The following is a 144,179-nucleotide window of genomic DNA, read 5'->3' as shown; positions in this document are numbered from 1 at the left end:
CATGGAACAGCTGCTGCATATATTGGTGGTAATTCAATTCTGCAGAAGACTTCGGTCTTGATCAAACTATTTTTGGGACACAGAAGACGGCTATGTCTGGTTTTGATGCAGTAGATGGCAACTGTTAACACGGAGGAGGGCTTGTGTTTCTGGGATTGTGTTTCAGGGTGACAAGTTTTTAGCTTCAGCCCAGATGGGCACGCTAGTTTTGATACAAAAGCACTTAGATTCAATTAGGACAAACTATAGGAAATCATTAAGAGCTCAAAGATTTCTAAATTAGATCTAGCTGAAGGGTGAAACATATGTTTTCACATAGCAGGCACAGCAGCTACTAGAGGAGGTCTCGGGGGAGCACTCCAGGTCCCTGCTAGTAACTCCCTTCTGACAGGAGGAAAAGAAGTTTAGCTGTCTTGAGATGTTATATAAGATCAAAAATGGGGTTAGGATGAAATTACAATTACAAAGTGCTAATTGAGCACAGTCACAGTGAGTGCTGTTGCTAATTAGAAAGGGACATGGATGCCTGTGTACTAGTCTCCCTCTCAGGATGGGATTTGCTCCAGTTCAGGTTTTTCACATCACTTTATTTCCACTCAAAGCAGCTACTAGCAGGTGGAGAGGTATATGGCTAATACAATTTCCCATCTTGGCTTTTTAACTTAAAATACTTTAGGAAGAGGAGGGCTTACCAGCATGCAGTATTCTTCCATTACATATTATTCAGGTTAAAACACTGCTTTATTGTAACTTAGTGCTCATAGGTGGAAAGTGTCCTGCAATTGTACATAGGTGCATCAGAGCTTGAATGCTTCCAAGACAAAAGAAACACAAAGCAGAAAGGTTGTTGGCCAGGCAACAATTAAAGAATATTAACAACAATATTAAATAATTATTTCAGCTGTATCCAGTATGGAGTATTTAGCTTCCCCTCTTTTTTATATACTTTTAGTAGATATTAGTTCTGTTCTATATAGTATAATATACTTGAACAACAAAATAAAAACCCCTGCAAAACTAATTGTTACCTTTCTAAAGCTCTTTATGCTTTTATTTCTCTTATAATGTAGATGCTGTAAAAGATAATCATATGCTATTATGAACGATTCATTCATATTTGTACAGTTCTTTAAAAAGGTAGGAAATGGCTGAGTTCTTATTGCAATTTTTGGCTATTTTTACTATTCTAGCACAGAGTAGACAAAGCCACTTGCTAAATAACAACACCTCTCTACTAAAAGCAGAAAATGGGAGGAAGAAAAGCTTGCATTAGAGGGCTAGTAGCTACTGAGGAAAAAAAATAAATCACAGCACAGTTTCACCCACTATTATTTAGTTTGAAATAAAACTAAAACCCTTAACCATGTCTGGGCTTCAGTAACATATGCACTTACTTAAGTATTATGTGTATTTAGGTATGCACAAAACTGAAGCATGTGTTATGTGCCACCACCTGAGAACGAGACCTATGAAAATCAGTGGATATTGACACTGACCTGGAAGGAGGCGAAAGTGGGAGGAATTTCACTGGCTGGCATCATTCACACCTTGAGTTTTCCAATTCAGTAACGTGAAAAACGTTAGACAGAACAAGAACACAATAAATAACTGTTAACCATTTATATAATTTCTACCAGTTCATTTTCTTCCTGGTATTATAGGTCTCCATTGCAGTTTTTTTAGTGCACATCCCATAATTATGATTTATTTCCACCACCTCCTTTTATAAATCATGCTTAAAAAATAAGGAACTGTTTATCCTTTTGTTGAAATTACACGGTTTAGAGAGTGGAGATTGCTTGTAAAAGGGGTGCTATGAATTCATTCGAGTGATTACTGAATGGCAGAAGGACATTGATACATTTGCCAACAGTTTTTATTTCCATCAGTACTTGTAAGCATCAAATATTTCTAAATTATTAAATCAATATTGTAAAGAAAAAATGCTGTGCAGCTCAAGGAAAAATGAGACCAGCTTCTTCTATCATAGGCTGATTTAACATAGCGCTGGTTGACTGCAGCTCTTCCCAGGAAGAAAACTGAATATAACAATGTAACAATGATACCAGAGACATGACCAGAATGAAGTTTTCTAGATATGTATCTCTAAAAGCACCTTGAAGCACAAGCCATAGACCAAACTGTGACCTGATTAACAGCTAAATAAAGTTTGGAGACTGTTCCAATCCTAAAGAAATTAGGAAATATATATGCTAGAGAGGATACAGCAAGGCTATTAGACTCAAATAGACCTCTTTATGGAATGCTTTGCAAGACAAACGTATGTAAGATACATTTTTGACTATGCTAGGCCAAAAAGAGGTGACAAAAGAACATGCAAGACAGGCATGGTGGAAGAACAAATGCTGCTTCCTGCAGGAGAAGGGGTCCTTGTCTGCATGTGGCTTCATGCCTGAAGCCTGGAGAGCTGGTCCTAAATGCACTGGCCCTTCTGAGTGTTTCTTGAAAGAACTTTAGGATTCTTTCTAAAAGACTAAAAATAATGGAAATTTTCTGTAGCAAGTTTCTTTTAGGAGACTAAGTAATGGTACATATTCAAGCATCATCAAAGTATATCAACGTAAATAGCTGCCTCGAGACCTTCAGAATTTATCTGCTTGCCTATTATAATTTCCAGAGAGGTAGGAGAAAAAACAGGTTTCTTTAAACCAACTCAAGCAATGCTAAGTAAAGGAAACATTAGGCAGAAGTGTAATTATGAACTTGATCATATTACTCCAAAAATATATTGATTAAAAATATATAAAGTTAGAACAGGAGATCAAAACAGGCAACAAAATAAATCAAAACTGTAGGTAAATGTGACTGCTAATGTCTTCATATGTTTGTAAGAGTTACACATTTCCTTTTTGTCCTATCAGAGAAACAAGCAAAGAAAACTAACTGTCTTAATTTAATCACCACATTAAAGAGTTAGGATTTTAAAGCTCATAGTTTTTCTCACAAGCTGGACAATGAATTGAATTATTGGACAGCATGGGAGGATTTGGCTCTAAATGCCAGGCAATTTGTGGAGGTGAGAGAACGATGATTTTCTGAACTTAGTTATTTTGTATCCTGTACTGATCTCTTGCTAATCTCCTTTCCTATCGTTTTAATGCCACCATATGTACTCCAAGCAGTGTGCTCAGTATCTGTAGCAAGATCTTGGAGCATCATGCAGGTGAAATATTTTCAGGTTTGATTTTTAAGGAGAGACGAGGTTTTAATGAGTTGCCCCTAGATGGCACTCTCTAAGGATATAACTGAAAGCACTGCAGTAAATCCTCCTCCACATCGGCTTTACGCATTTTTCTAGCCAATTACTCCAAACTCGTTGTAAAATGAGGACAAAATTACAAATTCCTTCTTCCGCAGCAATCGAGATAAAGGGAAAAAAACAAACAAACAAACAAACCAACCCAACCAACAAACAAACTAATATTCCCAGTGCTTTGCACACCAAATGAGGTTGGAAAGTTCTGCTTCCAAGGTCAGTCTGCAATAATCTTTGCTCATCATCACATGATCACTGATGACTCCTTTCTTTTTTTAATCTTTGTTTATTTACAGATGGTCCCTTCTGAATACTATCTTGCTGCTGGCATAACTGCAACATGTATTGCTGAGCTACAGTTTTGTTGCTACAATCCCGCAGCTGGAAGGAAAGCAACTCACTAACAAAAGTTTCCTGCCACTATTGTATGTCTTCTTTTCTTTGGAAAGATAATATTAATCGAGAAGATTACTTGATTTCTTGTTTCTGGCACTTCACCAGCCCCGGAAGGTTGTTTTTTTTTTTCTATCCCCAGTGGTGAAGGTGTTATATTTCTAGGAATCCTTCACTTTTCTATCACCCTCTGAATGCCTAGCTCTCAAGCAGAATGCCAGAGCCGCATACTTCCAGCCAAAAGGATTAAAAAAGGATGTGTATTTTTATGTTCAGCCTGAATTTTGAGCATAACCTCGAGGACTATGTATGGGACTGTAAGTTCATCCTCATGCATGCGTGGCTGCATTTCCTGATGCCCCAGGACATGCCCCAAGTAAAGTGGCTGTTCGGGGACAGGCAGGCACCGTGCACTCACTACTGGACCCGAAACCCTCGCTCAGAAAAGTGAGTCTGCAAGATCCCTTCATGCCTCATAAGATGCAGCGTGTTCTGAGTAAAGTTATAAGGCCAGATGTGACTACATAAAGTGAGATCTCCAGAAATCTAAACTTTTTAGGCTTATTTTCATTAGCAGGCTTTGAAAAAACAGAACTGAATGGTTATGTACAATGGCTGCTCTATCTTTTATGCAATACATGACACAGCGATTGAGAAGAAAAGAAGGGAAACAAAGTCTGCCATTTCTATGAAAAATAGAAACAAACCTTTATTTGCAGATAACTTCATCCAGTGGTATTTTGGAGGCTAGAAAGGAACACAAAACAGAAAGCAACAACTGTCACAACTGTTTGCCATAATCTTGCAAAAATGGTGTTAGAAAGGGAATCTCATTACGAAAGAGTGAAAGGCAGATGCAAGATTGATTTCTTTTGAGTTCAGTTCACTGTCAACGCAGCATGGAAGCGTCACCAAAAACAGAAAAAAAGAAAAATAATGCTGTTTCAAGGCCTGGGCAGGATCTGTAGGACTTCAGAGAGCTGACACACATGTCTGCGGCCGGATTCGTGATAGCCCTCTGACCAGAAGTCCACATTGCCCAGAGGACTGCAGGCTATTGTGGGCTATCCTAGTATGGATGTTTCATAGTTGCTTCCTTCCAATGAGGACAAGTCTTTCTAATTTTGTAAGGAATTGATAAATATCTTTTAAACACACTTCCACTAGCAGCTCCTGACACTGGGAACCACTAGGAATTATCAGAGGCTTTGGTCAAAATGGGGAAGAAGCATGACAACAAAAGACAATAGGGTTAAAGGTACACATAGTTCTACTAGAGAACCTTGAAGTCAAACAAATGGAGAAAACCCCCACATGAACAATACTGTGATTCTGTGATCCCTGTCATGCGTAAAGGTGGACTCTCAACTGTTAAAGTCAGTAAACAGGTTCTCAGGATCAAGCCACTGAAAACAAAGACTAATGCAGTGATATGTTTAAAATAATTGAAATATGCTTAAATAATGGATGCTCCAGCCTGTGTATTGCATTTGATCAGCACATTTTCCCTCTTTTTCGCTTGCAGAAAGCCTGACTGCTCTCTCTTGAGAGGCAAATAATTTAGACTGTGTCTAGGAGAGGTGAGATCTAAGAGAAATAGCTATCATCAGCTTGATAGAGCATGAGACAATGTGGCACATTAGAGCTGTGGAGCTTTAAAATCGCTGTCTGATTATTAGTTTGGAGATTCATTCTGTCTGTGCTACCATAAAAAACAAATTTCTATAAATATGTGGTAAAAAGGGTGGAATTTTTTCTTCATATAATACCTGCTTTATGCTCCACTGGAGCCAACTGGAGTCACTGAAGTATCAATGCATTGTTACAATGCTGGTTTTAAAAAGTATTTCCATAAAATCTGAAATTGTGTATGCCTGTAATTATTTTATCATCAAAACCTGTAAGGGAATATTAATACCCTACTTCTTGCAAATTGCAGTTGAAAACCAAGAGCTATTCCTTCCATTGCTAATATAAAGTGCTCTTAAAAAAATCAGGCTGCAGAGGTTTCAGTGGAAGGGTTTTCCCTGAGTTCTTCTGCATCTTAGTTGCTCCTTGGTCAAATGGGAAGGACACCATCTCCCCATCCCACAGGAAAAATGTGTCAGTAAATTCACTCTGTCTCCTGAAGCACTCATATCAAGGAACATAGGAGGAGTCACAGAGAACACAGAGTATATTGTGCAAGCTGAGCTGGGATAATAAAGAGTAAACAAGGCAAGAGGCTTCTACAGAGCAGCAGGATGACAAAGGAAGTAGCTGCTTGGGAAGTAACTGTCCTTTCTGGGCACAGACTGATACACAAGGACCACTGGGGGAAAAAAAAACTCTCTAAGACTTACATCACGCTACAGATTCACAAAAGGCACAAGTCTGTGTTAAACAGCTGCAGAAACATGCACTCCTAGTGTATCTTTACTTTTGAGACAGTAATTTTGTAACCTTACCAAAGTACCAATAACAATTTGGTTAACATTACTGAAAACTGTTGTGTTATTCACACAGACAAAAACTGCAGTCTTCTTAAACTGCAAATATTAGCCTGATTAAAATAAACTTTAAATTTTCAGCTGTGTTTATCCTGTAAGTCCAAAAAATTAGCATTTTCACCTGTTACAAAGATGCTCACAGCCTTGCACCAAAAAAGTTGTGCACTGTCTTTTGCTGCTCTGTGATTATTAATGTAAGTGCATGAAGACTTTGGATAGTTCTAAAGGAAAATGTGATAAAACACACTGAAAATTTATTTAGCCAGTTCCCAGCCCTTACCTATATGCTTCCCCGTGGTGAGTCACTAAGAATCTCTTTTCTGTCTCGCATCAAGGACTAGTGGAAATTACGTTTTACAAAAAGAGGAGAACAGCAACTGTGAGTGGCACTACAGCAGGAGACATCTATTAGTATAGCTCTGTCCCGTTATTTGTGACACTTCCCAAGCCTGACCCAACCACCTCAGTGTCATATTCATTGACAAAGGACTCAGTAATAAAAGCTCACAAAACGCACCATTTCATTTCTTGCTTTTACTCATTAATGGCATGCAAAGGAATATCCTTATTAGATATTCTTACAAATGGCCTATTGAACTGTAGGGAGGGAAACATTCACACAGGGAACTTGGCATAATGCCCAGTCCTTTCTGTGCTTTCCCAATGAGCTCCAGAGAGAATAAAGCATTTTGTGGTGCCACAGAGGCCAAGGTTCAATGTCAAAACATAAAATAAACTTTGTCTATAGGGAGATGCAGGCAGGTTCCTAACTGTATGTGGAATCTGCAGATCTTTTTTATTTTTATTTTTTTTCTTTAACTAGAAAGGCTTTTAGTGCCTTTCAAAGGAGAAGAGTGAGTAAAGTAACACCCCTTCTTCCTGGAGTAGTTACTTGGTCTATAGAAAGCTTAAGTTCAGATATACTCCTCACAACACTTATATCTCAGGAGTGCATCCCGGCCAGTGAGATATACTTATGTGAGGTTCTCTCAAACTCTTTTGCTAAAGCTTATTTAAAATTTCACTGGATAAGATGGAGTCAGAGCTAGAGTGATGCAGAAGCCTTCACCCTGCATTTGCTGGAAGCACTTGGGCTCTCTTTTCTGAAGACAAGGAACTTCAGTCATCTCATATGTAGTATAAAACCCACCAAACTTCAGAAGATGACAATGAGAGTATTATCATGAAAGGATAGCCTCCTGCACACTAATGAGAGCTTTGCAATGCAGGTTAGAAATGTTGGTTCAACTTCCTTTGACTAGTCTTCAGACTGCATCGTAAGAAAAGTCAGAGAAGGGATCAATCACCAGTGCCTTTTCTTCTCCGGTTTCCAGCATATTAAAAAGCCAGTATGAAAAATGTTCCATTTCTGGTAGACAGCATTTTTTCCTTTTGTTGGCCCACAGTTCTTTTGCTTTCCTGGCATCCACTGAAAGGCCAAGACTGTCCTTCTACTTCAGTTCCTGGATCCCTCACTGATTTTGTCTAACATCTGCAGCATTTCTATGCCTCAGTTTCTCCATATAAAACACTGTCCTGAGCTATCAGTAGCTGCAAAATGAGAAGAAAAGAATTGAGGATACAGGAATTTGGGAGAGTTGGCAGGGCTGCACTTCTCAAAGTTTTATTTCAAAGCTTTATTTATATTTTTAAAAACTTGCCAGTCTGTCCAACTCATTGGTAGCCCAAAGGAATACCCTGAAAAACTGAGGTATTTTCATATGAAATATAAACTGTGAGGCCAGCTGGAAGGAGGTATCATTGTGCATTCTAAACTAAAGACAAAGAAGGGAGAAAGAAAACACTACTGATACACTTATCAAACAATTAGCTATAAAAACACTTAGAGTAGTAAGTTATATTGTTTGCAGTGGCCTAGATACATTTTCTTCCACTGGAAGTAAAACATTTTTTAAAATTCACCCTTACTCCAGCCAGAAGCAGTTGTGGTTTGTAAGACTGGAAAAGCTAATTTTGGAAGGAAGAGCTGTGAGTCTTCAGCATGAAGCCAGTTACAATTTGGAAAGCAGAGGCTGAATTATGGAGGAAGTGGGGTTTTCTGCTGTTATTTTTTTCATTAAATCTCTAGTGTGTAGAGTTGTATCAGGGCAGCCACCACTCAAAAATGACTGAGCCCTGAAAAGATGAAAAGGACTGCTGCATACACTCTTTTGCATGTTAGTATCAGCTTCCTCTGCAAAGTTTCTACTTTGCAGCTTCATCACAAACTTTCACACTGGGTTAAATTTTGGCATAATTCAGAGCAAGATAAACCAGGTATTAATGAAAAGGAAGATTCATCAACATGATAATGGGCAGCTAATGCTGCTGGTGGTTAACCAGAGCAGGGGAAAGAAGAGGAAAAGAAATGCTATTAGCAGAAGACTTTGGCTGTTTTTCATTTCTTCTTAGACCTATTCCTTGGAATTGCAGTTCCCAAAAGAAATAAGTTAATCACTCTTTATCACTGTCAACAAGACCAGTTGCTTTAGTGGTTACCTTAGTGTCTAGATATCAAAAGCCTTGTGAGGTTGTAGCATACCAGTTTTTACCTGCAACCAAGTTTTGCTTATAAAGTGAATTAAATGATAATGCCAGACTCAAAGGCTGAGTACAGGTGAATTTGTATATCCGTAATTTGGACCTATCCATAACAAATGTTAGTGGAGCAGATCACCTTTTTCCCCAAGTGAAGAATTCACCTCTGTTAAGCTCGGTCTAGCTACATCTCTGCTGTTGCCAGATAGTATAAAAAAAAGCTCTTATAAAAAAAACCCAACATTGTTTCCCTTGGCAATATACATTCATTACAGTGCTTGCACAGAACTCTGATTGTGTGCCTTTCAGTCTTCATGCGTTCTCCGAGGAGTCAGGATTAGTGTTGACATGACATCTCAGCTAGCTTGGTTGCCAGTCCGTTATTACAGATTCTATGCTGCACCTGAGACAAGACTGCATGTCTTATTAACCACTGGCCTTGTGATGCGTGCCAGAAAAGTCATAACTTTTGTATTTATGAAACAAAGAACAATATCATTATCTTGTTGTCGTGGTTTAAGCCCAGGCCGTAAATCAGAACCATGCAATCCACTTCCCCCCCCCACCTTTCTTCCCTCTGCTTCTGGAGGGACGGGGAGGAGAATCAAAAGAATGCAGCTCCCACGGGTTGAGATAAGAACAGTTTAATAACTAAGGTATAACACAAATCACTACTGCTACCACTAATAATAATAATGACAAAGGAAATAACAAGGCAAGAGAATACAACCGCTCACCGACCGGTACCTCACCCCCACCCTGCAGTGATCCAGCCCTTCCGGGAACTCTCAGTTCTACATCCTGGGCATGACGTGCTGTGGTATGGAATACCTCTTTGGTCAGTTTGGGTCAGGTGTCCTGTCCCTGCTTCCTCCCACCTTCTCCTCCTCCCTGGCAGAGCATGAGACTCACAAAGTCCTTGGTCAGTCTAAACATCGGTGTTATCAGCTTTGTTCTCAGGCTGAAAGTCAAAAACACAGTGCTGCAACAGCTACTAAGAAGGAGGAAAAATAACTGCTACTGCTGAACCCAGGACACTTGTCCTGGAGTTCTCTCATAACAAGATTTTGCTGTACAAAATTCTATTGTTTCCTCCCTCCATCACTCTTTCAAAGCCTTACCTAACAGGCCACTAAAGTGATTTGTATAAAGACTTACTAACAGCTGTTTCCTTGCTATGATTTTCCTGTTACGGCTGTGGAGTGCAATAACTTTCTGTAAAATAAAAGAAAAAAAATTATAATTTTTCAATGCATCCTCACTCCTCATACAAGCCATCATTAATTTTTTATCAGGTAGGTCCTACAACTGCCAATAGAGACAAATGTAAAGACAATGAAGTTGTCACCTAATTCTGAGGCCTGTTTGCTTCTTCAGCTCAAGGAAAAATTACCTGGCTATAAATAGAGTTTTATTCATATTATACACAGGACAGGCAGTTGTAGCTGAATTACAATAAAGCCTCAGTAAGGACACTAGGTTAGACACAAGCATGAGTTGTTTGTTCCCCCTAATGATGTTATAGCACATATATACTAATACAGTGTAACAAGTGAACATTTCTGCACCCCCAGTGCTGAAGCAAGAGTACATGCAAAACTAGCGGTTTTCATTACAGTCTTAAATACTCAGGCTTTGCCTGTCCAGATTGTTGTAACCTTCTTTTTACATATTCAAGTTATGTGACCTCTGTACAATGACCGGTTGCCTTCTCCCCTCCTTCCCCCCCCCCCCCCCCCGAGAATGCCACTGTTATCTTCAACATTCATAAGGATGTTTCCTGATTAGAAATCTAACATCACCAGCTGTGGCTTCCTGATAACCTCAGTGTGCTCTGGGGTCACTGAACAGCTCGTGTATATATTTTACATAGCCACAGCTTCCTAGCAAAATTCATGTCCGTAATGTTTTTGCAGCACCTTTTGTTAATATACATTTACTTATAGCAATGCTAATGATGACCTCTGCAAGTTCACCATTCCAGAGGCAGCCATAAGTCTGTAGTGTGACAACAAACATAGGGACCCTTAAAGATATCTCTTAAAGAGGTGTGGGAAAGAGAGGGAGAGAGTTAGTGTCCTAGTCTGTCTCTGCATTGCTTTCTCTCTGAAAAGAGGTGCACTGGAGTGGAAACTGAAGGACCGCTCATGTTACGGACTTTCTGCATCCCACCACTATGTCACAAGTCACCACCTCCAGCTCCACCTCTAGCTCAGCCACATCACATGGTTTCACAAATGGCAGCCTCCATTGTGTGACTGGAGGCCCCTTCCTTCTCCACCGGAGACCCAACACAGTCTTGCATTCACCTAAAAAATCGGTGACTTGCTTGTTTGCAGATGGCTCTCATGTGAGGGTGACTTAGCTTGGGGCAGGGTGTTGCACCATAGCCCATTATCTTCCCTCTGCTGCAGCAGAGATCTGAACTGCTCATGAGTCAGCTTTTAAAAAGCTCAAATTTGCAGCATGGATTTTTATGTTTTATAAGCATGATCTGTCACAGGTTTTAGGTCTGTAAAGGGCAAGACAGGTTCAATGCACCTACTACATCCATGTGCAAGATATCTGATGAGAGACAAGAACACAAGCAGCCCACTAACCTTGCTCTGAGGCTCCTGTTTCCAGTTTGCTCATTTCTTCCAGTCAGATGGAAATAAGGTGAAACTCTGGAAGACTCGAGTGGTGTTGAATAGAGAAGCAGGGCAGGAGCACTGCCCAGAGGAGACACAATGGGAGGTGCCCTGGAATGGGGAGATGAGAAAAGGAGCTTTGCTCATCTTCCTTTTTCCTTTCCTTGAGGCTTCAAGAACCATCTTCAAGGTTTACCTCTATCGGGCTAGTTATCCTTAACAGAAAAAGTGAAGGACCCACTCCATAAACTGGGTCATGAAATCTAGGTTCCTGGCAATAAATAATGGAAAAGGAACTGAATGAAGGTATTAGTCAACACATAGGTGTGTTTCCTTCCTTTAAACCAGGAAGACAAAAGTCTATTTTTTTCTGCTACCCTGCTCTTGTGATTTTAAGTATCTTGGCACATTCAGAAAGACTGTGAGGTTATCTTTTAATTCCTCTTGGCAGATTAAACATTTTTTTCTTAATTTGACTATTAAAAATGAAGTTCTCTTTTTGTTAGCTACAGTTTATTGATCATAATTTCCAATTTTCCCTTGTTCACACAACTCTGACACAGATGTGTCTTTTAGTCAAAAGCATCTTGTTGACTAGGACTTACTAGGAGCCTTCATTGATGCTTACTGGCAGTTGGCAGTACTATGTAAGAGGAAGGAATTCATAGTAATTATGGGAACTTCTAAAATCACTTTTGCTGTCTCAGAAATGGAGAGGTATGCTTATAAAAAAGTTAGAGGAGCAAACCTCTAAATGAATTCTCCCTAATTGACCCTTGCAATCCAAAATAACTGCTACAGCTGAACCCAAGACACAAACCCATTAGAGAATCTTTGAAAAAAACAAAAAAACAAAAAAACCAAAAAACCAGGGCAAACCAGTCAGTCTTGGGGTTTTACTTCTGAATTTAATTCTAAGAGACCAGCCCCTTTGGATGCTTTGGAAAACCTAGATGCATCATGCCTGTGACATTACTCATATGAGGAGGAAAAGGTCTCCTGTTTCAAGGATCTTTATGGAGTACTTAAATGAGTAAGAACAGATGTTATTAAAAAAAAAATACCAAGCAAGCAACTTCAGGGTGTGGTACATGTAAACAAGGGGGAAAATTGCAATTATGACAAACAGGAGATGGCTGTGAATCACTGAAAGTTATGTGATGGAAATGCGGATGGTATAAGCAAGAATTTGAAGGTTCCAGAAGAGGAAGAAAACAATACTTATCAAAATTTTGAGACTTCAAAGTAATTAATTAACATTTCTATCTCCTGTACTGTTTTTGAAGCAATCAAACCATGTCAAGAACAAGTGGAGCGGCCCTCTCCTTAAAAAGTCAGGATAGTAGCTGATAATCATCTGCGGCTTCTTCTTCTAACAGTTGCTAATTTTCATCCCTGAGCTAAGCAAAGCCTTAGGAAATTCTTGGTTATGAGATTCATTATTTGCACAGTCCGTGTAGTTAATTTATAGCCACTGCTATGCTCAACAGCTGGCTGTTCTACTCCACACAATTTTATGTGGATTCTTCAGTACATGTGACACACTGTTTATACAATTAAAAAAACTCTATGTAAATTTTTTGTCTTTAACTTCAGCTCTTGGAATTCAGTTTTTTTCTTAATTACAGTTCTTCATTGTCATGGTTTCAGAGAAACAGTTTAAAACAGGAACATGAATGCTAAGTACAGAAGCCAGTAAGACAAAACACATTATTCTAAGACAATACTATAGGGTTTTTTGGTAATCCAATAATTATTTGATGATCAGAATGAGGTTTGTCCTGAGCAGCCAACTCTGGGTGACCTTATTTCAGCAGGGAGATTGGACTAGATGATTTCACAAGATGCCTTCAAACCTCAACGATTCTGTGATTCTTTGTTTGCCATGTCAGACACTTCATCATCATTTCAAACGGGTTCATCTTATATAAACAGTAAAGAGACCTATTGTTTTCTGTTGCTATGTCCCAGTCATTTCCCAAACACTTCCTCCCACGTGTGAGCGCATGCACGCATGCATGGATGCATGCACACTCTCCCTCACACAAAAAAATGCACATAGGTCTGTGTTCTTACCTAGTCTATACGAATATTGACTTGGGTATAAAAAAAGTACAACTAGAATTTCTTTTAAATGCCTTTGTCAGACTGATAATGCTAGCCAATGAGAAGATGTCATTTTATTAATTGTGCTAAGTCAGTGACCAAATGAAAAGTCAGTGACCAAATGAAAAGGATGAATGTGCCAGTCTCAGAATTCTTTCAGAAGCAGTTCATTAGGCACCTCTGGTATGTCACATTTCCACCAAGGAGGCAGTGAGATCTGAGAAATAAGCCTTCATATGCACACCCACCATCTCCCACTTCCACAGTGATCATGCCTCTCCATGGATCTGTGATAGGCACAGTATTTCAAAAGACTCTTAGGACCCTGGCATACACTTTGACTCGCTACTTTCCCAAGCAGCCATCTGTCAACATGTCTTGAGCAGATCACTTATAAAGCCTGAGCATTGTGAACCTGAAACACAGTAAGAGATCAATTCCAATTGCACTATGATGTGTCCTATGGAAAATCATACAGTAAAACTTCCATTTAAAGTATGTAACCATACCTTGCTGTTTTTCAAAATATGTCCTTCATGGGGTCTATCAAATTGCTGAAGCCACTGGCTTCAAAGCTCTAATGAAAATTTAAACAGTGCTCTGCCATGTACCACTAGTTTTATCACAAATGTTTCCAGCATTTTCTCTCTGCTCTGAGCACTGTAGGACAAAGAAGAGTAGCCCACTTGCCTTTTATTGGTCAGGTTGCATGTATTTTACCAGAAAGACTCAGATTACTACTGCCTGACAAATCCTGCAGGAGAGAGAACACCCGGTCCAATTACAAAAAAAAACTGGAGTTCAAAATCCATAGGTATTATACTAAATGCCAAGCATCAAGGCAATATTTTGAGACAATATAATACATTAGTTAAGGTTGTTTCCACCCTCTTTCTTAGAAATCCTAGGCTATCACAAAACTTGTCCTGTAAGTAGGCGCTTTCTGTTTGAAAAATAGCTGAGTATTGAAAACACACTAATGAAGAATTGCTCTGCCAGAACCACAAGCCTCAGGAATGAATGGCTTGCAGGGAGGGGTGAGCAGTAGTTGGGAAGCTGTGAGGAATGTTCGCAGTGGCTGGTCATCTTTAGTGAATGTATTTTACCAGGGACACTATTTGAAATTCTCAAGTTCCAATAAGTAACACACAGAACGGAAGATCACAACCTGAGACCAAGTGTCAGCATCTTTCAGCATTGTCACTAGCAATTGTCTTTATCTGAAAAGCTACTCAAACTGTTTAACACAGTTGTTTGCATTAATATTACTTATTTTCTTGCTATGTAAACTGAAGTGCTGATCGAAGATGGCCATAAAGAAAATGCCTATGGCTAAAGGAAACAATCCTTAGACTGAGTATTTGCAAATAATTGTGTCTCTGAGACATCAAGTCTAGCATTTTCCTGATGTATTAGGCTTTGCATTGCAGTACTTCAACATCGAAAGTATACAAAACCCACTTAGCTGGTACCTCAGCAGCAAGTCTGTGGCTGTAAACGCCACATTTATTGAGCCTTCCAATAAACTTTTCATGTTTAGCAGCTGGAACTGCATCAGCTTCATCTGGCTCTTCCAATCACAATCCAGTAATGTGAATGCAGTAATCTTTTTGAAAACCATCATCTGTCAAATGGTGGGCTGCTTTACTTGACACATTCACTGTATCCATATGGAAAGACCTATACAATGACATCTTCCCAATTTGCCACTTATCTAATGAAAGTGCTCACATGTTATAATTTTACTGAAAAAACAGTTCTTCTAGCTGCAAGGGTAGCTTCATTGCTCTAAAGTGCTTAAACTCTCTTGGTGTGTCCTTTTCCCCTTTGGAAAACAAAGTAGCACAAATGAACAAGGACCACAACGTTAAACAGAACAGCTAACATTTCTCTTGTCCATTCATATTAATCAAGTCTTAACAATGGATTTGTAGTAAATATTTATGGAATACTTTCTCTTGCATCCTTGGAACACATTGTAATTGTTAACATATGGCTAAAAGCCAAATGTTTCTCTGACACACTATCATACTATTAAATAGTTCTTCAATGTTTATATCTATGTATGAAGAGAAATTTTCTTTAACACAGAATGATGAATAATTATTGATTATTAATAATCACTGCCAGTTCTTTTTTAGAAACATTTCTTTTACCATGCAAGTGAACCTGTAAAATCACTGCAATGTTAGCCGTTCCATCCGCTTTTACAATAGGTTTGTTTGTATTTCTGGTCTATTGACCATGTAAATACACACATTTCTATTGTAGTACAGGCCAGCTTCATGAAGAGGTATAAGCACTATTCCCAAGGGGGATTCTGAATTTTATGTAGCAACTGCTTCATGCAACACAGAAAAAGGACAAAGAACACCTCTCCTGATCTCCCCTTCAGGCTACAAGTTATGAACCTACTGACAAATCCCTTTTCTATCCTTTCTACTTACTTCCATGGCTGTTTTGTGGGAAGTTTCATTACAAAGCCTCAAAATGTCCTTCTCATCAATAGAATCATAGATAGAATCATAGCATTATTTAGGCTGGAAAGACCTTTAAGATCATTGAGTCAAACTGTTACCCCAACACTGCCAAGACCACCACTAAACCATGTCCCTAAGTGCCACATCTACACGCCTTTTAAGTACCTCCAGGGATGGTGACTCAACCACTTCAGTGGGCAGCCCTTTTCAGTGCTTGACAACTCTTAAGGTGAAGAATTTTTTCCTAATATCCAATCTAAGCCACCTGTAGCACAACTTGAGGCCATTTCCCCTTGTCCTATTGCTTGTTACTTAGGAGAAGACAGTGATCCCCACCTTGCTACAACCTTTCAGGTAGTTGTATAGAGCGATAAGGTCTCCCCTGAGGCTCCTTTTTCCAGGCTAAACAATCCCAGTTCCCTCAGACGTTCCTCATAAGACTTATTCTCCAGGCCCTTCACCAGCTTTGTTGCCCTTTTCTGGACCCACTCCAGCACCTCAGTGTCTCTCTTGTAGTGAGGGACCCAGAACTGAACACAGGGTTCGAGGTGCAGCCTCGCCAGTGCCCAGTACGGAGGGATGATCACTTCCCTATTCTTGCTGGCCACACTATTTCTGATACAAGACAGGATGCTGGCTGTTGGCCTTCTTGACTGCCTGGGCACAATCTGGCTCATGTTCAGCCTCCTGACAGCCAACACCCCCAGGTCCTTTTCCACTGAGCAGCTTTCCAGCCACTCTTCCCCAAGCCTGTAGCGTTGCATGGGGTTGTTGTGGCCCAAATGCTGAACCTGGCACTGAGCCTTGTTGAACCTCATTGATGGCCACAGCCCATCGATCCAGCCTGTCCAGATCCCTCTGCAGAGACTTCCTACCCTCCATTAGTTCAACGCTCCCACCCATTTTGGTGTCATCTGCAGACTTAATGAGGGTGCGCTCAATCCCCTCATCCATATCACTGATAAAGATATTAAACAGAACTGGCCTGAATACTGAGCCCTGGGGAACACCAGTTGTGACTGGCTGCCAACTGGATTTAACTCCATTAACTGCCACTCTTTGGGCCCAGCCATTCAGCCAATTTTTTACCCAGAGAAGAGTACACCCATCCAAGCCATGAGCAGACAGTTTCTCCTGTGGAATGCTATGGGAATAGCGTCAAAGGCTTTACTAAATTCTAGGTAGACAACATTCACAGCCTTTCCCTCATCCACTAAGTGGGTCACCTTGTCGTAGAAGGAGATCAGGTTAGTCAAGCAGTGCCTGCTTTCATAAACCCATGCTGACTGGGCCTGATCACTTCATTGTCCTCTATGTGCCATGTGACAGCACTCAAGATGATCTGCTCCATAATCTTCCCTGGCACTGAGATCAGACTTAACAGGCGTCTAGTTCCCTCGATCCTCATTCCAGCCTTCTTGTAGATGGTTCCACGTTTACTAACTTCCAGTCAACTGGGACGCCCCTAGTGAACCAGGACTGCTGATAAATGATAGAAAGTGGCTTGGTGAGCATTTCCACTAGCTCCTTCAGTACCCTACATCCATGTAGTGAAGGCACAGGCTATGAGGAACAGCAGACATAGTAGCTTAGTACATCAGAATGATTTTGGAAATGGCACTGAAGCATCATACAGAAAAATGTTAAGGGAATAAGCATACTTTATTGCTCCGCTTTCTTCTTTAACTAGTTAGCAACTGGCATCCATGTTACTTTAAAATGAATTTCCTGCACAGAAATAAAATGTCTAAAAAAAAGTCTAAACAAAGGTGGCTACATTCTAATTGTGAAAACCTCTTTTTCAGGGCAGGAAGGAAACATGATGATCTCCAGATATCTGTGTGAGTCATAGCACACTAACGAAAGACAGATGGGCATGCTTATTTAGCACAACTTTTTTAACTTCTCATTTGATGTAACTATTCTCTTAGCTTTTTCCTTAATTGCATTGACAGGAGGTGAAAAAAGCAACAGGTACCAGGATGTTTGGCTTAGATTTGCCCTGATTTGTACAACTGTAACAGACAAATATTTCAGGATATCATAGGTTAGGATCAGATAAAGACAGAGACTTATATAAACTGATGTTTTGGATGTTTAGGACTTCATTTCCTTGAATCACATTTTAAGAATATTATCTTGAGGAGGCAACTAGAAAAGCTTGGAGTCAGTGCTGTTAGGACTGCAAATCTACCAAAAGCTCGCCTTTCATTGTAGCTTCAAAATTTATTTTTAGTACTGTGCTTCACTAGCCTCACCAGTATCAACCCACCAGAAAGCTATGAATGCTTCAAAAAGCTGGTGGCCCAGCAGTAAGGTTTAAATATAATGATTTTCCACGAGCTGTAAGAGGATCTGACCAATTCCACTGCAGTGGAAATGAGCTCCTATTGCCTAATCCTGCCTCAAGCACCAAGTTTTCAGTTTGCTAATGCTACCAAGAAGCTAGACGGTTATTTAATACCCTATTATCTAAGAGCAACATTTTGTATTCTGCCTAGTGTGCTCTTTGCTCTCCCAGAAACACAAAATTAGCTCAGCTCCAGTTCGAGTGAAGAAAGGCTGTCATACAACCAGAAGTCTGTTGGACAAGAGATCCCCTTCCTTCCATCACAAGTCCATATCTGGACACAGATGTTTATAATTTTCTTCTAAATTTGTTATTTAAGAGGAGAAGAGGAGAGCAGAGGAAAGGAGAGGACAGGATTATGATTTGTCCACACTGTCAGGTGGTGATAAATTGATTTTGTTATCTTGGTGATGTCTAGGAAGAAAGCAAATAGCCTCTGCACTTCAGCTATGCTGGTCTTCAGCACTCCTCAGAGAGGGGCTACTTGCAGCAGGGCTAGGAATTTAAATGCTCAAGATACTTTACAAACCATAGGTGTTGTAGGAGCTAAGGATTTGCTATACATGAATGCTACAGCAAGGAAAGAAAGAGTACCTTTACCCTGGCAAAACTTTCTGGGATAAGCTTATTTATTTGGACTTTTGCTGTGTGTATGATCTGTGAATTCCAGTTATCTTGTCTTTTTTAGCCTTTATGAATAAGTAAATCATAACCCATTAAAAGATTAGCAGCTGTTCTCACTGACTGCTAGTAAGTCAGTTTCCAGCCAACCAGTGTAGTACTCCAAGTTTCTACTAGTTAAAAGCCTGTCAAAGACTTACACTGATACAAAACTAAAGTTTCACGGTTCAGTACAGGAGCAAATCTCCTTCCAGGGGAATAATAACGTAAAATGTAGTGCTTGGCATTGCGCCATTCCTCAGACATTTAGTCAGTACCAGCTAGGACTCCGGGAATATTCACTCATGGCTGAGGGTTTGAGGTTTTCCTCTGAAGTCTCCCAAATCCAGAGCGTGCAGAAATCCTGAGAAGTTAGATCCTCCATGCCGTCAGGAGAACATGTACTCCACTGTTGCTCTATTGCTGAGTGAAGCTCTCCGGAGGAAGGGAAGAAAGTTCAATCACTGCTTGGTCATAAAGTTCAGACCCACAGGCGCAGCTGGGGGCTGTGCTCTGCCCTGCAAAGCTGCATCAAGCCTCGGCAAGCAGCCAGGGTCTGCCAGGGCGTGGAGCAGGAGCGGGCGCATAAACTACTGATGACTAACACTTGCCGATCACACCCTTGCTTACTTCCACTTTGATTCAGACAAGAATGCCTTTTTCGCACGTTTTATCTTTACATATGCTCCCTCACTTCCAGAGGGTAATTTTTCTGACATGTGATTTTTCTTATTTAGCATTTGATCTTTTGACAACAGTCAGCATTTGGTCCCTAGCAGGCAGTTTTAGGACAGCTGAAATGCTCTCTTAGCAATTACAGATGATCTGGTTATATCACACAAAAGCCACTTTGTGTCATGACTAATTTGTGATCCTCCCTATTTCTTGTGAAGAGTCCAGCCTTGTTCCCTTACACTTAGAGAATTAAATTCTGTGTCTGATTCTTCTTCTGTCTTTTCCACTGAGACACAAACTTATGCAGAACAAGCAGACAAGCTCAGAAGACAACACAAAGACATCACCAGCAGCACTTGCTACCTACCCTGCAGGGCTCCTTTGCGTTTCAGTGCATGATGGTATCTGGCACTGGAGGAACACAGGTGCCAATCTTCTCCCTACAACTGCACCTTGAGTCAAGAGCCCTCTTTTTTTCTCCCTTTCCCAATGAAAGTTTCCTGCTCGGACAAACTTTCAACTGTGCTTTCCTGCCAAAACTTGATTTTTAACTTTCCGTGTTTTGATAAATAGATATATGCGTAAATATATATATGTTTCTGCATGTTCTGGCTTAGGAAGGAGAAGCAGCATCTCAGTCAGGTGTGTGAGTATCTCCACAAATATATGTTAACTACAACGGTCCTAACTAACGTCTGCTGAAAAATATGCCTCTTCACAAAAGCAGCAGGTGATGCTACAAACTTTTATCTGGCCTTTGCATCGCTGTAGCCACATACATGCAAATGCCTGATAATCATAAAACAAACCTTAGAGGAGGTAAAAGGAAAGCACGATTGCCTGTCCTATTTATAGGTTCCTTATGCTCTAAGTGAAGCTAATGTATACATAGGTGTCCTGTTCCCAGGAAGCTATATTCATTATGTAACACAATTCAAATATGAATGATTAACCTATTGCATCCAATCTGGGGCAAAACAAGGCTACAAAGTGGAAATAAAAGCCATACAAAAACATAGATCCTACTGAAACAAAGACTTCATTTCTAATTCAGTTCTGATGGGACAGCTGTCTTACAGTTTCTGCTGCTATGAGGAAATCTGGCATGCATGTCCCTTTACTGACAGAGACCTGCTTTCAGAAATAAAATTTCTTGCTTTAGTTACAGCTTACCATTCACATGCTGCTTTGAATAAGTTGTGAGAGAGACATGAGGTGTGTCAAAAGGCACTCTATGACTGCATCTGCAATTACAAAGCAAATCTCCTAGATACTATTTTCTCCTTACTTGTAGAGATGCACTCCTTACATAATAACCACTTCAATTTTTAGCACCTGTGACTATTTCTTAGAATCAACTAGGCTCGCAAAGACCTTTAAGATCATCCAGTCTAACCGTTACCCCAGGACTGCCAAGGTCACCACTAACCCACATCACTGAGGGCCTCACCTCCAGCTTTTTGAACATTTCCAGGGATGGTTATTCCACCACTTCCCTGGGAAGCTTTTTGCAATGCTTGATCACCCTGCTTTTCCCAGGGACACTGGAAGAAAAGCCCTTGCACTCCCTCTATTACATATTAAAGTGTAAGAGAGAAAAGGGCCTTAAAGTGGTCCCCTCTTCCAGTGCCTTCCCTAGCTGGTTTCAGTTTCTGTCCTGTTGCCATTGCTCTAAGTTTCCTCAGATTGCAGCTCTTTAACATAGCTCCACTTTCAGTGGTCACTTCCGGGTCCCCATTTCTAAAGAAAAGAAAAGCTTGCCTTGGCTTTGCAGAGCTAGCTTCCTTCCCCAGTCCCTCAAGGACCAAGTGCCATGCTCAGATCTTTCAGAGCCTTCTTCCAGTGTGCTCTTTAATTCGAATAAAAGCTGGTATTGAACTTTTCTTCCTGATCTTCCTATGACAGCAGAGGCTGACTTCACTTAGCCAACAGCAGGGACCTTCCCTCAACCCTGTCCTCCTCTGAAACGTATTTAAGCGGCCAGTTAGCTGTTTTGAACAACTGCAGAGTGTTAAAAGCAAAGCAAGTACTTTAAATTCTATGCTAAGCCTATAGGAGTAATTAGACAAATATAATCAACATAAAAAGTCATGCCAAAGATGACTGCGTGTGTGCTACAGAAAGCAAAATCAAAATTATAGATATCCTAGCACAGACTTTATAAGACAGATACAGAAAAGCACCAAGCAAGCACTATGGAACTGGCCTTAGAGCTAAAGATCTGAGCATTTTTTGTCTTTAAACGAAATATTTTGTAACCGTTATTTGGGAATAGCTTTGCTAGTAAGATTCACCACAATTCAAAAACAAAGGTGCAATGGCTTGAGGCTGGAATTGCCTATTTCCCCCCCTTCTCTCCCCTCCCCCCCCAGTTTCTTTTTTCATACTGGTTTTAGTCAAAATATTACAAGTCCAGTGGGTGGGGTGGGGGGAGGAACCAACTGCAAAATTTTCAGCCTCAGTTGTTCAACAGCACAAACTATGCTGACCTTTTCCAGACAATTACATAAACCAGCAATGATAAGCAGTAGGGATCCCTATTAAAATACAACCCACAGCTTTTGTATGTGTGCATGGCTTCTTTCTGGCCCACAGTTACTGGCCACACTGAAAAAGATTTTATGAAGAAAAACAACAGATATGACAAATTCCAACAGAAATCAGCTTCCAAAAATGAATAGCAAGCATAACCACAGCTGAATTCAACATTTGCCTAATTCACATGGGATGGTCTGAGACATCTTTTATCCTTTATACTCAACTCAAACTAGGCATGCTAGTAAAACCCCATTAATCTGTTTCATGAGTCATAGGCATCTTTGTTCTGTGCACTTTGCTGACAGCTTCCTCTCTCTGAGGGTGGAGAATGTGCTTTGTCTAAAGTTTCAACTTGTGCGTTAACTTCTTTCCGGCACAGCGCATGTGCCCTACCCAAGAGACTGTTTTTCTCCACCACATATTGCTACAGCTGAAATCGGCTAAAAATTTCAAGCAGGAAATCCCTTAATGTGAACTACAGAGTTGTGCCTGGGTAGTCTTTACAGACAGTCTAGATTACAGCTTCCCAGAGATCCTACTGGTCACGTACTGTGGCCGCTGCAGATCTTGTCCCTCTTTTCTGTCTTTGCAAAGAAATGGAAATAACTGAGCAGGTGCCTGGTGGCTTGGTTTTTAACATGTAGACTAGACAGCTGTATTTTAAAAAGGAAAGTAACTAAAACTAGCATCTAATGTTTGCTTGTTGGATCACAAATACAATGATTGCAGTTGTGATTAAGTTATGTTGGGTTTTGTTAGCACAAACATCTTTCTGTGGAAAAGCAATGGCAACCTCTTCCACATAGTTTTGAGGAGACCAGATTGCAGTTCCCTGCTGTTCTCCTTGACTTCACCAGCAAGAGCAGGCATTTCTAAGGCATTCTCCAAATAGTGTATGAAGATGGCAACACAAATGAAAGACTTTTTTTCTCGAAAGCAACTCATAGACGCAATCAGTAGTAATGCACACATAGCCACACAAAACTGCATCTGCCTCTCCTCACAGGTCCTACTTCAGCTTCTGAAAAACATACTTGTGAAGATGCATAGTTAATGATTTTCTTCCACTATTCCATTCTCTACTAAAGGATGTTTCTGAGCTCTTAAATAGCTCCACTGAAAATTAATGCTGCTGAGTAAATCAAGGGCTTCATAAGCCAGATGCTGGGGAATTTGACCACGTGATCAATTGTTGACTTTTACTTTCCCATGTGATAAACTATAAAACTCGAAAAAGGATGTAAACTTAAACTTTTAGTCTTCTGGTATTTTGGGGTATTAGCTGAATTACTGACTTCACATATATATCAAATTAGTTGTATGTGTCATTTTCACCTCTTATACTTGTAAAATCCTTTATATCATTATACAAATGCCTCACTGAAGAAATGCCAAAAGCAGGGGAGAAGAAAGTTTATGATAAGCTGTGAATTATGCCAGTGACTAAACATACCTGGAAACTCACAGGAACTAAATATACTAAATGAAGAGGCATAAAGTTACAGAACCATTAAATTGCTAGACAAATTAATGCTGCAAGTCATGCAAATATTTGCAAGAGTTGTATAAATTATTAGTTGTAAATAAAGATGAAGAAGCATGTGCAAGAACAGCACAAACATGACATTCAGCTGTTGCCAAGTGAGGACAATAAAACAGTGGAACTGGTGTGCTGAGCTGATGTTTTCTTTAAATCCCATTGTGTTGAGTTTAAAAAGTTCACTGAAAAAGCACCAGGCCAGAACAGAACTTGTCAGGTTGAATGCATGTTTGTCTGGTGCTTCACCCTGCTCATAGATCCTTTCCTGCTCAGCATTACTTTTGAAGCAGAAAATTGTTTACCATAAGACAAACAGATAAGCAAAGCTCGATTTTCCTTCTCATTAGCCAGCTTTAGGATGTGAACACTAAGGCTGGTGTGTATAATTAATGTAGCAGAGAAAAATACCATGGATCTGAAGGTGTTTCAAAACATTCTACGATTCTCTGATTTTCAGCTGTGCTTAAGACAGTAAGGAAGTTTCTTCTGCCTATTTCTTCTCAGTGCTGTCTTCAGTAGAACAGAAGAGGAAGTGGGCTTTGAAGCTACTGTAGAGAGGGGCTGGTAGAGGGTGGAGAAGACGATGGTTTTTTTGTATGAAGTTAAACCTCTGGAAATCAGTGGGTTGTCAGAGAAACAGCATGTTGTAAACATCTTCTTTTTCTGGTGGTGTCAGTTTCGTGCTGTCCAATCCCCCCAGCACTGGAATGTGACAAGACACAGATGAGGCCCTGTGTGCTGCATGCTCCTGCTAACTGCACAATCTGCAAAGATTTTGCAATAGAGTTTTGGTCAGTTTTTCTGATGTGCTAACTTCAGCTGCAAAGGTTGAAATTCAGCCTTCCCGGTGCTGTATCCAGGAAAACAGAAATTACTTTTATGTGACCTGTGGTTTGCCTAGGTTATTCACTGCATCCACGTTGGCTGCATCCAAGGATTGCATCTGGAACATTTTAGCTTGTTAAAAAGCCAGAGCTATATTTTGAAAGATTCAAGAGTCAACCCACTTGTACAGCTGTGGAAAGAAGCATGAGGAAGACAGGCTGATGTTTTCAAGACCACAAACCAGGAATAAAACCAGAAATCTCAACTACTAAGCTTCCTGTTTGCACCACTAAACAGCCACTTTCTTTGCACAAAATGTTGAAAGTCCTCTTCTGAACCATTACACAGCCAAAAATTATTTTGTGCATTCTGTACGCTAATATAAAGGCAGTGGTGCTATGCAGGACTTGACTACTTTAATTATAAAAGGACAGCTCATTCCCCATAGTTACAGTCTTTCACAGCATATTCACAGGCAGAGCCTAAGCACACCTTTTCCTTCTTTTCTGCTGAAGTTCATCTAAACCATCGGCCACAGCTGACCCTAGTGTTCCGTTACACAGTAGCCTCCTATAGGAACTCATGTTAGCAGGATGCATCTGGACAGAGGGGACTGAGGTGGCACATAGATGTTTGTCACTTAAAGCAGAGAAGTGTACACACAACTAGTTCTTATTAATGAGCAGGAAGAAAGAAATTACCGATTTCTGCAGGATTTTGTGCATTTAGAAAGGTTCCTCCTGGGATACGTATCAGCAGATGTCAACTAGAACTGGGGACCATATATAGCAGAATATGTAATTATGGTAGAAATATGGTAGATTCATAAACTCTACCTCTCTTCTGAGATACAATGTGATCAACATAGTATGTTCCACTTTCTTAGCTGGTTTTAAAATATCAAAGTCTGCCAGCTCACACAACACAGAGAAGATTGAAGCATCAACAAACCATCTTAATCATTAGGGTTTGCCCTGGTTTTGCACAAGAAATGAGATACACTGTAGTCAGTAGCAATGCAAGACCTCATCAATACACATGTCTTTGATCTCTCCTCCGCATCTGGTACCGCTATGGTGCTTTAGCTTCTTTTAAATTAGCAAGCATACATGGTCTTTCTGACTCCACAGTTCTAGACATACCTGGGGTGCTTGAAACTAAGGACATAATGAATTCCTTTGCTGGTTCCCGTCTACTGCTCTCAGTAGATAGCAAGGGCAAGCTTAAATGACTTTGCAATTATCCAGATAGAGAAGGAGACAAGGCAACAAAATGGAACAGTATATGGGGGAAAGAAGGTGAAGCAATGATAGGAAAGGTGAGCAGTAATAGCTTTGAGATTCTGAACCTGATAATAACAAACCCCACGTGTGAAAATGCATCCCTATCAGGACCAGCGAGACCTCACTTCAAAACCTCACTCCACTCTTACCAAATAAAAAAGCAGGAGGATTTGTTAAAGCTTTCTGATAGCACTCTGGGCACTTAGGAAAAGAGGAGTGTAAAAATAAATGAGTCAGAAAAATGAATGTGGAATGACAAATGCATGAGATATTTTTCTCAAGTGACGCTTGCTTTCCACGTTTCTTAAATTCTATGGAGAAGTTATTCACAGCTAGTGCTCCCAAGGCAAGTACAGTTATCCTAGCTTATTTTATAAATTCAAATTTTATGTGCTCAAATGGAAAATGCAGTATTGTTTGACTAAATGACTTTTCCTAAACTTCACAGACAGGAAAAGCGTGTGTTCCAGCTGTGTGGTTTGTATTTCACATACATACCATTTTGCCTTTTAGTTATTTCCCTCCCCCCCTTAATTTTGCAATGTAGTAAAAAAAGATAGACAATCAAGAATATTACAGGCTTACTTTAGTAAGCTGCACTTCTCTATTTCTTCCTTTAGATAATAACAGAAAAATATTAGAAGAATGGAATGTTGTGTCATTTCTCAGAATTAGTGTAGATCTGCTCCCTCGAGGTCCCAGCATTTGCAACAAAATCACGTATAAATATGTAAATTTGTATTCATAAGATGTCCTTTAAGGAAATAGTAAAAGAGAGCTTGAATTATGTAGGATTACTAGCTGCCTTTCTGTTCTGTATTTTTTCTTTTTTCTGCAAAGGCAGAAAGGCAAAAGCAGAAAGGAAGCAAATAATTAATAGAGAATTGGAGGAAAAACTATTTTCCTCTGTAGTACAGAAGGGCAGGAATATTACTCCTGCACTTCAACTGATTTTAAGTCATCAGTTTCAAGAAAAGAAAGTTCAAGTATGAATCAACTAATTAGTGTATTATCCCTCCGTGTAAATTAAACCATGGAATAATTTAAACTGCTGTGGGGTTCTTCTCAGCTGGACCATGACACCAGTGTCAGCAGCTTCTCAACTTTTTGCTTTTTTCCACCCAGGCAAATATGTAGGCTTCCCCACTGTTACACCCTTCTCTCTGACACTGCTGTACAGACAGCTGCAAGAGGAAGGATACTAAGAGTCATCTTTTAGGAACCAAATTCAGGGAATCAACTTTGCTCACCAACAAAGTGCATGAGGACTGCCACGCATTTCTGTGTCATGATGCAAAAAAACTCTATGGACTGAGGAGGGAGCCTGGCTAACCAGCATCACTGAGCACAAAGACACAGAACGTCAACTGCTTCTAAAGAAGATGACGGGAAAAATCACAAGAAAGATCCTAAAGCAGAAAATCCACCCTTATGCTGGAAATGATTCTTTAAAGAAGAATTTTAAAGCTTTTGAAAGGAAATAAGAATAATGGTTTCCTACCTGCCTTTTTAAGCACCCACCAATTAAGGTGGCATTGGGCATTTGCCCCTTTAGATTTGTTTCTTCCTAAGACAATGCATGACTAGCAATGCATTTAGTTCTGTGTGTGAGAGGAGAGACTGACTCTGGGAATTTCCCTATTTAAAGCATTGCAAGTTTTCCACTGCCATGATTCTGCATTCATTTATATAGCTTTGTCTTTTTGAGAACAAACAGTATCTACCTGTCCTGGTGCACAGGCACCAAAGTGAGTATCCTTCCATACACATGCATAACTTAGTCACTTGAGCTTCTTTGGGTCACTGACTCCATAACCAGGCTATGAAATGATGGAGGCCACTGCCTTTCTAACTACACCTGAGCCTGAAGCATAAAATTAAAAGCTTTAATCATAGAGTCTTAGAATCCCAGAATGGTTTGGGTTGGAAGGGACCTTAAAAATCTTCAAGTTTCTACTCCCGTTATGGCAGGGACACCTTCCACTAGACCTGACTACACTAGACTAACCCTTGTCCTATCACTACCATGATAAAAGAGTCCCTCACCATCTTTCCTGTAGGCTGTCTGTAATGAAGTGCAACAACAGTGCACTTCGTAACACCCTGGAGCAGCTGCTTCTTTGATTCTGCAACACGACTAAAATAGCTTATGCCCATCTTATACTGTAGACAGCTGAAGTTACCAACAATGTTTGCCATAGCATCTTAATGAAGGATCCTTACATGAATGCATCCAGGAGGGCAACAAAGCTGGTGACAGGGCTGGAAGGCATGTCCTGTGAGGAGTGGCTGAGACCACCGGGTTTCTTTAGTTTGGAGAAAAGGAGCCTTAGAGGTGACCTCATCGCTCTTCCCAAGGACCCAAGGAGTGGAAATGGAGAGGGAGGTGCTGATCTCTTCTCACTGAGATCCATTGACAGGACATGTGGGAATGGTTCAGAGCTGCATCAGGGGCAGTTTAGAGGAGACATGAGAAAGCATTTCTTTACTTAGAGGGTGGCCAAAAACTGGAACAGGCTTCCTAGAGAGGTGACCAATGCCCTATGCCCATCAGTGTTTCAGAGGCATTTGGACAATGCCCTTAACAGCAAGCTTTAACTTTTGGCCAGCCCTAAAGTGATCGAGCAGTTGGACTTGATGATCGCTGTAGGTCTCTTCCACTTTTTTTCTCCCTATTTCCTTCATTTCCTAACAGTAGATGCTGAGGAAATACTGGACGACATTTCTTCCCAGCCCAGTACTAGCGGAAGGGATTGAATAGATATCATGTCCCATCATAGGCATTGGCTCTGTCACTTTGTGGGAAGGAGTCCTGTGCCTTCTGATGGGGGTGAGAGGTGTTGATTGTCTTTGGATCACTTGAGCATCTGAATGGATTTGCGAAAAACAGGTGTGAACTGGTTTTTGAAACGCTTCTGTGTTCATCCAGTTTATTTGGGTTTCCACAGCATAGCAAAAAAGCACATCTCTGACGTCAGTGAGGCCCAAAGATCGGAATCAGAATCAGAATTACCAGGTTGGAAGGGACCTTCAAGATCATCGAGTCCAACCCATGCCCTACACCTCGACTAAACCATGTCACCAAGTGCCACATCCAATCTCTTTTCAAACACATCCAGGGATGGTGACTCCACCACCACCCTGGGCAGACTGTTCCAATATTTTATTATTCTTTCTGTGAAAAATTTCTTCCTAATATCCAACCTGTACCTTCCTTGGCGCAGTTTGAGACTGTGTCCTCTCGTTCTGTCAGTTGCTGCCTGGTGAAAGAGACCAAACCCCACCTGTCTACAAACGCCATTCAGGAGATTGTAGAGAGTGATAAGGTCACCTCTAAGTCTCCTTTTCTCCAGGCTAAACAACTCCAACTCTCTCAATCGCTCCTCGTAGGGCTTGTGGTCCAAGCCCCTCATCAGCCTCGTTGCCCTCTTTTGGACGCGCTCAACCATTTCCACATCCTTCTTAAACTGAGGAGCCCAGAACTGAACACAGTACTCAAGGTGCGGCCTCACCAGTGCTGAGTAAAGGGGAAGAATAACCTCCCTGTTTCTGCTGGCCACACCATTCCTAATGCAGGCTAGGATGCCATTGGACTTCTCGGCCATCAGGGCACACTGCCGGCTCATATTCAACTGGCCATCCACCAATACCCCCAGATCCCTTTCTACCTGGACACTATCCAGCCACACTGTCCCCAACTTGTAACATTGCAAAGGGTTTTTATGGCCAAAATGTAGGACTCGGCACTTAGACTTATTAAATTTCATCTTATTGGATTCTGCCCATCTGTCCAACCTATCCAGGTCTCTCTGCAGAGCCCTCCTTCCTTCCAGAAGATCGACACAAGCTCCCAACTTAGTGTCATCTGCAAACTTACTGATGAAAGACTCAATACCCTCATCCATGTCATCAATAAAAATATTGAACAACACCGGTGCCAGCACAGACCCCTCAGGGACACCACTGGTGACTGGTTGCCAGCTGGATGCAACACCGTTCACCATCACCCTCTGGGCCCGGCCATCCAGCCAGTTACTGACCCAGCAAAGAGTGCTCCTATCCAAGCTGTGAGCTGCTAGCTTTTCCAGGAGTATGTTATGGAGGACAGTATCAAAAACCTTGCTGAAATCCAAATAGGCAACATCCACAGCCCTTCCCACATCCACCAGGCGGGTCACCTGATCATAAAAGGAAATCAGGTTGGGCAAGCATGACCTGCCCTTCATAAACCCGTGCTGGCTGGGTCTAATACCCTGGCCATTTCTTAAGTGCTGCTTAATAGCACTCAGTATGAACTTTTCCATTAACTTTCCTGGCACTGAGGTCAGACTAACTGGCCTGTAATTACCAAGATCCTCCCTCCTACCCTTTTTATAAATGGGCGTCACATTGGCCAGCTTCCAATCATCAGGAACCTCACCAGTGAGCCACGACTGTTGGTCAATGATGGAGAGCGGCTTTGCAAGCTCATCCGCCATCTCCCTCATCACCCTGGGATGGATCCCATCTGGTCCCATTGATTTATAAATGTTCAGATGCCTCAACAATTCTTTAACTTCCTCTTCTTGAATAACAAGGGGACCATTCTGCTCCCTAACACCACCTACCAACCCCAAAGTACAGTTATCTTGAGGGCAAGGTGTCTTCCTACTGAAAACTGAGGCAAAAAAGGCATTAAGCACTTCTGCTTTCTCCTCATCTTTAGTTACTAAGTTTCCTGCCTCATCCAATAAGTAGCAAAGATCAGTCTTACCCTTCCTTTTACCATTGATATATTTATAAAAACTTTTTTTATTATTCTTTCCGGAAGTTGCCAATTTAAGTTCAAACTGAGCTTTGGCCTCCCTAATTTTCTTTCTACATGCCCCAGCAGCCTCCTTAAACACTCCCTGAGAAACCCGACCCTCCTTCCAAAGATGATACACCTTCTTTTGATTTCTAAGTTCCTTCATAACCTCAGTACCCATCCAGGCTGGATGCTTGCCTCGTCGGCTCATCTTTCGGCACACAGGAACAGACTTTTCCTGTGCCCTCAAGATCTCTGTTTTGAGGCACACCCATCTTTCCTGAACTCCTTTGTTTTCAAGGGCAGTTTCCCAAGGAACTCTCTGAATGAGTCTCTTAAACAGGCCAAAATCTGCCCTCCGGAAGTCCAAGGTATAGGTCTTACTGATGTTCCTCCTGATTTCCCTGAGTATTGAGAATTCTACAATTTCATGATCACTGTGCCCCAGGCAACCTCCAACCTCCACCTCACCCACCAGTGCATCTCTATTAGTGGACAACAGGTCTAACATAGACCCTCCCCTGGTAGTCTCGCTCACCAGCTGTGACAGAAAGTTATCCTACACACACTCTAAAAACTTTCTGGACTGCCTTTTTTGAGCTGTATGAAATTCCCAACATATATCTGGTAGGTTGAAGTCGCCTATCAAGCCCTCAGCCAGAAGCAGGTTGTGCTCCTGAACTAAATGGTTGCAAATCTTTTTTATGTGGGCAATACGTGCTCATTTCCTTGTGATTTCTACCCACTCCCAAACCCGCACCTCCCCCAGATACCGGTTTCTAAAAATGCCTGAATTGTTTCTTTTGGAGAAACATAACAAAACACAAAAGCCTGAGAAAAATGACACTCCATCAGGAGTCCATCTGGCACACGGCTCTCTCTCCAGTGGCACCCCATATGTATCTAAAGGAGAATATATGAGGAGTGCAGGTCTACTTCTGTCAGGGTCCAGAGGGTGTTGATAAGACTTCAGTGCCTGGACTGGCCTCACTTGGGACCTGCACTGCAGATGGCCCCTCAGGCCTACATCAGAGCTTGTCATGCAGAACTATATGCATAACATATCATAGCTGTTCCATTCTGTTTCATTCTATTCCATTCCATTTCATTCCATCCCATTCCCTGCACTCACAATGAGTTGTATAATGATGAGACTGTTATTTACCTGAAATGACAAGGGATTTTCAGCACCAAAAACACTTTCAAGGACACAGGGTTACAGGTGGAAAGAGTATTTTATTTATTTATAAACAAAGTTATTTTATTTAGTTTAGTTTAGCTTAGTTAATTTTAGTCTAGTTTAGTTTAGATTATATTTTCTTTTTCTAAATCTTTCAGAGAGATGCCCTGGTGGCAGCAGAGTAGCGCAAGAACCCAGCCAGAATGGGCTGGGCAAGGCCTGACAAAGGGTGGTACTCAATGCTACAGAGGACAGCAGCAAGTCCTGCGGCCACCCTGGGAGTGCAGAAGGCTGCCTCCCCTTGGATGCGGGGCATGAGGGCCAGCTGCATGGAGCATGAGCAGCCGCCTTTGGGCTACAATAGCCTAAAGGAGCCCCATGAAGGGGCTGTGCTCGGCTGCAGGGGAAGGCAAAAAACCCGGGGGACACTTGCTGGTCCACCTTGGGGAGAAAAAAGCCCTTTTCCCCCTAGCTGCAGGACACGACGGGCCACCTTGGTGGAGCATGAGCACCAGGTGATAATCAAGCCAGAATGGACCAAGGAGCCCTGACAAGTGGTCATGCTCAGTGCTCAGAGGAAGGCAAAAAACCCCTGGGGACCGGTGCCAATCTGCCTCGGGGGAAAATTCCTTCCTGACCCCACTGCTGGCGATCGGGTACTCCCTGAGCACGTGAGCAAGATCTGCTTCTGATCCATTGGCTGGTTATGGCTCTAAGGGGACACTGGCACTGCCTTTTCTGCCTCCACCTAGAGCCATCTTAGCGGCTTCCAACAATAGCAAAATGCCGCTGGCCTGATCAACCCTGGGGGCAAGAACCCTTCCTGTGCCTGCCAGTGGGAGCTCTAAAGCACTGCGCCATCTGTGGATCCTGTTTCTAATGGCTACTGCCACTATCTCCCAAGAAGATGGGGACGATGATCTCCCCAAAGACTAAGGCAGGATTTCCATCCATCCGATGAGCTGGGAGTGTGGCCCCTCCAGGAGCTGGAGCAGCAGAGAACCTCCAGCAGCTCCGTACAGCTTCGGGCAGTCTTCCCTCCTCAGCCCCTCCAAGTAATTCCACCAGTGCTTCAAGGAATTCCTCTTGGGTGCCTTCAGGCTGCTAGCCCTGTCCTGTTGGCAAAGCTGGGCACTCTGGCAGTGGGACACAGGATGATGTTGCCTTATACTGCCCCAGAGCATTGTGATGCTGCATTGGGTGCTGGCACTATGACACAGGGGTAACAGGGCCCGTACAGCCCGGCCCACTGCAGCCTTGCTGCTGCCCCTTCGCCCATCATCCCTTGAAGAAAGGCCTTTGGGGTGCTGGCCTTGAGACAGTGACTGTGCCCAGGAGACCCAGGGGGATGTCCCTGCCTGTGGCAGTCACACAGTGTGCACCACTGCGGGGTGTCCCTGTAAATCAATGTGTGTGTTCAGACTATATCAATAAAGGCATTTATGCCACGCAGTCATTTGAGTGTGGCGATCCCAGAGGTGAAAGAAAGGGGTTTTGGTTTCTTCTGCATGAACTTTGCAGAAATGTAGAGAGCATACAGGATTTCCTCACCATTCCTTATCAATACCCCAAGTGGCATTTGCTACTACGCTGCTTATGGTGAGGTCTTCTTGGGAAGAATAATTTAAGAAATCCCTTCTGCGTTTGTTGCACAGGGCTTTTATATATTTGCTTGTGTTTATTAACATTCATGTGTCTAGTTTGGGGGTTTACCTCTTGTATTACTACTTGAATGAAACATTTCACTGACTGCTGCCCAATTCCATGTTCATGATAGCTCAATAAAGTGTTTTGATCCCAATTTGGTTTAAACTGCATGGCCTGAGAGGCTTTTCCCTGCAACACTCAGGAAAGACAAGTAACTGACTCATTTGTGTAGAACACTTTTAAAACCCTCAGCTAAGTATCACATAAGGGTACCGTATAGAGGAAGGAGGTTTAGAGATTGGCAACAAATCCCCCCAGCACATTTGTTCAAATCCTCGAAATTCAAAACAACTGCTGGTCTCTCTCTCATAGGCTTATTTCTTGAGTGGTCTATCGGGGGAACTGGCCTCTCTTGGGACCTGCACTGCAGACAGCCCCTCAGACCTACGTCAGAGCTTGTCATGCAGAACTGTATTGTATAGCCCCATCACAGAAAACCACCAAATCTGTCAGACAGGATTTCTCCTTAGTGAAGCCGTGTTGACTGTCACCAAACACCTCGTTGTTTTCTATGTGCCTTAGCATGCTTTCCAGGAGAATCTGCTCCAAGACTTTGCCAGGCACAGCGGTGCCGAGGTGAGCAGCTCCAGAGAGGAGCCTTCAACACCGCAGCCAGGAGAAACCCCGCGTCCAGGAGCCCCAGTTCTGAGCGGCGACAGAGCCCTGCCCGGGCTTTGCCCAGGAGCCGGCAGCTTCGCGGAGGCGAGCAGGGACTCACAGGGGGCGGTGCCAGGAGGGACGGCCCCGCCCTGAGCAGGGAAAACCCGCCCCAGGGAGCGCGGGAACAGCGCGTGGCGCGGCGGTTGGCGCCGGCAGCGAGAGCGGGCAGCGGGCGGGCAGGGGATCGCTCGCCTCAGGGCCAGGGCCCGGTCTGGGAGCTCTGCTCTGGCTGCCTCGGCAGTGGCAGGGTCGGCACCAGGCAGAGCCGATGGGAGAGGAGGCTGCAGCGCAGAGCTCAGATGCAGAGAGTGCCTGCAGGGGTCTCGTGAGGCGAGGGTGAGCAATGGGCAGGGCTGCGCTCGGTGCGCCCTGGTGGGGGTCCTCCTGCAGCAGGGGCTGAGCTGCGGGGCACTGTCAGCAGCTGAAAGGTGTCAGGGGAGCTGAGAGGGAGCTGGGCTGCTTGCTCCAGGCCCAAACTGTACAGGGGCTTTAAGCGTCTGTTATACTGCATCCAGAAAAGGAGGAGGGCAGTAATCCAGAAAGCTGGGAACTGATTACAAAAAAATCAAAAAAACTCAACAAAAAAAGGAGAAAGAGGACAATTGAGAGCAAGGCTCTTCCTCCAAAATCTGCCATCACCACCTAGAACTGCTTTGCAGTTCTGCAGGGAGCTAAAAAGGAAACACACACCTCGGCAACTGAGCAAGCAGCTGCTGCACTAGTAAAGACGTTTACTACTACTCCTGATCAGGAGGACTCTCTGGATGAAGCACTCTATAGACAGCAGCCTCACGCTTGCAGGCCCTTGTCCTAATGGGGGACTTCAACCACCCTGATATCTGTTGGAGGGACAGGATGGCCTGGCACAAGCAATCCAGGAGGTTCCTCGATTGTGTAGAAGACAACTTCCTTCTACAAGTAATAGAGGAGCCGACAAGGAGAGGTGCCATGCTTGACCTCGTGCTCACCGAAAGGGAGGGGCTGGTTGGAAATGTGATGCTCCAGGGCAGCTTTGGTTGCAGCGATCATGAGATGGTCGAATTTGAGATCCTCAGGGCAGTGAGAAGAGCGTGCAGCAAGGTCACTGCCCTGGACTTCAAGAGAACAGACTTTGGCCTCTTCAGGAACCTGCTTAGTAAGGTTCAATGGGATATACCCTAGAGGGCAGGGGGGCCCAAGACTGTTGGCTGATATTCAAGCGTCACCTGCTGCAAGCTCAGGAGTGTTGCATCCCAACTAGAAGGAAATGTGCCAGGAGGGCCAGGAGATCTCCAGAAGCTATCAGGAGAACTGGCTACCCTGGATTTGGAGAAGGCTGAGGTTCTTAATGACTTCTTTGCCTCAGTCTTCACTGGCAAAGGCTCTGACCACACCACCCAAGTCTTGGAAGGCAGACGCAGGGATTGTGAGAATGAAGACCTTAGGCCCAATGTAGGAGAGGATCAGGTTTGAGATCATGATTCTGAACATGCACAAGTCCATGGGACCTGATGAAATCCATCCGCAGATCCTGAAGGAGCTGGCGAATGAAGTTGCTAAGCCACTGGCCATCGTATTTGAAAAATCTTGGCAGTCAGGTGAAGTTCCTGATGACTGGGAAAAGGGAAATATAACCCCCTTTTCCAAGAAAGGGAAAATGGATGACCCAGGGAACTACAGACCAGTCAGTCTCACCTCTGTGCCTGGCAAAATCTTGGAGCAGATTCCCCTGGAAGACATGCTAAAGCACATGAAAAACAAGGAGGTGGTTGGTGACAGCCAACATGGCTTCACTAAAGGGAAATCCTGCCTGACCAATTTGGTGGCCTTCTATGATGGGGCTATGGAACTTATAGATAGAGGCAAAGCAGTTGACATCATCTACCTGGACTTGTGGAAAACATTCAAGACTGTCCCGCATAACATCCTTGTCTGTAAACTGGACAGACATTAATTGGATGGATGGACCACTTGGTAGATGATTGGTTCGATGGCTGCACACAGAGAGTTGTGGCCAGCGGCTCAATGTCCAGTTGGAGATCAGTAACGAGTGGTGTCCCTCAGGGGTCAGTTTTGGGGCCAATCCTATTCAACATCTTTGTCAGCGACATGGGCAGCCGGATTGAGTGCACCCTTTGCAAGTTTGCCAATGACACTGAGTTATGTGGTTTGGTGGATACACTGGAGGGAAGGGATGCCATCCAGAGGGACCTTGACACGCTTGTGAGGTGGGCCAATGCCAACCTAGTGAAGTTCAACCAAGTCAAGGTCCTACACCTGGGTCAGGGCAATCACAGGTACAGCTACAGGTTGGGCAGAGAAGAGATTTAGAGCAGCCCTGCAGAGAAGGACTTGGGCGTGCTGGTTGATGAGAAATGTAAAATGAGTTAGCTTCATTGTGCACTCACAGAAAGCCAACTGTATCCTGGGCTGCATCAAAAGAAGTGTGACCAGCAGGTTGAAGGAGGTGATCCTGCCCCTCTACTCTGCTCTCATGAGACCTCACTTGGACTATTGTGTGCAGTTCTGGTGTCCTCAACATCAGAAGGACATGGAAGTGTTGGAGCAAGTCCATATGGGTCCACAAGGATGATCAGGGGACTGGTGTACCTCCCGTATGAAGACTGGCTGAGAAAGTTGAGGCTGTTCAGCCTGGAGAAGAGAAGGCTGCGTGGAGACCTCACAGCAGCCTTCCAGTATCTGAAGCAGGCTTATAAGGATGCTGGGGAGGGATTCTTCATTAGGGACTGTAGTGATAGAACAAGGGGTAATGTGTTAAAACTTAAACAGGGGAAGTTTAGATTAGATTTAAGGAAGAAGTTATTTACTGTGAGTGTGGTGAGACACTGGAACAGATTGCCCAAGGAAGCGAATGCTTAATCCCTGGCAGCGTTCAAGGCCAGGCTTGGTGACATGTTTTAGTGTGAGGTGTCCCTGCCCATGGCAGGGGGGTTGGAACTAGATGATCTTAAGGTCCTTTCCAACCTTAACTATTCTATGATTCTGTGATGTCAACCTAACTTCCCCTGAAGGCAACTGGTCCAACTGCCATTTCAGGTGCAGGTGGCTTTGTGGTGCAAACTGCAGGAGGCTTCAGCCATATGGATCAGAGGGCACCCAGGAAAGAAAGCCGTAGCAAGCCCTAGTTACCCAGGGCTGCATTCTCAAGGAAAGGAAAGAAAGGGCAACACATGCAGTGACACAAAATCGTAGAATCACGGAATGGTTTGGGTTGAAAGGGGCCTTAAAGATCATCTAGTTACAACCCCCCAGTTTTCTCCTTCCTTTCTCTGAAGATCAGAGACAAACAGAATTTAATATCAGGGAATATAACATACAAACCCAGCACTAAGTTATCATCTTAACATTTAATTATTTTTTTATTAGAAGAAAAAATAAACAGAATTGGACATCACAGGTTTTTCAAAAAGAACAAACATTTCGTTACTGAAAATATCACTTTGCCAGAAACAGAGGAAAGGTATTGCAGGGTTACTTTTCAGTAAGTCAAATATTTACAGTAAAACAGAAGTGACTTTAAACAGTCAAAGTTTCATGGAAAAATGTGGATGTAGGAAAAATAGGTTTCAAAGGATACATAACCATAAAACCTGAATCTCAGCAGTTAATTACAAAGAGAGATTTATACAGTTAGTAAAATTGAAACATCGCTAGAGGAATCAAGAGCTCCTATCAGCAGAAGACTTATTTTACTTTCTTCGGATACATCTATACTATAGCATACCTTACAAGCCTTTATTGTTTAAGAAAGTGCTTTTCATTGTAATTGATAAACCTATGTAGAGGTCTATAATGTATACTGCTACAACCTAAAAGCTTTCAGCATTTATACTAGACTAGACATTTCTAGGAAATACTATTATGAAGACATACTGTTACAAATGGCTCTCTAGACAGCAAAAACCTCAACTTACTAGAATTCAGTGAGATACTGTAGTCTTCTGAAACAGGAATTAAAATAGATCTTTAATTAAAGAAGATGAATATAAATATTTAACAATAAATAACAGAAATGTGAACACACTGCAGTAACTGTAAAAAACCCAAAACAAAACAAACTTGTTCAACAGAAAAGGAACCATAAAACCACAAAATAATGTTTTAAAAAGCAACACATTTGGTATGCTTTGCCTAAAAATACCAGAGAATTAATTCTAACAAAGAAGACCTCTTAAGGTCTTGCTTACATTGACATTGCTATATCTTTCAGAGGAACTACTAAAATATCTTAAGAAAACCGCTGCTTATGTATAATTAATTCAGTATCTTAGATGATGGGCAGCTAGCTATTTAATACCTGATCCTAATAAAAGGATACTTGATCCAATTCTACTGGTGTGTGTTATTCCAGAAGAAAATGAATTTGACTCCTAAGAGAAGGGGAGAATAGTAGAGAAGAGGTTGCTTAGAAAACTCCAGGAAAGTTAGTTCCTCAAGATCTACGTATTAGTTAAGAAAACATACTCAGAAGAGAACTAGCAATGAGTATCTACAATTATGGATATTAAGATTAATCCATTTAAACAGCCTGCGTGCCACTACCGCAAATCTGTTTGACAGCCTTGTATTCTACTGATTTATGCATAAAAGCATAGCTGAGTCTCCATTACTGAGGAAGAATATGTTAAGCATTGCTGCTGCAGGCTGTATTTGCTTAAAAAAGGTTACACAGGAAATAAAATATCCCTCTTTTTCTGATAAACTGCAATAATGACAAAGAACCAACAGCAACTTGTAAGAGAAATAAGTTATTTCATTAATCAATAAGCTGCGTGTTCTATTATGAAACTAAACTTTGAGTGGCATCCAAGACATACAAAATACAGCTACTTTTTAAAGAACTGTTCACCCAATGTCTCTTCAGATGTCGATTATCACACCAAAAAATGATCTATACAATCATGTTTCTCTTCATTAACTGTTATGAAAACCATAATAGACTTTGGACTTAGAAGGGTCTTTGGATGGTCCTATAGGAAGTGTAGTTAAAGTATGTACAGATGTTACTGGAAGATAGAAAAGAATAAAACAAAATATAAAGCTATGTAGAGAGAATCTGAAAAGGAAATGATACCTAGCTGATAGTTGTAATAGGAGGAATCTCCACAGTAGTAGAAATGGGATGAGCTTTGAAGGAAATGGGCTCTCAGTTGCTACAGACCTTGGTGCCTTACTATCTAAGCTAGTGCTTTAAGTCACATACACATACTGCAGTATTGCTGCTACTGGAAGGGAACAAGTACCAACAGAGAAGACATTTACTGCAGGAAAAGATGAGGATGACTAAGACCATGTAACTGGCCTTTGCAGAGGCTGTTAGGGATCTACACATCTTCTGCAGAAACTCCTTTCTGAAATGATCTTTGCTACTGAACAGGCTGGTTGTAGAGGAATGTAATTTGTTTCCCTAGGAAGAAGCCCTTAGGCTACAATGTCTTAATGTGTCTTCTGTCCTGCAAAAGAGAGTATCACAAAACAGTACACAACAGGGGACCCAGCAGAGGTTACACAGCAGATTCTGCAGCGTCTTTGGCTCATTCTGAACATACGCTTAAAACAGGAAATAATACTGCTGCTTTTAAACAAACAAAAAATCCCGAACAAATCTGATGCAGTTTGTATAGTCCTTACCCAAGAATCAAATGAGGGTTAACTATGTTTGTAATACAAGTTTTATATTTCACCCTTAAAAAAAAAAAAAAAAAATTCACAAATGCATTGACTGACTGACTGACTACAGCATATCAGTTTGTTAGTGCCCCTAAAACTTCATTTTGCTGCTAAAATACTATGCTTATATACAGGAAACTTTGTTGGTGGAACTAGCCCCTTCACCTTCCCACAGCTCAAGTATGAAAACACTGGGAGAACATAAGGTTTCATGTGTTTGACTTTTACTTAAAAATAAAAGACAAATGCGAACCTTTATATCCCCACAGAAAGAAGAAACAAAGCTCGGAATTCATGCTTCAGTAGATGCCAGAGCAGAAACCAGCACTGAAACCCTGCCTTTCAGTTTGATTTCCAATTGATTAAAAAAAAATTAGAGATGCTTCTGGCAAAGAGCCTTCCAATATGTGCTGATAGATGAGGCCACAACTAAAACATCAACAACACCCAAATATGCCCCTTACACATAAGTATTCTTGGTGTCAGAAACATTCCACCTGAAATAAAAAGAGTCATCATAGAATATTGCCAAATTCTGGTGGATATGAAAAGCAAAAAAGGCAATGTAATCTCTAGGGTTATTTTTGTACTCATACCAACTTTTTAACAGTAATCAAATGTGTGTGCACATCAAATAATAGCTTTTCACCACTGCCAATATTGCACACCTCCTTTTTTCCCTAGTGCTGTCTTCACCTATCTGCTTCACCATCCACTGCAGTGGCTGTGGCTGCCTTCTTTCAGAAGGTGTTCTCAGGAGACAAGCAGTAGGGTTTTAACTGCCCCATGAAGACTTTGCTTTTAGCAAATAAAAATCTATTTGTCTTTCCTTTGCTTCTTTGAACATCTGGAGATCTGTGCTGTTTCTGACAAGATTGGGAGCTCATAGGTAAAAGGGGCAAAAAATTATTTTGAGGCAGGAAAACAGCTACAACGATTTTACTTCAGAAGATGAATTGGAGGAAAACTGAGAAGAAGGAGCATTTATCTTCACAGACAGCTCCAAAGACAGCACTTTAGCTGCTCACATCACTGAGTTTGTTCAACTTTGAACACTTTAATATGGGTTTACAACTTCCAGCCTTCATTGTGCTGCTGCACAAATCTTATTTTTTATCTGACCAAACCATAGACTGTGCATGTCTTTTAAAGATCCTGTTCTTTAGGAATAAGTCTTAAGGTAACCTTCTCTCCTTCTAAGGCATTTTCAGAGCAGCCATGATTCAGATCAGAATGCTCAAGCTGTTTGCTGAAGCTTCCTAGTAGAGGCTACGGGCAGGACACAGACAGAGTGAAAGACTTGGCAGGGGAATCATTTCAGGTTGAGTGGGTCAAAGACAGGTGCTACCAGAAGAGGTGGGTCTGGGATTATTCACACAATCGGATGGCCAGTATTGTTACTAAATTATTTTTATTTTTACAGATGAGTTGGCTTTACATGTGGAAGGACAAAGGCTGGGTGTTTTCTGATCAAAGTTTCACATATAGAAGAACTGGTAACCACAAATAATGAAACTCATTTTCACAAGATGTCAGTGCAACATTCAGATCAGGAGATTATTAAGATTGAAAAAAAAAACAAAACCAAACCCTGATATTCATAAATCTGAAAAATGTATTAGTTATAAAGTGGCTAGTGCCAGCAAACTGTACCCCTGCCTCAAGGATTGGACTAAGTGGAAAAACCACTAGCTCCAGTGCAAAGTAGTCATCTCACATCTATTCTAACAGAAGTTGCTTTTATCTCATCTGAAGATGGGTAACTTTGACAAAGACTAATTCTGGAAACAAGAAGCTACAGGGCCCTGATCTGGCGTGGTAATTTCAGTGAGATAACTAGGCTTTCTCTGTTACTTCTGCAATCCTGAGGAAAACAAAGACCAAAAAAGTGTTTTGGTATGATGTACTTTAACAGAGAAGCATGCAGCACTCTGAGGAGTACCAGTTCTTGTTCTGTTTGTCAAGACAGCAACTTCTTAGATGACGACTAACAACCGCTATGAACAAACACTCTGTTAAAGGATATCCTTTGAGCAACATCAATAATGTCCTATGTTTGTGTACCTAAATGTAACGACTGGATCTATACTGCTGGCGTACCCAATGCATATATATAGATTCAATGTTACCTTATAGGGTTGGAGTCCAGAAAAAAGGAAGCAGCTAACAACAATGTAATGTTAACTCCAGTACTCCTTCTGCAAAACTCAGATATTTTAATAGAAAAGTTTATCCTTACTTTAGAATGCAACACAATTTTAAGATTAAGTGTGTTTAAGTCTGTTACTACAGTTAAAGTCTTTATTGCCTCCGGTTAAATTTAAAAAATATGTGACTAGGTGCTGTCAAAGAGAAGAAAGTATTACCATCAATTTATGAACTGGTGACAGTGATTCACTGGCTCCTTGACTTTCCACTTTTCCAGCAGGCAAGATCCTACAAATGCCAGAGAAGAGGCACAGACCCCTCAGAGGAAGGTATAAGCTTACGACCAGTGAATCCAAGTCAGCTGCACACCACCAGTTACATTCAAAGTCACGCTCTGTGTGCCAGTGAACTACTTATCATCCAGTCAATCATCAGTGCATACTCACTAAGTGAAAATCAGGATTTGGGAGAGGTGTTTTTGTCATGTGTGTCCCCAGGCAGAGCACAACACAACTGTGTCAACACCCTGACCCACAGCAGCAGCACTTCCAGGCTGACACAACAGCACCCAGGGGACCAGCTGGCCCTCAACCCAAAGTATCTGATACATGACACAAAATGGCCACTGGAAAAGGACTTCTATGAAAACAGGGTCTTTAGTATTCACCTTCCCACACCAGCAAAATTAGTTAAGAAACTGCTCAGAGGTTTCATCTGTACCTGTCAGTTGTGCACGCAATGCAGCATTGCTTGCACGTATTAAAGCTATTTTAAAGACTTTCTGTCCGATTAAACAAAAAAGCCAAAGCTTGCTACGGGCAATATTATTAGGCATCCTGGCATGTTTAGTTTTGGGTAACTTTTCCTAAGGAAAAGCAGCAAAAGAGAGTGCTGGGTGAAGAGAAAGCAGGGGTGTAGCAGTACGCATCTACTATTAAAACCTGTGGCCAGTGTTCAAGCCCGGAGGTTCATTTCGTCTTGCGAACAGGTCTTTTCGGGGCTCCTTGGTCCGGTGCTTCCCTCTGTCTGCAGGAGCGGCCGGTGCTGAGCCGCCACACCCTCACGTCCCAAAGCCGTGCTCCTGCTCCAGCCTGCCGGAGCCGGGACGACTCGACCCGTCCCGCACGTAAAACTCGGCTCCCGGCCTCAGCCCGCCGAGGAACAGGGCTCCAGCCACCGCCCGCCCCTAAGAAGAGCTGCGGGCGCCCCACCACCCTGAGAACAGGCTCACACACTGTAGCCGCAGGCTCCGCGTCCCACACCACAGCCCCGTCCCGCCACCGCGGCGGGTAGGAGCGGCTGACACCGCCCCAGCAAGGAGAAGCCCCGAAGGGAAAAGCGGCCACCGCCCGTCTCCTCCCCCCCTGGCAGCGCGGCTGCCTGGGCGTGTACCGCACGGCGCACCCCGACCGGGTACGGTGCTGCCCTCTGGCCAAGCGGGAGCAGCTGTAGCGGTCAGGGAGCGGGCGGCTTGTGTGAGGCAGGCAGTCATGCAGCGTTGGAGGCTTCTTCCCGTGGTGGTGGTGGTGTTGCTCGCCGTCTTGGTCACTGCCCAAGGTGAGGAGAGGCGGGCGCAGGGTAGCGGTCTTGCCGCGGACCGCCGCTGCCCCGCCGGTCTTGGGGGGAACCTCTGGCCTCTCTTCTGTTCCCGGGGTATGGGTCGAGCGCTGTAGCTCTGCACAGAGGAGAGGGGCATCGGCGGAGCGGCCCCGGGAACGAGAGGAGCACGGGATGGAGCCGGGCGGATCTCCGGGCGCTGGCTGCCCGTGTCTGTTCGGGGCAGGGAAACGGCACGCTCTCCTTCCAGCCTTTTTTTTTCGGTTGTTCTGTGTATTTGGTTTGCCTTTTTTTCCACTGTTAACTGGAAAAGTATTCCTGAGTTTTCTGTCCATCTCCGGGAGGGGAAACTCTGTCTTGTTCTGAGTCTCTTCGGTAAATACGTCGTACTCGCCCCACTGGGGTCTTTGGGTACGGGGGGTCTGTGAAGGAGGCTTGAAGGGGGTCTCGGGGCGGCGGGGAGCTCTGCTGGACCTCGACTTCCATTTTAGGAAAGAAAGCGGAGTTACAGCAATTCGAGTGCATCAGGCGGTTAGTTACTCACCACAAGGTGCTGTCACACTATAGCCCTTAAAAACAAAGTAAATATACTATGGCAAAAAAGCAGGGTAAAACACACCAGTGGATTTTCTGATAAGCTGCTCATGGCTTCAGCGTGTGTCAGGGATGATTTTTCTGAACGCTGATAAAAATGGTGTGTATGTAATAAATAGCACGTTAGTATTTGGTGAAAGGAAACAGTTTCTGTGGAGGAGAAAAGAAGTGAAGTTCCCAGTACCTCGGGGTTGGGTTTTTTTCAGGAGGAAGATTCCTAAACTGGAATATGCCATGCAAATTGTTATTTCCTGTTTATATGATTTATTTCTAAGAAACCTTTTTTTACTGTGTTAATATGAATACTCAGTGCTATGCCTAGGCATTTTCTTTCCAGTGCTTTGTAAAAGCAATGCTTAAATGTCTCTTAACTTTGACTGGAAGCTGTAGATAATGTATGCAGGATAAGCAGCTTGGCATCAAGCCCATTTGACTTCAGTTCTTATGCTGTGGCCTTACTGTAGTCTTAACTGGTAGGTTAGCAAAGCTGAGCTCTTGGACAACTAGTACAATTTTACAGAAACCACCTTTAAATCTGACAGATGATTCAGGCTGCTGACATAGGTATCATCTTACTGCTTAAGTGGGAAACTTGATTCTTTTCCTCTGCAAGCAGTCCCCACAGGCATGGACAGCAAGATCTTTGGTGTGATGCTTTTAAGATGTGGAAGTATCTGGTGTGGTTCAAAAGTAGTCTTCCTAAACTTTCTGCCAAGAAGTTTGGAGGTGAAGAGAGCCTGTCTGGTTTCTGCTTCACTGGAGGGGAAGTGCCCAGAAACTGCCTTCAGGGCTTTTGTTTTGAATTCTGAGGAAATGATCCTACATTTTTAACAGATTGCTCTGAAAAAGCTGCTTAGTTTATGTGCATACTATTGACTCCTGATAACACAAGCTAAGTAGATAGGTTATAATTAGTTTGGACACTTTTTCCTTAAACAAAATGCATAAGAATTCAAGAAACGTTGAGAATGTCAGCCTGGGGAGGGTGGGGCCCTCCAGGGGAATTTCACATTCCTAGTGGTGCAAGCTTACATTAAAATAAAGGCAAACCCCGAATGACATACTTTTGAGAATGTTGATGTCACTGTTGGCTGGCTGGCTGTAGTCTGAATTTGCAGAACTGCTATGGAAAGTTATGGAAAGCTCAGCTGTTGTGACAGTTTGGAGGTGACTGGTTTCACTGGGACTGCTCGCTTTCATAATTTGAGCAGATGAGTGTGTGCCTCTGGACTGAGAATTTATTATCAGATCATCCATTTTAGGCATGTGAAAGCTGCTAGCAGGATTTGAATGTATTATTAAGCAAGGGTGAGCTTTGTTATTTGAGCTTGCTTAGGAAAAGAGCTTGCAGTTTTAACCTCAGAACTGATACTAAAGTGTTGTCTCATTTGCCAAGTATGAGCTCTCCAAGTAAAGCAAAGCTGGAATTTAGATATTGTTGGGGCTGCATCCAGAAGAAAGTTGAATATGAGTTTTTGTATCATTGGTTTCTACAGGCAATCTGACAGCTTGCCCCTGCTGAGGAGTGGGATCTTTTCCATTTTTCTCCTCTTTTGGTGCAGTGCCCACTGGGGCCTGTACTGAGATGATTCAGCTTGATAAGTCAGCAAATGACTAATCTGATGCATTGAGTTTGCTCTGCAGTCTTTGAATGTTGAACCCAGCACAAAGGAGTGGCAGGGTCGAGCATGGGAGAGTGGAAATGAGGTGGGAGTGGGATAAGGGGGGGGGGGGGGGCAGGAGGCTGCCTGCTTTGGCTGGCTGGGAGGCATGATGCTGGCTCAGCCATCTTGCATCTGCAAAATTACTGGGGTAGCCCAGCATCTAATTTTAGGCATCTGGTTTTCAAAATACAACAACAACAAAGTATTAGGCAGAAAATCTTCTGTACAGTTAATAGGAAGAGCACAGCAGAAGGAAAGCTAAACAAAAGAATTCATACATGATGGGCAGCAGAGAACTGCTGCATTCAGACACAAGGCTCAGAAGTCTCCCTTTCTACTGGAGAAAGATAAAGGCATAAAAAGCTGTCTTCTGACTGAGGATCTCTAGTTTTGGACTGAAGAATATATTATTTAGGTATTCTTTGCAAAGATTGAGTAGAGTTTGTTGATTGAAACACAGTTGTGGTAGTGAGCACCAGGAGGCAAGCAAAATATGTGCTAGAAGCTGAGGTATCTATGTCATATGAGCAGTAGCCTGGGTTAAGTTACAGGTAGATATCTCTTCTTTGTATGACTACTATAATTATAGGGCTATGAGAAAAGGGAAGGAAACACTTGTGCCCCTGACTTATTGCTGAGGCAAGTCAGTGTTGAGAAAAATGACTAGTTGGATGAAAGATGGTGAAAAGAGCATGTGTGTAATCAAGTAAATGGGGACCTTTTCAGCTGGAGGCTGATCTCTGCTTTGTGGGCTCTGGAGTTGTTTGCTGTTTAAATCTAATTAAAAACCAAAAACCAACAACAACAACGAAAAACAACAACAAAAAACCAACAACAACCCCCCCCCAAAAAAAAACCAAACCCAAGCTCACACTAAACAAAAAACCCCCCAAACAAACACAACACGACTTACTTTCAGTTGAACAGTTTTAGTAGCAGTGCTAGTGTGCCAAGCAGAACTTGGAAGGTGCAGCACATGTTTCTGCGTCTTTCTGTGTACTCTAATTTGAAATGGCTAAGAGGCTGTTTGTTGTTCTTTTTTAATGTGGTGACATTTATATAAGATGGCCACTGCACTGCTACATCAAAATGACATCACTTCATCAATCCCTAAGCTTTCCCTAGTTACAGTGATTTAACTTGGCACGAGGTAAGCCAATACCCTCATCCATGTCATCAATAAAAATATTGAACAACACCGGTGCCAGCACAGACCCCTCAGGGACACCACTGGTGACAGGTTGCCAGCTGGATGCAACACCGTTCACCATCACCCTCTGGGCCCGGCCATCCAGCCAGTTACTGACCCAGCAAAGAGTGCTCCTGTTCAAGCTGTGAGCTGCTAGCTTTTCCAGGAGTATGTTATGGGGGACAATATCAAAAACCTTGCTGAAATCCAAATAGGCAACATCCACAGCCCTTCCCACATCCACCAGGCGGGTCACCTGATCATAAAAGGAAATCAGGTTGGTCAAGCATGACCTGCCCTTCATAAACCCATGCTGGCTGGGTCTAATACCCTGGCCATTTCTTAAGTGCTGCTTAATAGCACTCAGTATAAACTTTTCCATTAACTTTCCTGGCACTGAGGTCAGACTAACTGGCCTGTAATTACCAGGATCCTCCCTCCTACCCTTTTTATAAATGGGCGTCACATTGGCCAGCTTCCAATCGTCAGGAACCTCACCAGTGAGCCACGACTGTTGGTCAATGATGGAGAGCGGCTTTGCAAGCTCATCCGCCATCTCCCTCATCACCCTGGGATGGATCCCATCTGGTCCCATTGCATGACAGCCTACTGCTGGCCAGCCAAGACCAATTTCAATATTTTCCTGATGTTACTCTGGTGCATGTGGTGGGGTTGCCCGTGCTTGAGAAGGCACTCTGCTTTACCTCTTGTTGCCTTGAACCTCTCGCTGCAATCGACTTGTATTTCATCAGGTGACAGCTGTGTTAGTGAAATGCAGTAGTAATAGTAATCTTGATGAGTTAAGATCATCTTGCCAGGGGCAACCCTCTTTCTTTCAGCCAAACTGTTTTTCGTGCTCTAGCAGGGAGACCTACGCTTTGAAGCCTAATAAAATTTGAGAGAATATTATGAGCAAAACAGTCTCAACTCAGGAAACTTAAGTTAGTTTACTGTCAGATAACCTAAACTTCTGCTGATGCATTTGGGCACTGAGAGAAAGAAAATGATCAATCAAACCGCTAAGGTCCTCCCTCTTCCCTGCTTTTAGCTTAAGCCAAGCACCCCTACCCAGCCCCTCCTGGTTTTTGCTGCAGGTTATGCTCAGCCCATCCCCTGCTCCTTCAGTGATATGACAGGCAGAGCGGGAAGGCCATACACCTCACAGTTTCTTTCTGCTGCTCCTTTTTGCTTCCTGCTGATGATTTTCCTTTGCTGCTCTATGCTTCTAAGTGTCCCTGCCCCAGTGAGGGTTGCTTATGGTCTCTCAGGGCTGCCACTGCTCTGGTGTGGGTGTGGCTCTAGTGTCAGTAGCCCACAGCTGCACTCCCTCAAGGGTGTCCTTTCCCTGATGTAGATGGCTCATAGCTGCAGTTCCTCAGGGACATACGGTGGTGGCATGGAACCTTTCCTGCCATGTCCCCTCTGCAAGTCTTTCAGATTTGTGTTTCCTGTACCTGCTGGCTGAAACTGTTTCTTATTCTTACTTGTGTTCAAGCAAGAATATTCTGTGCTCCTCTGGCCAGTTGAAGGTTTGGTGCACGCTGTTCGTGTCAGTGCCAATGTGACGTTGACAGTAAGTAGCACAGGGAAGTTCATGGCCTCTTTGCAGGCAAGGCATCCCGCACCCTCTGCTACTGAAACCCTGCCTCATTCATGTCCTGTAATTTCCTGAGCAGTGTGTCCCTACAAACTGTTTGGACATATACATCTTGTGTCTCCAAAACACATGGCATAGTTTCTAAGATAAAATATGATTATTTATCATATGTAGCAGCACATATTTCATTTCATTATCACTTTTCCAAAGGCCACCTACTAGGCATTTTCTGGTCTTCAAGTGGTAAGGACTCCTTCTTTACGGAATTTTAGGGATTGCTGCAGGAAGATAGTAACTTTTTTCTCAATTCTGGTGTTCCCACGGCTGGCTCATACTTTGCCACCCAACTGAACTTGTGGTAAACGGTTTTCTGCAGGGCTGCTGTGATGGGTTTGTACTTCTGTGTCAACTAGCCCCTCCGCCCCCCAGCTTTGTAGAGGTGAGATTCCCTTTCCCTGGAGTGCAGTTTGAAGTAAACTGTTGTACTGTTGTATCTTTCCAGGTGCCTGGGGATTAGAGGGAATATGATACACCCGCTCTGCTGCACAATTTCCCCCTCATTCTTGGACAGCTGTGGTTTTGAAATTACTGCTGCTGTCTGAATCTAGCCAAAGCTGCATTCCATCATACGAACAAATACGTTTGTTTGTTCCGTCTTGGGTGCAGCCTACATTTTCTGTCCAAGTAGAAAAGTTCCTAGCAATGCATTTCTAGCTTTGCCACTGTGAGGACACAGCACGTGGTGGTGTTGCTGAAGAGACGGGGACAATCTACTTGCCAGGCTTCTTCAGACACATACTGGTTCATCGTTCATGCTTTCCATGTATGTTATATTATTCCACAGATCACACTGTGGCATCTCACACTGCTTGGTTGCTTGCGCTATGGCTTCCTGAGACAAGTCTAAGCTGTGTTCTCTGCCCCAGTACATAAGCAGCAGTTTTTGTGGACCTGCCTGACTAAAAATAGCTCTCCTTTGTGCTCACACCCTAAATCTATTCTGGCAAGTTGAGCTAACTGGTCATCCTGGTTGTTACGTTTCTCAGATTGCCTTTGAATTTCAGATACTCCTTAGCACTCTGTGTTCAAGCAGATGTTTCTCCAAGTAGCTGTTGTATTACTTTCTGTTCTTCTGCTGCTGAAAGTGGTTTTCCTCACTGCTGCTGGTTATCATGATTCCAGTCTTTGAACCATTTCTGCACCGCTTTAGTGATCACTCAGGAGTCTGAGTATATGCAAACGTGGGGCCACTGATGCTTCTGAGCATGTTCCAAGGTGACTCTGAAAGCCATTACTTCTGTGAACTGATGGCAACTTCTTGTCCCTTTGCTGGTGGCACCTTTCACTGTGGAGGGGCTCCAAGCTGCTAGGAGCCACATTTGCTGCTGTGATTTTACAGGGTACACCAGTAAACGAACTCTGGTTATTTTCAGCATATAACTCATCATATGATGGAGCATTTTATAGCCAGAAGAGCCTTCATATTGTTGATTTGCTGCCCATGGGCTAATCATTCAAATTGGGAAAAATAAAGATTACCTGTTACCCATTTCTTAGTACAGCTTTGAGAGTTTTTCTGCTAATTAATAAACATTGCAGTGGGAAAATTCTTTAGAGAGATGCTGCTTTAAAGTTTTGTGGATGATGCCATGGCAGATGGTGGGGCTGTTTCCATTCCTTGCAATAGCCAGTTCAGGACATATGGCACACTATTCCAGGTGAACACAATTGGGGTCTTGCTTCTCCAGCCAGAGGGATTGAAACGAAAGTGTTTGCAACATCAGCTGTAGCATTTATAATGTTAATGAGCTGTAACAGGTATATTTTTTGGCTTCTGGCTCATGCAAGAGCTGCAGCACACCTGGAACTACAGTTGCTAATGCAACTATTTTAATATTAATTAATATAGATTAATGCTAATGCTAAATCTCTGATGTCTGTTTTTAACTGCCATTCTCCAGTACAGAGAACATCCTTCTGGATGGGCCAAACAGGACTATTGTAAGGTAAATGTGTTTGAAAGCCCCACTCCCCTTGTTTTTCTGGCAATCAGTTGCTAATTTCTTTTTAAATCTCACCGTCAGTTCAATACCTTTTCCAGCAAATTGTTTGCATTGTTAATGGAGAAACTCCTGGGTCTATCTATGTACATGCAACATTACTGGGGTCAGAAAGAGTCTTGTGTCTGGTTCTCTCCTGTACAAAGTACACTGCCTGTACCAAAAGCCCAGTGCTTTCCTGTCTCATCTATCTGTCTACATTACTCAAGAAAGTAAAGTCTAGGGAGAGCAGGGGCAGTAGGAGTGGTGGCAACAGGTAGGGGCTACCAATCTTATAGCCTCAAGCTGAGGTTCCCTTCAACTAGAGGAAGACGTGTTTTGCCAGTTACTCTGGGAATGGCTATTCATTCATCACTGCTACACAAGGGCAGTAAGTTGCACTGAGCACCAGTATCTGTTAGGGCATGATGTAGATGGGGCCAGCTGGTGCCTGGCCACCTTACCCAGACAACCCAACAAATTTGGTTGTCTGTGCCTGCTGTGAGACTAGCAGCAGGCACCACCCCCAGTGCAGTGAATTCAGATGAATGGTCAGAAAATGAACATGAGCAGGCAGCGTGCGCTCACAGCCCAGAAAGCCAACCGTATCCTGGGCTGCATCAAAAGGAGCATGACCAGCAGGTCGAAGGAGGTGATCCTGCCCCTCTACTCTGCTCTCGTGAGACCTCACTTGGAGTATTGTGTGCAGTTCTGGTGTCCTCAACATAAAAAGGACATGGAACTGTTGGAACAAGTCCAGAGGAGGGCCATGAGGGCTATCAAGGGGCTGGAGCACTTCCTGTATGAAGACAGGCTGAGAAAGTTGGGGCTGTTCAGCCTGGAGAAGAGAAGGCTGCATGGAGACCTCATAGCAGCCTTCCAGTATCTGAAGGGGGGCTATAGGGATGCTGGGGAGGGACTATTCATCAGGGACTGTAGTGACAGGACAAGGGGTGAGGGGTTAAAACTTAAACAGGGTAAGTTTAGATTGGATATAAGGAAGAAATTCTTTACTGTTAGGGTGGTGAGGCACTGGAATGGGTTGCCCAGGGAAGGTGTAAATGCTCCATTGCTGGTGGTGTTCAAGGCCAGGTTGGACAAAGCCTTGGGCGTCATGGTTTAGTGTGAGGTGTCCCTGCCCATGGCAGGGGGGTTGGAACTAGATGATCTTAAGGTCCTTTCCAACCCTATTTTGTGATTCTATGATTCTAACAGTGGTCCAGAGGCTGGGACAGGAAAAGGCAGTGATTGAACCGAGCTCCAACTCTGCTCTGTGCTCGAAACCCCAGCTGGCAATGCTGCATCTCTGGAGGGCCTTTCGACTCATACACTCTTTTTCCATTCAGGAGCATCCAAAAGTCCCAGCATCTATGACAGAAGCATGCAGAATTGCTATTCTTTCCAGGCATTTTTTCCCAAGATTTACCATACTGACATTACTGGCATTATTACTGGCCTTGCTGTTAATCCCACTGCATGCTCCCTCCAGGATGGTACATAGTAGGCCCCTCCTTGGTCAACAGGGGTCCTGCCATGTTATCAGGCCCCTGCTACCTAGACGCTGTGAGTTATTCCCAATACAGAGTAACAGTGTTACAGCTTGTGTGTCTTGCTCTTTGCCTGTCTGTCTGTATTTTATGAGCTGAGGGAGATGTCTACACCTTGTGAAAGTACATTGTGACAGAAACAGCACTGAATCAGCGTTTCTGCGGACTTGGGACCTGTGCTTCAAAAGCTAGTGTTTGCAGTGTTGCTTGCTATCATAAAAACTAGGTTTAGTTTGTATTTTCGTATTAAAAAAAAAAAAAACAACCCAAAAGTCTTGCTTTGTGTGTACGCTTGCAAATTCTAGTCTGGGAAAGATTTCGCTGCTTGCTGCAGGAAAGCACATTTTTCACTTCATGGGAATAAAAATTACTGCAGTGATACTCATCACAAACTCCTTTTAAACTGGTTTAGTGTCTGCATTTGATGTGACTGGGGAGCTCAGAAGAATAGGATCCAGAAGATTTTCTACAAAGAATTCCAAAAAGTCATAAGGCACGTTCCTGTGACAGTCCAAGAACTTAGTTCTTTGTGGCATAAGGCTGGTTTACAGTAGTTTTTCTGTATATATAACAGGTTTGGTTTTTTTAAATGTAGAACAGTTCCTGTAAAATACATGATTAAAATGTCAAATGCAAGAATCATTAACATATTTTGGGGAAAAGAGCATTTTGAAAGAAAACATTTACATCTTAAGTCAGGTCTCAAAACACATTGTTGGATGTTTAATAATTGCAGTTGGTTTCTTGCATAGAGATTTCAGTCACCTGTGATGAGTCCACATACTATGAACAAGTAAGAAATGGCATCTTTAACTGCACTTCTAAAAGGAAAAGCTTTTGACTGAGGCAACTGGCAACTAACTGCAGATGTTATTTCTGCTCTACTTTCTTGATAGCTTGAGTCCTGCAAAACTCCAGTTGAATCTCTCATTTCTTCAGAATTTTTAATGAGAAATGTTACTGATTTCTTGATGTGTATAAAGTATCCACAAAGCACATTTCACTTCAAGCCAAAGAGTTTTTATCTTGGTAAAGTCAAACTTTTTTTATTTTTTTAAGATAGCAGTTGTACTTTCATCAGATAAATGTTATGACTCAGGATACAAGTTAATCTTTCCATGAAATAGAAGTTCTTTTTGAATAAACACACATCAATTTCATTGGTAAAAATCCTATTTTATTTATAAAACTGTCTTTATATGCTTTTTTGCTTAACCACATAAAATATTGCTTGCATCTTTTCTGTTTGTGAAGAAGTCCAATACTCTGAAGGAAAAAGTAAGAGAAAAATTTGTTTAATTCTGGTATTTCCAGGACAGCAAATTCTGCAAGTGTGGTTATACTTTGCAATATTGGTAATATTACTGGTTTTGTTACTGCCAGAAGGAGACTACCCTCTAAACCTTTTCTATCTTCCAGTATCTGAAGGGGGCTTATAAGGATGCCGAGGAGGGACTCTTCATTAGGGACTGTAGTGATAGGACAAGGGGTAATGGGTTAAAACTTAAACAGGGGAAGTTTAGATTGGATATAAGGAGGAAGTTCTTTACTGTGAGGGTGGTGAGGCACTGGAATGGATTGCCCAAGGAAGTTGTGAATGCTCCATCCCTGATGGTGTTCAAGGGCAGGTTGGACTGAGCCTTGGGTGACCTGGTTTAGTGTGAGGTGTCCCTGCCCATGGCAGGGGGGTTGGAACTTGATGATCTTGAGGTCCTTTCCAACCCTAACTATTCTATGATTCTTCTATCTGGAAAAAATGGAGTTACAGTGTTCAGATTTACGTTTTACCGCTACTTGTTTGTTCCCTGTGATTTGGAGGAAAAGATGGAACCTTTGTGAAGTGATAGTAATAGTAGCATGATATGGTGAATTAAAAATAAGAGGGGCAAATGTGCTGGGTAGCATACAGTTTTTATTAGAGCTGATGCTATTGTTGGACAAAACAAACCACTCTGGAGTCACAGAAGTTGTTATTAAATTTAGAAACAAGAAATTTCAGGGTAAGGTTCGGGGGAAGGGTTTGGGGAAGCCTGTGTGGAAAGCTTTTGCATAAGGCTATCTTTCTCTGTATTTCTATGTTTATCTTAATCTACTGTTTCTTCACTCACCTTCAGCTATTGATGCCTTGTCTGTATTCCATCTTTGATGCCAGAAATCTCTGCCTGCCTCTATGATTCTTAGTATATCCTGAATGCCAGGTATCTTGCAACTGAATCCCTTATGCAGTAGTTTCTTCACCATCTATTTCCTGCCCTCTCCCTCCCCAAATGTTGCATATGGTTATACAGACATCACCTTTTCAGATCACATCTGTCCCTGTTTGTCTTGGCCAGGTTTGCAATCTGATTTTCAACATCCTCCCCCTTCTCTCAAAAACTTCTAAGCTTTCCTTTTTTGCTATTTTGGGCTCTGTAAAGGCCAACTCTTTACTTTGCTGACTACGGACAGATGTTGACTTTTTTCCCCAAAAACCTCAGGGAAGACCTGTGATTGTGCCTGTAGCAAGCTGGTAACTTCTCTGCATCCAGACCTATTCGACTTTGTCTCCTTCTTCCTCTTTCCCACCCACAGCTTTTTCTACTCCCTTCCCTTGTATGTTGCCATTGCATCTTTGTCCCTGGCCTGTACTGCCAGTCCTGTACCCAAGCACAGTTTCCTTCAGCTCGCAATTCTTATCTGACCTGAGGACAATTCTGCCATCCACTCCTAATGCTTTCCTATGATGGTGTACTAAACAAGTAAATATATACTGCAGATTAAAGTCTGGTTCTAGCTGCCTGCAAGTGATTACCCTGGAATATAAAATCCAGTTTGTGTTAGAAGGTGATAAAGAATCAGAGTGGAGGTGTTGAAACTATTTCTTAGGGTGGACATGGAGAACTCTTGATAAAAGTTTTTGTCTAAATATAGCAGAAGTATTTTCACAAGATGCACTTGAACTAGAAATGGTTATGGTTTCACTGTGAACGCATTCCAGATGTTTTGCCGAGTGCATAAGCACGTTGGAACTACGAAGAACTTTGGTACTGAAGGAAGATTTATCTGCTTCCTCAAGTAACAATAGTGAAGCATGGGCAGTAAAAAAAACCAAACCAACCAAACAACAACAAAAATCCCAACCCTTTTTAAAATGCGAAACAAAACCCCTCATCTGACAAAACCTGTGCCACATTTCTGGCTTGCCATATGTAGCTGTCACTGAGTTGAATTCCAACTAATCTATTCAGGTTTTTTATCTGTCTGGTTTGGGCAACTGAAACTAGTCACATTGACCTGGGTGCATGCAGCATCTCTGGGTTCATGGCTGTCCTTCAGAAATATTTTTTTTTCAGATACTAATTTTGTGTACATCACACAAAGTTAATTGAAGTATAAAAATAAGCTTTTTCTTGAAGTGTTCCACATCACCTGAAGAAGCAGGCTGCTGTCACATCACACATCCTGTGGCTGAAGCTAGTCTGCACGTTTCCAAACCAGTACTGGTGTGGTGCAATGGAGTATGAGCTGCAAAATGCTGGCTCACTGAATTGTCATTTAATGCAACTCTGTCTCAGTTAATCCCTTAATAGTAAGTACATGTAGGAAGAAAAGTGTCACTGGTGCTACTGGAACGTGTCAGTGTTTGAAATTTGAGCAAAACAATAGGTTTTGTTATAAAATGAGTTAACTACTGCCAGAACTGATTCAATCTGAGAGCAATGGATTAAAATACAAGTTGAATCATTGCAAACCCCACTGTACTGGGTCTGGTTTCCTCTAACCCGCCCCCCCCCCTTCACTGCAGGAAAGCATCATTGTAAAACCCAAATTCTTCCTCTTTCTTTCAGCAAAAGCTGTAGTAGCTATTTTTAAGTATGTGGATTGAAAAGGCTGAAAAAATCTTTTTAGCCATAGCTGAGCAAGCCATGATGAAGAAGAGTCTAGAAAAGTAAAGTCAATTTTACTGTTCAGTTAATGTTTCTGACTAGATTACAAATTTTGTTTGGATTTTGCTATTAGTGTACAGACTGTATTAAACTGGTAAGATTTCTGTTGAGGAAGGTAAAAGAAACAGGCCATGAAGTGAGTTGTCAGCTTACAGCTATCAGCAGACATAAAACAATTCTGCTTACTAAGAACCATCATTTTGGTGTACTGCTGTAAAAAATAAAGAGTACTCGTGATCTAGTGCATAATGCAGTTATATATCTCAACTAAATTTTATTTTGAAGAAGGAATTTCTAAATGGAAGGCCATGTTTCATTTACTTGTTCATAATAAATTATAATTTGAATTCTTTTCCCTTAATCAAAGTGAGGATTATTTACCACTCGTAACTGCTGAGGTTCTGGAGCTTTTACTTCACTCTGCCAGATCACAAATCTTGGTTTCTTAATGCTTCCTTCTTCCTTGTGCTGAAATTTTGCCATCTTTCATCTAGTGCAGACCTCTCTAACCTTCCTGCCGCTGAGCCTTACTGCTGCACTTTCTTTTTCTTTCGAGCCCCCTCTGGGACTGCTCTTTCTTCCGTCCCTCCTTGCCCAAACCAGGAGGCTGCCAGAGGTGCAGAGTGTGAGCAAATAAGGATACAGACAATCCAAAATGCTGATGTTTCCTGACCATTTGGTGAGTAGGAAAGCCTCCAGTCTATCATCTTGCACACTTGATTGCTGTGTAAAGTGTTTTATTGAATTGGGATGAGTAGAAAAAACACTCAGCTCTTGAAGTCGTGGCTCGAGATCACACAATTGCCCTGAAAGCTCACCTCTTTTTTCCACACAAGGCTGGGCAGAGTGCTGAACTGTACAAATGCATGTACAGGTTTTCAGGGCAAAGAGAGGTGAATGTTGTTATTTGAATGGAAGTATAGATAAACTTCTGGTGATAAAATAGCATTAGATTATGTGTTGTCAGTTTTATTTCAGGAGAACGAATAGTTTTATAAAATTACACAATACTGAAGAGTTTGCAGCCTGCTTGGATAAAACAATTTTCTTAAATTTGAGACTAATCTCTTGATTAACCACCATTCTATTATTTCCAATGTATGGGGCTGCCTGCAGTTTGGGTTGTTGTCCCACTGTGGTTTAATGGTCATGAAACTGTTCATGAAGGTGAGAACACTGAGTGTTCAAAGGAGCTTGAATGCGTGCCCCTTCCCAGCCCTACCTCTGATGTCCATCTTAGTGCCATAAGTGTGTATATTGCGCCACAGTTCTCAAACTGTAGTTTTGACCACTTGTGGTGCCCACTGTTTTGAAGTACATGCTTCAGAGCAAGAGGTTTCATGGATGTCCGTCAACTGTGGAAAGGTTGGTACCAAGAACTGCTGAAGCTGTTAGGAGACCTAAGTGCAGAAATCCTCAACAAGTAACAAGATTCCTTGACTTTGGAAGAGAGAAGTGCTGACATACTGACTTTGACTTTTGGAAAGGGTTATGAAAATCTACAACTAGCCCATGCCAACTGAGACTAGGATGCAAAATAAAGAATTGTAAAGGTAAATATTTATTCATGTGCATGAGGTGTCCTAATTAAATTAGGGAACCCTGAATGTGTTTTCACAGAGGGTTCTTGTAGCCTTCAGCCTTTCAAGTACAATGTGATTTGACTAGTCACTAATACCCACACTACTGTTTACAATCATAGTAAAACTTTGCAAAACGCCTATGTTTCTGTAGCATTCTTGCTGTTTGTCTATTGATCCAAATGTTTTTGGAGTTAATCTTGCTACAGTTACTTATCTATGGTGCCAGCTGATGCTGGGAGGGTTTCAAAGAGGTGTTAGAGAGGCTGGGATGCTGGTATTTACTTGGTTGTACAGGTGTATCTTTTATCCTTAAAAAAGGAATCTTTTGTCCTTTCTGGACAGCTCTAAGCTTCCAAGAAATAAAGTCTTTATTTACAGAACCAACCTGTCCTTTTGTTTATTTTACTTAAGCATAAACAGCACCAAAGTCTCCAGTAAAACTCCACTACCTCATAGCATAGCAGTGTATAATGTGAACTAATCTATTGACAAAGTTAATACACTTTCATGCTGTAAAGACTGATTGGTAAAATAGTTAGGGAAGAGACCTTTCGTAACAAGAGTAAATGTGAGCCTTGAGGTAATAGTACACCTGGTTTTGTAAATTTAGACTGTGAGTAGCAGCTGCAAGGCTTGTCAGCCTTGTGGAAGCTTAAAATCTTGTATGTTGAGCAGCTTAAATTTTGAAGCTGTAGATTGTGAGAAGCATGTACTTAAAGGATTTGGGTTTCTTAGGCTTATAAAACTGACATTTCTTACTCCAAGACAGTTTCAAAAGTGGCTGAATACAAAGCGGGTGCATGGTGCCTGCTTGATCTGGGTGAGATCTGAGAACAGGGTTTCTTAAGGATGCCTCAGAGCTCCTGGTCCAACCCTGGCACGGATTCTCGAGAGGCACTGGTGGAGAGCAGAAGTGTCTTGCCCCATTGTGCCTGCTCCAGGAGCCTCCCTGGGAGACTGGTGATCGCACCAGCACCTGAGACCTGGGAAGAGGGGCAGGGGTCCTCTTTGCCTGTCCCAGGGGCAGAAGGACAAGGCTGCCTTCTGCAGGTGCTGTGTTGATGCAGGAGAAGGCAGTGGCAACAGCGGCCCCAGGAGTGATGTTGACGTCAAATAACTTCATGTTTAATGCACAGTGATGTCTTTGTGGTTTAGGGCTGCTGTGAGGAAAAGTACTAACAACTCAAGATCAGTTACCTAGAGTGTAAATTTCAGCGCTTGCAGATATAAGGACCAGTATTCAGGCTTTAAATAATATGAAGCTAGGCAATATTTAGTCAGACATCTGCAGCCTTCATGAAGGATGTGCTGCATACAAATGCAGACAAGACTCTGCTTCTGTCTGAAGGTCGTGTTTTGCCTTAGTCCCTGAATTTACACAAAAGGAAACTTAGTATTTTCTTTCCAGAAGATACTTTGCTAAAACATTCACTAATTTTAGGTAATGCATAAATGCTTGGTAAGGCCAAGTACTTAGGTGAAATAGCAGTAACTATAGTATATGACATTTGCAGTCTCAAAGTGTAGTCAGGCCCTTCTGTAGTTACAGGAAGAAGAAATGAGTGAAAATAAAATTAATATGTCCAGTATCTTTTCATTTGTTGCCATCTGGATTCAGCACCTTTATTATATGTTGCAAAACCTTTTTCTCTCTTCCCATTTTCTATCCCAGTGCCTCCAAAACATAATCTTGTAATTTCTTGATGCAAGTGCTGTCCTGTCACCCAAATGTTGTTCTTCCAGCTTTTGTTAGTGTAGCTTGTTTCCGCTTACAGATACCATGACACAAAGCAATGCATTTCAGTTCTTATCTTTAAAAAGAATTGCAGAGAGACAGAGTGATTTATTGTATTTGTAGTTATATGAATTTTGTAGCACAAGGAATTTAGCCCAGTGACTAGAATTGGTCACATAACCACAGAGCGCTGAGTTTGCAGGACACCTCTGGGGACCTTCCGGTCCCAACCCCTGTGCCAGTAGGGTCAGCCACTGAAGGTTGCCCAGGACAGTGGTCAGTGGGGTTTTGAGTATATTGAATATGTGTGGGAGGTACAATCTGCAAGAAACAACTTTCCCCGAAGCACAGAAAATCCTTCAGCTTTTCCCAAGCTGCTGTTAGTGCTTTGAAAGCTCTTTTAAGCTTAAGAAGGAGCTCTGGAACCTGTGGCTTGCCATTTGATGTTGGTTTACCACTGAGGGTTGTCACCAGAAGAGAACCATCAAGCATCTGAACCACTGCTTGAAGGAAAAATGGTCACATTGGTTATGGATGCGCAGAATTACAAACTGTATGAAAACAAACAGATCGTGGTAGACAGCTCATCACTGGGCAGGTTGAGATTAAGATGCCAAATACTTGCTTTTATCTTCACTACTTGATTTAAAGGACTCACAGGAGTTCTTAGACCTTCTGTAATTGTTGTTTAGTTTTCTTTTACCCCTTCTTATTTTTGGAAAAACAGCTCAGTATTTGGCAGGATTGTTGCCATCATATTAATTCTCTAGCTTCATGGTTGACTGTTCTTTATGCTTTCTGATGATTTAGAGCTATTCATTCTGTTGTCTCAGTCCTATATTAAATCCTCCCCAGAAAACTCTACTTATTGCAAATGTTTTTTGCCCCATTGTATTTTCCTACTTTCTAAAGCTCAAAGGGGCAAACAAAGTTTTCCAGTGCATGGGAAAGTTTTAGACAAATGAAATTCCCCAAACTGTGCTTAAAAATGTGTGGTTTTTTTCTTTCTACCACAGTAAATGGCTTGTTTTACTGTGTTCTCTTAAAAAAACCTCATGTGACTGCAGTTATTTATTTGAAGGAAGGAACAGTTAGTAATTCAAATATTAAAATAAATCACAATTAGTCTAAAAAACATTTTCTAGCAGTCACATCAGAAAAAGATTAGGCTACATAAGGATTTGGGCCTATAAGGATGCTGGGGAGGGACTCTTCATTAGGGACTGTAGTGATAGGACAAGGGGTAATGGGTAAAACTTAAACAGGGGAAGTTTAGATTGGATATAAGGAGGAAGTTCTTTACTGTAAGGGTGGTGAGGCACTGGAATGGGCTGCCCAAGGAAGCTGTGAATGCTCCATTGCTGGTGGTGTTCAAGGGCAGGTTGGACAGAGCCTTGGGTGACATGGTTTAGTGTGAGGTGTCCCTGCCTGTGGCAGAGGGGTTGGAACTTGATGATCTTAAGGTCCTTTCCAACCCTAACCATTTTATGATTCTACATAATTGTCTGCTTTTTCCATACTGTATTTTCGAGATTGATGCAAATAAAGTAACTTTTCAGAGAAGGAGCTTTTGTTGGACTGTACAAAAAATAAATATGATAGTTATTAGGATAGTCTAATGTATCTTTTTGAAGAGGAAATAAATCTTTATTGGTTGCAGCAGAGGCTCAGCTGACTTTATTCCCATCAGATTACATTAGCGAACACTCCAGATGTGTAGAAAGTAGACACTCTCCAGATGTAAAAAAATTATCATTGTTTTTTGACTGATTTAAAGTTGTATTTTTGTTTGGGGCCATATTTGTTTTAGGTAGGAAGGAGCTTTTTTTTCTAAGCAGCACTTTGTGCAAAACTTTTTCTTTTCTCTTGCTCAGCAGAGAAACTGAGCTTGAAAAGCAGTATTGAAAGGTAGGTCCTTACAGGAGGAACAGGGTTTGAAACCAAGTGTGGGTTGTCTCTTAATTGCATGAGACTCCAGGCAGGGCTATTTATAAACTGCTGCTTGGCAGTGGGAGTAAACATCCCATCTGCGTTCCCTGGCGCAGAGGGAACTTGCAAACCTCTGCCCTGACTGAGAGGAGGAATACAGTTTTAAGTGCGTTCTTGCACTTGCAGAGAGGAGTTTTCAAGTTCTAGGTTCTCCAATTAAGACCTTAGAAAGGCAGAGTGGTATGGCGAGCCAAGTCACCTTTCTCCCATTTTTTTGTTACGAATTGTCTCCTGTTGGTTTTGCCTGCTTAGGACGTTTAGGAAAATGACTGTCAGAATGTAAGCTGAGCAGTAGAAGTCTTTTATTGTAGATAACTAATGCTGATGGGGCAAAACCTGGATTGAAATCAAGTGCTGGTAAGCTTAAAAAACACTTGTAAGGAATACAATGGCTTTGCTCTGTTATTTAAAGTGTTTCATGAACAAGTTTCATGAACAAGTGTGTTTGCCTTCCTGTATTTTCTGTTAGGGCTAGGTGATGATTATTTCTAATCATGTTTCTATTCTCCCAAGGGAAAGGAGTGCAAGACACAGGAGTATAAAATCCGGTTTTCCTGCTGGAAGGCATGTGTGGACAATGGTTTTAGTCGTTTGGTATAGTTTGAAGTAGTCCCGCAGGGAGTTGGACTCAATGATCTTTATGGGTCCTTTTTAACTCAAGATATTCTATGATTCTGTGATTCTAAGTTAGTTGGCCACTGACAGAATGGCAGATAACATCCAGCAGTGGACAGGGACAGGCTGACCACTGTCATCTGGTCCATATACGTATCGCTGGAAGACCAGCCGCAGCATGCAGGCTCTATGGCACTCTGTGGTGACCAGAGCATTGGGAAGGAGAAGAGCACCAGTATTTTTAGAAAAACAAAATTCAAGCAGTGTGTTGCTCAAGTTGGAAAGTTATGTTTGTGGTGATTCATCACAAGTCTTCTCTCTTGGTCTGTTGCCATACACATGACTAATGGAGGAACTTTCCAAAGCTCATCTCTTCTTTTGCAGTGGAATGTAACTATGACTTATCTGGTACATTAGCGGAAAGTATCTGAGAGTGGTGAAGGGTCTTTGCAAAGAACTCCTATTTGCATAGTTACTTGACTCTCTTGGATACTCTCTAGCTTATCAGCTTTCAAAAGCTTATGTGTTTGAAGAGCCTGATGCTGCATGCTTGGAAAACAGAATGGTTGTTGCGGAGTACTGAGTAATTCTAGTCACTATAGAATTATTTTTTTTTAATTAACTCCAATTTGTTTATTGCTCTCTCAAACCATATCCTATATGAGAAGGGCAGTCAGCAGTTTCTTCCTGAATTACTTCTTCATGAAGATCATGGAGAAGTAAGGGAAAACAATCCCTTAAAATAGCAACATCACTGAATGCATACTCTTTTACACTGGTTTCCCCCTTTTTAGGGAAACTTCTGCAGCTGGAACCATTCAGAGTTCTCAGACTAATTTTCATGGTGGCAGTGGGAAACTCTTCACATAGCCTCTTTTCTGGTGCAGGTAAAACTTCTGCTGCACCAAACCATAATGTTGCGTATATGTGCCTGTGTTTTGGTCTGCCACTGCTAAAAAGAAATAATACTCACCTACCAGTGTAACTTTCATTGACTTAGTAATACATCTCTGACTTTGAGACAGATTGTGGTGGTCCATTCTCTGGTTGCTACTCAGGTAGAGTGTTTTGAGGAGCGTGCATCTTCAACAGTCTGCCTGCCACCTTAGAGTTAGACTAGCAAAATATCTGATCAGATCCTGTCTTAAGCACTCCTCCCTGGAGGGCTGTAGCCTGAGACATGTATGTACTTGGGAAAACAAACGAGCCAGAATTCAGGTTTGAGGAACCACTATGCAAATACCTGTTTAAATTTCTCTTGAGTGTTTTGACCTTTTTTGCCTGTTAATATGGAGGTTTTATAGTGTAGTATAAACAAAGTGATGATTTCAGAGTTAACTGAGATTTGAGTCTTCACAACAGCTAATTTTACTGAGCATTTTAAGATTGTATTGCAAGGTGATGTAGGCTTCAGATAAACAACCTGCAAATATTTTTGTACTCTGTGAAACAGTTTTTACTGAGCAAAGTATCCAAAAGAGCTTCTGTTTCCCCCTGGACTGAAGAACACCTAGTAAAATATCTTCTTGTTTTCTGTCCAAGATCTATACTTAATGACTTTATCCAGGAGGTTCTGAATACACTTTGCTTGTGCACTGCAATAAAGCCATGAATTGCCTCTGTTTTCATGAATGGGCCTGTCATAGTCCAGGTTGTGCTGCCTCCTTACTTGGCTCTGGGGCAAAGTGGTACTCAGGTCAAATGTTACAGAATGGGAATTGCTGCTTAGAGTTCAGAGCTCAGTTTCTGCTGTGGCAGTTCATTTGGCCAGACTGAAGACAAGCTTGAAGGATGCTTTCAGGAAACTGCAAGCTTGCCTTTGATTTTTTTTTTAATTCCAGTTGTTGTTCCTTGCTTCCATATTAAAAAACAAAAAAAAACCAAACAACAAAAACCAAATGAAAATGTTTCTTGCATTTCCTCTCTGGAGAAAAAAAAAAAAAAAAGGCATTATTAGTGCAGTTATCTGAGAAGAAAGAGAGATTTCAATTTTGACCTCAGTTGAGATGAAAGATGTCACCAAGTATATGAACGTCCGTCATTCCTGGCGCTAGACATGTGACTTGTCTTTGTCTTAACTTGGCTTGTCATGTAAGCAGAAAAGGAACATTCTGCTTGTGGTTTGATTTTTGAGGTTGTTATTCCTCTCTTCAGACTTTGCAGTAGTGAGTTCTCATTCCTCTTCTGTAGCTACATTCTTACAGGGAAAAGCCAGACACATCAATGCTTTATGCGTTTATTTTCTGAATTAAGGTAGCTCTGCCTGGAGTTAAATTTTCCTCTGGCTGGCTTGATACTCAGTAGGTAAAAAAGTCTTGAAACTTCTTTGGGGCTGGAGCAGTGGTTTTGTATGTCTTTTTTTTTCAGCAGCTGGCATCTACTTTCATGTGTTTTTCCATGCTTCAGTGAAAGCAGGAATGATGAACTATCAGAAGTATCCCAAGCAGTTGTTTTAGCTGTCTATTTACCTGACAGGCCTCTGCTGCTGAGATCACACACTATATTTATGCTGCAAAACCAGTTTGTATCATGAATATATACCTCTAGCAACTGACCTAATACAGCAAGAGAGAATGTTCTTTTCCTGAGGGCTGAAAATGAAACTTAATCTACCTGGAGTGGAGAGCTCATAGTGGTGACAGCTGCATTTAGTGGTCTTTCAGGAGATTGAAGATGCTGCTCAAGATCATCTGTGCTAAAAACTTCACCACCTTCATACTGTTAGCCTTTGTTAAGGGAAAAGATAAGTCTCACAAACACATGAAAATTATTTTTAATGCCAAGGTATTAAATCTGTTACCTGACCTATAATTTTCACACTGGGCTTTGTGCTCCAAGGCTGCCCTTCACACTCGAGTCTTGTAAGTACTTGTGAATTGAAGCTGTGCCCTTGCTCATTTTGTGGTTCAGTGGAAAGAATATGCTGTGGATGGCATTAAAAACATGCAGTAGCAGTGGCAAGAATAAAGGATTAAGTGCATTATATCAACTGTAGGAATATGTGTTCTCGCCCTCCAGATACTTTCTAAAGAGACAATTTTTAGTACAGTTTCTTTTTTTCCTGAAGAGATGTGTGGATAGTGGTCTATTTCTAGAGAAACAGAAAAGAATGTCTGTCTTCTGCCCTGCCTCAAGATATTCTTCTAGTCTGATGCAGGAAGCAGAAAAAATTCCTCAAGATAGATCAGAAACATGTTTATGACTGTAATAAGTGTTGGTTTTGAGTGAGAAAAAAATGTTCTTACTGTTGCTTTCATCTTCTACAGGCAATTTTAATGACTTCAACTTAGAAGATGCATTTGGTAAACCTGTGAAGTCTAGTGTGGTTGTACATACTAATTTGAAAGCCTGAATGTTTAGATTTAGGGACACACAGAATTGTGGTATTTCTGTAAAAAAAAGCAGCTCCGTAATAGCAAAGGTATTTCTGCATTTTGGAGTCTTCTGCTAGTGCTTTCACAAATTTACTTTGTGATTTCACAAGCTTAAAGGCCCTATGAGAATACCTTCTGTTGGCTTTCAATCTGTATGTTTTGAGCTTGCTCTGACATGGCCCTTGACATGTACCGTGATCACCAAACCAGCACCTAGTTTGAGAGATAATGCTTGGTAGCTGTGTAGTGTTCCTCTGTGGGCCACTGTTGAATAAGCATGCCATTATATTGTTAGTGAAAACATTGTGAGGTGCATTTTGTGTTAAGATAGTCTAAAGTAGTCCAGTTTTTAAATTGCATTTAAAACTTCCCTTCTTTCTTTGTAGATGATTTCAGTTTGGAACACGCTCTTGAGCCTGGTAAGTATCATGTTTTTCTGGATAGTTCTCAGTACTTGGTGCAGTGCTGTCTGTACTTTATTACCTAAACATAATAATGGCACTAACTTGATTGAGGTAACAGACTGTAGATAAAAATAATTGCCGTCTAGGTATGTTTATTTACCTTAATTTTTAAGGGTCTGGATCACCATACAGAAATGTATGTACTTCTCAGCCAAGTCCTGCTTGTTTCATTGCTGTGTCTTCACTAGATGGCACTAATCCCATAAACTATTACTTATGGAAGTAGTTTTCAAATCTGAAGTAGTCTCTTCCTTTCCAGGAAGTAATTTTCATAGCACAAGGAAACATAGTATGAGGGAAAGTACTTTTTCTAATGTGCTTCAACTCTGCAGTGTGGGAAGCAGTAGAGATGGCAGTGTTGTTGCTCAGCCAGTAAAAGGTGCATCCAGTTAGGCAGTTAATGCACAGTAGATTTTCAAGTACCATCAGTAGACCTGTTGCAATATAGACAGCTTTCCTAACACAGGGCATATATTTGTAGGACAGTAGCACTGTTTGGTGCTCTGTTTGATTCAGCCTTTTGAAGTTTTGTCTCTTAAAGCAGTCTGTTTTCAACCATTGTCATTTTTGAAAACAGTTGGCTAACTGAGAAACAATTGGCTGAATGAATCAGATGGTTCAGATAAGTGAAGAGGGGAGGATCTTTTATAGGATGGCAGGCCTAAGTTGGGGTCTTAGAACTGTGCTGTAGGAGTGCCTGCCTCTTAGAGTATGCAGAGAGCCTAAGGAGACCTGATCTGACTTCTGCCTAGCACTGGGAGGAGGCAAGACCACACAATGTCAAGGAGAAGTAGCATGTAGAAGAAATGGGCTGCTAGATTGGTTCAGCTGTTGGTGAAAATGCAGTTTTAGAAACCCACTCTTGGCATGTTATTTGATGTAGGCAACAGTCTGTAGCCAAACCATACAGAGATAATTAATAAGATCTCTTATCCTCCTGTTTTGTGGCAAGCTAAATGAAATGTCATTGTGAGGACTATATTTCTACTGCTATTATGTATATCTTTCTTAAAATTATTGAATTTTTATTTTTATATTTTACTAAATAAGGTACCAAGCTCTATTATTGGTTAAAATCTGGTAGTTTTAAAAGAGGAAACAGCCAGGTGATCTGTACCTGGTAGAAAAATTTAAAGAAGTTTCCCATTTGAAATCAGATGTGCAAACTGAAATGCTGCATAACACTTAGCGAGTTCTTCTGTATATGTTCAGTTATAGCAAGGGTCTGACAACCAGGATAATGTGACAGAAAAATGTTAATTTAATTGAAGTAAAGTGTTTAACATAAAATAACCAAACAAATACAGCATTAGCTAATGAAAGGAAAATGACATGGGGAAGATTTGATACTATTTTTTAGGTCAGATAATCTTTCAAGGTTACTATATGCTCTGCATTTTGTCTCTTCACACTAGTAACTTTGTTCACTTTATTTTAACTCCATTTGACTACAGATGACTCCAAGCCAACTCAACCTGCAAATCCTAAGGACACTGGTAAGATTAACCTAACAGGAATTTCTGAACGGTAGAAAAGTATTTGTTAATCTTTCCTAATCCTTTTCGAAGTTACTGCATTGTAGTCTGCTTTTGATATCTTAATAGTTTGGGCTTTTTTTCTCTGTTGTGCATAGGTAACCCCAAGCGAGGTCCACCTGTACTTCCTAAAGACTCTGGTAAGGCTTCTAGCACAAACTCCTGAATTCTGACATGGTTTTACTATCTCAGTTTAACTTCTAATAGTAACTCCTTGTTAACTGGCTGCTGTGTATGTCAGATGTTGCATTGAATAAACACTGAGGATTGAGGAAAACTTGTCTTGCAAATAAGCTTTGCAGCAGTCTTTGAATGCCATAACAAGCCTGTTGAGTCACTTTCCTTTCACTTAAAAGTGGGATGGTATGGGGAGGTGGAAGGATGGGACATGGAAGTGGAAGGATGTGTGTGCTTGTGGCAATGCTGTTCTTGGCTGCCTGTGGTGGAACAACTATGTACTGGATTGAGTCCTTTCATCTTTAGTAATTGAATCGCTACTAGTTGTGCTAGAAAAGTAAGTAGGAACTACCTGTGGTCTCTATTCTTAAAGCATCTGAATTAAAGGTGAAGCTCAGAGTTAAAGGGTTATTTTATTTTATTTTTTTTTAAGGCTTATTTAAGAAATACAGTTCTTTCGTGTTTGAAAGGTAGGCTTAAAATACAAGTCTTTCCCTTCCTGTTGTGCTTTAGAGGTCTTCTGTCTTTACCTAACTTGGAGCAAAACATAGATAGATGCATCTGTGATGATGCCATTATCCATGAATATGGTGGTAAAGAGTCTTTTCCTGGAACACAGGCCCTGGTTCTTGTCCCCTCCACTGCTTGATTTGCAGCAGAAAGTTGAATTCAAGTCTTGCGTTCCTCAGTACAGTGCTTCTACCACCCAACTAAAACAGCTGCTGATGCAATTCTTTTAGCTTTGCTGGTTGAAACCCTTTTGCTCTGCATACGCTAAAGATTCTTTTGGCGTTAGAGGGAAGGAGAACTCAGGCCCTATGAAGTAGGGTGTAGTGGAAGTGGAGAGGGACTGGTTCAGTGTCCTACAAAAAATCAGAGGAGGGAATTGCATTTGGATCTTCCTGTTGTTGTCCAAATACTGCAGCCTCTGGATGGTGGCATGTTAAATTTATTTATTTATTTCCCCCCTCTAACTACTGTGTTGTACACATTCAAAAGACTGGTTCTGACTTAGAAACCCAGTTCTGAAGAAACACTGACAGCTGCAGCCTTGAAAAGAAATGGTTCTTTCCTGTCCATGTCCTTCCTCTGCTCTAATAGGATAGCGAGACTTGGGCTTTTCCAGTTAAGTAGCTTATAAGGCTTCTTGCTTGCTTAGCCTCAATTGTGCAGTATTACCTGCTCTTGGACACTGATTTCTCTCAGTTGTTCAGGAAATCCAGAGGCAGCAGTGGTGCTATCAAACTGTATAGTGCTGAGCTGAAGGGCCTTGAGATTGGGAGTGCTTTTGACATGTGAACATACTGATGATTATGACACTGAGTCTCAAACCACCATAAATTCAACTGAATGGGCTAGAGAAAACTTCCATGTGCCTTGAGATGTCTTTTAGCTGAACTTCAAGCATGTAAGATAATGCTATTTTTATTTTTTATAGACTTTAAAGATTCAGATCTACTTGATGACAGTTTACCAAAAGGAGGAGGTGGTGATAGTGGCCACAATGGTAAGATTGTAGGTTGTGCTTCATATTGATCCTATGACTACTTGAGCTTTTGAGAAAAGCTTTCTTGCAAGCTGGTTAACTTGGTCCAATTTGTAATACCTTTGGTTCTGGTTTCTGAAAGTTGAATATACCTTCCAGTTCAAAAGCAATGTGTTCTGCCTTTGCCAAAAACCCACAGATAATTAAATGGTAGAACTGGTCTACAGATAAAACCTTCAATGATTTTTACTGTTATGCTAAGAAAGAAGGGGTTAAAAGTGAGATGTGAATGTGGTACTTATTTCAAAATTCACTGTGAATATAGTTCTTAAAGGAATCCAGGCATTACTTGCAGATCTTCTGTGACATACTCTCAGTTTCTTTTAGTTCTTGTGGTTAGGAAGCCCAGGTGTGGGCCAGAAGAGGGTCTGTCGTGTGTTCTCAAGGATTTTATCTGTCCCACAGGATGAAATGATCCTTAGACTTCCAAGTGATGTAAGGTATATCTACTCTGAGCAGTATAAAACCATTTCATAGCTTACCAAACTCTTTCTTGAGTAATCTGCCATGTCTGATTGTTACCATACAGCTCAGTATATGGATGGTCACTGGGACTAAGCTGCAGTAATGGTCATCATTAGGATGAGGTTAGTCATCCCTGTGTGCATTACTGCAACTTCAGTGTCTGCAGATCGGAGTTAACTTAAGTATCTTGATGTGGTGTTGAGATGTGCCGCTGGTTACTGACTTCTTCGGAGTTGTCCTAGAGATTACTGATGCTAATTTTTTTGGAAGCTTTCACCTCTCAAGGTTCCTTTGTGGCAGAAACTTGAAAACTGGCAGGGGCAGGAAGTGTCTGTTGAGACTTGTGTGGTGTTTTCGTCTGCACAGGTTGCTGCTTCAGTGGTATGAGTTGCACAATGACAAATAAGGATAGTATTTACGGGACTTCTCTCTTCTTTGCTAAGAGACTTTTAAAGGTGTTTAGTAAATGAGGCTGGGATTTTAGGGGAAGGTAGTTGGTTCCATGGAAATACATTTGAATGCTACCCCTAAATTATATGCTGTTCCTCTCCACTGAGTATTCTGTGGTGGTGGTCAAGTTGATTAAACCACATTTCACAGGTGTGCTGCACTCATTTAGTAGAAGCACTGAGTAACCAAGGCTGAGGTTGGCTCGAGCTGTGCTTTGAAAATAGAAAGCCAGAGTTTAGCACTGTATGGATATAATAGGTGGTTTGTAATTTTGCATAATTAATTGACAGAAAGATTGTCAACGATGATGTGACTGTTCTTTATACATGCAAAATCTAAACCTATATTTCATTTTCACAGAACGAAAGGGCCCAAGTCCAAATAATGGTGAAGAAGCTGAGGGTAAATGCAGAAATTTATGTGTATGCATGTCTGAAGCTTTTTTTCTGGGGTTTTCTGTATTGCTAATATTCTGCTAGAATGATCAGTGCTGGTATTGTGTTTTATCTTAAAATCTTCTGTGGCATCTAAGATTCTTACTTTCAAGCTCTTTCATAATTCTTTAAAGTCTCTCTGTTGCAAATGATTCAGAAGTGTTAAGGTCTCAGAGATGCTGGTACAGTGATTGCATGCATAGTAGGCTATGAATAGATAGCTTTTTCAATTAATGGAACTTAAAACAGGCATGCTTAAGTTTCTTAACAATAAGCATTGCTAAGTAATCAATGATTATAAAATTAGGATTCACTTTTCGTTATTCACAAAGTGTGGTTGCTATGGTTTAATGTAATAATTTCAGTTTATTGTTTTTTTGGAAGTGTTCACAGGGTTTACTTCAAGGCAGTGCTTTCGATTCTGAAAAATATATATGCAATATATATGTTTTGGTTTGATTTCTTATAGGTTCTCAGGGAGCAATAGCTGGAATTGTAAGTGCTGTGGTTGCTACTGTAATTGGAGCAGTATCTAGTTTCATTGCTTACCAAAAGAAGAAACTCTGTTTCAAACAAAGCGGTAAGAATTCTAAATGAGATTTATTTTCTACTGTCTGAAGAGATACGGTTTTGTATTTAGATGGGAGCTAGAAACTGATCTTATACATAAGGTAGTTTTAGTAGCGTGGTCAATTTGTGTTCACAGGGAGTAACCTCTCTTACTAGTCATCTAAAGCAGGGAGTCTGAAGAATGCCTTGCCCAAAATTGAGACTTCCAGAAGCAGAAAGACTTTAGGCTCTGCATTTCTTAAAATGAAACTACTTCATGCTAAATAGTAAGCAGGAGAGACTGCAAGAAAACATTTCTTTAAGAAAAAATGAGTGGAGGCTGGGGATTAGGGACTATTTTAATGCTGAAAAATACTTTGTCATTTCTAATTCTGTAAATCTTGCCTTTGTGTTTTCACAAGGTACTTGCTTACATATATCATTTTTCTGATAACTACCTGGATGTTCATTCCCAAATGATTCTTCCTTCTGCAGTCGTCTGTTGCTTGCTATCTGCTTCCTTTCCAGTACTGTGGGGCAGAAGCTTTGGTTTTGTTCATTTTAATCTGTCTGACTGACTGGTGAAGGGTGATGATAGAGCAGTCATCCAGCCAGTCACTGCAGTTCTGTAATTGGGGAAGTTTGGAAACATCTGCCATGCGTGCTAAAATTAACTAAAATGCAGGCAACACAAAGGCAACACAACTGCCATCAGTAGCTCAGTTTCTTGGGTGCTATTTCTTCTCTCAAATTATTTCTATTAATTATTTCTTCTGATCAACAACTTGAAAGATAAGACAATTTGAATGCTAAACATCTGCTTGTTTCCCAGCAGATGAAGAGAATGTGAATATGGAAAGCCATCGGGGAGCACAATCTGAGCCACCTGGTAAGAGAAGAATTTAAATGGAAGATCAACTTTTTGGTGGAGATCCTATTAAACACACTTTATTGATATCTAACATAGTGAAGAAAATTACTTATGCTGTTCTGGTTTTCATTTGTGGCTACCATAACAACTAACTTGGAACTAAATCAAGATTTCACTTCTGGTAATATAGCCTCTCTTCTCTAGTTTGTTATTCTTTGAACAGACTGGTTTATTGTCTTGAGGAGTCCTTGAAATACAGGATCTTAGAGAAAGTAAAGAATTTAATTTTCTCTGTGAAAGTATTATTAAATACAATTATGAATACAGAAGCCTGCTCCTTTAGTGTTATCCATAACTGCAGATAACTGACAGGTGCATTACTCATGTGTGTTGTGTCTGCTGGAATCGAACACCACCATTTTTGATTGCAAGTCCATATAGAACTCTTCAAGAATGTGTGTTAAAAATGTTAATAGTGTTTGGGCAGAGGTGAAACTACACTGGAGGCAAAGAGAACTGAACTTAATAGCATGTTATTGTAACTGGAACATTCTTCTGTGGTCTTAATCTAAATCCCGCGGAACTAGTTCTGGTCTTTTATACCAAAAAAAAAAAAAAAAAAAGACACCTTATTTCTCTCAGGTAATTCATCAGTTTGCTAAAAAATTCCATCTGGTTCGTAATCCTCTTTATACACGTTTTTTCTTTAAGCTATTAAGTAGATAAAACTCAAGGAGAAGATGTTTTCATGTGACTCGTTACAGAAGTCAGGACTGGAGTTAAACGGATATCCTGAATTCAGCTAAGCATTAGTGAAGCAAGCAGTGCTGTTGAAAGACCTCTATCATAGGCAGTTAACATGTGATTTGCAGCTCAGAGATGCAAGAATTTGGCTAAGATTCACCAGAACTCAGATGTGAAATGCATCAAATGAAGCATACCTTAATTGATAAAGTCAAAGTTGGGATGTTATCATGAATGATTACTCCTGCCTATATATTGATGTCATGTTACATCCCAAGTTTCAGTTACATCCAAAGTTTCATACCTCTGTTATATTTTGCAAGCAAGCATGAGCATGTTTTGAACGAAGAAACTGGGCAACCATGGTCAGCATGGTGCTACTCCTGATCTGAGTTCTGGGAGTTAGCAGTAATTAGCTCTGCTTTTGGTAATAGAGTGTTGATGTACCTACATGGCTTCTAGTTAGAAGCAGTCTTGCATTAAGCCACGTCAGATGGCGTGGCAGAAGCGGTTTGCATTTTTAACATTTAGGTAGGCTTGTCTTTGACTTCCTGAAAATGTAGGTGACTCAGCCTAGTACCTCTGTTCAGTAACCCACTTTTTCTATCAGTTATGCAGATGGTACTCCATCTAGTTTTTTGCCTCTCCAAAACTCTGCATGTTAGGTTATGCTGCAAGTGTAGATAGCTGCACGAATCTAGCAGGATATGGTTATCTTGAGTGAGAAATCTGGGATGTAATATCCCTTGGTATGCAGGGTACTGGCTTCATGGCATGAAGCCTCTGCTTACCTGAATTTATCCCACAGTTTCAAATGCCTGCTCAAAAAATCTCTTGTCCACATATACTGTTACACAGTAATACGTAACTTACAATGACATAGTGTGCTAATCTTGAGTTGTTTCTTACTTTTTAGTTCAGCGCACACTTCTGGAGAACTGAATTAAAGAAAACATGATGAAGAAGCAGATCATTGAAACTGGATAGACAGCCTGCATTCTGCCTGGGGAAAAAAAAAGGAAACAAAAAAAAAGCATAACGTTAACAGCAGAGTCTGAAGTTGCATGAGAAAATAGTTCTTGTTTGAAGCACCTCTGGGAGTTTGCCTTAGACCTGAGCACTTCTATATGGTTAGCCCTGTGAAGCATTGTTGCTCACCAATATATGGCCTTAATGACAGGAGTGTAGAAGTATGTTGTGCTTTTACGTTCTTTACTCCTGTGACAAATGGGTATGTCTAAAGTGCAATCAGTATTTTTAACTTTTCCATACGTCTCCAAAAAAAAGAAGCAAGTAGTGTTTTGTTATGCCATTGCTTTCAGGCAGTGTGCAAATAGTTTTTTTAATATCCCGTACACAGTGAATATACCAGCCAAACAACCTGGCATATGTTGTGGGCACCTTGAAAGCAAATGGCTCACTGTGTAGGATAATGAATCTGGGTGTGGGTGCTGCTGATTCAATCCATGTAACTGCCTGGGTCACCCACTAGGGAAGGAAGTGATACTTGTTCTTGAGCATGCAAGAGACAAAAATTCAGTTTTGTTTTTGCTTTTCTGTTGTTGCATCTGTCTGGTACAGATTCAGAACACTCAAACTAGTGCACAGAGACCCTTCATCCTTTCTGCCTCTTCCTGCTTAGCAAGTACTGAGCTGATCAGATGTGGAAAATCCTGATCTGCAAATCAGAACCATAATTGGATTTTGTACATCTGGTGAGATTGGTGTTTGGCAGTTGTCTAAACAGTTGTGGATGAAGTATTAGGGGGTGGGGATTGACATCTTCAGGCTTCCATAACCAAAAATTTAACAGAAAATGATGTTGAATTCAGAAGGCTTGTCATACACACTTAAAAGACAGAAACTGCTACAGTTCGAAAGTGCTGAAACACAAGACTGACCAGAATGACCCAGCCTCACTCCACTGACATCCACTGAACAGTATAAATAGCATGTATGTGAAGAATGCTTTTGGACTTGTGAAGGATTGCCATCAGGACCTATGACTGCATCCTCACCTGAAAGCACTAGTGGCCTTTGCTCTCGAAAGCCACAGGAAGGTTTCAAAGATCTGTGGAAACATGGAAAACTGCAGCTCATAACAGTTAAAGGACTGAGTCTGGACTAGTAACTAGTTCTGTCTAGAAGGTGTAGTCTGACCAGTTCTGTTGGCTTGCATTCTATTTGTTTCCGATTTTCGTGCAGTTTTACAATATGTGTCTTACTAATGTGCTTCAGCCTCCTGGCCAAAGGGTTCTACAGAAAGATGACATTTCACAGAACATCGTAGAAGTCATGAATTTGGATATTAAACATGTAAATATATCTGTGCATTCAAATATGAATGTATGCCAAGAATAATTCATTTAAGAATTTCTTGTACATGTTTCTTAGCTTGCAACAAAGCTTTACACAGATCTTAGTATTTTGTTATGGAATTAATTTGTAAACCTCTTTTTCCCCACTTCTGCTTTTAGGATAAAAGAACTAAAACCTTTAAGTGTGTGTTTGAGGGTGGAAAAATGATTTTATATAAACATTTGATCTATGTAAATACAAACAAATGAAATGTACTGCTTACCTACATGAATAAACAGGCATCTCATATCAGTGCCAAGTATAGAGAAAACAGAAAATAAGCCAGTGTTCATTAGGGATAAAATGGTGGGCTCAGACTAGCTTTTAGCTAACCAGACTCCTGAATCCCTCTTCAGCTTTTGCAAGCCTGAAATCACTTATTAAAACCTCCTATCAACATTGTGATTTTTCTAAAAATAAATATGTAAAAAAGAAAATGTTTGTGTTTTCCTTTGTAGTAACTCTAGAAATACAGACTGCTCCTCCTCCTTCTGTGCTTACTTCTGCACAGTCTGCAGAGCTGTTTCTCTCACACATTCTCACTTCTTTCTCTGGGTGCAGTTGCTGTCGTGCAGCAACTTTTCCCGCTTCTGAAATACATTATCCAAGAGGTGCTACCAGCATCACTGATGTTCTCAGCCTTGGCCAGCAATGGGTCCCTCTTAGAGCCAGCTGGTGTTTGCTCTATTGGACACAGGTGAAGCTTCTGGCAAGAAACCACCCTCGTAGCCCCTCTGTTACCCAAACGTGGTCATGCAAACCCAATGCAAAAGAAAAGGTTAAAGAGAAGGTTTGAAATTTCAGGCTGTCAGCTGAAAATTTTTAGGTTTCTGTTTCTTACCTGTGGATGAAATGTTCACTTGTTCTTTCAGTTATCAGGGTAGTCTTTGGTACACTGCTATTTGCCTTACATTGAGGCTTTGATCTGTTCCTTCCTAACTCAACTGCTCTCGCATAGCTTAACTAAACTTCCTATTTCATTATTTCTCACATTCATTTGGTCAAGAAAAATAATCAGTTAACAATTATTCATCACTCTACTGAAGTAGAGTGCCACACAGATCAGGTGCTGTCCATCTTGGTCTTAACAGTCTGTCAGTTATACTCAGGTCTCAATTTGGGAACTAATGTTCCAGTTTCCAGTACAGGTTTAGATCAGGCCATGCAGGATCAAAGCAGGATCTTCTACTAGAATATCATCGCTTTAGTTTCTGCTGTGGTGGCAGTTTAGTCCATCCTAAGCACCAGTGAAAAGGACTGCTTGAAAAAGGTTTTGATGCTTTTCAAATGCGATGTCCCTGTCAAATACTTATCCAAACTTACCCAAATTAATTCACTGGGCTGTGGAAATGAAAGCAGGCGATTCTTAGGCATAAGATTTCGCAGCTTTTTACTGTAGCTCCTATTCATGCTCATTCTGATGTCTGTGCCAAATTCTGAATGCTAAACAAAACTATTTAGTGCACTCAGCATTCAGTGTACCTTGGGCTGAATTGCACTCCAATTGTGCATTTCGATGTTTTTCTTGCTTATTATTTTAGGCCAACATCTAAACTGTACTATTTTCTGAGTGTTTTCCACCTGACAAGATTATGAAACAAACCTTAACCTTTTCATAAACTGAAAAGATTAATTTCTTCTTGCTCTTTTCTTTTACACAGATATAAAAGACACATTTGAAAGAAAGGGAAGAGATGATTAGGAATAGGAAAAGGACTTGAAAGAAAGGGAAGAGATGATTAGGAATAGGAAAAGGACTTGAATGAAGCAAAAATACAGGGTTTTCAGGCCCCTACGTTTGGAGTGCTTTAAGAACCACAAGAATAAAATACTAAAAATCATGTTCCTCCATCTGCTTGTGAAAAACCACTGAAGTTTTAGCTAGTGTATAGTAGTTGTATTCTTCTGTTGCCAATAACTTCTATCACTGAGTCACTCACGTATTTGGTTTATATTTAAATTAATGTCTAATATTACTGGATGTTTCAATATTTTAATTAAAATACTTCCATTTTTATGACAGAAGATGAATACTATAGGATATTAGTGGCTTTCCCTAGCAGCTCTAGTGTATAATTTGATTCTTTCATCTCCCATAGACTCATACAGCAGGTCTTCCATGACAAAGAGAGCAATGTCTAACTTGTACCCACAGGAAGGATGGGGCTGCAACTGTGGTGAGTTGTGACTGTCCTTTTCTTCTCTTTCAGCTTGTCTCATCTAAAGAGGCCTGATGGGTGTAGAGGACAGACAGACAGACACTCCACCCATTTGCTGTTTTTTAAATGCAGGGTTTTTTTCTGAAAGAACAAGTAAAAAGAATTCAGCAAGTCATTCACCTTGTCCGATAAATATTAGGTAGAATGTTGTTTTCCCTTTAAATTGAAAAAGATGGGTTAATAATTCCTTAAAGTGATACAACTGCAATTTATGCTCAGGTGTAAGGCCTTATATTTGTTTTCAATATATAATATTGTTTACTTGCTATCTTGGGCAGGCTGTTGCACATCTTTGACAGAGGGAGCTGAGATTAAGAAGGTCCTGTAATGTCCCCCAAGAACAGAAGTGGGACAGGTATTCAAGACATCTGGACTCCAATGCTAGGTCCACTTCTTCCTGTGCCACCCTCCCTTGTTTTTCTTTGGCTAGATAGAGCAGTATTTGGCTTCAGAAGAGCTAGACAAGGGGTACATCATCTTCAAACTTAAGAATGTGCCATATCCCAGTGAGCTAGTATCAGCAGGCAGGCTAGATAATGAATCGTTTCATTTACAAGAACAACTGTTTTGAAGTAAAGCTATTGAACGTTTCTGAGCTGCTCGGACTTGCTTGGTTCTAGTACATAGCCTTGATAACTTTCCTGTTCCCTTCAGGCAAATTCATCACTGATACAAAGATTAGCACATGTGTGCCTGCTTTTGTTATTCTGGGAAAAAACAAACAGTGGATTTATAGGATTGCTTATGTCTTGTTATAGTTCTTGTTTTAACTGGCTGACAAAGTCACCTCTTAAACCTAAATGTCCTTAACTCTTCTGAGATTGAGGAATTGGGCCTGCAAAGGAGAATGATGATACATAATTTGAGTTTTAGAGCTTCTACTGCTATTGTAAAAAGTTAAGCAGCGTGATGCAGTAAACCATTCTACTGGTTCAAATCGGGGGGGGGGGGGGGGGCGGTGTTCAAATCTGACCTACTTGCACATGAAGCTTCTTGAAGATCCAGTATCACCAGGTTCTATCAGTCCAGTTTATGTTGTTGCATCAGTTTTTTGTAGTTAGCATCAAAGCATAAATTCAGCATACACATCATATGGTATGTTCTAGCTAACTGAACTGAAATGCAACTGGGGCCAGCCTGTGCCCCACATCAGACTGAGTCACCCAGCAACATTGCAAGTGTACAGATTGACTGTTCCTATTAGTAGAGTCCTCAGTGTATTTGCAGCCCTAGTCAAAGCAGTGCTGACTGGCCCCCCCACAGCTTAACCCCAGCAAAAGGGAGGACACACACCAGTCTCCCTGCTGGTGCTGGGAGCTGGTGTGATAGCGGCAATCCAGTTCAAGAGACAAGTGTCTCTTGACGTAGGTATTTGCTAGAGACAAGCTATGACAAAACTGAATTTAAATCACGTCAGTGATTTTAAACTGTTCATGGATGGAAGGATGGATGATACTTGTTCATTTTCCAAACCTTTGTGTTCAGACCTTTGGCACTGAGATCTCACTCCATGTAGGATATTTATGTTTAAAAATATATCTAGATCAATGGAAAAATCATGACAGACAAAGTTATCTTCTGAGGACAAGCATCTGCTGAGGAGCTGAGCATGCTTCGGTAGTGCAACATCACTTTTTAAGTTTATAAAATATAACTTTTTTGTCATCCCCCTGCAGACAATTCCCAGGTCTCTGCAAAGCAGATTCTTGGCCTCCATTTCCCCAGTATGGAGACTCAAGTGAGCAGTTAGGACTTTGACAAGATTGCCTTTATAAGCAGCTATTGCTCAGCCAACACCTGAGCAGGGAAGCACCACTTTGAGGACATCTGAGAGATTTTTCTTCCAAGTACACTTCAGAGAAGGCCAGTCTCCTCTCACATGCTGCTTGAGCTCCCAAGCACCACGCCCTGCTTTGAAGGCGAGGATGTCAAACAGGTTGGCTTTCCCTCCGGGAAGGAGGTGGATTCAAAGCACGATGGCTCCCTCCTCATTGGGTGCTGCTGCTGGTTCTCCAGCTTTCCACGCTCCCTGCCTGGGTGATAAATAGATTTCTTAGAGGGCGGGTGGCACCTACGGTGCTGCTCACGGGTTGGCCGTAGCGAGGTTGTTTGCTTTTGTTGCTTGTCTTGTACTAGAAGAGGTTTTAGGGACTTCTCTCTCTTCTGTGGTGCTTGGGTGTGATGGTGAGAGAACTCTTTGAACAGAGCCACTGATTCCAAGTGTCTCCCCCAAACCTTGGCACTGCAGTTGCAACATCTACCGTTGTCGCTTGGAAAAAAACAAGGCAATCAAGGCACTGCATAGAAGATGATGGGAAAACTCAAAAGTATCCTTCTTCTGTGCCTTGGCTTTCTTCTAGTCCATGTAAGAGGTAAGCAACCTTAACCTTGGCTTATTTCTAGGGCATGATTATTAAAATGAAATAAACACAACAAAAACTTGAACCCTAACCCCTGAAAAAAAGTTTGTTTATTTAGAAATGCTTGCTGACATTATTTTTGTTACTTGTTTCACAAGAAGCATTCAAGAGTGTTTAGATAAGTACTTCTGCAGTTTCTAAGGAGATATATATCTCTTTTGGATGATCGCTCATAAAAGCTGTGCTAGTTGGAGTCTGTTTGTTTGTTATAATTTCTTATTACCTCTGTAGTGTTGCTGCCCTAAAATTACTGACAAGCTTGGACCTGAGTATCAACTTTTAAAATGAAAGCTATAAAATGAGAGCTTCCAAGTGAACCTGGGGTTTCCAAAGAGATCCTTAGTCAACTATTTGCTTCATGTTTATACAGCTTTTCTTAGTTATTGAAATGTGTTAGTTATTTTGTAAAAGCAAATTCTGATTCAGTTTAAAGGATGTTCATACCTGCATACTGGTTCTCATGCTTTAATAATTATAAATTAATAATTTATTAACCTTAGCCAACACATTCCTGAATATAGAAACTCCACACACAAGCATACTTTCTTTTTCTCATACAGGGTTAATGAAGAATTGAATATACTTTGTACATACTTTTGATGAATGAATAGCAATTGGGAAAATGTAGTCCTTTCACACTGAGTCATTTTTCTATATTCAAACACAATTTTCTTTTAGGAAAACATTCTGTAAAGCTTTTTTGGCTATCAAACCAAACAGGATCATCCTTGTGTGCATGTGCCACGTACTGTGCTTGTAATCTTTTCTTTTTTGTACATTAGCATTACTTCAGAAACTTGCAGCGCAGTGTTTGACTGCAGCAAGAAGTCATTTACTAATCACTAGTTCCAACATAGCTGCTGCTGCTTCTCCTTCCATCATCCCCAATTTAAATGCAGGCCCTGGGAGACCTTGCAGTGATGGGCAGTGAAAAAAACTTGCCTTAAATTAGTGCCCTAGTTCCATTTCCACAAATAAGGAATTATTTAGAGGTCTTCAGCAAGTAACGTGGTGGAGAAACAGCAGGACAGTAGGACTGTGCTTGGCTGCCCTGTAGTATGTTGTGAACAGCTATGACTCACATGGTTTCTCATCACTGGTATGCAGACTTTCTTGTTGTGGAGGACTGTCTTGTGTTGAATATTTCTGTTCAAACAATCTGAGCATGGGCAAGCCAATTGCCATACACTCTAGCATTTTAATTACAAGGATAGTCAGCCTAACCATTCTTACCTTCTACATGTGCTAATTTAGAGCCAGTTCAGGCATTGCTTTGGGGAAGAAATCATTACTGAAAGATGCTATGGGCTTTGGGCAGTCTTGTAACTGTGGAAACTATTCAATCCACTTTAAAAAGCAAAATGAATTATTATAAGTCTATGGCAACAGCCACTGAATTTTATCATCAAAGAATACATCCCCCCATGTTTCAGGGGACATTTACAGGAATCACTTCTCAGTCCTGATTAAGACACGATATGAGAAAGGATTGGCCATGCTGGTAAAAAGCTGGTCTAAGTCCCTATGATAGGAATATCTGTGACATAATTCACCTTTATATAGGCAGCCTTAATTCTTATCTAATCTTTAATTGTCTCTTCTAACTTCTAGAATCTACTGTGCTACCACATCTAGGGCACACCGCATCATTTCTCTTACCATCTAGCATTTCTTTTATGTCCTGCTATCTTCAGTTAGTTGGCTAGACCGCCTTGACAGACACATCTCAACAGAAACGTGGCATACCCAGAGACCACACTGCACAAGGAAAGTGAGACCTGATACAGTTCAGAAACTTACATGCTCGCTGCAGTCTTCCATACTTTTTACCCACATTCACTGGCTTTTATTTCCAAGCTTAGGCAGGTTACATGTAAGCTGAGCAGCTACAACTAATTTTCTGAGTGTCTTTTAGACCAACCCAAATGAAAGAAACTTCATAGAAACTTCTTCCACTGAAGTTCATGCTAACATGGCATGTTGTTTACTGCAGCTTGGCCCACATGAAGTGTGGTAAGACATGGTTTAGGTCCTAGTCCCCCAGTAACTGAGATCATGCACCTGTTTGACACATACTGTAGGTCCTGTTTGGGCTGTACATCTGTGTGCATACCTGCAGTGGGGCAGCTGTGCGAAGGGCTCTCTCCTTCCTACACAGAGCTGGAAAGCAACTGAGACTCTCCCTAAGACGTGACCGCTCAGAAATGCCCTTCAGGTTCCCAATAGAGATAAAACCTGTACACCCATGGTCTTCAAGATCAAACAATAGATCACATGTTTAGTCAGTACAAAAGTAACAAAGTAACAAAGACAGTGCAAAGGTTGATGATGTTTAAGGTACATTGTTTACTCCATCAGATATTGCATGCTACACAGGTAAAGGGAACAGCATTTATTGCTATCTAGTAAACCACGTACTACTGTCCAGCTGAGGCTTACGAAGATGTTGTAATAACTCAAAACTAATTGTTTTCTTTGTTAATTAGACGGGCACTTTATGGGAGAAAATTACACACCTGTTTGGATTTGAGACACTTTGTGACTTAGTTTTATGAATAAAGTAGCTTTCACTAGAGGTAAAAGACAGAATAGGATAGATGAAAAACACAGTCCTGTTTTTCTGACCACTGCTCCATCAAGCTCCAGTCCTTGCTGTCACCCCATGTGGCGTCCTTTGTGTACATGCTGAAGCACTCAGGGTACCAGAAGGTATATGTAAGACAACGAATTCTTCTGCTGTTGGGCGCCAAAACTATTTCACTCCCAATACCAGAGCTGCTATCATCTGTAGCAGCAGCAGCAGAACTGTTGCAACATCAGGGCTTGGGAAGATCTCATAACCGGTGTGGTTACTCAGCTTCTCGAGTTCACTTTTCAAACACTGCTACCACGTTGCAAGCCTGGTAGCAGTGCTCAGACTGCCTGTTTTCAGTGTGTATATCTCCGTCATTTGCATCAGAGATTGTCAATCCCTTTCCATCACATTGAGGTTAGTAAGTAAACAAATAAATGCCATCATTCTTTCAATATTAAAAATTAATAAAAATATGCTTTTCTGTGGCATTTTGCCTTGTGGTTAGGAAGAGATTCAGATTGTTTTGATTTTCAGATTGCTCCTTTGTTTCCACAAGGGGTTGACATGTGTGAATGTTATGGGAAAATACTATCTAAAATCTCATCTGTAGTACAATATCTCATGACAGCAAGTAGGCCATCCCAGTTGAAAGAAAAGGCATGCATGGGTTATGAAAATATAACACTCCCATTTCCACTGTATGAGCTTTGCCTGAAATCAATGCATTTTTTAATTCCTGAGGAATTTCTTTTAAAAGCTAGATCATACCGATATATTTTCAAAGGACAACAATGCTCCAGATCAAATGAAAACAAAGCCCAGAGTAGGCACTGAGATTAGCAGACAAATTAAATCAAGGTCCTTCCTTACGTCCCAGGTTTTACATCTAGTAGTGGAGGAACCAGGGGTACACGCTCCACACCAGGAGCAGTCCGGAGTTAATGGCAACACAGCCTCCCAGATCACAATCTATACCACATCAAAATTGTAACTCTAACTATCAACTCTAACTCTATCAGGTTACCACCAGCAAGAAGCAGAAATTGAGATACAAGATAGGCATTTTTATCCACAAAGATCATGCAGAACATTTTGCTTCCTGAGCGTAACGGTAACAAAAAGAAGGCTGGCTCTTTGTTCAGAAATGCAACCCAGATCTGCAGAGCATTCTGCATGCCAAGACTCTTGATCTCTGTTTCCTCTGAAGGCTAAGACACCAGATCCTCTTCTGAGTCTCCTGCTTTTGAAGTTCAGATACCAACTGATGCTCAATCACCCTCTGCTCAGGGTCATTCAAAAAGGATTCTTTGTGCACACTGGCAGCATGTGCAAAGGCTTCTTCAGCTCTGTGAAGGGAGCCTGGTTGCTTCTCTCATGTAGTCCAAATGAGATGGGAGGTGACTCCTAAGACTCCACAGAGACTTTGTGGCTGAGCAGACCTGCTTGCTGATGTCCAGCAACTCCTTCCAGCATCATTGTTTTCTAGAAAACATATTCTTAATGATATGAAAGAGAGAAGATGGAGGCCTTGCTTCTTTTCTGTCCTGCATCTTCAACACGCAAGCAAAGAACGTGTATGAAATGACCTGAAGGCCCACTTCGACTTGGCAGATTACTAACTTCTTTGAAAGAAATATAAATAATTATGCTGATGGGCTACGCTGACTTCAGGGGGCACAGATTAGTTATACAAAAAAATCTCTGAAACAAATTCAACCCAATGTTAAGTTCCAGAGTAGCACTACTGACATCTGTGCTACCCATACTTAAAAGCCAAAGGTATTTTGCACATATTTTACCAGTGTAGTTGGGACGATGCAGGGAAGAGGAACAATAAAAGACACTTTGTAAGCAACAGAAATAGCAAAGTCTGGCATCTCCCTGACCTTCTGTATTATCTTCAGCTCCCTCTGTTGTTGCTACCCCACCAGCTGGGACAGCATGGATTAGCCAGCTGATACTTAGGCAGTGAGTGGTCATTGTGAGAGCAGCTGCTGCTTGTGCCACACTATAGGGTTTTAGGGGGAACATTCATCTTGGTCTCTCGTTTGAGCCTATCTCATGTACAGTTCTCATGTAATGTGACCATCGTTAAGCCTCACACTCTCAGACTAAGTGCCTGAAAAGGGCTGACAGCTTCATGAAGCATGCAGGGACAGAGAGAAGCTCTGGGTGAACAGCCCATGCCATGGCCTGATCTCTGCTTCCTTGTGACACAGAGCTGAAAACCTGAGGTGCTCAGATGAATGGTGCTGCTTTCTGGGAAAGCCCTACTGTTTTGCTCTGCCTGTAATTTTACAGCATACAAAAGCTTCTTCTGCGCTCACTTTGAAGCAAAACATAGAAAATTATGTATGCTCTGTTTTACATATGCAGGACATATCACGTCATAAATAATGACAGCTACCTTTGAACAGCTGTTGTTTGTCCACAGCAATGTAAACACCACAGAACTAGAAGGTTTTCTTTCATGTTTGATGAAACTATGCTGCACAGACCTAAAGCAGTCCTGCCACTCCTGCTTTATTAATGCATCTTACTTGCTGGTGATTAAATGTGTTCTTGTATGAATAAGTGAGGGAGACCTTTTCATTTCCCTTGAATTCAAACTGTAAACAGAAGTGGCCTAACAAAAAACATGAAGCCAATTATCAGGTCCATATGCTGTGGTCTACAGACTGGAACTTGGATACTAATTACGGATTTTAAAGCAAACTCATTTTCCACCCTAACATCAATGAACTGTAATGGCAGTCATTGTTTATGGAATGAAAGGGCCATGATGGAAAGAAAAGCTACAGTAGCCTCATCGGGAAATATGGATCATGAGTGTATTACATCAAAGAAATAGTACCTGCTCATTGAGATTTTGTCCGAGTGTCCACTCTAGGGTATAAACCTTTATGTTCTCCCACAACTTTTCTCACATGAGTAATTTCCTTTAAACAAACACAGTTCCCGAATAAAGTTGGACTAATAAATGGGTATGTTCTGAATCACATACCTGGGAGGAAACACTCCATTTTCTCATTACAGGGGAAATATGTCTCATGATTGTATAATAATCAGAAATGATCTTTGCAAAGAATAACTTACCATTTCAGCTAAAAAAGAACACAAAATGGGTCCCATGAGTGACTTTGGTAGCATATTGTTCCTTTTCAGAAAATTTTTGTTCTCATTTGTGAGTCACCCACTTCTTCCTCAGTCTCTGCCAGCTTCATAATGTTTTAAGCTCATTGTATTCACAAAGCAATTCATATTTAATCACACTTAAGCAGTATTTTTGTCCTTGTTTTTAAATAATGTAAAATCAACTTTTTTTCCCTTTCTATCTAGCTCACATTTCTAAGTTAGTTGCTTCTAATTTATTTGTAACACAGGTAGTCTCAATGCCCTCAAAGCCCACAATTTAATCATATTAATGAAAAAAGGATTTATCTAACACACATGTACATATATACATTTAAGATGTATGTCCACACACGGATATACACATAGAAACACATTTTCTCATGGATCTTAGCTTCATTTTTAATACCAGACTGTGCATATTAAATGCATCAGAAGTTAATTTCATTTGTCTCATAACCTGACTCTCATTTAGCAATATTCATGATGACTTATTTAAATGTGCGGCATTTTAATGGCCACAAACTGTGTTCATATGGATCCAGTGCAGGACTGAGCCTACTTATGGTGATTATAAAATTGCAGAGGGTTGCCGTAGTAGCTTTTTGTCAGAAAACTTTTGACTACATTTATAATGATGAATAGGTAACATCCACCTGCAGAATCCAGCTTTCTTCCTCATAAATCCTCCTCAAAAACTGGGACCTCAGACCCTTGTGATCAGTCAGCTACACGGGTAAAGGGTGATGGATCCATTTAACATTTAGGTCACAAATTAAACCATAGACAAAGATGCTGCTGTCTGCATGTTAGTGACTGGATACCTGGGACACGTTTTTGGAAAAGTAATGTTGTAAAAAGTTTGTGGACATTAAATGCACATGTGCTGGAGGACATGACTTTGTAGGGTGCTGTCTTGGTGGGGTGGGACAACCTCACTTCCATGACGCTTCAGCAGGATGTGTCTCGTATTCAAGGAAACTTATTAAAAGCTGGCTTAGGATCTCTGCAACAAAGAGCAACCATAATAGTCTCCATAGTAGAACAATTAGACTAACAAGGATTTTATGTCACTGGCCTTCCACACATGGTATTATAAAGGCTTACAGAAAGTATGGGCATTAGTGAAAGCAAATGACCTGCCTGGAAAAATCTTACCTGTGAAAAGAAATCTAGCAACTTTGACATTTAAACTACTATGTTTTGATGTTTGGCTTTATGAAGTCTATTCTCCCCTGCCTGGCTGCTACAGAGAGTCTACTGTTACCTATGTAGGCCAGGTCTACTACACAGTTTTTTACTGGCACAGCTACATGTGTTGGGTGGGGATGAGGGAATTGCATCCCAAATAAGGCAGGCAGTGCCAGCAAAAATCTTGCTGGTAGTTTAGTTCCTTGTGTTTGATCAGCTAGTATAAACATGATTAAAACAGGTCCTTCTGCAATACAAACTGTATATGATCTGGAAGGCTTGCTGTCTTAGCTTAGTGCTTTCTTATTTGTAGATAAGGACTGTTTTGTGGTGTCAGGCAGGAGCGTAAAAACTTTTCTCAGATTCTCTGCTGTGAATCATTGTGGACCACCCAAGAAAAACCACCACTGCAATAGTTCCATTTCTTTGTAAAAACAGGGATACTCCCAGAAGAAAGGCCAAGAAGTGATGCCAAGAAATAACATACCAGCCCAAAGCAGTAATAACAGATAACTCTGAGATAATGACTCCTGCATAGCTATATCTCTTAATAAATTTATCCGGGTTAAAAAAACCAAACCAAATAAAAAGAAATCCCAAACCCAAAACAACAAGAAAACCCAATCAACCAAGACTACACACACACACCCCCCTCAATAACAACTACACACCAAAAAACCCCAACCAAACAACCCCCCCAAAGGAACAAAGCTGTTTTTTCCCCACTGAAATTCCTTCTATTCTCATTTTCATAAGTTTCCAGCTGTTTCTATTATGGAAGCTCATCCAAGGAAAAAAGGGCCATTTTTGTTTGTGGAAAATTAATTTCTTTCAGTCTGTTTGTTCTGTGGAACAGCTTGACTAATTTATTTCCATTGTCATTCATCTTCACAGTTCCCTGAAGTATCCAGTTCCTATTGAGCTAAATATTCTTGAGCCTCTAAATGTGATTTTGTTTGTAGACCCACCATTTTGTGGATGAAATCTGGGCTGTTCAGCTATTTAACCATCTGTTATCCTCCCAAATTAGATTCTTTAAATGTCTATGTGCAGTCTCAGAAATGGTAATGAGCATTTAAAATTCAGCTCCACAAGATCTTACTCCTTGTGGTTGTTTGATGTTATTACCAGAAGAAGCTGGGATGGAAGTCCAAGCAATCTTTTGGTTTATTGGAATATCGTTTACCATGGTACACAGATGTCAACATACAATTTGCCCATCTGTCAAGGTTTATATTTACAGAGCCAAAGAGATTTCAGTATAGACTCCCGTCTTACTCCCAATCAGTCATTCTGTGCTGGTGTCTGGGGGTTTTTATTACTTGGTTTATCATCAGATATAACTACCCCAAACCAATCTGAATAATTCCTGCAGATTTTCAGGCTTCTTTTTTCTATTCTTAAAAATCTGTAGTTGTCTTCTGTTTCTCCTTTGCAGGCTTAAAACACCACCTCTTGTCTTTTCTCACCTATTTGATAACACAGCAGACCTGACACACAACAGGAGAGGGAAATATTGGTATCATACAGAAAGGCAGATAGTAGTAACTGTTTCAGTCTGCTGCTTTGCTCTGGTTCTCATATAATTGGGAGCATCTGCATCATCTTGCTTGAATTTCATAATATCTTTTGATGAGATTCCTCCTATTTATTTATTTTTTCTTTTCTCTAACTTCAAAGAAATATTTTACCTGGAATTTTTCCACAGTCTTCCTTCACAAGACAAACTTGTCACATTCTCTTTACAGCAGTAGGACCTCTGTAGCTGCTTTCCATATCGTTACTTCCTGCATGTCAGGGCCTGCCACAAAGGAGCTGGTTTGGCCAACAGCTCTTTAGTGTTACAGAATGATTCCTCATGACTCAGTCTGATGAGCAATGGTTTGAGCCCTGCTGATGGTGCCCTGCAGCAGCAGGGCTCAGGTCAGATAACCTCTGTCAGCACTTGGGACGCCGATCAAGAATGAAGATTTATCCAGAGGACAAACCTGAAGGACAGTCAAACTTCTCGTGCTGCTGGCACTGAAAAAAATGCTTCAGAGAAATATAATTTGACCAGATTAGTACAGGCAATGCCATGACATCATCCTGTGGGTAGGGGAATATAGATCAAACTAGCAACCCAGCTAAGGACCCAGTCCAAAGGTTACTGGACTTGGCAGGGTTAGCTGAGCAGCCGGGGCAGAGGAAGGAGAGGTTGTTGGACGAGCTGGCACGCCAAGATCAGTTCAAATGTATAAGAGATGAAATGCTACACTGATAACATTACAGGGAAAGCCTTATGCTGTTATCTGCTTTTCCTTTCCAAACACAGGTTTGTCATAATGTACGAGAGGGACAGTTTTGCTTCAAAAGTCATTCACTATTCTGCATTCCAGCCTTGTTTTACCCTTTCTGTCAGACACCAACTATAATTAAGTTCACAGACTTACATGAAAATCCTCACAGGAATCAAGACATTCCTACTTTATGCTCCTGCACTGATTGCTATTTGAGGCTGACACAGTGTTTCGCCACTGACAATGAATCTTCCCAGGAGCTCTCTGACATAGGTGAGAGCTATTAATCAGGAACAGTGGTTAGTGCGAAGAATGTCATGAAGACAGACAGTGCCTGTCAGGAAGAGAGGGCTGAGCTGAACTCAGAGCGCTGCTGGAGAACCTCTGATGGCCTCTCTCTGTTCCTCGGTTTCCCCTCTTGAGCAAATGATACCTTTCTTGGGGGCTGGAACCAAACGATCTTTAGGGTCCCTTCCAACCCAAACCATTCTATAATCCTTGCTGCAAAGTGTTCAAGCCTTACCAAGAAAAACACTTTATTGAAGAATTAGGTATTAAGCCACTTAGATGGGATAATAAACAGAGCCTGATCAAGAGGCTCACGCAATAGAGCACAGTAAAACATTTCTGCTTAGGGAAGCCATGGCACATTGTGACTTTTTGTGGGTTTGTACAGGCTAATCTTGTATTTGGTGCGCAAACACGAGGATGGTGAAATTTCAGCCTGGATGAAAATTAATGGGTATGTACTCTGCAAAGAAGCATTTCAGGAAGGCTGGTTATTAAAGGGAAAGTGGCAGATTGTAGAGAGTGGAAAGTAAAACTCAGATGAATAGCTGTGTTTGTTTATTTCAAAATCATATACTTCAGTTTTTACATTTTGAATATTTTCCAGTTTCATTTGCCTGCTAACTCCAAATGTCAGGATTCTAATTGCCCTGCTGTGACATTTAGTGACATCATTGTCACCTAACACAGAACAGGAAGGGTTCTTTTCTCCACTTTCAGGTTTTTTAAGGTACAGTGGAAAATAAATTAGGTAAATACATCTTTATAGCCTTTACTTGCTGGCACATGTTACAGGAAGAGTATAAGAAAGAGCTGATTCATGTTACAAGGGATCACAAGGCAGACTTGCCAGTAAAGCTGAGCTAGTAAAACAATAATGAAGACATAAAAAATTCTCACCTAACGATTCTGGTTTGCAAGTACCGTGCTGAATGCTACTTTCAGCTATCTCCCAGCAATAGACCTTGTGACCCTGTGCCCTGTAACAGGCAACCTGTGTTCTTCAAAGGCACGTTTGCACAGACACTGAATATGGATAACAGGAGAAAACAGCATCTCTTTGAACTATTTAAACAAGTAGCTTCTTTGCATTAGATCAGCCCATTTCTCATGGTTGTTCAGGACTACATGATGCTGCGACAACAACTGACATCTTGCTCTGTGCCAGCCCCTGTTTGGATGGGTTTTTCTTTTGTCTCTTACTGGTGTTCTGTCTTTGTCCAGAGCCATCAGACCTGAAGGTCATGGAACCTGCCCTCTGACTTAGTCTCTTTCCTTCTGTCACCTTCCTCCTAGGTCAACGTGATTTTGATTTAGCTGATGCTCTTGATCACCCAGGTAGGTAAATCTCCTATCCTTATTTTACCATGGCATTTAGACCCAATAATATAACTTAAGTCCTTTTCTTTGAAGACTGGAATATGAAGTAGCTACCACTGAAGTTAAAGATACAAAGAACTGAGAAATGCTATATTTCAATGCTTCTTTCATAAATTGAAAGTTTCTCTAAACCAAACAAACAAGAAAGGCTTTGAAAACATATCCCTTAATTTTTAGCTGCTGCTGTGATACATAAAGATTTAGTGAATGAAGCTGTCTAGATTTGCAGATACCTTCTTTTGTGAAATTGAAAAAGATTAAGCTGTTATTGTTTATTGGTATGTCATTGTGTCCCACAGACGACATAATTACCAGGAAGCCTACAGTGATCAGAAGACCGACAAGGCCTGTGCTGAGTAAGTAATGAAGACATAACTGGTCATAACTTATTTTAGATATGTAGAAACTGTCTCCCATGAGATTCATGATCATATTCACTAAAGTAGCATAGCTGAGATCATTTGTGAATACAAACTGTCTTCTATATGTAAAGTAAAAGGGTTATTTTGACAATTACCAATTACATCTCTTCCAGTAAGGAAGGACATGCTGCTTCCAGTAAGGCTTTAGAGTATAACTGGCCAGTGATGGCAGTTTATTTCCTGAAGATCTTCATGCGTTTACAGCCTGTACTGAACTCTCTGAGTAACTGTTGCCAAACATGGGTAACTGTTCTTCCACTCTTTTCTCCATTGTCTTTTCTTTTAGCATAAACGTTCATGTGCTTGATAATGGACTTGGAAAAGAATCAGAAGGTATCTGGGTATTCTTTCTTCTCCCCATGTATTTGCTTAATATTACCTAGTATTGATTACTACAAAGACCTATGTCAGAAAGGAAAAAAGGTTCTGAACAGTGGAGAGAACCAAAAGGTTTTAGCTGCAGTCCTGAGAATGATGATTTTCAATGAACTTCATTATTGTTAAAAAAAACCCCAAACAACAAACTCCAGACAAGAAGAAAACCACACATGCAGTTATGATAGAATTTAATGATAACACAAAGATTTTTCAGCTAAATTGTATTGAAAGAATTTCTGGCTATCAAACAAAATGCCTGAATTTGGAGATGCAGGATAACATTAGCCCACACAACGTCAGTCTTTTTCTGGATAAAGGTTGCGGTAAGTCTTTAGGTACATGAAAGCAGTTACATTCCTATATGATTCTCTGGCTCACTCTTTGAATAAACAGGAGCAGCTTTTTGTGAATGTGGCAGCTGCTAAATCCTGTGAAGGTTGCATTTTTCCTTTCCACTTTGTTTTGCAAAGGAAATCTGTGTTTGGCCTAGGTTAGAAGTGTCTGTTGTAAAACACTGCCAAGCCACTCCCCTCCACTGAGCTTACTGTCCTGACTTCCTTCAAAGTCAGTGGAGAGAAATCAGCATGTCTAGGGATGGTCATATCACTCTAAATGTGGACTTGTTCTTATCCTACTATAGACATTTCAAGTAGGTTACCTGAATTGTGCCCTAAAAGACTCTGTCCTCAGTTGTGTTTGAAGGTAAGCTGGGGATGCCAGTATCTACAGTGAAGCTGCCTCAGTCAGGTGAAAGGAATTTGATTTTTAGGGACTTCAAAATCTGTTAGAGGTATGACTATGAGATGATTACCTACCTGAGTCAACTTCACTGACTCTTGGGAATGAAGAACTCCGTGTTTTCCAGATCATTTCAGGATCTCTTTCAGCACTGAAGAAGATTACAGGGAGTGTAAAAACAATTTAAACTATTTTTTTTTTTTTAAGTGTTAAAAATCAATTACTGCTTTTGGAAAACGCAGAGAGATAATACAAAAGTATGTCTTAGTATCTGCCTAATGCTGCTTCTTAACCTCAGGGTTTCCTGTATGTCTCATTCAGTCAGTATCATTGAGAAATGAGACTGGCTGAGATGATGATTTTGGCTCAGCTGAAGCAATTTACTGTAGAGGCTGTGTCCTCCAGGCATCACTTCCCACACACCTCTGCCTGAGATGAAGCTCTCCTCTTGGCACTTCCCATCTAGTGTAACAACATTCAGCACAAAATTTAATAGAAGGTGATGTTTATTTACAAAACCTCTAAAAAAGCTGGGTTTGCCCACTCACATTCTTCCTGCCATTGATTTAATTCAGCCATATGCTCAAACCCACATACGCATGAGCGCCAAGATGTGTGTGCTTAGGTGGTCTGTTGAGTGTCATGTGTAACATGCTAGCTACTGAGTACTTATGCTGTCTCTGTGGTTATTCTAGATCAGAATTCACAGGCTAGCTTATATACAGATCTTTCACACCTTTTAAGAGTCATCAGCTAGAAGTCATTTTCTTCATAGTCTTGTTTACTTCAGCACTCTGGACCCTAGGCCAGATTGCTGCCTGCTATTTGGTTTTGCTTATTTGGGGTACATAGACTGTATCTATATTGTGGGTGGGCGAACAGGAGAGGTAGTGGAATAGGTGATATGCTGCTACCTTTGGCTTTAGAGTGCCCTTCTGCTTTTCCTCTGATGACAAGTCATCTGTGCTGACATCTTATCAGAGCACAGGCCTGGTGGTTTTGACAGACATGACACATTCCTCAGGTTTACATCTGGAAATGGTGACCTTTATTGCCTGTTCTTTTAACTCTTTGCTCAACTGTTCTACTGGTCCCTACAGACACATGCATCTCCATTTGTATTTCATAGCAGCCTGACATTTCTGAAACAAATCTCTGCATGAACCTTCCAAAGCAGAACCCTACATTTTATCTAACTTCTTCATCTCGATAATAAATTGAACCCAGCTTGCAATTTATTGCTTCTTATTGTTAGCATTTGACAGGTAAAGGTATTTTTGAAATGCAACTCTCTGCTGGCCACACACAGACAGGAGCAATACCTGACAAGAACAAACCCAGTCATGTAGTATGAATTCGATTATTTTCCTGCCAGATTTCCTGGTGACATCAAAACGTTTAGAAGTTGTTACACAACTGAGACCAGATACCGCTCAAAATCAGCTTCCCACTCCCTCTGCATATAAAGAAAACAAGAAGGCAGGGTTCTGCTCAGTGATGTATTTGAATGGATTTTACTGGGGTTTGGGAGTTTTGACGCAATGATAATGGAAAAAAAACCCCAGTTGACTGTCTATCTGATTTTCTGTGGCAACAAGCATCGGTATCAAAATTTAGGTAGATTTTGCCATCTTTTTTCTTCTGATTCATTCTAGCACTCCACATTTATAATAAGAAGGAAAGGGATTCTTGGAGTTATGGCATTCATCTAACATATTTCTTCCTATCACTCAATGACCTTTCAGAGCTCACCATCATTCCATACACACCCTAACGTGTCACCCACATAGTCATACCCACACCAGCAGGTTGAAATGGAGCTCCTCTTGTTTATGCATCTGCAGCTCATAAACACACTGTTTACTGAATGGAAGTTCCATCCCAGGTACAGTGGAACACATGTACAGTGCTGGGGGAATAGTCATTGCCTGTTTGTTCACTGAGTAACATGCACATGCAAACATTTAAGTACATGTGAAAACCTGTATAGCTCAGCCAAAGAAAAGAGGTCTCCCAGTCTCAAACTGGCACATAAGATTGCTTGAAGCAAAACTTTTTATGTCATCATGACACTCACAAAAATTATTTGAGTCATTCTCGCTCCCCAAGTAGGTTTATTATTTCCCAGTATTTGTTCTGAAATGAGTATTCAGTTTTTGCAGTTCAACAAATTAGAGTTAAGCCAAACATTCATACACCAATTTTAACAACAGACATCATTGTTAATACTTAAGTATGTCTAAAAAATAGATATAAATATTTCAACATGGCTAATTTCATTTATGCATTTGCAGATAAAGAGGTATTGATTTGTTTCCATTATGATATTTATTCTGAGCTTATTTAAAGCAGGCAAAAATCTTTTGTATTTTGAGTAGAAAATATTGTTTCATTTTTTCAATTACTGTGTGGAAAAATTCTATAAGAGTTTTCAAGAAAAGTGTAATGCCTTATTTGCATTTGTGGGTCTGACCTGAAAAAGTTGTTTTTCAAACATTCAGTTGTACATTTTCTATTAAAACTAACATTTCACTTCCCTCAAGAATTTTGTGTAACTCACTTCTCTACATCTTCCTCCTTTCCACTTTTAGACAACGATCTGCACTTAGGAGATGCTCTTGGTGGGGGTGAGTATTGTCTTCTTTTCTCAACATAATGAAGGCTTTTTTCCATAGTCTTTTTCAGAAGTCTGCCTAATTTGTGAAAAGAAATTTAGTGATTGGAGGCAGAACTGTGGTAGTGGGAGTCATTATAACTCCTGTATGTGCAGGCCCTTTTCCCAGATGCCATCACACAGAGTGGAGCCAGCAGGATGGGTCATGTTTGGTTGCTAGCAATGGGACCTTGCAGGCTGGCTACCTGTGTGCACTGAAGTCAGCTCCGGTTTACTTTACCATGCCAGGCTGCCACAGTCATGGCTGGGGAAAGGATGTGCTGCCCATTCAGCTGTGATGCACCATTCAGGGTGGTGGCCTCTGACAGCAGGCTGAAGACAACACATGATGGCCGTCATTTCTCTGGCTACCAAAATTGAGTCTAAGGTCTACAATCAGAGGTAACAGTGGAGACAGAGAGGGTTGAGCTTGTTGTAGCTCTGCTGATCACAAATCAGAAATGCAGGAAGGAATGTATCAGAGATGAGTGCTGATGGCACAATATAGCTAAAGCTTGAAGCACTCAAGCTGTTGTAACATGCTACAGTTTCCAAGTGTTTCTATAACATCCAGACCTGACGTAAGAAGAATTCATGGTGCTGTGCTGGGCTGTGTAGATATGGGAAATCCTTGACTTGGGGAATTTTTGCACGACATTTTGTTTAGCATGGGTAGAGATATACCAGGGATCTGAAGTACTCTGGTACATCGAAGTTTCTGGTACATTGAAATTATCTAAAATGCAAGTAGCATTGAATCAAAGCCTAAAATTCCACTTGAATCAAGGCTGCACAAAAGAATTACTTCTCAGCACAGATCCTCTGAATTACAATTTCAGTTGCAGTGGTTTGGTTTACTCGTTTCAGTCTTAGAGATTCATACTATTTACACTACTCTTTCTCATTTCCATGGTTTTCACATTTCCAGGTTCTTCTGTGGCTTTTCATACCTGTGTTTGAATGACATGTTAGCCTGCACTTCATAAAGCTGAATCTAATTTTCTTTATAATTCGTATGTTTATATTGTCATTTCTTCCTGCCTGTACTAATTGTTCCATTCCTGCAAGTTTCTAATGAGTGCTGCTATGAGAGGGTGGGTGTTGATTCAATTATTAATGAATATCTTAAGTATCTTCACTAAAAGTCACCTTTTAATTCGGAGGATGTCAAATGACGTTTTCCTTTATTTCTATTTCTTTGCTCCATCTTCAGTTCACCTTCTTAATTGATATTCATACAGAGTGTAATAGGATTAATGATATCTACCCCACTATCAATAGTTCTTTAGACATATTTTTCACTAGCTATGATATAAAATATATCTTCTTATGATTAGAGAAGACTAAATAAGTGCTGCAGCACCATAAAAATGAATAGTGGGATTAGCAGTTTTCTGCTTTTTTGTGTTGATGAGTCTTAGTTTGTTACACAGAGACCTGGAAGAGAACAAGTCTCTTCTTCTTTTGAATATAGTTAATTGGGCAAAGTCTGATTCAGCAAAGCTTTAAGACTCTCCTAAAATCTATTGACTGCAGCAGGATGAACTCACACAAAGTTAAGCATATATCTAAATAGTTTACTAAATCAGAATCTAAATATTACTCCCAAACAGAAGCATTGCATTTAGCAGCTGGGCAAGAAGAAAACATGATAAAAGGGCATGTGGCATTTATTGAAGGAGAAAGAAAGATTCAAGGAGAGGAAGGGAAACTGGTATTTGTTTCTATGACTTAATTTTAATTTATTCGAGCTAAATTCACTGTCTGGCTCTGAGAACAGTTAAATATGCAACTGAACTGGTTGGGGAAAGGACAACAAAAAGATACCCACTATAGATACACAGAGCAACAGCCCTGGATGTTAGCTTTGTCAGGTTTAGACCTGAGCCAGCTCTTGCTACACCATCACTGTTAGTCCAGTCTGGAAACTACTATTAGTTATCAGATCTCCTGCTCTATCTGATACATCTCTTTATAATACTTTTTGTAAAAATTAAGGCCAAATACTGGCACAAAGTCCTAAACAGCAAAGCTCAAGTCTGAGTTCATTTTGCACTGTTTAAGAGTAGAAAATTCATCATGCACTAGATAAATTCAGCATCTGTTAGATGAAACTAATCTGCAGATCTTATTAATACCTGCTGATACAGAGATAACCAGCTGTCTCCTGCCCAGCTTGAAACACCAGCTTTCTGTCAGCTCTGCTAACTGCACCTCTGACACCTACAATAACACACTGTGCTTCCCAGATGTCAGCATTAAACAATGCTAGCATTTACCAGAAATACAGGAAATATTCTCCTTCAATAGTTTTGTGAATTCTTCTCTCATTTTAATTTTGCAAATGTTCTGTTTTCACTTTCCAACTAGTTTTAGTAGCCAGCTACTTGTTGATATATTGCTTGAGACTTCTTAACTGGTTTCAAGATCCTTTTGTTAATTCACAGGAGGACAAATTAAAAATAGGCATAAAATCTCAGGTTATCATGCTCTTTATTTAGAGCTTTCTGTTTTGCCTCTCCAACCATCTAACAATATTAATTATCAATAGGTGACATCTCAAGAAAACCTTTATACCCACCTCTTCCACCACGACCAGGAAGCCACGGCATTTCTGGTAAGAATATTTTCTCCTAAGAAAATCTATCACAATGAACTATTCTGAGTGGACATTTTGAATAGTTTACTTTCTTATTTCTTTGTTAATAATTTTTATCACCCCTTCCCTTCATCTGCCTTTTGTTGTCACCACTGCTCTTGACACAGAGTTTGGAAAGATTTCCTGAGTTTTAGTGTCAGTACCATAAAGCTTTAGTGGTCTGCCCAAAATGTGGGACACTGACTTCTAAGTGGCATGAGGCCAACACTCATCTTGCTTGCCTTTTTGGTTTGGATATATCTACACTTAACCACTCTAAGGTTCAAATTTGACATCTAGCCACAGGGCATGGGTAAGCTTATATTCAAATCTATACTGAGATATGCATCTGAGATATGCATCTGAGATATGCATCTGAGATGGCCCTGGGACTGGGGAGGTGGATGTAAGCCTGTATTGCTTGTAAGTGTGGCCCCAGACACATACATAATTAAAGTGGAAGTGGCAGATCTACCCCAGCTACCACCATGTATCCCATAATTACTTCTGGTATGACTGTAGTTGTGAAACATGGACAGGCCCTTCTGGAGTCCTTCTGCAGGTCTTCCTGGAAAGGACCCACCAGCTTCCTGCTCCAGGAACTGATGAGATCTGAGATGTCCATATTGTACAAGGATTTGTGCCTCTGAGAGCCCAAGCCCACACATCCCACAGGTGCCAATACAGATGCAGAAAGGCAGAGCACCAACAGTTTTAGTACTCCAGCATTCAGGTGAATTTGAATAAGTGACCATTCAGTGAAAGACCCCTGACCCACTCATCATGTCAAAGCTGGGATTTCAAAAGTCCTTCAGCCCTCCCCAGAACACCGCAAAAGAACCAGACAAGGGAGTCAAAGGGGTTACCAGAGTTCAGACCTTTTGCTATAGAAATCTTAATCTTTATCTTGCAGGAGGTTTTGATGACTCAGATCTCCTTGATGGGAAGCCTTTACCACCGCACATAACAGGTAGCGTTTGCTAATTCTTCTTGCAGCTTCTCCCTAATATTTGTAACTCAGAAGTGGCTGCTTTCGCTTTATCGGTAATCTATTTGTCACTGAAGGCCTAGGACAAGACACTGCTGTTTTTATTTAGACTGGTTGACCTTCTCCACAAGCCATGGCTTTGAGTCTGAACTCTAGCTTATATTACTAAATATTTTATAGCCTTCTGGCATATACCAGAACCCTGCAGGATTTATCCCTTTGAATTCAGCTAGGACAGTCCACAAGCAAGAGTCTTCTGCTGAGAACTGCAAGTAGATGAACTGGGCCTATGATCTTACGCTAAATCAGCCTGTGAGATCAGCTTGATGTAGGCTGTTAAGTATTATTCTGTTTTTAGAGGATAATATTCTCCAAAAATGAAGTGTCAGATGGATGGATGGTTACTTCTCAGGCCAGCACAGCTGTCAGACAGCACTGGAAAGGGAGCTCCTCTCTCAAAGTCCTGCCGAGCTGCCTCCTTTCACCTTCTGTGTGAAGTCACACTTTACTAAGCAAAAACTTTGTTGTCAAAACAATATAAAACATATTTCTTAATGCAACTTCACTCTCTATTCTAGGAGAAGAGGAGCACAATTTCAATCATGGAGGAAACACGGGTATAGTAAATAATGTATTCTTTAATTTTCTTACGATCATCATAAAATGTTAGCCTCATAAAAGTAATACGTACGCTAAATTAGGCTTTAAGACACTTTTTTTTCACACCATCTGTAATGTAACATGATTTCTAGTATTCTGCTTAATTCTATGTAATGAATTTCTAATGTTTCACCAAACAATTCTCATAGTTTGGCAAAAGCACACCTCAGTAGAGAATACGCTTAAGTGAAACCATTTTGGTGTCTCTGAAAAAGAACTCTTTACTTTTTCTACAGATTCAGGATTAATAGCTGGAGTTACATCTCCTATAATTTCTGCTTTTGTAATACTGGTTGTTGGATCCATAGCAGCCTACTCTGCTTACAAGAACAAGAAACTTTGTTTCAAACCACAGGGTAAGACCAAACCAGTTTCCCACTTTCCATGATGATTTAGTGATGGAGTAGATGTGAATTTTATAGACAATTTCAGTGGGGGCAGAAACAGCTCAGGGCTGAGGGCGTTTGAAAATTTCATCCTAAAAACCCTCTATGGTAAGAGATAGTGGTAATTTTAATGTTCTTCATCAAGGACAAGTATACGAAGCGATAACGTGGTCAGAAATTGGATGTAAGTCTCTTTATGAAGAAAACTACATGACATGAACTATCTGCCACCACAGAGGTGACTGACTGTTGTGGCTCTATATGTGCCTCACCTGCGGCACCCCATGTACCTTCTGGCTTGGGGCCCCCATTTCAGCCTTGACCTGGGTGGGCATCCTGCCCTTGCATAGAGGTCAATTCAAACCTTTAATTCACCTTATTTGTTCTATAATGGGACTAACAACTATGACATGAGTGAGGCACAGGAGGTGTATGCAGCTTTGCAGGCATTTCTGAGAGATATGGGATCCCCTGCTGATTCAGAAAGACAGCCTGGAGATGCCATGGTGAGATCTGTGCAGCCACTGTTTCCTAGGTGCTGGGGTAAAGCTTGGAGTAGAGCATGGCCTGAGATGCCTTGGGATAGATTGGTCAGTACTGTGAAGGCCATCATCACAAATAGATATTTGTGCCATCAGGGTACCAACAGTTTTCTTATTTTCCTTTGTCTGAATGGCCGTGGTGCGAGTAAAGCATCAGGTCAGTGATCCCATGTATCTCTGGAAATGTGAAGTGAGAAAAAATGGGGAGGGCTGTCTATACATATCCAGAGATAAGAAGTTCCTGCCTGTTGCCTTAAAAGGACTGAGGCAAAAAAAAGTCCCCTCAAACTGGCAAAGAGCACCCATTGTGGACACAATGAATGTTCAATCTTCATCTTTCAGGTGGGGCTACAGTATAAATCACTGGAAGAAGAGTTGCCCTCTGATCACAGTCTCCTTTGATGGGCAACATTCGGCCCACAGATCTGACAGTGTTTTTCTACTTTCTCATACTGACAAAAGGAAATCTTCCTCTAATGAACGTATTGTTGAGACCCTGCAGGCCTGCTCCCTTTCATTTGATATCCTTCTTGCACCCTGAGCTTTACGTCATCAAAGATGTGCTTAAAATAGCCATGGATTCTATTGGACTCTCCAGCCTGCATTTTGACTCAGAAGTTATTTCAAACAACAAAGAAATCAAGTTTAATATAAGCTAAAAATGGAAATATTTTGTTTTGGGAGCATTTGAGTCACTGAAGTTTTTTTTTTTTCTCAATTTTTAAAATTACCCCAAATACTTATTACTTCAGATAGAATAGGAATAAGGAAATTGACATTTCCATTAACACATATCGGGTTTCATTAGTATATTTGGTATATAGATGCCCCTTCTCCCCCTTCTCTGGAAGTGTTCAGGGACAGGTTGGACAGTGCTTTGAGCAACCTGGTCTAGTGGAAGGTGTCCCTGCCCATGGCAGGGGGTTGCAACTAGATGAACTTTGAGATTCTTTCCAACCCAAACCATTTTATCATTCATCTATGATATTTCTGTGTTTTCTATAATGTTTAAGTAAGATTGGAGGTTGTATAAAGGATTGAAAATTTGAGTCCATTTCCTTTATATTTATGTCTAAATTCTAGCAAAGTGAAAGGAGTTACAGGCAGAAAATTAATTCTGAATTTTAAAATAATGCATGAAAAGAACATGTAAATTGGTAAACCACTGTTAAAAAAATAAAAAATGAGAGTAACACTCGCTGATTTTCTTTATTTATTAATTTATTTATTACTGAAATGAGGTTTAGATCCTCTCAGGAACTGGAATCTGATGTAAATTTTGTTTCTCTTCTTGAAAACTTAGGCCTTGCTCTAGGAGCCTTCAAAAGCATTAATCTGCCATGGTTTGTTTGTTTGTTTTTTTAAGAAAGAACCATACTATTAATCATTTCTGTAAAGGAGAAATAGGTACAAAGTTTTCTGAATCATTTAGAAGGAGTCTGTGACACTCTATTCTGTAAAATCAATGTCACACCAACTTTGAAACTTCATACATACATGCAAGTACAGTTGAGATAGTTTTGACAGCAAGGCTGTTTCATCTTTTTCCCTTGTTCTTGATCAGCCTTGCCGTGTTAACAGATGTCCTTATGTAGACACATCTATCAACAAAAACTAACACTTTTGCAGTCTCTGTGTCTTAATTTCACTAACTGATTCAAAATATTAGCAAATGAAGGACATGCAGATGAAAGCTGGCCAAACTAGTAGTTCACCAATGTAATTATGCAATACAGGCATTTTAGAAAACTCTTCAAAACAGGAAGGAAATCTGTGTGTTTTTATCTCCATCTTATATGTGGATGATGCTTTTTCTGACAGAAATTCCATTTAGATGGAGGTAAACATGATTTTGTGTTTATTAAATTATTGAAAGACATAATCCGAAAAAGTACTCTTCTCAGAAAGTCAAATACCATCTTACATAAATTATATATGAAATGGATATATAACAGTTGCCGAGGAGATTACCATAATCTTAATTTGATCCTGAAAGTAAGAAATTCTAACGTACATCAGTTTAAATACAGAAGCATCGTGACAACACAAAAACCAAATGAACAACTTTGTGGTTATTACTTTCAACTTGTGAATGAGAACATCTTTTTAATGGGGTTATCATGGACACTTGATATTTCTTTGAAGGTACTAATTTTGAATGCCACTAGTTAAAACAGATTGGCGTCTATTTTGCCAGGTAGACATAAAGTTTTGATTAATGAAATGTTAGTGCTACCACTTCAGTTGTTTAACAATGAAAGTATGTATTTTGCTTCTTTCTCTTGAGAATTCTCAATAAACACATACTGTGTTTCATTTAAGATGATCTGAGTTTTGTTTGTTTCATTACTTTCTGGACATATGGCAGCTGATACCTTTTACATACAAATTCACCTATGTCCTACTTAGGGAAAGAAAGAAATGCTTCAAATTAAAGAATTGGGGGGGGGGGGGGGGGGCTGAAATTCTTATTTTTTTTTTAGGGTTTTTTTTTTCCCCCAGGAGCAGTGTCCATAGAAGGATCTGGGTGCATTACTAACATTTTTGCTTTTGAAATATTATAATTTATTTAAATTTGTTTACAGTACTTTAATAGTATTAACCAAAAAGCAGATTTTATTATGGAGAATTTGAGCAAACCCCATGATAAATCCTGCCCACCCGAGGACTTAAACCCCTGAAGCTCTTTGGTCTAATTACATCAACACACTATCAATCAGTATACCAGTGTGCAGGCACACTTTTCAGTGTTAATTTCCCTTTTAACTAGGATAATGATGATAATAATAACAATTTTATATTAATTGTAATAATTACTATTACTATTATTTCAGCTAATTGGTGGGTTATGTAGGGAAGTTCTAATGCATTTAAATCATGAGGGGAAGGAAAGAATATAAACTGTTGTCAGACCATCAGAACTGTAGCTTGTATTATTGTTTCTGACATTTTAAATCTATTCTATACCATAAAATGTTGTCTGGCGTACAAGTGAAACAGAAAATCATCTAAATGGAGACATCACTTTTATTACCAAGGAAATGCTTTTGTTCTTTATGAAGTCCACCAATCGAAACTGATCTGACAGTAAAATTATCCACAACAGAGATCTTGACACTCACAAGTACAGTTTAGTTGACCTGTCTATATAACCAGATGATGAACACACTTCCCAAAAAATTTTGGTTTTGCGGGATAAGTAAAGTTTAATTTCCTATGCATTTAGGTCCTTCCTTCCTCAAACACCTTGGCACTACCAAAGCAATGATGTCCTCTTCTCCAGTAGACCTTTAGGATACCTCCAGTGTGTGAGAGAATAAATACTACACCTTGGAGTGGCAGCACTGATGGCAAATTGTTGGAAGTAATGGTTTAAATAGTTGAGTGGTATGTGCATTTTCTTTGGTGGCACACTGCCTAGCACTGCTGTCGTCTGCTAAGTAGTTACTGATGTCCACAGAACAGTTAGATGCAGAAATGCCCTGGCTGAACCACATTAGCCTAAACTTACCCTGCAGAGAGGCTGTGTGTCTAAGTAACATGTAATGGTTACCTCAAAAACACGTTGTGGAAATACCTGTGCATCTATGTATGTATTTGTGAAAATATATGTATTGCCCTCTGAACTGAACAATGTCTCTGAAAACATCTGTTTACTTATCTGAGTGACAAGTTATCAGACCGTGTATGCAGCCTTAGGCTTGTGATGGCTCCAAAGAAGCTAAGGGGCAGACTCCCTTAACTCAGAGTGAACCCCATGTGTCTGGGTTACCATAGGTCACGCTGGACTCATCCTACTCGTGCTCCGAGATCTTTTTTCCACGCTCTGCCGTTCTCACCACTGACGGCACTGGTGTTTTTTTCCTTAGAGGGCTGCACGGTAGCGTCTCCCCCAGCTTCTCTCTGGGGAAAGGAAGGGGAAGGGGAAATGGAGAAGAGGAAGGGGAAAAGTAAAGAGAAGGGAAACCCCCCTCAGCCCCCTCCGTGACGAGGGCACCCCGGGGAGCCACCGCCCGCGCCGGGTGGGAAGGGTGGGGGCCGCCGCGCAGCAGCCAATGGGGCGATACCTCCGCGCCTCACCGCTAGGAGGCGCCGCGATGCCGCCTCCCCCCGTGGGGCTGTAGGGGTGCCGGGCAGAGGTTGGTCCCGGAGCAGCCGCAGGTGCGGGGTCCGTGGCGGCTGCCGGGGCCTCAGGAGCGGGGCGCTGCCATAGCGCACCACGGGGCAGAGGGCGAGGAGGGCACGGCCCCTTGCTGTAAAGCCAGCGCCGGGAGGTCGGGATGGGTCGGTGGGTCGTGCCAGCCCTCCCAAGCGGTCTCTGCCTCTATTGTCGTTTGTGGGCCGCTGCGCAGGAGCCCCTGCGGATGTAGTTCACGTACTACTGTCTTCAGCAGGAAAGAGGCTAATCCTACATCGCGCCACTTAGCGGGCTCGCCACCAGCAGGTGAGGAGGCGGCGGAGGCGGCGCCGCGGGCAGTGCCCCTGTCCGGCCACCCGCAGGATGTCCGGTGAGTACCGCGGGCCCCGCCGCCGGGCTCAGCCCCACGGGCTGCCCTCGCGTGTCCCCGCACCTCTCCACTGTGGTCAGCAGCGCCGGCGCCGTGGGGCTGCGCTGGGCCGGTTCCCGCGCGGCCTGCGGTGAGGGCGGGAGGGGGTGTGCGCTGTTTGGTTATCGCAGACCGCTTTGCTGTAATTAGCGCTCACAGATTAGGATTTAAACCGTCTGGCTGGTGCAATGAAAGAGCTGAACTCACTTATGTATCCTGCTTGTAGATACAGGCTGGCCCGCCCAGGCCTCTGTGCGCTCTTCTGAGGCATCTGCAGAGTGACAGGTCAGGGTGGGCTCCCTTGACCTGAGGCAGGCTCAGAAAAGTCCTTCTCACACCCCTTTCTATGTTCCAGTGGTATTGATTTTATTCAGATGTCCTTAAAGCTGTGAGGGACTGGTTTAGGGCTCTGAACCATTTGAAGGTTATCAGAGACAGCTACCTGGGGCATTCGGCCTTCTGGATCCTGAGTTTGAATCCGTGTATGTGGCACCTCAACACTGGTGGAAGAAAGACTGGAAACATCTAACTTGATACCTATCAAGTCCTCTGAGCTGTCCCTGGATTACTCAGGCAATTTTAAATATTTGTTTCCAAACTGGCGTGTTACTATTTTGGGACTACCTTTGAGTGCTTATTTGTTACACTTATTTGCATGTTATAATATTGTTGCATTTGTTTTTTCGTAAGGATCATTTACTCTTTGTTGAAACTGCAGGATCTTAAAGGAGAAGGTAACAGTTCTTATCTGAAATATACATTGTAAAAGCTACACAAATTGAGAAGTAAGTCCTCTTTCTGTAGCCTTCCAAGATAACAGTTTTAATCCTGTCTAGTAAAATTCAGCATTGCTTTAATAAAAGATAAGAAAGAATCTGGTTTTGGATCAGGCAGAACTTTGTTAGACCAAGAGAAATCTTGTATGCTGACAAATTTCAATTTCTATTCTGTTAGAAAAAGGTCTGTGTAAAGTGTTGCTGTGCCACCTTCATTGATAGCATAAATGTTTCTACTGTTGGACCCAGGCCAATAGGTAGAAACATTCTAGGGGAAGCAAAGGGATTAAAATTTGTGTTTGTTTACTAGGGCAAGAACTGCCTCTTTGCTGCAAACTTGTACAATGTTTTCTGATGGTGATCTGACACAGGTTATTGTCTGGCATCGTTATTCATTTTACCTGTTTATACTGCTCTTAAGGTTGTGGGCGCCAGCTGGAGCAAAGCTTTCTGTGCCAAGTGCTTCTGTTATGGTTGTGCTGGGCCAGACAGGTGAGAAGGCCTGTAGCTTTCTTTATCTTTGCCGTAGTCTAACACGTCTTCACTGAGATGTACTGCTGGGAGAGGATGCAGAGACCTATGTGTGGGAAGGCGAGTAACAAACTTGCTAGAAAACATGCAGTGAGCTGGGGCTGTGTTATGTCATTGTCACTCAGGATTTCAGAAACGCACTTTGGGCTTGGTGGGCACAGATCCAGACTGCAGCCTGCCTGTACTGCAGGTTGTGTCTGAAGTAGAAGCAGGTAGGTGACAGAAGAGCAGCAGATAGTATCAGGGAGGAATTTAAGCAAGCAGTTGTGCAACGCTTGCGTGAATAGCAGTACATACTGGGGACCTAACCAGCCTCTTGGAGGATTATAGCTGTTGATTTACCTACTCTTATGCATAAAAGGGCAATGTGTTGTTTAGAATATACTTGTAGAAAAGTCAAAGCACATGACTGTCTGGTCTCCTATTGAATTTCAGAGTGGACAACTTGGCATTTTTGAGTCATTACTCCAGGAGCCATAGCTAGAGCACATTTATACTTTCTCTGCCTATCAGTAGAAAGACCAAAATATGCTTTAAAAGCTATGTCTAGTGAATTATGGAAATAAACCCTACCGCACTGAAACATGTCTTGAAGTTAGCAGGTGCATGCGGTTCATTCAGTGCTTGTTACTATGAGTCAGTACTGATTCTCAGTGAGTACCTAGTGTTTATCCATTCCCTCTCTCATTTCTTTGAACATCAAAGCGAGCGCCACCCTGTCTGCTTGCTGGTGCAGATTCTAAGTAAGGCTTTTGGCTGCCCTGGAATTGTTTTTCAGGCCTGTTGAAGAATTTTGTCTCTGGCAGTGTCAGAGGTACTCCTTCTATGAGTAAGTAGCATAAGAAGTTGGTGATCCTTGGCTAAAACAACCTGTTAACAAGTTTCACGTAAGATCACCCTGACTATGGTGATTCATATTACTTTTACTGTCTTGTCTCTGTTGCTGTCTGTAGGTGCAGAGTGGGTGCTAAGATAATTCACCTTACTTGCTTGAAAATCCTTGGTTTGTTCTAAGCAACTATTGCTAGGTATTAAAATTGAGGAGCCACTGCTGAGAATAATGATTTCTGAATTTGCATCTTGATATGCTGTGTGGCAATCCAGACAAGAGAAATGAGCAGATTTATAAATTCATACAACACAAGTTTAGTGTGATTCTAATCATACACTTAGTTTTCTCATAATTCACTAAGCCTTAATGGTGTTAGCCATAGGGTTCCACAGCTTGAAAACAGTTTGCTTGAAAACTGGATACTGTTCACACTAGGTATTTTCTGTGAAAAATCAAATTATTTTTAGCACACGGAATTGAAAGTTATGCATAATGGTGTGCTTGACACTTTCAGAAAAAAAAAAAACAAGCAAACAATCCCCAAAATCCAGCTGCAATGAATTTTAATTTCCTACACCTTTGGCTTTCAAAGTTGAAAGATCAAATATTCTTTTGCAGCTTAGTCAGTGAGTGAAACCCTATATAGATTAGATTCAACACAGTATTGTCATTGATTTCAGTTAAATGGGAATTTTCAGAATAAACAGGGTACTTTCACAAGTGTATCTGAAGACCTGATCCTTAGTTGTAAGTTATAAAAATAAAACATTTACTTATAGCGACAGTGTTTCAAAGGACATTATAGAATCATAGAATAGTTAGGGTTAGAAAGGACCTTAAGATCGTAAAGTTCCAACCCCCCCTTGTCGTGGGCAGGAACACCTCACACTAAACCATGTCACCGAAGGCTCTCTCCAGCCCTTGAACACTGGCGGGGATGGAGCATTCACAACTTCCCTGGGCAACCCATTCCGGTGCCTCACCACCCTTACAGTAAAGAACTTCCTCCTTATATCCAATCTAAACTTCCACTGTTGAAGTTTTAACCCGTTACCCCTTGTTTTATCACTACAGTCCCTAATGGATAGTCCCTCCGCAGCATCCTTATAAGCCCTTTCAGATACTGGAAGACTGCTATGAGGTCTCCACGCAGCCTTCTCTTCTCCAGGCTGAACAGCCCCAACTTTCTCAGCCTGTCTTCATACAGGAAGTGCTCCAGTCCCCTGATCGCCCTCATGGCCCTCTTCTGGACTTGTTCCAACAGTTCCATGTCCTTTTTATGTTGAAGACACCAGAACTGCACACAATACTCCAAGTGAGGTCTCACGAGAGCAGAGTAGAGGGGCAGGATCACCTCCTTCGACCTGCTGGTCACGCTCCTCTTGATGCAGCCCGGGATACGGTTGGCTTTCTGGGCTGCGAGTGCACACTGAAGCCGGCTCATGTTCATTTTCTCATCGACCAACACCCCCAAGTCCTTCTCCGCAGGGCTGCTCTGAATCTCTTCTTTGCCCAACCTGTAACCATGCCTGGGATTGCTCCGACCCAGGTGTAGGACCTTGCACTTGACATGGTTAAACTTCATAAATGAGGCAAGTCAAGTTTTCTTCCTTGAAAATGGGGATTAGATGTAAGAACAATTAATGATAGAATTTTTTTTTTTTTTTTTTTTTTTTTTTTTTTTTTTTTTTTTTTTTTTATCTCCCTAAGGATTCTTAACAGATCAGTGATGCCCCTGTACGATTTTAAAATTACTAGGACATGCCTCTATCTTTGCATCAGGAATATTTTAATGTTGCATGGTTGCAGTCCATAGTTTAATTATCTCTGTAATGATTCATTTTATTAGAAAGGCCATAATATGTGTCCCACATCTGATTCTCAAACCAGACAACTGGCTTCTTTTCTGTGTGAGGTGTTAGCCAGAGTTTCTTAGAAGCTGTATTTTTTGGCAGTCCTTGTGGTTCTGACCAAAGCCTTTGCCCCAGCAGTACAGGGCATGAAAGTGTATATAGGATGTGGTAATTCACCATACCAGCTCACTGAACTATTTGATGAGTAGCTTGTGTATTTTTATATGTATTACTTAAGTAAAGATTTAGCTTCTGTAGCTAAAAGAATTTGCAGAAGCAATAAGAAGATTATGTGTTCAGTTTTGTGGCTGTTATTTAAAACAGTATTTTAAGATTTAAACTCCCACTCATTTCACAGTTTGCTTTTCGTATTAACCTACCTCCCACGTTCCTCTCAGTGGCTGTTTTATTACCTTTATTTGGCTGAAGATCTTGCTGCCGAAAGTGCTTTTCTTTGCTGACTCTTTGTATCTTTTGAGAATAATTTTATTGCTAAAGTAGCTTTCAGGGGTTTTGTTTTGTATTGGTTTTTATGTATGCTTAGATTTATTTGCTTAACCTTTTGGAAAACTGCAGTAGAAGCAGTTTACTTGCACAACTGTCCTTTTAAAACACTCCGTTTAAGCAACTCCTTATTCATTATTTCTGGAGCACCCATAACTTGCTTGAGCCATTATGATAACAGGAGATTTGAAAGCTCATTTGCTTCTTCTGGAAATTGTGATTAAAAATGTTACAGGAGTTTGCTTAGCTGAGGGATCATAGAATCACAGAATGGTTTGGGTTCAAAGGGACCTCAAAGATCATCCAGTTCCAATCCTCTGCTGCGGGCAGGGACACCTTCCACTAGACCAGGTTGCTCAAAGCCCCATCCAGCCTGGCCTTGAACACTGCCAGGGATGGGGCAGCCACAGCTTCTCTGGGCAACCTGTGCCAGGGCCTCACCACCGTCACAGTGAAGATTTTTTTTTTTTCCCACTATCTAATCCAAAGCTCCCATTTCTCAGTTTAAAGCCATTCCCTCTTGTCGTGTTGCTGCATGACCTTCTAAAAAGTTCCACTCCAGCTTCCTTGTGGGCCCTTTTTAGGTACTGGAAGACTGTTACAAGGTCTCTCTTGAGTCTTCTCTTCTCCAGGCTGAACAACCCTAACTCTCTCAGCCTGGAAACTATTTTACGGGGTAAAAGGGACCTGCAAACTGGTTTAAATTTGGATGGATGATTCATTATTTTTGGCCAACACTAGTGGAATTCTCATGAGGTGCAGAAATCTGTTACAGTGTCAGCAAACGTAAGTTGTATGTGCTTGATTTGAATTAAGGTCTGGCTGGAGATGAATGGGAAGTAAGGCAAAAAAGGGCGATGCATACCAATGGGTCTGTGCTGTGCTCTGGATTTGGAGGACGTGTAATATATTTAGCACCCTAGAGCTTGTCACCAGCACCCACCATCCTTCATTGCATGCCTTGATATTAAGTTAGAGGTTTGAACATGTTCATTTTGGCAGCATCTTGCTGAGGCAGCCATGAGGTCGTTTGCTAGGTTCTCTATAACTAGTTCTGTGAGATTCTTTCCTAGTGTCTCTCACAGAGCCTGGAAACTGCATGACAGAGTGTTTATGTTGTTGTTATTGTTTGGTTCCTTTAATTTATTTAACATAATTATGTGTCCCTTAAGATGATGGTGTATTTAAACAATTATTTATTGAAGGTCTGTAGAGCTCAGTGGAATTCCCCTCATCTGTGTGACCCACTCATCTTGTTCTGGTTAATTTTGCAGCCTAGAATGCTGAGGTCTTCCTTCTGCTCTGAGGAGGTGTTCACCTTGCTGAATCACAGGTTCTGGCTCTCCCCAGGAGAACCACAATAACAGTGGTTCTGTCAGAGGTCAGAGCTGAAGAAGCAGCCCCTGGTAATACTGCCACATGCTTGGTATCTCTGCAAGATACATTATGTCTCCTGTTGTGCCAGTGTGTGGCCTGCTTTCTTTTATATTGCAACATTTTTTCACATGTATTTCTTGACAAGAAGGAAGACTTCTAATTTTCTTAGAGCTACTTGAGATAGGGATCCTTAGCTTCTAGGTGCATTCGGGCCAGCACCAGTTACTCCAGTACAAAGAGGACAGAGCAAAGAATAATGCCTGTTGGGCTGATTCAGTGACGTTATGGAAAGAAGGATGTTTCTGGCTATACTTAACACCCTGTTGTTTCCTTAGCTTTTGGTACTATATAAACAAGAATGTTTTCCTTATCAGTTTTATTACACTGTGTTAGTTAAACATAAAATCTAAATATTTACAGTTTGGCTTTTTTGACTGTCATTGTGTTTAGGCAATAAGACCCAGGTAATTTTAAGGTTTAAGGTTAGTCCAAAAACTTCATAACTGGTATTATGTAAATGAGGCAAACAAAACATAATAAAATTCAGAGACATATATTCTGCACTCATATTCACTGGGCTTTCTATTCAGTTGTGTCTTCTGGGGGAGTTTGGGAGGGAAAAGAGCTTATCACAGGAACTGCAGCTTGTTATAAGCTGCAGCCTGTGGGTTAGCTGGAGGAGGAAGGAACCTGCCAAAAGAGGTGATCTAAAGCTGTAAAGTGACTCTTCTGAATATTTGCTTACAGTAACGGATCAAGCCTTTGTGACCCTTGCTACCAATGATGTGTATTGTCAAGGTGCTCTCGTTCTTGGACAGTCATTGAGGAACCATAGAACGTCTAGAAAATTGGCCGTACTAATTACACCAGAGGTTTCCAGTGGGTTGAGGTAAGTATTCATGTATTTTTGGACATTGATGTTATGAAAGAATAAACAACAGCATGGAAGATTTTAATAGGCTTCCTGTGGATTTCACAGTATTACACCTTGAAGTTCCCCCTTGGCTAGTGATTTCTGAGAGGAGATCCAAATAATATCCATGGTAAGATTGTAATCCTGATAAGAATTCACTTGCAAAATGAGAGCTTGTTGCTGGAAGTTATCTAAAGCCCATAACTGGTAACATAATCTGAAAGTTTAGGAGCTGCTGTTTTCATGTCTTGCTTTGACACAAAATAAAGGCACTACTATCCCCTCCCCCCCATGCCCTCCCCCCCCCAAAGTGTTTCTCTTTTAGAAAGAGCAATACGTAACCACCCATGACATCAGAACTCAAAAAACCCCACAGGATCTCAGTTTTAGATGACTAATCTTCTTAAAATATTGGTGCATGGCTATCATGATGAGAAATTAATATATTTTTACTTCTTTTTAATCAGTTTCCAATTTGGGATGTGGTTTTAAGGACACTACAGGATTGCTTATACATAAATCTCAATGGATCTGTTGAACTCAAGCTCTGTTATTTGGAGGACTGTATTGCTTGTTAAAAGGAACATGACATGCCATAGCTGCTTAAACTCTTAATTCTGCTATGGCTTAAGAAGAGTGCAAGTTCCTGATTTCTGTATGCCATGTGAAAGTATTTGCAATTGATCTGGCTCAAGAAAGGGATTTTCCCATTTTTGCTATGATTAAATGTAAAGAAATATGTTTCTACAGGCTTTTTGAAATATGGATTTTGTCAGAACACTGGAAAGTTCCTGGGTGGATATAAAGACCATCAGGTTCTTTTCTCCCCATTCAGTGGGGAGGAAAACCTTTATAATGTATTTTTAATCAAGAATAGCATTTTTTAAAAAAAACACATCACTGAAGTATGCTTCTAAAAATCTGTACCTGTTCTTCTTTCACAGTTAACTACTGTTCCTTGCAGATGAGTCAGACAAGCTAATGACTCTGTAACCTAGATAATCAGCACAGGCTTTTATTTTTCTGTGTTTATATGACATCCAGGAACTTTGCTGTTAATAGTGTAATGCAAACAAATAAGCTGAGTTTAAAAAAGTCTCTTTATAGGGTATCCCCTATAAAATTCCCATGAAAAGATATGCATAGAAAAAAGTCTCATTTTAAAGGATGTGTAGTAGTAAACAAGTATATATTGCCTGTTTTAAAAGGTGCAGTTTTGCAGCTGAGTATACTTGGGCATAATAGGTGTAAACGTATGTGCTGGCAGTGTGTGTTTTCATTGGTGTTTCATTTTCATTGGTGTTTCTCTAGAAGATTAGGTAACTAAAATAAGGACTGGTTTCTTCTCCATACAGCACTTGCTGCTTTTGAGTTGTCAGAGTTGTGCTTACAACTCAAAAGTAGAATGGTAGTGGAATGGTTTATGGCCTGATAAACTGCTATCACTTCAGCAGGCTGTTAATAAGAGCTTTTCACTTCTGACTTCTCATCCTAACCAATCAATCTATTGTTATAATTAATGTGGTGCTGTATATCACTGTTCTCATGCCAGAAGTCGACTCTGAACCTCTCTAAATTCCCTTCTTTCTCTCCACTGCTTGCTCTGGTAGGTCTGTCCTCCACAGCGTATTTGACGAAGTAATCGAGGTGAATGTGCTTGATAGTGCTGACTCAGTCCATTTGGCTCTGATGCAGAGGCCAGAGCTGGGTGTAACCTTCACTAAGCTTCATTGTTGGACTCTTACTCATTATAGCAAATGTGTCTTCATGGATGCAGACACTTTGGTGAGTAGAGCGGGAGCTGTGGAAACGTTTGTGTCTGCCTCAAAGAGCTGCTCTTGAGTGTGGAATACTTCCTCATCAAGCAGCCTGCTGTCCCATGAAGTGACCAAATTTGCTGGTGGTCCCAAGGTCACAGGAGCTCCAGCTGGCATGTTTTGGCAATGTTCACAGTTTTTCCGGCAGCATAGCAGCTAATCCTGGTTTGAGAGTAGCCTCATGACTGTTCTCAAAAGGCATCACAAAATAATTCTGTGCAAGTCGGCTTCTTACAGATGTTTATAATAGATCTCTCTCATACATATTTGTTTGGAATTTGGTTAGGAAGGCAGGCCAGTTTTAAAATGGAAAAAAAATAAGCCCCAAAACCCCAGAAATATTAATAACTTCTAAAATATATTTTTTAAATTACTTTTTAGAAGTAGAGAGTTAAAAATGGCCATAGTTTGGGCAAGTACAGTCACGTCAGCCTTCCCCTGCACTTACATGGCTCACTTTGGAAGACTGTGATGCATTTTAATTTAATAAGCTTGTATTTAAATTAGCAACCAAATTAAGTTATTCTTCTCACTGGCTGAGGGAGGGAGGCCTATGATTTCCTGCTTTACGTTAAAGTTAAAGGAGGGAAGCAAGTAGTTGTTTTCAAATTCAATGAAGTAAGCTTTCTTCTAAAAAGCATTTCTTCCCTTGCTTTTCATAGTGGCTAAGACATTCAGCAGCTGAACAGCTGTCTTCCCACCAACTTTAAAAGTGATCTGGGCCTTCACCTGCTTTGATTTTTCCCACTACCTTGTGAAACTTAAAAAACAAACCAAAGCAAACCTCTGAGCTTAGCTTATGTTAGAAAACTGGTGACAAGAGAGAGTTTTTCTTCTACCCCTTCAGTCAGTCTGTCAGGCTGTCACTCAAATTACTTGGATTCCCAGCTTTTATTTGGCTCTGCTGCAGTTACTGAGAATAATGGACTATAGGAAGGTGAGCTAAGAAAGAAGAAAATTGGGTGTTTTTGTGGTATCTTTTAATATTTAAAGGGACCTTCTGGAGGGTCTCTGAGGTTCCTGAAATAATTTCACAGGCTTTGTGGTTTTTATCAGAGTTTCATGGTTTAAGCTATTGTGACTGCTACTGCTGAATCCAGGACACAGAGAAATCATGGAGAACCACACTTAATGATGCCTTATTATATTAAAAATAGAGGTTCTGACACCTAGCATATTTTGCATTGTCATTGGTTTCTATGCCCTGCAAGCTATATATTTGGCCAAACTAGCAATTCACTCCATTGGTACTGGTTTAGCAACTCATGTTCCAGACAAACCTTTGCTCTAATATTTTTTTCTCTCATCCTACTGTCGCTAAGGTGCTTTGCAATGTTGATGAATTGTTTGATCGGGAAGAGTTTTCAGCAGCTCCTGACTCTGGCTGGCCTGACTGCTTTAATAGTGGTGTATTTGTGTTCCGACCTTCTCTGAAAACTTACAACCTACTGCTCCAGTTTGCAGCTGAACACGGCAGCTTTGATGGTAAGGGGCAGGGCACAAGGATAAAGTGCAAGACGGACTCCTCAGTAAGCTGTTTTTCCATAGCTTGCGTGCTCTCAGACAGAATAGAGGCAGGCAGGAGTTCTTCAGGCTTTATGTAGTTGTGCCCCCACAAAAGTTTAGGGTGCAGACCTTTGCCCCTTACAGAATACTTAAAACCCATTGAGTTCTTGTGGACAGTGCTTCCCAGAAAAGGGCAATGAAGGAACATTGTGCCTTAGTCTTGCTCAGTAAGCTTTTGCTATCTGGTTTAGGAGAGAAAAATACAGCTGATCTTCAGTCTTTTGCTCTGAGGGAGACAAACACCTTTCCTATTTCTTTCTTCATATCTTACAATAGGACTTCGTTTACCCTGAACTTGCATCGGAGTGGATCAGGTATTATTCACTTGTACCTGCTTACATGGCCATATTTTCAAGTCCAAATTACAGTGCCATGAACACACAAGTCTCACTTCCATCCTTGGATTGAAATTTTGATGTAAATTTGAGTGTATGAATAATTGTAGTAATTCCAGTTTGCATATTCTTTAGGGGGTGATCAAGGCTTGTTGAATAGCTTCTTCAGCAACTGGGCAACAGCAGATATTGGCAAACACTTACCTTTCCTCTACAACTTAAGCAGCAGTGCTGTATACACCTATGTTCCTGCTTTCAATCAGTAAGTAGTAACACTTCTGACTGACTGTAAACCTCTGTAGAAGGTTAAATGCAGTAGAAGCTTAAATGCAATAAGAGTGTCTGGCATCTGGACACAGAGTACCAGAGTTGCCTACACTGTCTCATATTTCTTTTTTCAGAGAAGCTTTTGTGATGTTTGAACAGATGTAGATTACTTTAGCATTAGGTTCCAACACCTTTACATTGAAAGTTGTTCCCTTCTTTTCTCAATCAGTTCCATGAGAAAGAGTCATTGTTGCTCTTTTTTCTGTTTCTGTGGTTTTTTGTTTGTTTGGTTGGTTGGTTGGTTGGGTTTTTTTTAAAATTTTTTTTATAAACCCATTTCTGAAGTTCTTCTATGAAACAAAAATTGTGCTAGCAATTATATGAATTCTAACAATGCAGTTAGAAGTTCTGGCAGAAGGCAAGTTGGCTTTAGGATGTCATGAATTACTGTTCCAGTTGCACAAAATACTCTTGCTGGAAGGTGAATTTAGGGTGATGCACTTAGTGATGTATTAGTATGGATTCACTAATAACCAATTTTGTTGATTCAGTGTTCAAAGTGATATTTATTTGTGAACAGCAAATGCAGGAGGACTGTCAGTTTCCTTCGTGACCTTTTCTGCTAGAATCAGCACCTGAAAACAAATGGCAGTGCAGTTTTGTTTCATTTTGTTTTCTGTATACTAAAAAAGATCCCTGAGACTAATTAAAAACCTATGAATACATATACTCATATTGAATGTGTTGCTGTTGCAAAATGTCGAAATTACGTCACCAGTGAGAGTAAGCATGTTTCTTTAGCAGTTTATATAGGCTAAAAAAAAAATAATAAAAATACTTAATGTATAGACCTGTGTGTTTAATCTCTACAGTTTTGGTAGAGATGCCAAAGTTGTTCATTTCCTGGGAGCAAGAAAGCCCTGGAACTACAAATACGACCTTCAAACAAAGAAAGTTATGCAGGATGGCACCACCGATGGATCTTTACATCAACTGTCATTTCTCTCCCTCTGGTGGAACATATACAGTGCCAGTATACTGCCTTTGTTAGAAAAACTTCAAAAGATGGAAGAGTCAGAATCTGAAGAGTGCAAGGTAACTGATAAGGGGGTAGAGGGAATATACTGAAATGACAAAAAAAAAAAAATCTGAAAATTATGTGCTTGCTAGAGGAAGGAATTACACGGTGTGGTGGGTTGAACCTGGCTGGACACCAGGTGCCCACCAAAGCTGCTCTATCACTCACCTCCTGAACTGCTCAGGGGAGAGACAATATAACGAAAAGCTCATGGGTTGAGATAAGGACAGGGACAGATCAGTCATCAGTTCACCATTATGGGCAAAACAGACTTGGCTTGGAGAAATTAATCACAACTCAAATTGGAGTAAGGTAATGAGAAATAAAACCTAAATCTTAAAATACCTCCCCCTCCACCTCTCCCTTTTTCCTGGGCTTCACTCCCGATTTTATCTCCCTCCTTTTGATCTCATATACTAATATGCTTTATTTCTTTACTGCACAATTTCTTAAGAAATTATTTCAGCCATGGTAACACGAAGGTGGAAATACCTGTTAGATTTATCTCCTGGTGATGCTGGCATACTCATGAGTTCAAAAATGTAAATTGCAACATGCTTTGAATCTTGGACCGCAAATATTTTTGCATTTATTAAATTATTCCACTAATACTGAAATTCCTCTAAGGAAGTGAAACTGTTTTAAATAAGGTATTGCTTTCCTGCAAAATCGTATTTCAGTGCTGAGATGTTCTTATTTTTGTTAGCACACTTTCAGTGGAGTTGAAATTACTCTAAAAAAGGTCAGCCCTTGTGTGGCAAATTCGCTGCAAATGCCTGTGCTTCCAGAGCAGATACATGAAGTACACCCTGTGGCGTGTTCACCTGAGGAACTAGCTTTTGAAGCTGTAAGTATGTTGTATATTACTATGTTCAGTAACAAAGTAAAAGATACACTAAAATGATATTTTTAAATCATGCGTCTGATCTGGGAGATTTTATTTTCTTTACGTTAGCTGGAGGTACTGAATTTTTTTTGGTAGCATCAGGAATAGTCTAAAGATTATTTCTTAATCTTTAGTGACACATACATGATGTGTTGGGAGGTTGAATGAGTTTGCATTGAATTTTTATGAAGAGGCTAGGTACTGAAAGTTATTAGGTAATTAACAAAATGTGATTTTTGTGATTTGGGCAACAAGGAGTCTCTTAAAATAATCCACTGATAAACACTGCAGGGGTCCTGGTTCTTTTGTCACAATCCTTGTATTTGGGTGTTTCTGTTGCACTGACTCTCCTTATTTTACACAGGAATTAAGCTGGACATAATAGCACAATGTTTCTGCAGGTCTAAGTCATTACATGTTGTATGACAAACCATGCTGCAGCAAAGTACAATTGGGAGAATATAAAATTAATGTTCTAATGTCATCTGCTATTGTAACTTGTGGACTATCCTCTAGTGAGATGAAGACAGTTTGGTGCTTTATCCTTTTAGACTATAGTTACTCTGTAAAGTAAAACTGTAGTTTTCTTTTCCTTCTTTTCTACCCTGAGTGTAGAAAGGCTGAAGGAAAATGGAAAACTTTCCAGCTCTATAAGTTAAGAATAATTTATTTGCAAAGGGTATGATATCTTGTGTGCCTCACATGCTCAAACCAAATAGGGATACATTTTCAAGTTAGTTTTTTTTTTGGGGAAAACCCCCCAGAATATTCATTTCAAGTAGTTTAATTCAAGTGTAAACATCTTTTAATTACTAGGAATGGTTTATCAGAAGATAGTATTAATTAGAAATTAATATCCTAATTCTCTTACTGAGGAACACCATCATTCCACTTTTTGTTGCTTCGCTTCAGCTTTAGTCTTCTGGGTTTGTTTTGATGGAAGAGACTGGGGTCTGTGTATCTTTTATGTATTGATATCTGGCAAAGGCAAATATTTTGGGCAGTATTTTTTGGACAATCTCTTTTGCCTCTGTTTTGGAATGCATTGTTCTGTTCTTATTCTATGCATATAAAAAGCTCATGAGTTATAGAGCGATTATCCTAAAATGAGATATTTTTTGGCCTTGTGAGTGGAGGCATCTATTATAAGCTAGCTTTCCAGGCTGTCACTGGAGAATGACAGCCACTTTGAACCTATTTTAGGATGAGATGAGATGCCTTCTGGAGGTACTTACCCTAGATTGATTCTAGTAGGAGCTTAGTTTCAATGTCATTTTGATAGCTAAATCTGAGCAAGATGAATTTTGTCTTTGGTGATAACATGTTTTATTCCCTTTCCTCCTATTCACCGCTTTCCCCTACCCCAAGAATAAAATTGATTTGTATTGTATGAATTCTCATTATAAAGAAACTATGAAAAAAATATTATCATAATAAAACCTCAGTGGCTCTATTTTAGCAACCCGTATGTGAAGCTGTACAAAGCGGTTTTAATGTCCATCCCTCTGAGCCTGACAGACCTTCAGAACAACTTGTCCTTCATCCTGCATTTCAGGAAACCTCAGGACTGGTACAAGTAGCTTTCTGCACTGTACATCTGTAGATAATTGCATGCAATTAACAATAACATGCAATTGATGCTGCCAGCATTGTTTTGGGAAATCTCAACTAATTATGGTGCAATCTGCAAATAAATTATTTAAGCTTTTAGATATGTAATTCTTTAATTGCTTCCAATACTGGAACATGATCCCTTTCTAGTTTTCTTTAAAAAAACTTCTAGTTTTCTTTAAGAAACTTCTCGTTTTTAAATGTATATTTTCCTGTGCTAGCCCCCAAGTAATAAATGCATGGTGTTATGCATGTAGCTCTCCAATACTAATACAAACAAAGCTGTATTTGGGATCTTTTTGTTCTGTTTTGGTTTGGTTTTTTACCTGCTGAAGTGATCTTTCCAAGCAAATGGAAGATAAGTGTACAGCAAGTCAGGCATGGAGCCTAAGCTACTAGGCTCTCCTCTGTGGTCTTGCACTTTTGGGCAGTGTGACACCAGTGCCAGAGTTGGCACTGGTAGGGATGGCAGGGTATCAGGGACTTGTATCTAGTATGGCGCACAGCGCAACCAACATCTGCTAAACAAGACTTATCTCACTGGAGATCAGATAAAACACATGAACAAAAATTCTAGGAACTTAAGTACATGTGAAAGACAAAATTTGCACAGATAGATGGTTAACTTTATTGTAGGAGATACTCTAAGCTATATTTGTAGTATTCTTACTGTGTTGTTGCTGAATATGCCAAGGTCTGAGTTAAGACAAGTAAAGTAAATGCTTGGTATGGTTGAAGATGCTATGGCAAGTAGTAAAAGCATGGGAAAATGAGATCACATTATCAAACCAGGAATTAATGTTTGAATACTGTTTGTTTTATTGTTTTGACTGGGAGTGTACAAAGCAGAAGTTTGACATTTTAAGGTTTAACTTCACAGCACTGAAAGGACATCAACCAATTGACTGTTTTTCTACTGTTCTTCTTCCCACAGAACAAGGTTGCACATTCCATTTCAGAGCTGTCTATTCACTTCAAACCACAAGAACCAATTCCAGAAGATGAACGGAAGAAATGGGAGGAAGGGCGAATAGACTATATGGGGAAAGATGCTTTTGAACATATCAAAAAGAAATTGGATGCATTTTTACATTAAGATGGAGTGTACTGTAATGGCCATCATTATCCATGTTTCTGTTATAAATGTAATCCTTGAATACGTGACTATCTTCATAGTTCATTTGACACCAGATTTAGAGGTAGATGTGGATCCTTATATATTTTGGGAGAAGATTAACAGATACAGACTCTTTTTTTAACTCTGAAGTGTGCCTCATCTTTATTGTTATGTGTGTGTCATCATCATTGTTCTCCTGCAGTGCCTTCTGAAGTATGATGAATGTACCATCTGAGCTTGAGCTCTCACATTTATCACTCTTCCCTGGTCCTCCCCATAGCATTCTACAGAAACAGTCATGAGTGTGAAACGTTGGAAGTTAAGATTATTTCCCAAACTGAGATTATTTCAAAAGTACTTTTAGAAGATACTATAAAACTATTCTAATGAAAGTTTTTTCTTGAATCCAAGTTGACACTTTCAAGGGCGTAGCCTTCAACATGAAGAAGTGAGGAGATGAAATCCTGACCTCATGGGGTCTGCAACAAAACCTTTTAATTCAAGTATATTTAGGATTAGAGGAAATTTGGACTTCATCTGAGATCTCTAGTAGATGTTCTCTCTATTTACAGGAAGCTGTTCAGCTTCATCATCAGTGTGATCTATCTTAAGATAGACTGGTAATGTGTGTTAACCTTTTATATTGTTGCTATAGGATACCACTGATTTTTTTATTTTTTTTTTTTTTTTATAAATATTGTTAACTTTACTTGCAAATTCAGTGTTGTGTAGTCAGAGGAAGAACTGCTGACACTATGGTGTAAACCTTCTGGCTTTTTATGTCAATTCGTTTACAATACTTCAAACTGCAGCTGAGAAGGGCATTCTTCTCCTTTAGCATGGTTGCCCCATATTACAGGCAATTTGAGTGCTACTGAAAGCACAATTGACACTTGTTTTAGCAAACAGGCCCTTTAATCAGATCTTCTAAACAATAGCTGTGTGTGGGAGCTAATAAATCTGAGTGTAGTTCCAGAAAAATTTACTCATGGGAATCCATTGTGTTAAGGACACTCGCGGGAGACTACTTTGTGAATTTGGGCATTGAATTTGACTAAGATTTGCAAGTTTGTCTTAACAAACAAGGGAAAAAAGACACTCTGAAAGAAAGAAGCTTGACAGACCTGCCAATGTAATAACAGATTTGACACAGTTATTCATAATGCCACTCAATATTAAAATAAGAATAATGTCTGCAGTGCTGATGCAGGGCTCAAAACACATTTCAGCCTTCATACATCACCAATTTTGGTACAGATATACCTAATGAAATAACTTCGGAAATCAGTTCAAAAAACGATGATATAATGTTATGCATCAGAGGGATTGCCATAGATGCTAATGGAGAAATGGGAAGGGTAGGAGGGAACAAATTTTTGTTTCTTTTTCCTCTATCAAAAAAGGGGTGGGGGAAAGAGCTTGCACAAATTAGGAAAGGAAGAAGAGAGTCAAAATGTCCCTTAAAGGAAGAAAAATAATCTTTGTGTATTTTAGAATTACTTCTAACATTCAAAATAGTGGATTTACTTTAACTTTTGTGGGATATTTCTGATTTTATCTAGTTCTTTCTTTCTCATTTATTCTAAGCACTCAAAGTGGGGCATCTCTTTGGTGGGTCTGCTGAATTCAAGCTTCTAGTTCAAGTGAGATGTTTAGTCAAAGAGAGAGATGTCCAGAAGATGATTCTTCTTGATTTCTCCATTGATCATACACGGACTCTCAGCATCCCACATCTCTTAGGTAGGTAACCTTTGTGTGATAACACAGGCAGGTGTGTTATACCTTTTGTGTGTAGCCCAGTGCAGCACCATGTGGAGATTATAGCAGCTGCAGGTACTCTGGCTCATGTGGCATTTCATCTGCTGAGTATCCCTGTTCCTTAGTGAACTTGTGCACTTCTGAGAAAGTTCTGTTGTATAAGCATTATTGCTATTATAATCCAAACAGTTTGAAAACTGTGTAAAACTGTAGTCAACAATATGAATTCGTGCGTCATGCAGCTGTACTTTTTACAGTAACTATGAGATCTTACAGGACACGTTAATTAGGCTATGGGAGAAAAATTACCGTAACTGAAATGTTTGAAAATAGACCTATGAATGTTGTAAAAGGAGCTGTCATGGGATACATTTGAAAATGTTAATATGTAAAATGGTACTGTGAGTGGATTATACAATATTCTGCAAAGAATTGTAGTACACTAATGTCATGGAAATAAATAGAAATGGAAAGGACCTATGAAGTTGTGTTTAACAAATGGTGCTGTATTACAGGTTGTTTATTGATGCTGGGAAGTATTATTTGTGACTAGTTACTTTAATATGTTTTTTTTTTTAATTTTATTAAATTGCTTTTGAGACATTAGCAGTTCCTGCTGAGCAGAATTAAAAGGTGTGAGTTATAATTATTTATACAGACATATATAATTATAAGCTTTAGGATCTCTTGAATGAGCACAACAGTAGTTGGTTTACTGTATTTCATGGAAAAGTATAGCTGTGGTTAAGAACTCTGCCTGAGCTTTTGTGTACTGTCTTCACACAAAAAAATGTTGAACTAGTTATAAATAATGTTGTGTCGGAGTGTATTCTAACATAGCACTGTTGTCACCAGGGTGTGAGAAGGGAGAATCATAGAGTCACAGAGTGGTTAGAGTTGAAAGGGGCCTTAAAGATCATCTAGTTCCAACCCCCTGCCATGGGCAGGGACACCTTTCACTAGACCAGGTTGCTCGAAGCGCCTGTCCAGCCTGGCCTTGAACACTGCCAGGGATGGGGCATTCGCAGCTTCTCTAGGCAACCTGTGCCAGTGTCTCACCAGCCTCATAATGAAGAATTTCTTCCTACTATCTAAACTGAATCTCCCCTCTTTCAGTTTAAAACCATTCCTCTTGTTCTGTCACTACCTGCACTTGTAAAATGTCCCTCTCCAGATTTCCTGTAGGCCTCTCTTAGGTGCTGGGAGGCTGCTATAAGATTTCCCCAGAGCCTTCTCTTTGCCAGGTTGAATAATCCTAGCTCTTTCAATGAATATAGAATTTTCAAGTGCTGTGCTTTGGGCAGCATTCCTCACTTTTATGGACATTCTGAAATCTTGGGTCCACAAGCAGATCTGGGGGGTGTTATGGGCTGCATGTTGCCACGAACCACAGGTTGGCAAGCTTCACCTAGAATTTCTTCCATGTTGAAGCGTGGTATAGTTCCAGGTATTTTTAGGGTAAAGAAAGTTAAGAAATGTAGGCTTTTGGTGGCACCATTCCTCCCTATACAAAAAGTATTTCACTTCGGCAATTTGGAAGGCACTGTATGCTAATAACCTGAATGAAATGTGAAGGGAAAAAAATGGCATGTTGAAATGAGCACCACTGCAGGTCTCTTACCAGCTGGTCTGTACATGTGTGTGACAGAGTTTTGTCAGTGTTGTTTAAGCCTTAGCAACCTGAAAAACAGCTGTAATGATTTTGAGAGGCCAGACTCTGACCTACTGCTGTGAGGCAAACTGTATTTAAACAGGACAGCTTGTGCTTAGAACATGCTGATTCTTCTGTCATGTGCTTAGAGTTATTCACAGCTAGACTTAGAGGGTAATTTTGTTTGCCATACAACAGTTTTATTGGGAGCTCTTCATGTATAAAGAGGAGACAGTGAGGGTGTGCCAAAGGGAAAATTCTTGAAAATTTTAGACACGTGGGTTAATGCAATTTCCTGGCCTACAGGAAAAGGAGATTGTTCTTGAAATATCACTTTACCTACTGCCTGGTGTCTTGGGGGGACCTTTCCAACTGGATTGTTCTGAAGAAAGAAGTTCTCTTTGTCTCTCTTGTTCAGTCAGTTCATAACATTTGTTTTGTAAGGCTGGAGACATTCAAGGCCAGGTTGGATGTGGCTCTGGACAACCTGATCTAGTTGAATATGTATGTCCCTGCTTACTGCAACCCAAACTATTCTGATTCTATGTTAGTTAATGCTGGTCATTGAAGTAGTCTGTATTTTCAGTATATTGGTTGCAAGATGCTTCAGCTGAAATTCTGCCCATCCTGTTGGCTGGCTCATAAATAAGTTTGCAGACAGTTAAAAAGGGTGACACTCAAAAAATACATTGCATCCTGGTATAAACTTCCAACTTGTAATAACAGCATACCATCATTATAGCAAAGGTAGTTAAAAAAAAACACTCCCTCCAAAAAAAAACCAAAAAACCCCCCAAAACCAAAAAAACCACCACAACAGAACAAAACCGATGATATATAATTGACTCAAAACATTATAAAAACTAATTGTTAGAAGACTGACAGTGATATACTATGAATAAAGGGGTAAAGGGAGGGGAAAAAGCTTTGCAAGCTTTCTTCCTGAATTTTACTCTGATGGTTGTTGGAACCCTTGCAACTTTAACAAACTGGAGAGGGAAAAACCCCTAAAATTCACAAGTTGGAGACTGAGTCTCCTGGATTATTTTGATACTCTTCCCACTTCAGGATGGCGTGACATTAAATGCCTTGGAAAACTGTTTTTTCCCTTTTATGGTACTGTATGTGGTTCTGAACCATGACAAATACAACTTCTTTGCCTTTAGATGTGTAATATCATAAACAGGTGATTTATTTTAGAGAAATAAAACTTTCAAAGCCTTCTCATAGTATTAAGTACTTGGAACAAAACTAACTGCTTGTAGTATGTGTGTGGGGTACCTCTTTTATGGTTTGTTTTGTTTAAAGACTTTTTTATTTTAACCTCCATAAATTCTTTTTGTTTCCAAATCTTTTACTTACAGCTTTTGGAGAAATGGCAGAACAGAAGCCAGGGCTGTTTGGAACCTGTAGAATCCCCATTTATCTCAGAAATGTGGGATGGGGGAGGGGGTTAATATTTTTTCTTGTTTTCAAAAAATCTTAGTAATGCAGTAATTCAAAGACAAACCAGGTTTTTAATTTGTTTATTTCACAGTTGTTTAGATGTAACGTTACAATCAAAACATTCTACAAAAATCCTCCCATATTTTATTCAGTTTAACACTACATAGATGCGTGTGTGTGCATGTATTTTAACCTACAGATCGGTGGTGAGCAAAAGTTTTTTGGCATTTACTCCTCCTTTTTGGTCATTTTACGTACATACTTCTCAAATATATTCAGGAGTCCTTAGGAATTTCAAGCTGGATAAACTTCAAGCTCAATTGCTTTTCTCAGTTTCTGTTACGCAATTATTCTGTATCCTCAAATGATCTTGTGATCCATGTGCTGCCATTCTCTTTGGTCCCAGCAGGCAGCAAAGTGACGTGTCTGATATTTAAACATAGTGAAGTGAGGTCTGTTAGAATTGTACTGTCACGCTACTGTGAGACTTGACTTTTTTGAATCAGAGAAATACAGCAATTCCAAATGTCATTTAGTAATGATCACACTATTTAGGTGCAAGTCAGCTTCATACAACATGACTGTCAAACATATATAAGGTTCAGCCACAGGTCTTTCAGTAAAAACAAATCTTTATTTGTTACAGAGTAATGCTTCCCTCTCTATGGAGGGAACCATGTTTTAACCATGTGTAGGCACATTCTCCTATGGTTAACACTGCTTGACTGTTGTCTCAGATTTTCCCAGCAGGCCATTTTATGCAGTGCTTGCTCCCTTCTACAAAGGGAGAAAGGATAGAATATAATTTAGTTTTTAGTCTTACATTCATGTATTTTGCAAAAAAATGTTACAGATGATTTTTCAAGCAACCCTAGGTACCTGACTTAAGAGTTTATTTCTTTCAGTATTATTCAAATGCTAACAGGTTTTTGAACAGCTTTTTTTACCTATTGATGCATTTTACGTGGAAGTGTGCACCAGGACAACTGTTCAATGTGATGCTGGGTTCGCCTGCTTTATCAGGAATATACATTTCTGGCAGATGAGTATAATAGCTTGTGCCGAGCTTGCATGTTCTGGTTAGACTGTATACGGAAAGAGATCTGCAATGATCCAAGGCTAGGATCTGCAGGAAATGGGTAATTAATTTCCATCCTTTCCATGCTTACTGCTATCTTCTCAAAACTTGCATCTTTTAAGATACATTTAGCTTCAGACTTTGAAAAGCATTTAGAACTGAAAATAGTCTGAATTCCTGTCCCCCATGTGTTTTGAAGGGATGTTGTACATCTTATTTGTTGATTTCCCATTACTTTGCTCTCCTTGTCCCTGCAGATTCCCTCCATGTGCACTATCTGCCCTCCTCCTCTTCTTGTATGTGGGGAGAGCCCATTTTCCTACACCTTGTGGAGATCTTTAACTGTTACTTGACAAAAGCCAGTCACTCCTATGCTGCCAAGCCTATTTCCTCCCCCTCCTGCCTGAAAGCCTCTCTAACTTTCCACAGATGCCAGACAAGATTAAATACTCTGGGTCTGGATATCAGGAAGGCAGCACATACATTCACCTGAGTACTTAGTGTCTGGCTCTATATGGTAGTTTAATAAATTTACCTTTCAGAACAGCGAGGTGTTGCTCAAATATTTAATGTTTATTTTTATATAGGGTAATTTTTTTTCCTGTGAGGTGAAGGGCAAGCTTGCACGATGGACATGGTATAAGCCAATTCAAATGCACTTAGCTCATGTTGCTAAATCTTACCCTGAATTTAAACTTGGGTTGAAAGCATTCACACTGTGCTTGGAGATGCAGTGGAGGGGTTTTGCTGATGGACTGGGCTTCCTAGTCTGTCAATGAGAGCTTGGAACTGCGCTTGCATGCTGACTGGGTGCTTGAACACCTTCCCTTTCCCTGGTAAATGCTCTAATGGTGGCCTAGTCTAGGACTGGACATATTCTTAAGTATAAATGGGGTGGGTGAGATGGGTAAGTGAGGTGAACTGAGGAAAAGCTTATCCTCATGCTTAACTGATAGTGTAGATGTTACTGAAGTGACTGGCTTGACTCTAGAGAACAGCTTTTGGCTTTGCTCCCCACTGAGCAATATGATTTGTTCTCTATCTCTGAATTGGCCAAACTGTCTTTAAAATGTGTGGTCTTTTATGCTCTTTTCTTTCTACATGAATCCAGTGAAATGTGGCTGCTCTGCTTTCAGTCCATGTCAGCCACAGAAACATGTCAAGTCTGACAAGTTCTTATCAATGCTGATGTGGTTTTAAATGCTGTCAAGCAGTAAGAACAAATGTAATTTTGGATGCTTCTGCCAAGTCTGACACTGATCTGTCCTATCGGTTCATAATTTCCACATAACTTGCTTGATGACCTTTCAGAGGAACGATGAAACAGGAAATAACATGAAGAAATGCCTAGACAGCTTTTCGGGGACTTGCATTTGATGCTGCATCATGGTCACAACCTGTGCTGTTTAGAGCAGAATAACAGGGATTTACCACACTGGTGACATACCAATTGGGGTGGTAAGTCAGGAGCTTTCCTGGAAACACTGCAAAAGGTACATAGTCCAGGTATACATATCTGCTTTTCCCGAGGCTGGGGGAAAGGGCTGGGATCTGCTGTTGCAACTCAAGAGATGATAGAGCAGTGTGCTGCTCTGGGATTATGAGCTGCTGTGGCCTCCTTATCCTCATCCCCTGTTTCTAAAAGAGACAAATGAAACGTAGGCAACCTTGGTATTGAAGAGAGCTGCACTGGTGTGGTTCTGCAGGGCACCTAGCTTTAAGGAAACAAGTCACCTGAAGTGCTTGTTGTGCTGCTCTTATCATCCCTTATTACTTTTAAAATCCTGGTGACCTTTAGCTGTGTTGGAGGAGTGAATACATGGTGTTCAGGAAGACATAAAAGCTTGACTTAAGAGTCTCAAGCTTGATTTAGAGTCTCTCACAATCTACCTGTTTTTTCCTTTTTTTGTTTTGTTTTTAAAACAGAAAATGTAGGAACCTCCACTTAAAAACTGGATTTGATACAAAACCTCTGCAAGAGCGTGGTTAGGATTATATACTGAAAGATTAATTTATGCAACCGAAGGCAGCAAGAGAGTAAGATTAGAGAGATTAATTCCCTCCCTTTCCCTAATGACTGTATAGAGTACTGACACTTGTTTGACTTGGAGAAGATGACCTGTACACTGAAGTGATTAATGTGTGCAATGATTTTTTGTTTTAACACCTCCTACTGAAAACAAAGTGCTGTATCACAAAACAATGGGGCATAATAGCACTCTCATGAAATCAGGAGCATTGTCACTCAAGTGGGACATGTGGCTCATGAATTGGTCTCACAGATCATGAAATTTGGGGCTGCTCTTGTCAGGGAGGCTGGGTGATGATTTTCAATGCTCTTCAAGTGAGATGATCTAACAACATGGAAAAGGAATTGCTGTGGTTTAGCATTTCAGATTAGCTAGATACTTTAATGCTTAGCCTTAAACGATCTTTAGCTACCTGTGTTTTAACACATACTTGCTAGTTCAGTATTTCCTGGGAATTCTTTTATGATAGATAAATCAATGTACAGATGAGTCAAAAAATTGCTGCCAATAAGCAGGCCAATGTGGTTTAGTGTATTTCCAAATTAAGTGTGCAGTTGTGCTTTTAAATACAGGACAGTTTTTTCATTAAGGTAGGGTCTGAATAGAGATCCCCTCCTGGGTTGAGTACTGTTGCCTTAATAAGTATATTACCTGTAAAAACAGTGGCAATTAAAGTTTGCTTCCTATCATTCGTAATTTATTTGAATTGAAAATCAGTAAGGAAAGACATTTTGTTTCATTTTTTTTGAGTATAAAATCTAGAATCATGCACTTGAGGGATAGATTATACAGGTCACCCAGATGTGGAGTATGTTCAGAGCAGTTTTATTTTTCTTAAAATACAGGCTTATTGAATTTTTGTGGGTAAGAGAAAAGGTTGGACAATAAGCATCAATAATGTCCTTTCGGTTATTCCAGTGTAATTTGACTCGTATTTCTGTATGATTGCAGTCATGTGAATGTGAAAACTATCAGCTGTTTTCAGCTACCTGTACTTTGATTTTCGGTATTAAAGTCTTCCATCTGCGTTGTTGTTTTCTTCCTTATATCTAATCTAAATCTCCCCTCTTGCAGTTTAAAGCCATTCCGCCTTGTCCTATCCCTACAGGCCCCTGTAAAAGATCCCTTTCCAGCTTATTTATTGGCCCCGTTCAAGTACTCTAATACATAGGAATATGCGATTGATGTCCAGAAAATACAAGGTAAGTAGTAATTCTTTTTCCATAAACACTTGAGCTGAATTCATTATAACTTATGACTGCAATTTGGAGCAGTGAGTGTAAAGTGAGGAGAATGGTTCCGATTCTGAAAAATTTCAACATTTTCTTATCACAGCTGCAAATAATTACTGGAGGTGCAGAGCAGGAGAGAACCAGGTCCTTGTTAGTTCATTCTGAAGGATGTAGTGATGCTGATTGTAATTAACCTGTGTTGGTGAGCTGAGTAGGCAGCTGGGTTACAGAAGGATAGAGGAAAACAACCCAATGAAGATGGCAGAAATTAGCACTGATGAAAGCGGCAGGGGTTTCACTCATCTCCAAGAAGCAAAGAGGGATATGCAATTTGCCACTGAAGTAGCTCCGACACAATTTGAAGGATACATGTGAATTTCAGGGCAACATGTTAATAAATGTCTAAGGGAAAGGAAACCTGCTTCTTCAATCCAAACATCTAACAAACCCATCTGATAACAATCAATCAGTTTAACAAGCAGAAAGAAATGGACTGTCACTAAAAAGCCTTATTGTTCTGTCATACAGGAAAGGACTTTAACACACAGACAAAAGATTCTTCTGGCTTCAGTCAAGGGCTTAATTGATGGGTCCTGTCTGGGTGATATCAAGTGACAATGGCTTCATATCTAGCCTGTCCAGTAGTTAGAAGTAAATAGACAATAAGTGTGCAATACGAACATGGTATACTTGTAAGTGAGCTAAACCAGCCTAAAAAGTCTGGCAGCCCAGTCAGAAGTAATGGCAGTGGGAGTAAAGAATCAACATTTCTGGCTTGGCTGGCAGCTGGGCTGCATGGTAATATTTGATTATCTGGTCTTTCATATGCAGAACATGGCCCTGTTTTCAACACCCTTGTTATGAGCACTTGTGGTTCAATGGGGAAAAATGGCAGAAGGGCATACACAGAATATCTTAGCCATGCACATGGCTTCATAGGAACACAAAATATACCTTGCACCTGCATATTGCATTGTCTGTGTTGCTGGCACTGTGGCCTATTGGAAACTGATCTATAGAGTAGAATGGTTATTGATGGCTTCTATGCCATCCATGCTGTGTTTGTCTGAGGGCTAACTGGGGTTTTACTGAGGGCTAACTCTTGTCTGGTCCCATCTGCACAACATTTTTAGTGATTAGAGCATATTAGGTGTGATACTTGAGCTTATATTACAGGTTAGTCTCATCTAAAGTTATGATCTCCAAGCCCATTCCGCAATGCAATACGAAGCACGAGTGGATATACTCGAGGGATATGCTTCAAAAGTACACTTCTGATCTGAGCTAAAATTGTCACCTATACATACCTTATATAGCCTAAGAAAACCAGAAATTAACAGCTGTCTTTTAACCCAAAAATCAATTCTTCAACTTCATCCCTTACTGGAGTATGCATTTAGCCTTTCACTAGGAAATCATAGAACAGTTAGGGTTGGAAAGGTCCAGGTAGATGACACCAAATGCTTTGCCCCTGTCCATCAGTTCTGTAACCATATCATAGAAGGCCACCAAATTGGTCAGGCAGGATTTCCCCTTAGTGAAGCCATGCTGGCTGTCACCAACCACCTCCTTGTTTTTCATGTGCCTTAGCATGCCTTCCAGGAGAATCTGCTCCAAGATTTTGCCAGGCACAGAGGTGAGACTGACTGGTCTCTAATTCCCTGGGTCATCCATTTTCCCCTTCTTGAAAATGGGGGTTATATTTCCCTTTTCCCAGTCATTGGAAATTTCACCTGACTGCCATGATTTTTCAAATATGATGGACAGTGGCTTAGCAACTTCATTCGCCAGCTCCTTCAGGATCTGTGGGTGGATTTCATCAGGTCCCATGGACTTGTGCATGTTCAGAATCTTAACATGATCTCAAACCAGATCTTCTCCCACAGTGGGCCTAGGGTCCTCATTCTCACAGTCCCTGCGTTCGCCTTCCAAGACTTGGGTCGTGCGGTCAGAGCCTTTGCCAGTGAAGACTGAGGCAAAGAAGTCATTAAGAACCTCAGCCTTCTCCAAATCCAGGGTAGCCAGTTCTCCTGATAGCTTCTGGAGATCTCCTGGCCCTCCTGGCACATTTCCTTCTAGTTGGGACACAACGCTCCTGAGCTTGCAGCAGGTGACGCTTGAATATCAACCATAAGGCTTGATCCTCCCTGCTCTCTAGGGCTTTATCCTATTGAACCTTACTAAGCAGGTTCTTGAAGAGGCCAAAGTCTGCTCTCTTGAAGTCTTACCCTTCTTTGTCAGACCAGCTCCACTACCCTCCAGTAGACCTTGCCTCCCACATCAAGTCCCATGTTCTAAATACCCAAACCCCTGACTATGGCACCACTGTTGTAACCATTTATTAACCTGCCAAATCCAGCTGGTCTTCCTTTTCTGTATGTGCTATGATGGACACTTGAGGCCCTTGCACAGTTTGGGCCTGGAGCAAGCAGCCCAGCTCCCTCTCAGCTCCCCTGACACCTTTCAGCTGCTGACAGTGCCCCGCAGCTCAGCCCCTGCTGCAGGAGGACCCCCACCAGGGCGCACCGAGCACAGCCCTGCCCATTGCGCACCCTCGCCTCACGAGACCAAGGCAGGCTCTCTCTGCATCTGAGCTCTGAGATGCAGCCTCCCCTCTCATGGGCTCTGTCTGGTGCTGACATTGATTGCTCGCATCTCTGGTGGCAGCTCCTTGTCAGTCTCAAAATCACTGCTCTATCGAGTATTGGATACATAGGGAGAGATATTCAAGGCTGTGACTCATGGTTTCTGCTGTTGTGGATTACAGAGGCAACAGCACCATGCTCCTTGGGATACAGGCTATGTCCTGCTCTGCTGCTGAGTGTTAGCTCAAACCTCTGGCCTGGTGCTCTGGCTGTGGTTCAGGCAGGCAGTAGCGGTCACAGTGCTTTGAAAATGAAGCCACTGAACCCAGAGGGGGGGCCTGGCGAGGGCTCCTGGTGCTGTGAGCCCAGATGCATCGGGGGCTGCCCAGAGCACAGCTCTCAGCCTGCGGGGCCTGGCCGCTGCACCTCAGCTGTGCGTGGCTTTTCACGTAGGGCACGTGGAAGCGAAAGGCGAGGCAGAGACCTGCGCCGAATAACCTGGGAGGTTTGGTTCCACGTTACCTTTTACACGTTCCTCTTCTAACGAGCTCGCCGGGGTCTAATGGGAGTCGCGGCGGCTGCTGCTGCGGAGGTTGGCGGTGCCGCGCTGCCCCCTGGCGGCGCGTTCTGTTGGCGGCTCTGCAGCGTTCGGCTCCAAAGCTGGCTACTCCCGCAGCGCTCACCAGGCAGGGAAGGAGGGCGCCCGGCCCCTCTCCGGCGGCTTTTAGCGTATTTTAGCCATGTAAAGGTGCTTTATGAAAAAAAAGAGACCATGATAGATAACCCCTAACCAAAACGGATGGCTGAGAATATTATATTATGGCTTATTCTACAGAATGGGAAGATGAGTAGGCATAGCCTGCTCCACTGGCTTCTGCATTTCCCCAGCTGTGAGGATGAAAAAATCCTGCGTATAGTATCGGCATGAATTCATCAACTTACTGTCACATCATCCAGTCACAGAAGATGTAATTCATCTCAACTAACTTTAAGTTAATGTATGTTTTTAAGTTAAAGAGCTGGTGGGTTTTATGTGTGATGGTTTTTAAGTTTTGGCTGCCTTTTCAGTCAATGGAGAGAAACAGGGTGACTGATCTAGCCAGGATGTGCTAAGCAGAAGGAGGTGAACCACACCCTGTAAATATCTGCATCTCTTCAGTGACTGTAAAACAACAAGCTCAGACCCAGACAGCTGCATTTGGTCACTCAAATGTCATCCTCCAGTCTGAGCAGGAAGGAGGACACAGCTACCAGTCACTGGCCTGTTCTCTTCTACACTGTAATAGAGGGTGACATGAGCAAAGACTGGGTGCTTGTTGAAAGCTCAGAAAAGTGTCACAGCTGCAGCCAGCTTGTCTAATGCCATGGCTGAAAAAGAACTGAAACAAGTAACACAGGACTACAGAAAACAAGCTACTGATCCAGATAAAGACCTTATGTGTGTAGTTTTTTTTTCTTCAGTCTTGCACTAAAGCTGATCCCAAATGCTTCCACAGGAAAAGCAACAGAAGCACTGCAATAACAGGGAGATTCCTCAAGCTATGGTACACAGGAAGCAAACCCCTTCATCTCAGGCAAGGCAGGATAGCTAACAGCAGAGCCATTCTGCATCTTGCAGAAGAACTGGGAGACTGAGTAATAAACTTACTTCAGATACATGTACATATGCTTATACATGATAATCTATTGAAAATTAGAGGTCATTGCCTCATCTCTGATCTGCAGGAGGTGGATGTTTATACTCACTGTCTTTTTGGTGCCACCACACTGCATGCAGAAACACACCACAGTAGTGAAACATGAATTCGTGCCCGGAGCGCTGAATTGTCTCTGCAGCAAAGGTGCAAGGTGTGCATGTTGATTAACGTGATGGAGAGGATGGACTCTCCAGATAGCTGCAGAATCTCAGCCTGCAGCTGGAGCGTAAGCAATATTCACTCTCCACACATACTGCATTAGGATTTCAAGTCTCATTTCTAAACCAAGCTACTGTTTAGCTAATAAGCCCTGAGATTTTTAATTGTGTGGATGGGTGGAGACCAGTGATTAGCAGTTACTAACAGTTTTTGCAGTTATAGCTAGTTCACACATCCTGCCTGGGGAGATAAGTCACCATTACTGTAATTTTCCTGGAAGTAAGTGATAATCATAGCGAAGGGATGGTTCACAGCTTTCAATTTTGCTCCCTGAAATGGAAGTCACTGAAGGCACTGATAGCTCTGGGAGCTCGAGGCTTTGGGGAAGGGAGGAAAAAAGTAATATCCACTTACTGAACTGGCTAACAGTTACACACCACCAGTACTTTTTATGCTTTTTTGCTCGAAGGGCTTAGCCACCCATGTTTTCTTATTTTCTGTAGAGAAGTCTAATATAAATGCTACAAATTGTTTACTATTGAGGGAGCTACTTCTCTGGTACTGGCAGCTAAATGCAGGCCACATGCCATTTGCTCCACCTTCCGTACTCATGAAGAACCAGGCATCTTGGAAAGGGGTCTGAATATGCTGCAGCAATGAAGACTTCCCACTGCAGTTTCTATTGAAGTTGTCTTGAGGTAATCCAAAGACTTATTTGGTTTAACTCGGTTTCTTTTTCGTTCCTCTGGTCTTCTACATTCTCTTCTCCATTGGTTCTCTTAGAAGTCAAAATACTTGCTTCGAATAGAATTTCAAAGTGAGAACCATTAACTAATTACACATATGAAACAGTGTTGCTAAAACACAAGATTCCAAGGTGAGGGTCGAGTTAGAAAACAAAAAATTGTAAAATGTTGAAGCTCAGGCACCTATAAGACCTTTGCTCTGTTATTTCTCCTATCAGGGGCAGAAATGACAAGTCATTGCTGGAAAACATTGTAGGGAAAGTGGCAAACAAATCTTGAAACTACCTTATTAGCTCAGCTAATAAATCACCAGCTGAATGGTAGCTTATACTAGCTTATTGCTTTGCTAAGTAACACCAGACTTTGCTATGGAAGAGCTGTGTTCATAGTGCCAGCCAAGAGGCAGAGCTTGGTTTGAAAGGCTGACAAGGTGGCATGACAGATTACAAACAGGGCAAGTCCAGCTGCTTGTGCAGTAATCCTCGTGCTATGTAAGATAATGGTATTTCATGCTTTGATACTCACCAGCAGCTGTTATCATTATTCTTATACATGGCTTACTTAATCCTCTTGTTTTTAATATCCTGTTAGCAACTGCAGCAGTGAGTTATACAGATATTTATGAATTACATTAGAGTTTTTATCCATCTAGTTTCAGTGGGGCATGCCCTGTTCTGCTTTGTGGACATAAATAGGAATGTTTTTCTGTAATTAATCTCTAAACTGATATTGTATCTCCTCTTGTTTCTAAGCAGGCATGATTTCTTCATTGTCCTCTCACACCGAAACCTCTGTATAATCACATTCACCTTTCCTCTCCGGACTCTCCTGTTACTGATATACTTGTGTTAGGGTAGTCAAAGTGAATCCCCTAGGTTAGGTTCTGAGCTATTCAAGTGAGCCCATTGGCCTTTTTGCATGTGCAAAATGTAAGGAAGCTTCATATCCAGAACTGAAGGCTAATATAACATTTAGGACTGTTCCCAGATGAGATCCCAGATGTATCACACATTGCTTGTATGGCTCATCAAGTAATTTACTACTAGACAATGTGCATTTTCATGCTGAACAAGGTCAAGGCACCCAAATCTTCTGTAGGGAAATAACTAATGGGAGCAGTTTTCATGCTTTCTTACCCAGTAAGTGCCAAGCTGCTCAAGCTGTCAGAGTGGCTTTTCAAGGCTTAGCAGTCTTAAAGGCAACATGGAACTAAAAGGGGGTACAAGTGTACTGGAGTCCAAAGAAAAGATGAACGGGGGGGGGGGGGGGAAACGACACACATAACAGAAACTCTTCTCTGCAGATTGCTGAATAGGGCAATATCTGTTGCTTAAACTGCAGCAAGGAAATCCAAGGTAGGCGTCAGGAAAAAAACTCCACTAGCAGAGACAATGAAAACTGGATTATCTGGGAAATCATTAAAGGTATTTAAGAATAGGTCAGACAACATAGCTGTCAGGAGTAGCTTTGGTCAAAGTGATGCTATCTGGGGGCTGAAAGACAAATAACTGATGTCCTGAATTTGCCTCAGCCCTGCAATCCAAGATTATCATCCCAGCATATAGTTTAGTAAATATGGTCTACCTGGATGTATTTTATTCTATCATTTGCTTAAGAGGAAGTCTTATGCATGCACACACTACCAAAATTTTACCTTTATAGATCCCATTCCACCCACCCAACAGAGAATTTCCTCTGTGAGCCTCTAGGAATCCTCCATGATCAGATTAAAAATAAACAAATGTGGTATTCTTCAAGCCTTCTTTGTCAATGACATCCAAAAGTCTGCCTATAAACAAAGCAAAACATCAGAATTATATACAGAGATGTAGTCAGACTTTTCTTAGGTGTTGACTCAAAATTCAGGAAGTCCAAGTCTTTCTATTAACCTGAATGTGTTCTGTTATGAGCTACCACAAGCAATGCAAAGTGTAATCCTACATTAGAGAAATAAGAGCCCAGTGGAAAACTGCTGAAAGTGTCCAAAATTTGTTCATGATGTCTATAAACCCAGGAAAATAAACCCCCAAACCAACTGTAAAATAATTTACATGAATGATGCTTTTATTCAAAGTACTCAGAATACTGTCACCTTTATGCTGTAAATTCTCTGAGTCAATGGTTGTATCTATTGTGTAGCCTTAAGCATCCTGAAAAGCTTAAGTAGCGCTTAATAGTGCCGCCTAGATTCCTAACCATCCAAAACTGCTGTGTCACACCAGGAACTGAAAACGGGCTCTGAGATGAGGCTGCATACTATCAACCAAAATCCTCTCTTGATGCCAGTGACAAAACCTTCAGACTGTAATTCAAACCTAACTTCATAAGGAATGCTTTCAGTACTGGTAACATCAAATGGTTATACAGAATATGATTTATCCTTGATTGCTTGTCCTCATCAGCTTCTGCATCAAACATATTCACCAAGAACAGCTTCCATAGCTCCCTCTTGTAGAAGCAGAAAGGAACAACAAAGTAAGGCTTAGGTTTAAAAACCTAATTGGCACTCAGAGCCTGGATTTAGACTGCAGTAAGTCTTCATGATGTACTGACTTCATGCAGTTTATCAAGTGAAACTCCATAGCTTTTTAACTTGGCCTTTTGACCAAGAAAGAATTCTGGCTTATGCTCCAAAGATTATTATTTGATAAAAATGAACAAGCACACAAATCAGCCACTGTATAATGTAATATCATCAGCACCACTTTGATCTTCTGAGACTAGACAGAGCTGGATGAACATCATACATTTTGATTAACAACATGATCAAGCACACGTTTGATTATCTGATTGCATTTAACACTGCAGCACAGGTGTGTGTCCATTAAAGAAAAAGAACAAATCCTCACAAGGAAATTTGAGCTTTCATCTTAAAGAAAAAAAAACAACAAACAAACCCCCCTAAAAAGCCCCAAAGCAAAGAGGTGTGGTAATGATCTGGCATTCTCTGGAGATAACTGTGTGTACAAGGCAGAAAGCCAATTCTGTGACAACCCCTTTACATTCTTTTTCACATTCAAATGAATGAAGGGTTTTCTTCAAAATGGCCACTTACCCACCATCTAGTCCATCTGCTCTACATTACCTCCATTTAGGCCATGCTGGCTTCTTCCCTGAAGCTTCTCTGTGGTAATGAGAGGGATGTGAACATGTAAAAGGAAAACAAGGAGAAGAAGTTTTCTATGTTTGTTTGTGAAATGAAAGAAAATAGTAATTTCTCTGCTAACTCACTCAACCCAAAATATAAGAGTGGTATTGCAGTGACTATCTCAATAAAAATTATTATTGTGGTCTAAACCAAAAATTTTTGATTTTAACATCAGTGCAGTTTTGAGGTTTTGGGAGACAGAGTGGGTTAAAACACCCCTCAAAGATGTTGATTCTGTATTAAGTCCAAAGTAGTAATCGGCTTTTTCTCTTTCTGGTTCTAAATTAGACATGTGTAGAACATTAAATAACTGAGAAAGTTCATAGCCAAAAGTGACGGACTCTCAGAGGCGAGCAGAACAGGACTTGCCAACATCAGGACAGGTAGTTCAGCACATGCCAGCTGCCTAACCTAGTGGTGTATGACACAGTGGTCATATTATTTCTAAAAATCCTTGAAAAGGCAATACAATTTTTTTTTTTTTTTTGTTATCTTTCAATGACTGAAACCGCCTCCTTCAGCACATTAGAAATATTTTTTTCTCTAGATTCATCAGGTGTTCAGTGATATCATCGTTTTTCATCAGGGTGCAGTTCCAGTACTTAGTGAAACCATAGCTGGAGAACCAGGAGATGAAATACAGAAGACCACAGATGGCCAGACATATGATTATTTTCCATTATACTGAGAATAAATTGGTGAGTTTTCCAATCAAAAGAGTAAGCACTGAAAGGATGATCATCTGAGTATAAAGCCAATATGTATCTTGAAAACTTGGCCAGTTCAGGGTAATCTGTGCCTTGACACTTATTCAGAAGGGTGAAAGGCATGCCATAAAAATAATTGAAGCCGTGATTTAAAGGATGATGGCAATGATCACAGAGGGCTTTGCAGTTCTCACCCATATGCCACTTCCCAGAAAATATAAAACAAAGATCTTAAATCCAACATCATTATTCTTGGGTGTGTCTGCCTGTATGTCTAATGGGTTGGCTGCACTCCTTGCTTAAGGTGCAGCCAAGGGAGGAACTGGCCTGGAATGGGGACAAACTCAGGAAACAATTGTGTATTGGCATTTGGTTTGCCTAGAACAGCTGTTTTTCCTCACTTATCTGTTAAAATTCCATACAGGGCAGTGGTCCAGCTCAGAGGCCTCCCTGAATAAGAAGTTGCAATAATTGATGCTGATTATTTTTCACATTAATGGGTCACCTGATGGGAGAAACCAGAGAAACCCTTGTGCCAGAAGAAGCAGCTAAGCACAAAAATATGAACCAATTTATGCACAAATTCTATCTGACCTTCACAGTCAAGGAACAGATTTCAAGAAGAAGGTGTACATATTGGCTCTGTGTGTCTATATTCATCCTGAAATGAGTAACAAAAATAGGCCATTCCAATTATCCAGTACATTTGGACATATCAGGGTATGTCATACACTGATGATCAACCTTAATGAAGTCATATTACAGAGCAGTGTCATTATCCTGGCACTGAAGGATGGACAGGCTTAGGGGCTGTTACCTAGATAAATAACTTCTGAGAACTGCTAACCAGTTCTGCACTTATGTATATGAACGTAGTTTACAGCATAAGCTATAGAAGACTGCAGTGAGCTAGGGAAAGTTCACTCCTTTGCACAAGCTGTTGTGAAGTCAGCATATCACCAAGGCTCATTTCAGCTTAGGAGCTAAATGACACCTCAGTATGCCACAGCCAAGTAGAGGTGTGAAAATCATGGTAATTACCATTAAGCACATGACATTATTTACATCAAAAAATTTAAAATGACAAGTGCTTGAAAGACACAGCCTTTAATTGTTGTTCAGACAAATTTAGCAGAGTGAATAGGATTATTTTTCTTGGACATGTATTCTGATCCCAAACCCACTGAAGTCAATGCAATTCTTTCGGCTGCTCTTTGTCAGAGTTTCTTGTTTTCAGAAAGAAGCTACTTTTAGCTAAACTGTGACAACAAACAGGATGCATCAATAATAGAAAATGTAGCCACCAGATATATTTAAGACCACAATGGTGTCTGGGTACCAGACAACATGTTTCTGCTGTAATAGATCAGTGAATATCTCTGTTCTTCCTAAAGCAATCTGCATGGGGCAAACAAGATTCTTTCCTTTGCATTTATTTATGTTTGCAGTGTACATCTACATATTCCATATGTCTCCATGTTGGATTTGTCAGATATGCTGTGCTGACACTGGGGCTTGTGGATGGTGTTCTGAAAACCTTGCTGATTTTGAAAGTTATGCATACAAGAAACTCCAGTTTAACTGACCCTAGACACTTTGGCAAATTAAAATATTTACAGCAGCAGCTTCCTTTGAATAACAAACAATAGAAAGGCAGCAAGTTGCTATGTCTCTTACCTACAAGTGCTGTAGAATAACCTTGTTGATGCAGTATTCTGCTAAAAGCAGTTTCATTTGTTGGGAGCCCTCCAGAACAGCCGTTCTAAGACAGAACCCGCCGGTCAGTGCTGGATGCCATGCATAGAGAGGAATAACAGTCTTCAAAATAAAGGAAGCCAGATTTCAGATTTTCAGTCTTCTCAGATTGCTCTTGCTAATGAATTGGCCTCGGTTACCTAAGACTAGTGCCTTTTTATAAGCCATTTAGTATGCTCTGGGATATTCTGATTGACCCCCAGAACAATGTCTCCTCCAAGCTGCATAGAAGATGCCTCAGCTATGGTAGTGTGTCTACAAATGGCACTAAGATGGCTGTGTTTGGACATTAGGCATTACAACTGAAGTTCTATCAAAACACAACATTAAAGGAAAAGGAAGGAGAGGGGGAATAAAAGAAGTTTGAATACAATAAAAAGCTTACAGAGACAGGGGTACCCACTTCTGAAGTGTACAGTTCATGATTGCATTTCTCCTTTAGCAAGTCAAAATCACACCAGAGGAGCTGCACTAATTATTTCTGCCATATGTGGTGGCTAAAGTTTTCTGTCATAAATTTACATGGCTGAAGTAAATCTGTTTTAAAATGTAATTGTGGAGAACTCTTCCATGGTCTGACACACTTTGCTATGTCATTTGCTTTGCCCGGATACTAAAATATTACACTTAATATAATGTAAATACCATTGAACATACAGTGCTTATGCAATTAGTTTTCTTTGTGCTTCTACCTCTGGATGCTTTTCACTGTTTCACCCATTTCTGTGTTGTCATCTAGCCACATTGAGTGTGCTTTATGTGGGGATTTTCTCACAGAAATCATTCACTAAATCTGGTCATCTTTAGTTTTGCCCATCTCATTGAGACTGCAAATCCTGAGATTAACTGGTTCTTAAAGTGGTTTATTCAAAGGGATTTTTAATAGCAACAATGGCTAGACAAACTGCAGTGAACCATTAGAGAGAGGCCCAACCTGATCTGATAGGGTATCTGCCAGTCAGGAAAGCCGCTTTGCTTGGAGTACACACAGCAGCTACAGCAATGTGCTGAGAAAGTCTCACTCCGACCTTTGCCAAGCTGTCTATATTAGGGGTCCTAAAGAGAAACATCCCACCTCTGATAAAAACGTATCACACGGAAGTTTGTAGTATCCCACTCCTAGTTTTGTCAAGGACCTCACTATCAAATTTACAAAGCTCTCTGTTTATCTGGGAAAGCTCTGTTTCATATTTTTTGAGATACCTTGAGTACTTAGAAATTATTTTTCCATGGATGCATGTGTTTTTATTAATAAAATGGGGGGGTGGGTTGACAGGGGAAGGCATTTCAGGTCTATCTCATATCTAAAGCTCATGCAGCGTAGTGAAAAATGATCCATTAATAGATGCAGTACAACACAATTTCCAAGAGTATAATAGGTTAAACACAGGATATATATATATATATGTATATAGATACACAATCATTCTATCAACTAATCTATATACGGATTGTTGACTGCACTGGGGATAAATATATCACATAAACTGAGTTGCCATTTCATAAACAAGCCTACTGGAATTGTTATATGATATTAAATTCTAGTCTCAGTCCTTCATATCTCAACCCTGGAGTTGTAGAAACTATAAATTGTATGCCTGACAAATGCAGTACATAGACATTTGCAAAGTTCTGACTGGATATGCTAAAGATTAGAAGTCCAAGAATGTTGCTCAAGCATGCTGAGTAATAGCAATTATTACTCCAGCAGGAATTCCTGTAGAGCATTTATTTTGGACATGGTTTGAAAAGAGATTGATCTATCTAAACTAATCCATTATTCATAGAATCATAGTATGGTAAAGTTTGGAAAGGACCTTAAGATCATATACTTTCAACCATTATTAATGTATTTTCTAATACTAAGTGTCATCAGATTTTTTTCACTGAAATTCACCAGGAAGGGTAATTTATTTTTTGAAACATATTCTTACCTTATTGTATCATTGCTATTGCAACCCACATCTCCAATACCAAGATGATCAGCCAGTAAAAAATACTGGTTTTGAATTCGATATATAGGTTCTTGGAAACAAGTATAAAATTAACCAAGTGTTTAGGCAATTCCTGAAATTGAAATTAAAGAGATAATTTTACAAAAACATTTGTAAGTTCTATAATAGCCTTTAAACTATTAAAGTCTTATGAAGACTCAGTATAGATGCAAACAGCTATGAAATACTGCCAGCAGATGGAGCTCCTGAATACTTACAAAAGTTCTTGAGTCTTCTAAAACCAGCATTATTTATTTATTTGTTTATTTGAATTTGCACAGGAATTTTGTGTGCGTACTGTGTGCTACACAGAGCATCTGGAAAGTGCTCCTTCAGCCATGGGACCATCTGCAAATCAAGGTTTCAGCAACGGACTTAAACTTAGTTATCTTCCTAGAAGACCGTAAGAATATCTCAGCACTTCACAGTTGCTGGAGGTGTTTGTAAGAGGCAGCTTACAGATGTTCACCTGAAGTAAAATACATATGAAATATAACTAATGGCTGCTAGCGGCTTACTAGATACCTCAATGTGATAAATGCATAATAAATGTATCATACTATGTATTATATATACTCCTAAACTTCTATCATGTCCTATAGTAGTAGGGTAAAAGGCCTTGAAATACCAAGACGTATGTCAAATGCTTTCAAATTTCAATTCCTTCCAATAGGATTTGGATTAAAAATAGCTACTCCTCTATTAGCTGCTCTTAGATTCTCAATGAGTTTATGAGGGTAAGGGGATGGGGAAGAGAGATCCATTTGCATTTTCTTAAGCACAACACTCAAAGACAACAAATGTCTTTTCTTACCATTGTTCGCCCTGGTAAACTTTGTGGTTTCCCCTTGTATGAAACAGGTACATAGCTGGCCCATTCTGGTGAGATAAAAATTAAAAAGTAAAAATAAAATCAGAGCCCAGCAGCTGTGGTGATCTTGTCTATGAGGTTGCTCATTACCTGCCCCGCATTACCATAATCATATTGCGAATGCCTGTGGCTGGCTAGAACAGAGAAGGGCTTAACTGCTGGGACTTGATTACACAGTCCTTACATTCCTAAACATGTGCTTGCAGAGCCCTGTTGAACTGACACTACAAGGCAGAAAGGGCTCTTGTGAGGACAGGCAGGGTCAGATAGCACAACAAGCAGTTTTGCAAGATCTGGCCTGTCCCCTGCTGCCAATGTCTTCAGGGGGACTTGTGGACATTTGGAAAGAAGTCTAAATGTCTGCGGCTTTAAACAAGTGTTAAAGGTGTCAGTTACTCAGTACCTGCACAGAACTGTTGATGTTTACTGAAAGGAAGGTTTTCACCATTTTGCAAACAAGAGAATGATATGTAAAAATAGTATCTCACTTTTACTTAACCACAAATTATCTTTCATAGAATCATAGAATACCAGGTTGGGAGGGACTCAAAGATCATCTGCGTCAACCTTTCTAGGCAACCATGACCTAGACTAGATGTCCCTATCCAGCCAAATCTTGAAAGCATCCAGTGTTGGAAACTCCTTCACTTCTCTGGGGAGATTATTGCAGTGGCTGATTCTTATTGTGGAAAATTTTCCTCTTGGGGAGATTCTGACTGGACACAAGAGTAACTTGTGCCCATTACCCTTCATCTTTTCCATGTGAAAAGGTCCAGGAAAAGAATCTAACCCTTATTGTGAGCTTAGAAAATACCAAAACTGCCTCAGAGAAAAGCCATCCTGGAAACTAATACTGGCAGTATAATTCTTTGGGAAGGGACTGTAACAACCTTAGGTTTGGATGCCGTCTAGTACCGTCAAATTTTATGAGTGGAAGCAATTTCTTTGCTGAAATAGAGAGCAAACCTAGTCACTTTGAACAAAGAATGGCTTGGGAAATGCATTCCTTTTCCTCATGAATGGCCACAGACTAAGAGATAATGCAGCACTGGAAATATGCAAACAATCATGCAGAAGTACATAGTAAACTGGTTCCATCAGGGACTGACATATGCTCATCTTAGTGCTGTACACCGAAGTAAATTAGAGATAACATTTATTCCTTCACTATGAAAAGAAATAAACATCTGAAATATCCCATCCATGTGAAATGACTAATTTTCCACACCTTTTCATTTCAAACCAGCACAAGAACAAAGAACAGATTGAAGCTAATAACAATATTTGCTTACTGTAACAACTAAAAGCATGTTTATAAATGCAAAGTCTCTTCTAAACACAGGGAACTGAAAAGATCCATCTTGACTTGTTTTGTTTGTTGTTTTTTCCCCCTCCAAAATCAGCATGTTCTCCAGTGGAAAAATATAGCATGTTCTGAGAGAACTTCTTTCTGCCTGTATTAGTGTGTATTAGGCTGTATTAGTGT

The 144,179-nt window shown here is 40.9% G+C and overlaps 3 protein-coding genes, 1 long non-coding RNA gene and 1 pseudogene across 9 annotated transcripts in view; 3 read left to right on the top strand and 2 right to left on the bottom strand.

Annotated features, from left to right (window-relative positions):
- Nucleotides 1-1,517: 1,517 nt before the first annotated feature.
- LOC308219178 lies at nucleotides 1,518-9,709 on the bottom strand. The gene is made up of 3 exons (XR_013956462.1): nucleotides 9,529-9,709; nucleotides 4,378-4,417; nucleotides 1,518-1,547 (listed from the first exon to the last, which is right to left on the bottom strand). It is a non-coding gene; the product is annotated as an uncharacterized lncRNA (long non-coding RNA).
- A 33,636-nt stretch (nucleotides 9,710-43,345) lies between these two features.
- On the top strand, nucleotides 43,346-75,342 carry LOC308219425 (CD99 antigen-like). 5 transcript variants are annotated; one of them, XM_080614343.1, is made up of 9 exons: nucleotides 43,346-43,492; nucleotides 65,731-65,763; nucleotides 67,263-67,304; nucleotides 67,442-67,483; nucleotides 68,959-69,027; nucleotides 70,342-70,383; nucleotides 70,885-70,995; nucleotides 71,800-71,853; nucleotides 73,496-75,342. In XM_080614343.1, exons 1-9 carry the CDS (start codon nucleotides 43,426-43,428, stop codon nucleotides 73,519-73,521), a joined length of 486 nt encoding a protein of 161 aa, XP_080470469.1. In that variant the 5' UTR covers nucleotides 43,346-43,425; the 3' UTR covers nucleotides 73,522-75,342. The 5 variants fall into 5 exon arrangements, with proteins under 5 accessions (XP_080470469.1, XP_080470468.1, XP_080470472.1 ...); XM_080614342.1 differs by having other exon boundaries at nucleotides 71,797-71,853; XM_080614346.1 differs by lacking the exon at nucleotides 68,959-69,027 and having other exon boundaries at nucleotides 71,797-71,853.
- Nucleotides 75,343-79,467: 4,125 nt separating this feature from the next.
- XG (Xg glycoprotein (Xg blood group)) lies at nucleotides 79,468-99,503 on the top strand (the record flags this gene model as incomplete). The annotated part of the gene is made up of 9 exons (XM_080613526.1): nucleotides 79,468-79,528; nucleotides 90,338-90,379; nucleotides 90,721-90,777; nucleotides 94,551-94,586; nucleotides 97,164-97,229; nucleotides 98,164-98,220; nucleotides 98,817-98,855; nucleotides 99,135-99,254; nucleotides 99,430-99,503. The coding sequence occupies 9 exons, from the start codon at nucleotides 79,468-79,470 to the stop codon at nucleotides 99,501-99,503; spliced, it is 552 nt and encodes a 183-aa protein (XP_080469652.1).
- Nucleotides 99,504-99,694: 191 nt separating this feature from the next.
- Nucleotides 99,695-120,896, top strand: GYG2 (glycogenin 2; the record flags this gene model as incomplete). The annotated part of the gene is given in 14 exon segments (XM_080613525.1): nucleotides 99,695-99,790; nucleotides 103,604-103,706; nucleotides 104,179-104,234; nucleotides 104,237-104,334; nucleotides 105,571-105,641; nucleotides 105,806-105,892; nucleotides 110,994-111,135; nucleotides 112,770-112,944; nucleotides 114,299-114,461; nucleotides 115,013-115,139; nucleotides 116,017-116,239; nucleotides 116,929-117,069; nucleotides 118,568-118,678; nucleotides 119,654-120,896. Coding segments are annotated over 14 exon segments (1,755 nt in total). The 3' UTR covers nucleotides 119,816-120,896.
- Nucleotides 120,897-137,368: 16,472 nt separating this feature from the next.
- The window catches only part of LOC308218986 (arylsulfatase D-like), a 9,837-nt pseudogene continuing 3,026 nt past the window's right edge, over nucleotides 137,369-144,179 (bottom strand). Inside the window, exons 3-7 of the transcript in view lie at nucleotides 142,637-142,701; nucleotides 141,763-141,895; nucleotides 140,763-140,884; nucleotides 139,751-139,891; nucleotides 137,369-138,303 (exon numbers count right to left, since the gene is read on the bottom strand). The product of the transcript in view is annotated as an arylsulfatase D-like (transcript). The remainder of the gene's footprint in view (nucleotides 138,304-139,750; nucleotides 139,892-140,762; nucleotides 140,885-141,762; nucleotides 141,896-142,636; nucleotides 142,702-144,179) is intronic.

The sequence above is a fragment of the Psittacula echo genome, assembly GCF_963264785.1.
Source record: "Psittacula echo genome assembly, chromosome: 3".
Lineage (NCBI taxonomy): Eukaryota > Metazoa > Chordata > Aves > Psittaciformes > Psittacidae > Psittacula > Psittacula echo.
The sequence above is the reverse complement of the archived record's forward strand: the minus strand, read 5'-3'. Positions and strand labels throughout refer to the sequence as shown.

Coding starts and splice junctions, on each gene's coding strand:
- LOC308219425 (XM_080614342.1), top strand. CDS start 43,426: ATGCAGCGTTGGAGGCTTCTTCCCGTGGTGGTGGTGGTGTTGCTCGCC. Junction 67,484..68,958: donor TGTACTTCCTAAAGACTCTG/GTAAGGCTTCTA, acceptor TATTTTTTATAG/ACTTTAAAGATTCAGATCTA. Junction 70,384..70,884: donor TAATGGTGAAGAAGCTGAGG/GTAAATGCAGAA, acceptor GATTTCTTATAG/GTTCTCAGGGAGCAATAGCT.